Here is a 126,860-nt window from a genome sequence, read left to right on the forward strand (position 1 = left end):
GCACTGCCCGCGCCTCGGCCTCCTCCTTCCTGGGAAGGGGGGATCCGGTTGGCACAGGCCCGGCCACGAAAGGGGTGCTTTCCGCTCTGATACCGGGTGAGGTTTGGGGAGAAGCAAGATCCTGCAGTCTCCTGCGCAAAGCCCTTCCTGGGCCAGATGCAGGGCCCAGGCCCACGCCCTCCAGCTCCTACCGAGGCCAAGGATGCCCCCAGGTAGAGGTCCCGGGAGCCGGGGAAGGGGCGGAGGGGCTGGAGGGAATCTCCTGGGGAAGCGCCCGGGTGGGGCGCAGTGTCCGCTCCACGGGCCGCTGGAGACGGAGGTCGCCGCGCACAGGTGCAGGGCGAGGCTGCCCCCGTGGCAGCGGTGCAGGACGGCGCCCTCGGAGCAGCGACCCCTCTGCGGAGCCACCTCCTCGGGGTCCAGCGGCAGGGGCTGGGCTGCCGCTCCGAGGCCCGTGGGCACACACCGGCCAGGGGGGTGCGCTCCAGCCCCTGGAGACACCGCGGCGCTGCAACAGCGCCTGGGCCTGCTCCACGCAGCTCCCTGCGGCCACGGGCTCCCCTCGGAGCTGCGCCAGGGCCAACGCCCGGGAGAGCAGTGGCAGCGGGGGGCACCTCCCCAGGGCTCCGGGTCAGAGGTCGCAGGGCGTGCAGGCACGGATACCCCCTCACCCGGCCGCCTGCCTGCAGCGCCTCGTCTCGGTTCTGGACGATGACACACAAGGGGTCATGAAAGAGCTCTTCTGGGGCTCCCCCCACGGGCGCGTGGCCCCCGGCGGCTGGGTGTGTGAGCACTCAGCTGGGTGGGTGGAGCAGGCCCCGGGTAGGTCCTTCCCGCAGCCTAGTGTTGTTGAGAAATACAAAGCATAGCCTGGCAAAATATCTAAGGAGCCTCTCCCGCAACCGCTTCTGTAAATCAGCCCGTGAGAACACGGCCTGCAGGAGAATATCAAACCAACCACTCCTGCCCCGCTTCTGTAAATCCCTCACAAAAGCACGACCTTGCACCTGCCTTCTGCTGCTGTAACCCAGCTTGCAAAATTTCACCTAGCAACATGTTAGCCAACGAGCAAAAGTCATGCTGATCCCACATAAAATCCTATATCAACCTATGAAAGCTGAAACTCGGGGCTCAGAACCTGGCGGTTGACTCTCCTCTGGGCCCACGCGTGATAAATCTCCTCCTCTCCGAGTGCAGTTTTGGTTTTCTCTGCTGATCACAGCTCCTGGCTTTGCTGCAACACTGCCCCCCCACCCCCACCCTCCGTAAGGGGGTCCTTCCCTGAAGTCAGGCTCGCGCGCCCATGCAGCGGCTCCTCCTCCCCCCAAGCCCCCGTGCAAGCCCGCCAGCCTCCCGGGAGGGGACGAGCTGGGGTGGGTCCCTGGCCTGCAGCTCCGATGCCCGGTCCCAGGCCAGCCCTTCAGGACGCCCCGGCAAGGGGCAGGTTCTCTGGATCGCAGGGCCCTGGGCGGCCTGGGCAGGCTGCTCCGCGGGGCCCGACGAGGTGGACTGCGGCGGCTGGTGGAGCTGGCCACAGGGCCTGGCAGTCCAGCCGATTTCGGGGCACTCCTGCCCAGGAAGGAGCTGAGCGCCTGCAGGGCTTCCTCTCCTGCCCCCCTTAGCACCCGGCAGGACTCCCACGCCAGCCCGCTGGCCTGGGCAGCCTCGTGCTGGACCTCCACACGCCCATGTGCGGGGTCTCATGGGGTCTCCACACCACCCCGCGTGGGCCCGCCTAGCTCCCACCACCGCCTCCCTAGGGGCTGCTCCCGGGAGAAACGTTACTGCACTTACCTCGGGCCTCACTGACCACTGACCACTCCAACTTCTCTTTTATACTAGCGAATAAGTGGGGAAGGGGAGGAAGGAAACCCAACAATTTTTATTATTTCTCTTGAATGGAATGAGAATTCAAAATATACTTTCCAAAATTAAACAGGCTACCTGTTTTTCAGAAATATGAAAAAAAAAATTGGCACAAAGAATAGGGAAGAGGACTTGGAAGTTTTACCCTCATAATGCTGAGTCTACGAAATTTCCTTAATTCTACAAACTATAAACATTTAACAGTGTTAAAATTAAATGCAATTTGAAATTAACGATGGGAAGAATTTATTTCTGGTTTCATTTAATCAACCGCTTTCATAATTTTAGCTGTTCACCCTGACTTCCCAGAAATTAATGGAAGAAATAGCTTCCCAAATGGCAGAGGAGATGGACTTTGGCATTTAATCCTTGCTTCCATATCACTGACCACTCCATAACATTGGACAAGTTACTTAACTTCTCTGGGCCTAGGTCTTTATCTGCAAATAGTTGCACTGTTACGTACATCATAGATTATATTCATTTATATGGCAAATATTTATCAAGAGCTCACTATGAGCCAGTCATACAGATACTGGAAATTAAATTCAGAACAAGGTAGACAACATACTCTCTAGCTTCATGCAACTTACATTATAATGAAACAGAAAAATAAGAAAGCAGGCAAATAAACAAAATAATTACACATCATTAGGACCACTTGTGATGGTCAATTTGGTTATAGTGTCCAGTTGTCAAAGACTGGTCTAAATGTTACTGGCAAGAGGTATTCTGGGAAAGTGGATGTGGCTCAAGCAGTTTGGTACCTGCCTACTATATGGGAGGTCCCTGGTTCAGTTCCTGGTGCCTCCTCTTAAGATGAGCAAGACAGCAAGTTGACACAATGGGCCAGCACGGCGAGCTGATACAACAAGATGCCACAACAAATGATGCAATGAGAAGGCACAATGAGGGTAAACAACAAGAGACACAACAAGAAGGGAGCGGATGTGGCTCAAGGAGTTGGGTACCTGTCTACCACATGGGAGGTCCCAGGTTCCATTCCAGTACCTCCTAAAAAGAAGGCAAACAAACACCAAAAACACACAATGAAGAGACAGAGCAGACAGCAAGCACAAACAAACAAGGGGGGTAGAAATTAATAAATAATAATTTTTTAAAAGAGGTATTTTGTAGGTGGGATTAGCAGCTATAAGTGACTGAGTTTAAATAAGAGAATATCCTCCATAAAGACCTCATCTAGTGACTTAGTGAATAAGGGCAAAGAATTGAGAGTTCCAAAGAGAAGAAATTCTACCTCAAGTTTACACCCTCTATTTCTCTCTAACTTCCCAACCGATTTCAGACTGAAGGCTTCAACTTTGACACGTCAGAAGTTCTAGCCTGCTGGCCTTCCCCAGCAAATTCAGACTCAAGACTTCAACATCACACATACTGGAATTTCCTTGACGAATTTGGTCTGCCCTGTAGAACTTGAACTTGCCAGCTGCACAATCACATAAACCAATTCTTTAAAATAAATCTCTTTGTATATATTCACATATACATCTATCTCCTTGGTTCTGCTTCTCTGGAGAATCTTGATGAATATACTGATATAACAATACACACAGAGATTAACAAATAGGGAGCTATTTTTATTGAGTGACCAGTATTACAGTGAAGACAACAATAAAATGAAATACAACTATAAAGCACCTGGCACACAAAAGGCACTCAATAAATGGTAGCTTTTATAATTAACTTGTTTCAGAACAAGAGATGGAAAGAAGTAAGGAATAAAAATAGGAAGGATTTGTAATTTAAAGAAAGCAGGCTAGATTTTTAAATAATCTTCTACAAGATTTAATTTTTTTCTTTAAAAAAAGGGTAATTCCTAAGGGCCAAAACTAAAAAGAAAACTGCAAACCACAGTTACAGCTAACCTCAAAAGTAACTGCCAGGTAGCTCTGGAGTTTGGTGCCTTGCCAGTGGGCCCTAGTTTTGAGTCTGTGCCCCCAAGTGTGACAAAGTTGGACTCAGATGTGACTACTCTACACATGCCTCTTCTGTCCCTTCTATTTGAACCTATAGTTGGTGCTGGAGATGGTAGAGCTACATCTAAGAGATTTGACTCTCTAGACTGTCCATGGCCAGCTGGGCCCTGAGCCTCAGCAGAGTTTCAACACCTAGTCTCCAGTTCACTGGACTCACCCGGGACAACTAACAAGGAGGTGAGGATGGACAACAACCACACCAAAGAATAGAGAGAGGCAACAACTGCAAGCGAGAGAGTCCCATCCATCAGCCTTATGGGACTGAAGCCCCCTCTCAGTTAGAGGTGGAGTGGGCATCACCATCCCAGAATCCTCAGGATTGGGGAATAAAATATGGACTGGAGTGGACTTACTGGTATTCTACTATAGACTTACTGTGATTCTAGCAAGGAAGAAATTATATCATTGATGTGGAGGCAGTGGCCACTGGAGGTTCTGAGGGTAGGGAGAGAAAAAAAGAGGTGAAATATGTCGGCATTATCAGGACTTGGAATTGTCCTGAATGGCATTGCAGCAACAGATACAGGCCATTCTATATCCTGCCATAACCTACAGAATGGAATGGGAGAGAGTGTAAACTACAATGTAAATTATAATCCATGCTTAGTGGCAATGCTCCAAATGTGTTCATCAATTGTAATGAATGTACCACACTAATGAGAGAAGTTCTTAATGTAGGGAAGGGTGGGAGGTGTGGAGAGTGGGGAATGTGGGAAGCCTTTATATTTTTGTGTGTAACATTTTGTGTAGTCTAAGTATCTTTTTAAAAAATAAAAAATATATTAAAAAAAAAAAAGTAACTCCCAGGGGAGTAGATGTAGCTCCAGTGGTTGGGCACCTGCTTCCCACATGGGAGGTCCAGGGTTCAGTCCCCAGTGCCTCCTAAAAAACAAAAACAAACAAGGAAACAAATGAAAATAAGACCAACTCAGGCTGAACCAGCAAGATGGTCGCAGAATAAGGAGCTCTAGAGTCAGCTCCTGCTACAGGGCAGTTAGTAAACACACAGAGCTCTCTGGAGCTAGCTGAAGCACCTGTTTGGGGCTCCAGGAGCCCAGAAGAGCATCCTGCAACATCCTTGAAGGAGTTGAAGGAGGAGATGCCCGCCTGCAGAGAAGACTTGTAAGTAGAGGCTCCACATCACAGAGGCCGGTGCCATCCTCCACTGGAGGCACAAGCCGCCTCAGGAGCTATTCCTTGGCTGGAATTGAAAGCTCCACTTCCCAAAAATGGGGGATGAAGAGACAGTTGGGAAACAACTTCAGCTACTGATGAGCAAATTCAGCAGGCTAAAGTACAATCCTGAGAACAGCTAAAGTTTGAGCCTATCCAAGTCAGAAAGAGGCCAGGAGCCGCCATCTTAACTCCACACCTGGCACGAGGGAAAGCGGGGTGGAATGAAAACCCCAGTGCTGGTGGGGACTGTTTCTTTCCATCCAGGTCAGATTGCAGCTCTAGCCTAGGCCCCAACCCCACCTCCAGCAGGGAGGAAGCTGTGGGGACCTGCACCAGCCTCTCTGGGAAATTACTGGCCAAGCCGCAGAAGCTGGTGGTCATCCTACTTTGGCAGCACAAGCTGCCCCAGGAGCTATTGTGTGGCTGGAATTTGAAGCTCCATTTTCCAAAAACAGGGAGGAGGAGATGGTTGGCTGCCGATTTCAGCTCCTGATTGGTGGATTCAGCTGGCTAGAGTACAACCCTAAGAACAGCTAAAGTTTGAACTTGTCCAGGTAGGGAAGGGGCCAGTGGCCACCATTTTGACTCTGCCCCGAGCCTGAGGGGAAGCAGGGCTGACCGAAAATCACAGTGACAGTAGGAACCGGTTTCTTTCACCCAGATAGGCCTGCAGCCCTAGCTTAGGCTTCAGCCCTGCCTCTGGCCAGGAGGAGGCTGGCTAGCTCTGCACCCGCCTATCCAGGTAACTGCAGGTACCTTTCTTCAGCACAGACTGAAAACTGAAAGTCTGCCAAGGCAACAGCGGTCATCTTGGACCCGCACTGCATAGATTGCTACTCACACCTGCAGCTCCTTCCCTGCCCCGAGCAGGGGGAAAAGGGGTTTGAAGCTTCATTGTTTCTCTGGGCAACTACAGTCTAGGCCTGCATGACTAGGATTTTTCCACACAGCTGTGACTCTATCCCTACCTATGGCAAAGGAGAAAGTTGGGAGAAGCTTCATCAGTCCCTGAGGTAATGAGGGCAGCTTGAGGCTCCACAGCTTACAGCACCAACTAAATCCTTGGTTCCTAGCATACAACCAGCAAGGGAGAAAGGGCAGGAAGCCCTAAACTAAAGAGAAAAACTGTACCCAGAAAAAATATTCTAGTAAGCCAGGTGCCAAGACACCAACAAAAAATTATGATCCACTCCAAGAAACAGGAAGCTATGGCCCACTTAAAGGAACAAGATAAGCCTCCAGATGACATAAAGGAGTTGAGACAACTAATCATAGATGTTCAAACAAATCTCCTTAATAAATTCAGTGAGATGGCTGAAGAGATTAAGGATATTAAGAAGACATTGGATGAGCACAAAGAAAAATTTTAAAGCATACATAGGAAAATAGCAGATCTTACAAGAATGAAAGTCACAATAAATGAAATTTTAAAAAACATTGCAATCATAAAATAGCAGATTTGAGGAGGCAGAAGAAAGGATTGGTGGGCTTGAAGAAATGGCCACTGAAACTGAACATACGAAAGAAGAGATGAATGGAAAAAATTGAATAAGATCTCAGAAAACTAAATGACAGCAAAAGACATGCAAACATAAGTGTGTGTCATGGGTGTCCCAGAAGGAGAAGAGAAGGGAAAGGGGGCAGAAGGAATATCTGAAGAAATAATGGTAGAAAATTTCCCAACCATATTGAAGGACATAGATCTCCATGTCCAAGAAGCACAAAGTACTTCCATCCAAAAAAATTCAATAGACCAACTTCGAGACACATATTCAGCAGAATGTCAAATGCCAAAGACAAAGAGAGAATTCTGAGAAGAGCAAGAGAAAAGCAACGCATAGCATATAAGGGATACCCAATAAGACTAAGTGCTGATTTCTCACCACAAACCAAGAGTGCAAGAAACAGTAGTGTGATATATTTAAGGTACTACAAGACAAAAATTTCCAGCCAAGAATCTTTTATCTGGCAGGATTGTCTTTTAAAAATGAGGGCGAGTTTAGAATAGTCACAGAAAAACAGAAACTGAGAGAATTTCTAAGCAAGAGACCAGATTTTCAGGAAATTCTAAAAGGTATGCTAGAGCCTGAAAAGAAAAGAAAGGAGAGGACTAGAAGAGAGTCTAAAAATGAAGCTTATATCAATAAAAGTAACTAAAAGTGTTAAAAGAGTGGTGAAAATAAAATGACAGATAAAACTCAAATAGTCAGGAATAAACTTAACCAATGATGTAAAGCACTTATATTCAGAAAACTGCAACTCAGTGTTAAAAGAAATTTAAAAAAGCCTAAATAACTGGAAGAACATTCCATGCTCACGGATTGAAAGACTAAATATCATTAAGATGTCAATTCTACTCAAATTCATATACAGATTCAATGCAATCCCAATAAAAAGTCCACCAGCATTTTTTTAAATTGAAAACATGATACCAGATTTATTTGGAAGGGTAAGTGGTCCCTGAATAGCCAGAAACATCTTAAAAAGGAAAACTGAACTCTCCTCTTTAGACTTTAAATTTTATTACCTAACTATAGTGGTAAAAACAGCATGATGCTGGCATAAACACAGGCACACAGACCAATGGAACCAAACTGATGGTTCAGAAACAGACTCTCACAAATATGGTCAAGTGATTTTTCACTAGTCTGTCAAACCCACCCAGCTCTGGCAGAACAGTCCATTCAGTGAATGGTGCTGAAAGAACTGGATATCCATAGCTAAAAGAAGGAAGGGGACTCCTATCACACACCTTATCCAAAAATTAACTCAAAATGGATCAAAAACCTAAATATAAAAGCAAGAACTATAAAGCTTCTAAAAGAAATTGTAGGAAAATATCTTCAAGACCTGGTGGTAGGTGGTAGATTCTTAAAGGAGGTAAGAGAAGGACTGAGATGGACTACTGATGTTCAATGTATGTGGCAGTTTTAATTAGCTTTATGCAAAATGTGGAAATGTATAGAGTGGATGGTAACACACAGTAACAGCCAGTTTATAAATGCTGGTGTGGCTGAAAATTGTAGTCTAAGTATGTAAATACCAATTAACAGAATGCTAGAGAATATTCTAGGAACAGAATAGCACAGTAAACCAAGAGGTGGATGAGAATTGTGGTTGATGGTACAAATGCAAGTGTGTCCTTTGTTAGCTAGAGCAAATGTACATCACTATTGCAGGGTGGTGGGAATATGGAGAAGCATGGGAAAGATACAACTGGAGTGACCTATGGACTGTGACTAGCAGTAATAATATAATATCCTTGCATCAATGCCAAAGATGTACTGTGTTGATAATGAGGCAGTATGGAAAATGTGTGCCAAATGTACACTATGGACGTGGTAACAATCACATGATATTATATTATTTATAACAAATGTTCCACCACAGTGTGGTGTGTTGATAGAGGGGTGTTGTTTGGGAAGTCTGTATATGTGCATGATTGTTTTATAAGTTTACAATTTCTGTCATAAAAAATATATTTAAAAAATAATAATAGGGTGGGCTGGGGGGAAATACCCCAAATATAAGATAAGGACTATAATTAGTGGTAAGATTTTGATAACATTCTTTCATAATTTATAATAAACGTCTCATGACAATGCAAGGTGTTGGTGGAGGGTTGATGTAGGGGACCCCTGTATGACGTTATGCATGTTTGCTTTGTAAGTCCACAACTTTAACTATATATTTATTGTTTATGTATATTCATATATAAATGATATAAAGATTATAATAATAGCTGGGATGGGGGAAATACTTTGGTTAGTAGTAATATTTTGACAATGCTTTTTTAATCATTAGTTAAAAATGTTTAACAACAATGCAAGGTATTAGTGGTAGGGTCAGGTGCAAGAGTCCTGTGTGATGTTATATATGTTTGTTTTGTAAGTTCACAACTATTACTATACACTTATTGCTTATGTTTGTTTATGTATGAGTGATATACTTCAATAAATTTTTTTTTAAAAAGACCCACTCAGGGGAGCCAATGTGGCTCAGTGGTTGGGCGCTGGCTTCCCCCATATGCAGTCCCAGGTTCAACCCCCTGCCCTGATCCCTTGAAAAAAAAAAGTAATTGCCAGTTTCCATCACCTAAAAGCTTGGCTGCTTGGGGAGAGGAAACAAAGCCTTGAACCTGCATAATGTGGAGATTTGGAATTGAGATCCCCACATACAGTGCTCATCCTCATGGAAAGAGAAGGCTTCGAGAGCTCACTGTGAGCTAGTCACACAGGCTATCTGCTCATCAGCAAAGAAAGCACAAGATTTGCTCTCCCTGGTCCAGATTTAGGATGTCTAAAACAGATCTCCCCAGCAAGGAGAAGAGGCTTACCCTCGTGGATTTGGGATTAAAATTCAGTCTCTGATTGGCTTTAGAAACTCCAAAACAAGAATTAACAAACAAGGCTCAGGTAAGCATGATCTCACAATGCAAAATTACAAAACACGCCTGAAAACAAGCCCTCATGAGTAAAAATCAGCAGAAACAAGAAAGCAAGCCCTCAAGGACTTCAGCTATTAAAAGTATCATGTGGAAAATACAAAAGAATGCACAAAAGAAGGCATAGTGACCTAGAGCAAAAATCTGGAAATGACTACACTGGTGAGGGGATAGAAACACCCGCCCCCCCAAAATTAATTTAAAGTAAAAATTAAACTAAAAATAAGAGGAGAATAATTGATTATTAAATATAATGGAATTGTATGAAGGATGTCTGAAACTTAGATGCCCAAAACTGTCTCTCACAGAATGAAATTTATAAATCACAAATTTTACAATGGTTCAGAACTAAAACTGAACTGTTGGAATATTCTCTTCTTTATTGAAATAAAGGAAACTGTGATTTAATAAAGCATTATAGAATGCCTGAGGAGATCTTAGACTTGCATTAGAATTACCTTATTCAGAAATGAAACAGCTATTCATTTTACAGTATTAAACAAGAATAATTTTTAGAGAGAGCCTCTGTTAAGAAAAGTAGCTTCATGAAATTTGTATCTTGTTAGTACATGTACATGTAAGTCAAGGTTTGACTGGGGGTGTCCCAAAGAATCAGTTGTAAAAAAAAATTAGAAGGGGGTATTGTCATTTTGTAATCCACCTGGACATCTGCTTATAAAATGGTCTTGCAAATCTGCTCCCAAAGAGGAATGAGAACATGGAAGAAAAGAGAGGAAGAAGAGAAGGGGAGGGTAAAAGATCAGCACTTCTGCTATGGCATGGCAATTAATAAGACTTCTATGTGAGTCTTATTAATTCCTGGCTTGAGACATCTAACCAGTGCAGCATCTAAGGAACCATTTGCCAGGAAAAGGATCGCCAGCAGGAAGCAGAAATCAAGGGAAGAGGTTGATCTGGAACTAAATATCCCACATCAGAGAACTGTTTGATAGGGAGCACTGTAAGAAAGCCAGAGTGGATGTGGCTCAAGCTGCTGGGCGCCCACCTACCAAATGGGAGGTCCTGGGTTTGGTTCCCGGATTAAAGAAGATCAGCAAGACAGAAAGCTGACACAATGGACTAGTATGGCAAGCTAATATAATGAGATGATGCAATGAGGACACACAAGGAGGAAACACGATAAGAGACACAACAAGCAGGGAGCTGAGGTGGCTCAAGAGATTAGACACTATAGTTTCTAAGAAACTGCCAAATAGTTTTCCACAGTGCCTGCACAATTTTACATTCCCACCAATAATGAAAACTGTTCATAATTCTCCACATCCTCTCCAACACTTGTTATTTTGTTTTTTTTTTAAAGTAGTCATTCTAATGAGTGTGAAATTGTATCTCATTATGGGTTTTTTTGTTTTGTTTTGTTGTTTGTTTTTTACGCTTTTTTAAGTTTTTTGTGAGATTTTCATTGTTTTGTCTTGCATTTCTCTCATAGCTAATGATGTTAAGCATCTTTTCATATGCTTATTGGCCATTTGTATATCTTCTTTTTTTCTTTTAAGATTTATTTTTATTTATTTTTCTCCCCTCCTCCCCACCCCCACCCCAATTGTCTGTTCTCTGTGTTCACTCGCTGCGTGTTCTTTTGTCGGTTTCATTTGTTGTCAGCGGCGCGGTAATCTGTGTTTCTTTTTGTTGTGTCAGCTTGCTGTGTCAGCTCTCCCTACATGCGGCACCACCCCTGGGCAGGCTGCACTTTCTTTCTCGCTGGGCAGCTCTCCCTACAGAGCGCACTCCTTGCGCGTGGGGCTCCCCTACGCGGGGACACCCCTGCGTGGCACGGCACTCCTTGCGCGCATCAGCACTGCGCATGGCCAGCTCCACACGGGTCAAGGAGGCCCTGGGTTTGAACCATGGACCTCCCGTGTGGTAGATGGACGCCCTAACCACTGGACCAAGTCCACTTCCCTGTATATCTTCTTTGGAGAAATGTTTATTAAAGTCTTTTTCCCACTTTATAATTGGGTTGTTTTTCTCTTTGTTCTTGAGTTGTAAGATTTCTTTATATATTCTGGATATTAAGTCCTTACCATATATGTGGTTTCCAAATATTTTCTCTCATTGTGTAGGCTGTCATTTTACTTTCCTGATAAAGTCCTTTGCACAAAGGTTTTTAATTTTAATGGAGTCGCATTAATCTATTTTTGTTGTTCTTGGGATGCATTTGGTATAAAGCCTAAGAAACCTTTGCCTAACACAGGTCCTGAAGATGCTTCTCAGTGTCTTTTTTCTTAGAGTTTTATAGTCTGGGTTTTTATATTCTAGGTCTCTGATTCATTTTGAGTTAATTTTTGTATATGATATAAAGTAAGGGTCCACCTTCATGCTTATGGATAACGCTATATTGTTTTCCCAGCATCATTCATTGAAGAGGCTATTCTAGCTCTGTTGTGTGAATGTAGAATCTTCATCAAAAATTAATTGGCCATAGCGTGAGGTTTTGCTTCTTAACTCTCACTTTAATTCCACTGGTCTATATATCTGTCCTTGTGCCAGTACCACACTGTTTTGATTACTGTAGCGTTGTAATAAGATTTAAAATTAGGAATTGTGAGTCCTCCAACTACACTCTTCATTTTCAAGATGCTTTTGCCTATTCAGGGTCCCTTACCCTTCCATGTAAAGGTAATGACTGGCTTTTCCTTTTCTGTGAAGAAACCAGATGGAATTTTGATTGGGATTGCATTGACTCTGTACATTGCTTTATTATTTTTATTTTTTATTTTTTAAAAAGATATTTAGATTACATTAAAAAAATACAGGGTACTTCCCTATGCCCCACTCCCCATACTGCCCACATTTACCCCATTAACAACATCCTTCATTAGTGCGGTACGTTCATTGCAATTGATGAACACATTTCATTTTGGAGCACTGCCACCAAGCATGGATTACAGTTTCCATTGTAGTTCACACTCTCTCCCACACAATTCTGTAAGTTATGGCAAGATATACAATGACCTGTATCTGTCATTGTAATGTCATTCAGGACAATTCCCAAGTCCCAAAAATGCACCTGCATTTCATCTGTTTACCCTCTCTCTGATCTCAGAACCTCCAGTGGCCACTGCCTCCACATCAATGATAACATTTCTTCCATTTCTAGAATCATAATAAGTTTACAGTAGAATGCCAGTAAGTCCACTCTAGTCCATAGTTCATTCTCCAATCCTGAGGATTCTGGGATGGCAATGCCCACTCCACCTCTAATTGAGAGGGGGCTTCAGTCCCATATGGCCAATGGATGGGACTCACTTGCTTGTAGTTGTATACTCTCTCGGTTCCTTGGTGTGGTGGTTGTCCATCCTCACCTCCTTGTTAGCTGTCCTGGGTAAGTCCATGTATATTGCTTTAGATAGAATTGACAGCTTAATGATATATAGCCTTCCAATTCATGAACACAGAGTGTCTTTCCATTTATTTAGTTTGTCTTTGATTTCTCCCAGCAATATTTGATAGTTTCCCATGTACCTTTCCATCCTTGGTTAAATTTATTCCCAATATGATTTCTTAGTTGCCACTGTAAGTGGAATTGTGTTTTTATCAAGACGCAGACCACTATTTTGTCTAATGACATTTCTGCCTCAATTGAGGTGATCATGTATTTTTTTCCTTCTTTCAATTAATGTAATATAATACAGTAATTGAATACCCTTGCATTCCTCGGATAAATCCAACTTGATATTGGTATGTAATTCTTTTAACATACTGTTGCTTCAGGTTGCTAGTATTTTGTTGAGGATATTTTCATCTATATTCATAACAGATATTGATCTGTAATTTTCTTTTCTTGTGGTTTCTTTAGCTGACTTTAGTATTAGGGCAATGTGGACCCCATAAAATTAGTTAGGTAATGTTCCTTTCAATTTTTTGAAAGAGTTTGAACAGGATTAGTGTTCATTTTTCTTGGAATGTTTGACAAAATTCACCAGTGAAGCCATCTGGTCATGATCTTTTCTTTGTTGGGAGATCATTTGATTACTGATTCAAACTTTTTCTTATTTTTGGACTGTTGAGATCTTCTATTTCTTTTTAAGTCTGGGTAGGTCCTTAGTGTTTTGGTGTTCTAGAACTGTGTGTACCCCAGAAAATCAAAGCGTGTTCTCAAAGCCATTCCTGTGGGTGCGAACCTATTTTAAGCACTTCAATTACTTCATTGGTTACTTCAGGAAAGCCTGACCCAGGATGGGCCTTCATCTTCTTACTGGAGGTCTTTTCAATAGAAGGAAACTCAGACAAATAGAGAGAAAGTAGGGAACAGAGAAGCTGAAAGCAATGAAACCCAGAAGAGAAGGGAGAGACCAGCAGATGCCGCCATGTGCCTTGCCATGTGGCAGAGGAGCCAAGGACCACAGCAGCCAGCCTTCAGGAAGGAAGCTTCACCTTGATGATGCCTTGATTTGGACATTTTTCTCAGCCTCAAAACTGTAAACTAAAAAATTGCCATTGATAAGCCAACCCATTTCATGTATCTGCTTTTAGCAGCCTGGCAAACTAAAACCATGTGTTTCTAGGAATTTGTCCATTTCATCTATGTTATATAATTTGTTGGTGCACAAGTGTTCATAGTAAACTCTTATAATCCTTTTCATTCTGTGGGATTGGTAGTAATGCTCCCTCTTTGAGTTCTGATTTTAGTTATTTGCATACTGTCTATTTTTGTCAGTCTAGCTAAAGATTTGTTGGTTTTATTGATATTTTCAAAGAACCAACTTTGCCTCTTTTTTTAAATACTCTATTTCTTTAATTTCTAAACTAATCTTTATTTCCTTCCTTCTGTTCACTTTGGGTTTAGTTTTCTGGTTTTTTCTAGTTCCTCCAGTTATGAGGCTAGGTCTATGACTTGCTGTCTTCTTTTTTATGTAAGCATGGAGAGCTGTATATTTCCCTCTCAGCATTGACTTTGCTGCATCCCACAAGTTTTGGCATGCTGTGTTTTTTATTTTCATTTGCCTCAAGATATTTTCAAATTTCCCTTGTGATTTCTTCTTTGACTGATTAGTTGTTTAAGAGCACACTGTTTACTTTCCCCATATTAGTGGATTTTCCAGTTCTTGATCTGTTATTGATTTCTAGTTTCATTCCATTTTGATTGGAGAAGATACATTGTATGATTTCAATATTTTTAAAAGTTATTAAGACTTGTTTTGTAACCTAAAAATATGATCTATCCCAGAGAATGTATCATGTGCACTATGAAAGAATGCAGATTCTGCTGTTGTTGTTGGGTGAAGTGTTCTGTATGTGTCTGTTAGGTCTAGTTGGTCTATAGTATTGTTCAAGTCTTCTGTTTCCTTATTGATCTTATGTTGAGATGTTCTATCCATTACTGAAAGTGGTATAATAAAGTCTCCTACTATTAATGTAGAGCCATTTATTTCTCCCTTCAAATCTGTCAATATTTGCTTCATATATTTAGGGGCTCTGTTGTTACATGCATATATATTTATAATTGTTGTGTCTTCTTGTTCAACTGACCCCTTTATCAATACATAGTTTCCTTCTTTGACTTAAAGTCTATTATCTGATATTATTATAGATATTATTATATTATTATAGCTACTATAGCTCTCTTTTGGTTACAGTTGCATGTAATATTTTTTCCATCTTTTCCCTTTCATCCTACTTATGTCTTTGAATTTAAGGTGAATAACAGCATATAGTCGGGTCATGATTTTTTATCCATCCTGCCAATCTCTGTCTTTGCCTGGAGTACTTAATTCATTTACATTTTAAGTACTATTGATTTTGCTTAATATTAATAAGCAATTGACACCTTTTTTGTCCCTCAATTCTTCCATTCATGCCTATTTTCATATTTCTTTGTCTTGCACCATATCGAGTCCCTCCTCATTTCCATCTGAATACATATTTTCCATATTTTCCTGTGGTTACCATAGTGTTAAAATTTGACATCCTAAATATGTCACAATTAATCATATTTGATTTGATACCAACTCAATGTCAATAGCATGCACATACAGATTTCCCATCCCTTTCATTCCCCCACCTTGTTTTATACTTGTTACCAGCTATATCTTTGTACAATGCATGTGCAAAACCACCGATTTATCATGACTTTTTATGCATTTGCACTTTAGAACTGTAGGAAGTAAGAAGTAGAGTTTCATACCAAAAATACAACACGAAAGTACTGGCATTTATAACCGCCCATGTGGTTACCTTTACCAAGGTCTTCAATTCTTTCATGCCTCTTCAACCCACCATCAAGGGTCCTTTCCTTTCAGTCTGAAGAATCCTTTTTAGCATTGCTTGTAGAGAAAGTCTGTTGGTGATGAACTCCCTCAGCTTTTGTTTCTCCTGGAATATCTTTCTCTCTTCCTCATTTTTGAAAGAGAGTCTTACTAGACTTAAAATTCCTGGCTGGTAATGGTTTTCTTCCAGCATTTTAAATATTTTGTCCCACTGCCATCTTGCCACCATGGTTTCTGATGAGAAATTGTACTTAATCTTATTGGGGCTCCCTCATGCATAATATATTGCTTTTCTCTTGCAGCTTTCAGAACTCTTCATTCAAGGACATTTATGTCTGGGCATGGTGCTCTTTAAGTTTTTCCTGTTTGAGGTTCACTGGACCTCTTGAATGTGTACATTCATGTCTTTTGTTATATATAATAAGCTTTCTATCTTTATTTCTTTGAAAAGTCTTCTGCCTCTTCCTCTCTTCTCCTTCAGCTACTACAAAATATGCAAATTGGTATGCTTGATGGTGTCCCATAGGTCAAATGGGCTCTGTTCTCTCCTTTTTATTCTTTTCTTTCTGTTCCTCAACCTGGGTCATTTCAGTTGTCTTATCTTCTAGTTCTTTCTTCTGCCAGCTCTAATCTACTGTTGAAACACTCTAGGAAATTTTGTGTTTCAGTTATTGTAGTCTTCAAGTCCAGTATATCCGTTTGGTTCCTTTTAAAAATTTATTACTTTTTGCTGAGCTTTTCATATTGTTCACTATTTTCCTGGTATCCTTTAGTTCTTTTTCCATGTTTTCTAAAAATTTCTTTGAGCATATTTATGGTCATTTTTTAAGTCATTGCCTGGTATGTCCAAAGTCTGGTATTCTTCACTGATGGTTTCTGAAGTTTTATCTTGTTCCTTTGGATGGCCCATTTTTTTCCCTTTGTTTGTCTTGTAGTCTTTTTCTGTACACTGTACTTCTTTTTAGAGTGCATTTATGTATGTATTTATTTATTTAACATTTAAAGCTTTGGCCAACCATTGTGGATCCATAGTTTACTGTAAGTTGTGAAATAAAGTTACAGATGTTTTGTCCAGATGGCTATGCAATTGTGCTAAAATTTGATTGAATAAATTTTTACCACTGATTTTCAATGCCAACCTTGGAGGAAGTTTTAAAAAGATATTCTTCTCTTTCTAAATAAACACTGAGCTATTGCTCCTAATTCTGCATCTGATTTAAAGACAATTATTTTCAAAGCAACTTTGAGACACCACAAGCCAACCTTCCCCTTCCATTTATTCCTCAACGTAATGTAGTTTAGGCACAAGCTAAAGTAAACCATAACATTTATGATAATTACCCTGGGGCACACCTTGACATCTCTGGAATCCAGTTTCCTGGTCACTCACTATCTAACAATTCTTTCCAAGTAGTTTCCTATAAGTCTATTGCAAAAATGCTTTTCAGGAAGCAGATTTGGCTCAACTGATAAAGCGTCCGCCTACCACACGGGAGGCCCAAGGTTCAAACCCCGGGCCTCCTTGACCCGTGTGGAGCTGGCCCATGCGCAGTGCTGTTGCACGCAAGGAGTGCCGTGCCACGCAGGGGTGTCCCCCACGTAGGGGGGCCCCACGTGCAAGGAGTGTGCCCTGTCAAGAGAACTGCCCTGTTTGAACAAAGTGCAGCCTGCCCGGGAATGGTGCCGCACACAAAGGGCTGACACAGCAAGACAGGCAACACAAAGAGACACGGCTTCCCAGTGCCACTGACAAGAATGCAAGCGGACACAGAAGAACACGCAGTGAATGGATACAGAGAGCAGACAGCTGGGGGCAGAATAAAAAATAAATCTTTAAAAAAAAAAACAAGAATGCTTTTCTCCCCACCTCCTGCCCACCCCTCACACCCCCAAAAATTGACTGGGACTTCACAGCTAAGCTTCGGGACAGTTAAGTAGTCAAGGACACAATCTTCAGAATCAGAAAGGCTTGGTTCGTACGTAGGGACGACGCTGCTGGTGAGGCCACCCCAGCAGATTCTTCCGACCGGCCTGCCGCCTCTGGCCCCTGGGGGTCCTGCACCGCCCCTCGCAGCTGAGCCCCGGGGAGGGCGGCCCGGGTGCCTCCGGGGACGCGCCCGCGTTCCTGACGGACCCTCCACCCCCGACCACCTCTGCGTCCCGCGCGCACCTCCTGGCGCTCCCTTCTGCAGAACCGCTGCTGGAAAGGAGGGCAGGGGCTCTTCAGTGAGACTGGCCCGCCCTGTCACATGCCCAGGGCGAGATGAAGTCATTGACCAGGCTCGGGGACATCACAGCCTGCGCCAGGCAGGACATCGCCGCCGCAGAAATCGGCGTGGCAAAGGCGCTGGCTTGACTGGGGTGCGGCACCCGCTCCAGGACACCCACAAAACCAAGCGCTGGCGACCGGGCAGAGAACGTGCTGCCCCGCTCTGTGGAGTCAGCTTGCCCTCCAGTGGGCTGCCCCTGGCCAGCGTGAACCCTGGAGGTCAGGGTGCTGTGCTGAGGTCGTGTCAGGTAAACTGAGGCACACAAAGCACAGGCTCCAGACATCTGGCCTCTACATGGAAGCCCGTGAAAAGCGTGTCCCCAGAACACTTCCCCAGGACTGGGAGAGGGAGTCAGGCAGGGAGGGCAAGGCTGGGGGGGGGGCGGGGGGGCAGGTTGCCCATCTTCCCCTGGGAAACCCTCTCCAAGCTGTTTCTGTCGCACCTACCGTGTGTCCCCCACCGAAGACGGAGGCAGACAGTGGGACTGTCACGGTAAGACAAAACGTTCGCCCGCACGTCCTGGGCCGGGCGGCTCGTGGAGGTCCTGAGCTCCGGCAGGTGCAGGCCGTGCGCTGGGTTAGCGCCTCCAGGAGCCGCTCCGGAGCCCGGGCAAGTGCGGCCAAGCGGGTCTCAGGCGCCTCGAAGGCCGCGCCCCGGGGTGGGGCGCTCACGAGCAAGCCCCCCGGGGTCCCTGCCTGGATCTCTCACTTTGGCGGGCGGCAGCTTGCAGGAAAAGGCGTTTTTGGTCAATGGGCGTATGTCTCCCGGGGCTGCGGAAACAAACTGCCGCAGCCTTGGTGGCTGAAAACAAGCCCCAGAGGCCGGAAGCCTGAACTCCGGTGCCGGCAGGTTGGTGCCTTCTGGAGACTGAGCGAGGACAGGTTCCAGGTCCCTCTCCTGGCTTCCGGTGGCAGCCAGCAGTGGGCTTCCTTGGCTGACGTCTTGCCATCTTCAGGCTCTGCCGCCGTCACCACCTGCTGTCTCCTGTGTGTCTTTCTGTCCTCTCCTTGTGAAGACATCAGTCTCTGGATTTAGCACCCTTTTTTCCATATGAGGCCGCAGCCTTGGACACGTCTTTTGAGGGCCACTGTTCAGCCCTCTGCAACAGGACAAGCCCTCTACTCCTGGGTGTGGTTCTGAGTTCTCTGGAAATGGCTGGCTCTCTTCCCTGGCAGTTCAGGCTCCTTCAGCCACACCAGAGGTTCAGGCATCTGCTACCACCCACAGAGCTCCAGGGGCTACCCAGGGACTCCCCCCCTCATAGTTCCAACAGTCCAGTTAGCTAGGGTTGAGCTTTGTTCAAACGGTGGGTCTTAGATGGTGTTTGGAAATAGCTCTTTGCATGTCCCACAGTTGGACACAGGCTCAAATTCCTCACTTCCCAGTTGAGGTGATATGCCTGGCAGCGCACCTCTTTGGGAAGGCTTTTCAGTGGACAGCCTGTGCCACCACGGGGTGCCATCTTCTCAGACACGCTCTGTCAGTGAGCACGAGCCACACCACCCACCCCTTACGTGCCAATGAGCAGCCGTAACTCTACATCCAGGCTCCTTGGAGGAGATTTCACAGACGACTTGAGATTCAAATTCATTAGCTTGCAGATGTTCCCCAATTTCAGAGGACTCTCGCAAAGCCTGGTTAAAGTAATTCAGTTCTCAGGAAGCAGATGTGGCTCAAGCAATTGGGCTCCCGTCTGCCATATGGGAGGTCCCGGGCTCAGTTCCTGGGGCCTCCTGGTAAAGGTGGAGCTGGTCTGCACCGTGGAGAGCTGGCCCACACTGCGAACTGACACAACAAGATGATGCAACAAAAAAGAGACACAGAGGAAGGACAATGAGAGACACAACAAACCAGGGAGCTGAGGTGGCTCAAGGGATTGGGTGCCTCTCTCCCATGTCAAGTTCTCAGGATTGGCTCCCAGTGCCTCCTAAAGAGAAGATGAGAAGACACACAGACGCAGAAGAAAGCACTGTAACTGGACACAGAGAGCAGACAGTGAGTGCAGGTGGCTGGGGGAGTTGGGGGTAGAACAAATGAAAAATAAAATAAATCTTACAAATAATAATAATAAAGCACAATATGTAAAAAGTTTAGTTCTACTAAAATCTTTTGAAGATAGATGATTTGTTTCTCTCTACCCCCTCATTGTTCGCACTTGCTGTGTCTGTTCATCTTCCTTTTGTTTCTTTAGGAGCCACCAGGAACCAAACCCAGAACCTCCATTGTAGGAGGGAGATGCCTAGTTGCTTGAGCCACCTCTGCTCCTTGCTTTATTGGGTCTCTCATTACGTTTTTCTTCTTGTGTCTCTTGTTGCATCAGCTTGCCATGCCTGCCCATCGTGCCAGCTCACTGTCTTCTTTAGAAGGCGCCAGGAACTGAACCAAAGACCTCCCAGGTGGTAGGTTGGAGCTCAGTAGTTTGAGCCACATCCATTTCCCTCAGCAGGGAGTTCTTCAGATTGAGGACACTTGCAGTGGGGTCATGATTATCCCACTTCTCAAACTCTGCACACTTGTGAGGATGACTGTCATCCATGTTCTCCTGTTTGACCCTGGACAATTCCTCCAATATCGTGAGTCACTAAGCCGATGAAGCAGATGATAAAAAGGTGGTGTATATACTAGACGACCTCAAAAATAACTCCTCTGGATAAACCCCATAGCTGAAATCACCATGAGAACCAGGGCAACTGTGATGATCATTCCAGGGAGACCAGCAATGCTGGTAAATGTCACATACTCCACTGTCATGTTTGGGTACTGAATTGGCTTTAGCCAAAAGCTCCCCTTCTTCTCACGATGAGACAGGCTGGAGGGAATGGAGACAAGGGACCCATCTGTGGCCCGTCAGCTTCTGCTGTGGTGTTCAAAGTTAAACAGGTGTGCAATGATGTGAACAGCTGTGTACAGGCAGATCGTGTATGCCACCACCCTGTGGAAGGTGAGACTGTGAGTCACTTGCTTTCTCAGTGTGCTCCTGCAAAATGCGCAAGTGCACCTCAGGAAGGACAACATATTGCGACACAAGAGAAGCAAGATCAGCATGCTGTTAAAATTCAGGCAGTGAGGAGAGGCTCGGATCCAAGGAATGCTGACCCAAGATTTCTCTTGTGTAGTAGTCTACACTGTACATTTTAATGTTTTAATGTGTTAACTCTGGGATTTAGTCCCTGAGTTGTCTGTTCCTTAAGTTTGTACCTAGATAGTGATATGACAGAAATTTCCTTGAGTGCCAAAAACTAATACAAACAAACAACTTTCACAGTTTTTGCAAATTGGCTCTGCATTGGCTGGTGCTCTCCTATCAGTGTTCAGCCTTCCTATCAAGAAGACAAGTGTGGGGGAAGTGGATTTGGCTCAACTGACAGAGCATCCACCTACCATATGGGAGGTCCAGGGTTCAAACCCAAGGCCTTCTGGTCCATGTAGTGAGCTGGCTCACGCGCAGTGCTAATGTGCACAAGGAGTGCTGTGCCATGCACGGGTGTCCCCCACCCAGGGGAGCCCCACGTGCAAGGAATGCACCCCACAAGGAGAGCCATCCCACATGAAAAAAGTGCAGCCTGCCCAGGAGTGGTGCCACACACATGGAGAGCTGACGCAGCAAGATGACGCAACAAAAAGACACAGATTCCCGGTGCCCCTAACAAGAATGCAAGCAGACACAGAAGAACACATAGCGAGTGTTTTTTTAAAAAAAGAAGATAAGCTTGAGGCGAAAGTGCAGGGTCCTCTCCATCTTTTCTGTGCCAGCATCTCGTCCATGAGTTTCACATGTTCATGACTTTAGGAATTCCCTCATCTCCAGGAAGTCAAATACCTCCTCTGCTCCCTCTGAAGTAGACATTTCCATTATCCCGTGTTCTCTATTTTATATCTTAAGCTGGTAATCCTTTGCCCCAGGCCACTCTGGTTTAATTATTTCTTGCAGTATTTTAACTGTCCACAAGCGGCTTCTACCTGCAGGGCAAGTCCTGAAAGTGGACAGCCGGAGAAGCGTGCCCTGGTTCAGTCTTTTAGGCTGCCACCAATAGAGTGCCACCAACATAGAGGTACCCAGTATGTGCACAGGGGTTCCTCTGCTCTCTCCAGAACAGGCTAGAAGTGCAGCCAGCTCTACACTGCACCAGAGAGGAGTAGAGATGGGGCAGCCAATGGCGCCATGAGCTTTTCCTACTTTTTTTTTTTTTAGGTTGCAGTTTGGCACTTTCCCAGCTACTGCAACCCTTTCCCAGCTTTCCAGAGTTTTGAGGAAGTTGACTCTGCCAGCTTTACTTATTTATTTAAAGATTCTGTGGGAGAATAGAACCCTGGAGTTTCACTGCCATTTTGGTCAACCACTTTTGAAAATTTTAAAAGTAGTTTATACCCCAGTGTATCCCCCAGCTCAATAATGCAGTTACAATTATGTAATAATTGTTGAATAACAAATAGTCTTCAGTTTTTAAGCTTCAAGTTGAAATATCAGACCTGCATTACAAAAGTCAATTTATGGATTGAAATTTAGTCTATCTAGGGAAATAGGATAGGGATATGCAGGCATAAAATGTTCAACAGCACAAGATACTTTATTTAGTCACAAGTGATTAAGTGCTGATTGAGTGGCACAGACTACCAACTGAGAGAACAAAATTCCTTGTTTGCTACCTAGTGAGGTTTCATGGACAACATAGCACCTGAGCTGGGTCTCAAGAGATGGAAATAATTTGCACTGGTAAAAAGGTATGCGGAATAGTTTGCAGGTAGAAGGGGTAGCAAGAGCAAAGATGCAGGGGTGAAAATCCAAGAATCATGGTCTATCTGGCTACTATGGGATACATGTCAGGAAGCAATTAAAGATAAATTTGGAAAAGGAGGTTGAGGTCAGACATTAGAAGCTATGACATATCAACCAAAGGAATTCTGATTTGGATTTGACTGGATAAGTACTTTAAAAATTAGAGATTTTTTACACAAAGCTTACGAGACATTGTCAAAGGAAGACCTAGAGAAAGAAGCATTTAGATCAAGAAAGAAAACATCGATCTTCCAAGAGGCAAGAGGATCAGATTTCAGAAGAATGGGCTTGCCAAATACACAACTGTTTTAGTTTGCCATTGGGCTGCTGATGCAAAGTATACCAGAAATGTGTTGGCTTTCATAAAGAGGATTTACTTGGGATAAAAACTTACAGTTCCAAGGCCATGAAAAGTCCAACTCAAGGCACTATAAGAGGTACTTTCTCACCAAATCAGCTGCCATGTGGGAAAGCAAGATGGCCGCCGATCTCCACCAAGTCTCCATCTCTTTGAAGCCGTAGGCAAACCTGGCATAGGGTTGTCTTTTAACAGACCTCCTCTCTCAGTTTTGGCAGCTCCACTTTCTTCCCGAGTTCAGGTGTATCTATCAGGCATATGTCTCATTCCTTCCTGAACCTCAGTTCTTTGAGTCTCTTGGGGGCTTCCCTCCTTACAGCTCAGCTGTGGGTAAAACCTTTCTCTCACATGGCAGGATCAAATATGGCAGCTTCCTTTTTCTGTGTCTGTGTCTGTCTCTCTGTGTGTCTCCATTTATATCAGACCCAGCAAGGGGACAGCGACCCAAGCTGACTCACACCTCTCTGACCTAGTCCAATAGAAAGCCCTAAAACAACCTTATCAAGTAATCTAATCAAAGGACCCTCAACTGAGATAGTGCAATCAAAGGGTATCACATCCACAGTACTAGACTGGTTTAAAAACATAATCTTTCTCTTTTGGAGGTTCATAAAATAATCTCAAACTGCCACAACAACCCAACAACTATTTAAACTAAAAAACCCCAAGATTATCCAGGTTATCACATTTACATTAGTCTGTCCAGAAAAGAAAAACAATAGTTTTCTCACACAATTACCATATTCACAAAGGTCACGATTATTTTCAGACAACAGCATGGCAAATAATCAGGGATAAAATGGTTTATGGGAAATATTCAAGGTTTTACTATGTTAAAGGCCAAACACATTCAGGGTGACCTTGTTGTTTTTGGCTTATGTCAGCATTACGTATTTTTCTCTGACTATTTGTGGAATGTGAAGTGCTTAATTCTCCTGGAAGCAGGGCAAAGTGTCACTTTTTGATTCTAAAAAACCAAAGCAGAATTTGGGGACAATAAATCTGTTACCTATGTTCAGCATGGGATGTTGGGATGAGCAGAGACAGGGCAACCAAAAGGCTATAGGTCTGGGCTTTGTGTCTTTTCCAGCTTTACCACTGTGAAAGCAAAGCGATCAACTGGCCTGCTCAAAACCATACGCATAAATGCCGCTAAGTCACAGAACAGAATTATTATTAATGTTTTCATCCCAGATTTACAGCCCCTCTGATTAGCCTTCTGAACCATTTTACTTCTCATTCAATAAGAGAATTAATTCAAGTGTGGGTGTGTTTTGGAGTTAACTATCAACAAGATAAATGAGGTAAGCCTCGCCAGAAGCACCTGTAATTCAACTCTTCTCAATTAAGCAATGCTAATCTAAGGAGAAATCACCCTGCAAGATCCTCGAAGCTTCCCTGGATAATCAGCATTATTGTCAATGCATAGTTCTCTTTTATTAGTAATTTCAAAACTTATCATTTACTTTTCATTTTATTACATTTTTGGGTTTTCCCCCCTTGAACCTTGAATATGCAATTGGTATCCCAATATCACCTATTTATTCTGGCCACAGAAGGAGCAATATGAAGTAATAAACATGCCTCAGTGATATCACACTGATTCAGACAGTAAGAGATTCCCATTATTTCTGCTCCCTGCCTCCATCTGCTTCCATGCTGATGGAAAGAAGTGCTTTCTGAAATCTTGATTATGTTAATTTGGTCTTTACTGCACAGTAGACTGACTGCTGTTCAGTAATTATTAAACATTAAGTATATATGCTACTGCTCCATATAAATCATAACATGATTTATGAAGCAGAGAATTATTTCTATATATGTTATCCAAAAATGTGAAAGTCAAATCTTCCCAGGTCTTCATCTGTATCATGCAATGATTTGTAAAAGGACATTGAATGAGTCTTTTTCTGTTATTCTAATATTGCAATTCATTTAGTCACCCTTTGTACTAGTCAAAACCCACAAGGGGGCCTTCTGCAAAATATGCACACAGCTCCACAACTGCAGTCTGTGAGTACATGTATAAAACTGCTTTAGAACAGCAAGGGTTGGTGGTAGAGGTAGGGAAGGAAGAAAGGAGGCTAAATTAAAGATTTTTTTTTTTTACATTTAAGTAAAAATGTATTCATAACAATTTCTATACCATTTTATTATTTCAAATAGTCCTTTCTTAAATTAAGATGGAAAATGGGCTAAATATTGATTTTTATTAGAAGCGGTGGTGTTTTACTTTGCAAATGGGCTCCTGATACAAAGTACCAGAAATGGGTTGGCTTTTGCAATGGGGATTTACTTAGGGTACAGTTCTGAAGTTGTGACATGTCCAGGTCACGGCATCTGCAGATGTGCTTTCTCACCAAAGGCAGCTGCTGTTGACCCTGGAGTGTTGGCATGTGGGGAAGCAAGATGGCGGCTGCTCTCTGCTGAGGTCCCACCTTCCCCTCCAGAATCTGCAGTCTCCCGGAGCTCAGCTCTGGGCAACCAGGCAAAAGGCTTGTCTCTTACTGCGTCTCTCAGTCTCAGCTGCTCTGCTTTCTTCCCAGTTTCAGGCATATGGCTTCAGCGTGGGCTCATCTCCTCAAACTGGAGCTGCTCCATGGGTGCAGCTTCTGGGGGTTTGTACTCAAGTGATAGGGATCTTGAGTTCCTTTCCCAGGAAGGTCAAAAATGGCAGAGCTCCCTTTTCCTGTGTGTCTGTCTCTCTCTAGGCCTCCATTTTTATCAGACCCAGCAAGAGGATGGGAACTCAGTCTGAACAATGCCTCACTGACAAAGTCCACCTGAAAAGGTATCACACCCACAGGAATAGATTAATTTAAAAATATAATCTTTTTCTGGGATTCAGAAAATCCAAACTGTCACAGGCAGGTTTAGGGGGAAATCATGCAGAAAATACAAGTATCCATATATCCACTCACTCATGCATTATTAACATGTTACATTAAGGTGGTACTTTTGTTACAATTGATGAAACAATGTTATAATTATGCTATTAACAATAGTTCATAGTTTACACTAGGGTTCACTGTGTTAGTGTTTTGAAATTTTTATCCTGGCAAGATACATACAACCTGAAAGATCCTATTTTAGCCACTTCCAAAAAAGTGATTCAATGATATTATAAATTATAGCTATTTGGACTTGGGGGTAAAAAGACTATCAAAATGTTCTGAATAAAATTATATTTTTGTTTTTCCTTTTGTAAGATAAGTTATTTCTATCCTTTCAAATGACAATAAACATGGTTACATCACAAGTAATATCTAAGCAGGATGGAAAATACTTCAAAGATGTTTTTGCTCATTGATACCTTCATAATTTAATAAAAACCTAAATTATAAGTTAATATAATATACATTGAAATACAAATAAAACATTCCCTTTTGTTGCTGCCTCCCTCCATCCCTTCCCCCAGCCTTTGTTATCTCCTTCCTCCAGCCATTGCTGTCCTTCCCGCCAGTCCCGCCCACGTTGCCAACATATAATCTGCCTTCTTCCCCAGCTACTGCCTACCTCATAGCTGCCTGCACAACTCCGCCTATCCACTACCGCCCTGTAGTAATCCGCCCCAGCTCCTGCCCCTCCCTCCACCCAACCCTATATAACCAAGTGTACTTCCGCAATAAAGCAGACTTGTTCCTGCGCTCAGGCTGTCTCCGTGGTTTTTACCGCGCGTCCCCCACGCCTGGAGAACCTAGGCCTACGCGCTGGCCTAGGGGCTCCCCGCCGAGCCGTGGAAGGCTGCCCGGACCTCGTGGGCCGCTAATCACTGCCAGCGAGCCCACACCCTTTAAGAGTAATTTTTGGAAGCAAAGCTTGGACTTGGAATTTTTTTTTCTCTTTTTTTTAAGCAGCCAAATAATTTCTCTAAAGAAATTTCATATTGCAAACATAATCAAACTGTACATTTTACAAGCAAATTCTATTTGTAAATAGTTAAATGCCACTGACTACTCTTTCATCTTAGTACGCAAGTAGTTAGAACAAGAATTTATGGGAAATCATGTATTGAAATTTTTATACTTATTTAGTCTCTCTTCTTTGACTAAGCTAGCTTTATTATGCCATTTTGAAGGAGGGAGGGAAGGGTTGGAGAGAGAAAAGAAATTTTACAAATAGTCTAATATTATTTTTGCAGGAACATTTAAAATTTTTTCTTTATACTAGACTAAGAAAGACTGAGGAACTGTTCCCAAGTAAAGGATACTATAGAGATGTTACAATTTAACACAATGTATGAGCCTATATTTGATCTTCAACTGGGAAAAGAATACCTGTAAAGGACATTGTTGGGACAGTAGATAAAATCTGGATATAGACTATGTATTAAATAATCAAATTATACCATTATTAAATTCCCTGACTTTGATCATTGTACCACAATAAAAAAGAATATCCTGGTTCCTAGGAAATACACACTGTATTACTTAGGGAAAAGGGGGCAGAAGGAAAGCAGCTATGGCTCAAGCAGTTGAGTGCCTGCCTCCCACATGGGAGGTCCTGGGTTTGGTTTCTGGTGCCTCCTGAAAAAACAAAGAAACAAACAACAAGTAAAACAAATGAAAAAAAGACCAGCTCATGGAAACCAATGTGGCTCAGTGGCTGACAACCAGCTTCCCACATACGAGGTCCTGGTTCAAATCCCTGGCCCCCAGTACCTCAAAAAATGGGGGGCAGGCAGAATATTTCCCATGTACCCTCAAATGGGTCCAGGAAATAAAAACAACAACTGTAAGAGAATGACAAAGCAAATGAGACAAAATGCAAAGAACTGATGAGTCAGAGTAAAGGGCATACATACGGTTTCTTACACTATGCGTGTAACTTTCCTAGAAGTTTGGAATTTTATCAAAACGCAAAGGTACCTAAAATTCATGTTAACAGGTGTCTTTATAAATGAATATAATGGCCTGCTCAGGGCTTCTTTTCTGAAGAACACCTGTGCTGGCCACCCACCTGCCCCTCCAGACCCCTTCTCCACCTTCCACACCCGGGCTGATCTCCTGGGGGCTGACCTCCAAGGACCCCCTCATCAGGCCCCCGCGTCCACGGCCCCAGCCGAGCTCGCCCAGCAGGACGCGCTGTCTGCGCTCTGGGACGCTCTGCTTCCTCTTGCTTCTTTACGCCTAGACTTGGTACTAGCCCCACTCTCAGGCGCCTTGGAGGACTGCCCATCTTAGTTGTCTTCCCTAAGCCTTGGCCACGCATTTGTAAATCGTTTATTCATCTCTCCTCAGTTATTTAAGCGTACCAGGGATTTCCTGCAGTGACGCTGACTGACACAGTCCCATCCTTTCCAAATTCCTTATTAAACAGTCCAAACCCAGCTTCGGTTATGATTTCTAGACAAGTCTGAATTTTAAAATGAGGTTCCTAATTTTTCTGCTTCCCCACAGCTAAGTTCTTTTCCTTCTGAGGGAAGCAGATGCATGCTTTCTTTTTCCGCTGCTGATAATAGCAATTAATCTCTGCACGGTTTCAAAGCGGCCTAACTCCACTGCTCCTTCCCCAAAGGGGTTACCTGTGAGACATGCCCTGGACTTCCTCTGATATCGGTGCCATCACAGCTCAGTTCGATATTCTAAACACTAGAGAGTCAAAGATGGCAAAAGCTTGGCCCATGCTTTCTAATTGCTCCCCATCCAAAGCAGGAAACAAAAACGTAACCAAACACCATTAAAAAAATAATACATTGTGACAGCCTCAGGCATAACCTGAAATACCAAGACATTGCTCCCTTCTGCACAGACTCCCCACCCCAAAACACACGCACACCAAGTTGACAGTTTGGAAACCAATCCCTCCTAAGCTGTGTCTGCGCAGCCTGGGGCGCACCTCGTGGCCGGCCAGGAGCAGGGCCTCTGGCCTCCTCTGCTTTGGCCTCTGTGTGTCCATGTCCTGCTTGGATGACATGACTTCGCAGGGTCACCATTCCACTGGGCCGGTCACCGTGGCCATCACTCCTTCCTCAGAGAAACGGTCTTCCCTTTTACTTTTGTAATAGTGCTTCAGGGACAGCATAGTGAGTTTTAAGGAGAATATACTAAACAGCCTGGAATAACGGGGGGTTATAACATTGAACTACCACTCAGACCTGGGTTGTCCTGGTGGCTCCTACCTGGTCACCTCACTGCTTCCGTTCACCCAGAGCGCCCCAACCCAAACACCCAGTATTACATGATTGGAACAGTGAAACCAATTAATAATAATAAATCCTTAAAATGGGATACGATTCTGTAGCCATTACATTGTGGCTGGAAAGAGCAGTCTAGGGATGTAACATGTCAATTAAAAGAAAGCTAGAAAATAATCTAGGGACTGAATAACACAGTGAATCCAGAGGTGTGTAACAGTTGTTTGGTGGTAGATGCAAGAGTGTCCTTCTGTGAGCTAGAGTGCCTGTACATCACTATTGCAGGGAGGTGGGAATGTGGAGAAGAAGGGAAAATACAATCGGTGTGACCCATGGTCTATGGTTAACAGCAATACTATAATATTCTTGCATCAATGCCGAAAGTGTACTGTGTTGATAATGGGGGGCGGGGGATGTGGAAAAATATGCCAAATAAATGCGATGGGCCATGGTTGGTGGTCATAGTCTGATGATATTCTCTTACAATTTGTAATAAATGTTCCACCACGGTATAATGTGTTGGTGAAGGGGTGTTGTATGGGAATTCCACACATGTGCATGATTGTTTCCTAAGTTCACAACTTCTGTAATAAAAATACATTTTAAACAATAACGATAGTACAGTGAGTTGGGGGGGGAATCCACCAAATGTAAGATAGGGACCATAGTTGGCAGTAAGATTTTGACAATCTCTTGCATAGTTTGTTACAAGGGTTTCACAGCAATGCAAGGTGTTGGTAGAGGGCTGACGTATGTATGGGAGCCCTGTATGATGATATGCATATTTATTTAGTAAGTTGACAACTTTTACTATACACTTATTGTTTATGTATATTCATGTATGAATGATACATTTCAATAAAATTTTCAAAAGTTTTTCAAAAAGTAAATTATACTAAAGGCCTATAACAACACTGGAAATGTTCACTGTTTTAAGTGAGAAAAATAGATAAGAAACACTCTGTAGATTACAAATTTATATATACACGTACGTATGCATATATGCCTGGCTATCGTCAACCTTGTTAACCTGGGAACTATTTTTTCCGGAACCTCCTTCCCTGTAGGCTCCCAGTGAGAGCTGGCAGCCTTTACTCTCTGAAGGAATTCTCAGTCAGGGAGAGTGCCGGGCAGACACGAGGTGCCCAGTGGCTCTCCTCCATTCCCCGTCCAGCTCTACCGGGGTTGGCCTGAGTGGGCACAGCAGCCCAGCCCCTCTCCCACCTCTCACCAGATGTGTAGCTATGAGGCAGCAGCATCCCATAGACCTTTGTGGAGGTATGCATGTCAGATTTCCTGCAAGCTCCACCTGGTCCTCCCACAGCCGTGCTTCAGGAGAACTGGTTATGGCTCTTTCTCTGCCAACTCCCCCTTCTAGACTTTCACTTCCCTAACCCTCCCCATGATTGTATAAGGATTAAAATCAGTCCCTTGGCAAGCAGAGGTGGCTCAAGCGACTGAGCTCCTGCTTCCATATCAGAAGTCCGTGGTTCGGTTCCTGGTGCCTCCTAAAGAAGACAGCAAGCTGCCATGATGGGCAGGAGCAGCAAGCTGACACAATAGGATGATGCAACAAGAGACACAACAAAACAGGGAGCAGAGATTCCCAATGTCTCCTGAAGAAAATGAGCAAGACAGCAAGATGACATGATGGGCAGGCACAGCAAGTTGACGCAACAAGAAACACAGGAAGAAAAAACAAGTGGCTCAAGCAATTAAGTACCTGCCTCCATCCCACAATGGAGGTCCCAGGTTCAGTTCCCAGTGCCTCCTAAAGAAACAAGGAAGACAATAGACATAGCAAGTGCAAACAATAAGGGGATGGGAAGAAAGAAAATAATAAAATAAATCTTTAAATTCAATTCCTTATTCTATAATAGTGATGGTGGCTTTAGCAGTTTGATATTATTGATGAATTCCGAAAATAGATTTTGGATAATGTTTGTAATCTGGTCTGTACCTGGGCATGATTAAGCTATGATTAAAGCTTTGATTGGGCCACATCATTAGGGCGTTGAGTCCCCACCCCTTGGTGGGTGGGGACACACAGATAAAAGGCATGGCCAAGGACAGAGTTGAAGGGTTTTTGATGTTGGAGTTTGATGCTAAAGCCTTAAGCTGGAGCCCTGGGAAGTAAGCACACAGAGGAAAGAGAAGCAAGTCCCAGGAAGAGAGGAACCCAGGAAGCCTGAACCCTCGCAGACGTCGGCCGCCATCTTGCTCCAACACGTGAAAATGGATTTTGGTGAGGGAAGTAACTTATGATAGAAACCAACCAATTTCTGGTATTTTGCACCAGCACCCCTTTGGCTGACTAATACAGTGGCTCTGCTACTCTAACTGGACCCCATCCAACACAACATATGTCTATAGAAAAAAGTCTGAAAAGGCACGTACCAAACACAAACCCTGGTTTTCTCTAAGAAGGGTTTTTTTTTTTTCCTTGTTACTTGTTTGTATTTCCTAATTTTTAAATATAATCATGTGTTAACTAACTTTAAACAATTACAGGAGAAATATTTACTTACAAATACCTATTTATAAGACAACCATTGAGTGCCACCCATTCTTTTGTTTCATGCATGACAAAGAGTCTTTACTTTTAAATGATTACCAGTACATTAAGCAATAACATATAATAAGTTCTTGAATTCCACCTGGCAATTTTTATTAAAACAAACTAAAAGCAGCTCAAGCAATTATTCTAGTATTCATTGTTCTAGCTCTTAGCCAGAAAGGACTACTTTAAGGCTTCAGCAGGTCACAAACGACTAAGTACTCCTTTTTCATAGGTAAAGCCCGTGACCTCTAAGAAAGCCTTAGGGAAATAAAATATTTAAGTGGTTTTTCAATCAATGGCTTTTGGTACTAGATCTAAGAAAGAAAATGTCAATGTTGCCACATAGGCAGCTTGAGCCAAATGGCAAAGGAAAACAGACAACATATACCCGTTAAATTTATAAGACATAGGCTGTGAAAAGATGAAGTCTTTGGATAAGTCTGTACAAAGACACTAGGTTTGCTACTCTCCAAAAAGTGAAAGGACCCACTACATAACATACAGAAATAATTGAATGCCTTTCCCCAAGAATATAACTCTAGGTAACTGAAGCTTCTTATTCCCGGCGAGGGCCTCTAACGTGCCTGCCCGTGGAGCAGGCGCTCCTTCTCCCCCGTCCGTTTATGCAGCCGTTTTCCTGGATTTCTGGCCGGGTGTCACGAAGGCCGAGAGGTCACCCAGGATTCGTCCCTGTTCTGGGGGACGCAGTTCTGGAGGATGGCCGGCTTCTCCTGGGTCTCCTTCTCCACGTCAGCGCTGCACCTGCCGGGGACGGTGGAGCCACAGTGCCCTTGGCCTTGACCTTCCCCCAGCAGGCGGTGCTGTTCCGGCGCAGCGCGGAGCCGCAGTGCCCTTGGCCTTGACCTCCCCCCCCCCCCCCCGAGCAGGCGGTGCTGTTCCGGCGCAGCGCGGAGCCGCAGTGCCCTTGGCCTTGACCTCCCCCCAGCAGGCGGTGCTGTTCCGGCGCAGCGCCCTTGGCCTTGACCTCCCCCCCCAGCAGGCGGCGCTGTTCCGGCGCAGCGCGGAGCCGCAGTGCCCTTGGCCTTGACCTCCCCCCCAGCAGGCGGCGCTGTTCCGGTGCAGCGCAGAGCCGCAGTGCCCTTGGCCTTGACCTCCCCCCCAGCAGGCGGTGCTGTTCCGGCGCAGGGCTGCTCTGGCCGGCTGCGCTCCTTGCCCTGCGCGCCTAGGACACCTCGGGGCGCGCTTCCCGGCCGGCAGCAGGCGCTGGAGCCCGGCGACTGAGACGCCGCGGCGGGGCGGATCCCCACGCTCAACCGCTCCTTAAATTGGACCCGAGGAGGAACCGATGGGACATGGGCTGGCACCAAGAGGAGCGCCTCCTCGTGGAAACGCGCAGGCTAAAGGACTCAATTTATTCTCTGAGACAGTAAGGCATCCTGGAAGTGCTGTGGCTTTTTTTAAAGGAGACTGCATAATTATAACTTTTTGGAATTTTTGAGCACCTTCATATTTCTTCACTGATTCTCTTCCCATCCTGGCAAGGTAGACCTGTAAATCTTAATTTTGCAAAGGGAGAGATGAACACATGGAAAAGGGGAGTCAGTTAAAGAGTTCATAAGAAAAATTTGTATTTAATGTTGTTTTTCTAAAACCATTCCAAATAAAGATCAAGATATTTGCTGACATATGCACATTCCATGTATATTTGGTCAGCCTTTAGGGCTGGGGTGGGGGGGGATGTCGGGGTCTTTTGTTTATTCTTACAGAGCAAGTTGATTTTCCTGTAGGCAAAATGGGCATGTGTTTGGAATAACATATAAATATTATAAATTATTTTCATAGGGGCTATTTTGTTATAAAAAGGTTGACAAATGATCAGCAGACCTGACAATTCTTTAAAAATGAACATTTTATCACATGAATGTGTTGTGTGCAGTATTTAATGATAGAACTGTGGATATGGTACGAAGCTATCAAAAGGACTAGTATGAGATAAATTGGCCTCCTGGAGCATGAGGGTAGTGAGAAGCACATTACAGTACCCTAATAAACTACCCACCTCAAATGACTTAAAATGATATTAATATAAAAGCCAAGAGAATTTCCCTTCAGGAATGAAAATTAAATGAGTCAATCAGTAGTTAACTACATTTCCTCAAAAAAGACAATACAGTAATACAATCAAAAAGAACAAGAAAGAAAACAAAAGGGTGCATATGTTTTCCTCCCTGTGGCTAAGAATAAGAGCACTGAAATCTGGTTTGTCCTCTTATAAGTTGCTCTGCCTTAGGCAAATTACCTATCTGTCTCTCTCTATTTCTTCATGTATAATACAGGAAAAGTACTATCTAGCTCCTCTGACTGTTACAAAGATTTAATGAGGGGAGAGGATGTGGCTCAAGCAGTTGAGTGCCTGCCTCCCATGTGGGAGATCCTGGGTTCAGTTCCTGAAGCCTCCCAAAAAGACAAAAACAAACAACAAGAAAAACAAATGAAAAAACCAATTCAGGGAAGTCAGTGTGGCTCAGTGGTTGAGCACTGGGTTCCACAAACAAGGTCCCAGTTTCAATCCCCGGACCCCCGGTATCTCAAAAAAAAAAAAAAGTTTTAATGAGATAATAAATATAAAGCACAAAGCATCATACTTGGTGCTCAGTAAGTACAAACTACTGGAAAAGGTTTGGTTCCTTTAATAAACTCCTATTTGAGGGGCAGGATAAAGGCTTTAGGGAAGCAGATGGAGCTTAAGATAGCCAAAGTAACCAATTGAGGCTTTTGCATGTAATAAGCTTCACTAAAATGTACAGACAGTAAAGTGAGAATCAGAAATAGAAAAGAGAATTAAAATCCCATATTGTAAAAACAATAGTAACAAATTGCTGTATTTAAAAAAAGTGGGTGGAACTCACATATTTACCTTTCCTATTTGGTTAAACCCCATTATAATGATATTCAGGTGGGAGAGGCATAAATCCCCAGGGACAAAGAAAACAGAAAAAGAGATGAAAGCAACAATAGAAATTTGAAATTGGGAAAGCAAATGAACAAGAGCCTGCCCTGCACACACGGAGAGCTGAGGCAGCAAGATGATGAACAAAAAAGAAACACAGATTTCTGTGCCACTGGCAAGAATGCAGGTGGACACAGAAGAACACACAGAGCAGACAACGGGGGGCAGGAGGTGGCGGGGAAGGGGAGACAAATTTTTAAAATAAAATCTTTATTTAAAAAAAAAGAGATTACTAACCATTTGCTTTGCTAAAACATTAGTCACTAATGGGAAAAGCCCAGAAACAAGTTATTTAAATCAAAGAACTCTGGAAAATATCAGGAATCGTAACATAGGGTGCCACTGAAAGCAGGGGAGCAGGTAGGACTCAACACATGAGAAGGAGCTGGAAGTGTGTATGCAAAGCTGCTGGACCCCCTGGTAGGTCTCCCCTCAACCCTGGGCTATAGCTCCATTCCTCCACTGGGGCAGAAGCCTGGAATTTAACTACTTAGAGAGTTTGAATCAAAAAGACTAAATTTGGGTACATCAGGCTCAACTGAGTGTGAGGGAAATTGTACCAAAAACCAGGGGGTGGTGGGGTGGGTGCAAGAGAAATGCAACGGCTCCCTTCCCCACTCTTAAATCCCTGAGAGCAAAGTTTCCTCTCTGGGAAATCTGACCAGCCCAAGAAAAAAGACCTACAGATTTACTGACAGGCAGGTCGGGGGTTCCAAACAAAACAGGCCATCGGTGATAAATCCACCCATGCACAGAGTTTCCAGTACCTCGTAATTTAAAAAGAAACATTCAGGGAAGCAGATGTGGCTCAGGCTCCTGAGCTCCCGCCTACCACATGGGAGGTCCAGGTTCAGTTCCCAGGGCCTCCTAAAGAAGACAAGCAAGACAGTGAACTGATAAGACAGGTGACGCCACGAGACACACAGAGGGAAACATAATGAGAGACACAACAAAGCAGGGAGTGGAGGTGACTCAAACCATTAGGCATCTCCCTCCCGCATGGGGGTCCAGGTTCGGTTTCTGGTGCCTCCTAAAAAAAGAAGACCAGCACCCAACAGACACAGCAAATGAAAACAATGAGGGGGTGGGGAGAAATAAGTAAATAAAATAATTTTTTTTTAAGAAAAGAAGAAACATTCAGAGAACAAAATAATATTCTTAGAAATTAAAAATATGCAAGTAAGCTGAAAAAAAAAACTCAATAGAGGTTTGGAAAGTATAGTAAGGCTTTAAAAAAAATAGGAGAAAAATATAAGATAATTTGAGGACTATTCCAGAACACACAATATCTGAAAAATTGGCATTTCAGAAAGAGAAATAAAATATATAAAGAAATTATTCAAGAATTTCCAAGAATTAAAGAACCAAATGTCCAAATCAAAAGAATTTAAGTACCCAACATAATGAAGGAAAAGAAGAACTCCAGGACAATTGAAGACCTTCATAGTTTAAAGAAAAAAAACCAGACCACATACAATTGGTCAAGAATCAGAGTTTCATCCTATACCTCAACAACAACATTGGAAACTACAAGACAATGTGGAAGAGCAAATTGCTTTCCAAATTAGAATTCTATACCTAGCCAAATTATCCAATAGAAGAAGTACAGTAAAAAACAACAACAACAACACATTTTCAATCTGTGAGGTGTGGCAGAAACTTTTCCTCAAATATCTAGTCTCCTCTTCTTCAGTACTAGATATGGAAAATTTTATCTGGGCCCTTGAATAACATGTAATGCGTAGAAATAGGACCTTTGAAGATGTTGTTGGGTAAGACGAGGCCTGACTGGGGTAGGGCGGGCCCCGATCCAGTATTACTGGACATAGAAAGGATAGCTACGCCCAAAGGCAGGGATGGAGTTCTGTCCTGGACTGCCGGCCAGCCGCCGCCGGGACCCCGCAGGTTTCAGAGGAAGCTGGCTTACGACAGCTGGACTCCAGACTTCTAGCCCCCGGAATGGGGAGGCAACTGATTCTCAGTATATTAGGCCACTCAGTTTGCGGTACTTCCCTACAGCAGCCCTGGGAAACTTAGACAGCACTCGTCCAAAGTCTCCTTAAAAGGTAGGAGCAGGCTTTTCCCATCCACGCCTTCCTCCCTGCTAGCCACCGAGCAGACACGATGAGTGGAAGCAGTGTCCCTGACCTGTCAGAAGCCGTCTGTTGGGTGTGACAAAGGAGCGGTTAGAAGAGATGGAGTGCCTGATGGGAACAGAGCCGCCAAACGGCCTTGACAAGCTACTTTTACGGGAGAGAGGGGCAAGTGTCTGCCTTCTTTATTCAGTTCCTAGATTATTCTCTACTTTCTTTCAATTGGCATTTACATCCCTAGATTACCCTTTTCGGCCACAATCCCATTTATAAACCAGCTGCTACACACTATACTATGTTACCATCAACACTACCCATTTCCACACTTCTACAGTCAACTTGATTAAAACATCTACATACATTTAGCATCAGAACTCCTTTGCAGCTCTCCTCTTACCTCCTAAAAACCTATACTCTATGGGAAGCAGATTTGGCTCAACTGATAGAGCATCCACCTATCACATGGGAGGTCCAGGGTTCAAACCCAGGGCCTCCTGACCTGTGTGGTGAGCTGGCCCACGTGCAGTGCTGATGTACACAAGGAGTGCCATACCACGCAGGGGTGTCCCCTGCATAGGGGAGCCCCACACGCAAGGAGTGCACCCCGTAAGGAGAGCCACCCTGTGCGAGAAAAGTGCAGCCTGCCCAGGAGTGGCAACATACACATGGAGAGCTGACACAACAAGATGATGCAACAAAAAGAGACACAGTAGAGGTGCAATGGACACAACCAATCCAATGTCCACATAGAAGAGGTGGCATTGGATTGGGAAAAGTGGACATGGGGGCTGATGGGTATGGGGAAAGGCAGGAAGAGATGAGAGGTGGAGGCATCTTTGGGACATGGAGCTGCCCTGGATGGTGCTTCAGAGGCAATCACCGGACATTGTAAATCCTCACAGGGCCCACTGGATGGAATGTGGGAGAGTATGGGCCATGATGTGGACCATTGACTATGAGGTGCAGAGGTGCCCAAAGATGTACTTACCAAATCCAGTGGATGTGTCATGATGATGGGAATGAGTGTTGCTGGGGGGGGAGAGGTGGGGTGGGGGGGTGGGGTTGAATGGGACCTCACATATATATTTTTAATGTAATATTATTACAAAGTCAATTAAAAAAAAAAAAATGTTGAAAAAAAAAAAAAAAGAGCACAGATTCCCAGTGCCACTGACAAGAATGCAAGGGGACACAAAAGAACACACAGCATATGGACAGAGACAACAGACAACTGGGGCAGGAGGAGGGGAGAGAAATAAATAAAAAATAAATCTTAAATAAAAAACACCTATACTCTAGGTTTTGACTCCATGTGTTTATTCTTTGTATTTAATTCATATTAGAGAGACCATGCAATATTTGTCCTGTTGTATCTGATTTATTTCACTTAGCATAATATATTCAAGAGCACACTTATTTCTTTTTAATGTGCATTTTTTAAATGGGTGGATTTTACAGATATCATAATAAATTGTACTGCTATATTTTTAAAAAATAGGGGATGATATGGGAGAGGGAGGGAGGTACAAGGAAATCCCCTCCTAATTTTTTAAAATCTTTTTTAAAATTATTTTTTATTTTACTTGTAGCTAAACTTGATCCTGCTTTATTCTATCTAATTAGGTTTAAGAAAGTTTCCTTTGCATGGTATAAAGTTCTATAACTACAGATACATGACTTGGTATATATTGATTGTATTATTTAAATCCTCTAAATACATTTGTTTACTTTTGTCTTCTTGTTCAACTTTGGAAAGAAGCTTATTAAAGGTTGATTCTCTGGTGGTTGCTTTATCAGTTTATTGTATTTCTTAAAGATTTTGCTATTTCTCTCTTCTCTGATGCTTTATCTATAATAGTTATTGTATATTTTGTTAGACTACAAAATATTTGTTTGGACCATTTTAGACTCTAGTCTTGATTTTACTTTTTCTAATAACTCTAATTTTATTTGTTTTTATTTTGCTGTCTTTTTCCAGCCCTTTGCTTTCCTATCTTTCTTTGTCACTTTGCTTAGGTATTGCAGAATTGACCTCAGAGTTATCTGGATTCTAGGCTTTTTGAGAAATGCTAGGCCTGGGAAATTGCCCTTCACTTCGCCCATTCTCATAGGAATACATTCAGAAATATTTTGGTATTATTTTGCTTCTGGTGAGTGGACAAGCACATAGCTTGAGTTTTGAGAACAGTCAGAGAGAGAGTGGAGACAGACGTGGGACAAGAAGGCAGAGAAAACCCTGTGAGAAGGGCAAGGGACGCAGAGCGCACACGTAGGGCGCCTGGTAAACCCTCCCTCAGAGGCCCAGGGGATCCGTGCGGTCTGAAAAGCCCATCAGGCAGCACGCTGCACCAGCTTCTCTCTGGGCAGTCAAGTCCACAAGCTTCCACGTCCTTCCTATAAAGAAATGTGAGATCCTCTAATCACATCATTGGCATTTTTTCCAATGATGGGAAAATTTCCATTTTTTCCCATTAATCACATCATCTTTTTGTTATGAAAATCACCGGGTATGTTTCTTGCAGAGAACATGAGCTAGTTTTTAAAAACCAAACATGAAGATTTTGTTCTTTTTTAAAAAATTACTTTGCTTATATAAAAATGATACATGCTTATTTTAAAGAATATCAAGCATGAAGAAAATTAGAAGCAAGAGTAGTAAAAAAAAAAAAAAAAAGTTAACATTTGTCAAGATCTTACTACATACCAAACATTATTTTAAGTACTTTGCAGGTATTACCTCCTTTAATCCTCAAATGACTTTATGAGATAGGAGTATTACTGCATCCATTTTACAGATGAGAAAACCAAACAAGAGTTATCAAGTAAGTTGCTCCAAATCATTGCTACTGAGCAGCGAAGCTGCTATTTCAACAACCCCACCCCCCAACCCTTGGCTCTTAAGCCAGAACTCTTACTCCACTTCTCAGCATAAAGAATTTAGAAAAAATTATCATCACCAGAAATAGCTATCATTAACAAAGGAAGACCATCATTTAGAGAATTTTCTCTACATAAAGACAGAGAGGATACATGGAAATACTTTCATAAAATAGGATTATGCTGTGTATGTTACCAATGGACCAAGTGTGAGAGTGCTTCGTGTATCAAGGATTATGATTAATCCAAAACTAGAATGAGCATTTAAAAATGAGAGTGGTCAAGATACATTTTCAAACTGCTTTAAAGTGAGTGTGGTTACTACTTGCTACAATTCCTTGCTTTCCACCTTTCGATTCTTGTGAATGATGCTACTATTGCCAAAGTGTATTACATTAGATTCTGGTATGTAACCAGAATAATAGCCCCACTATTTCCATTTTGTCCCAAATTTGAATGGGACTTGTGTCACAACTTCTCAACAGTTGAGATACATCTATCTTGATTCATCACTTAATTGACTGCTTTCGTTGTCAAATACATTTTTCAAGAAGGGCTCAAGGGTTCAGAATTTCTTCGAGTTTATTCATGTTTGAGAATAACTGCTATTTACTTTTATACTTGAATGAAATCTTGTCTGCTTATAAACTATGTCAGGGTCTTCTCATTCAAAACTTTTTAGACATTTTCTCAGTCTTTGAATTTTGCTGCAGAGAAGTCTTAAAAATAGCCTTTTTCCTTTTGCTTCGAGGGTGACTTTCTTTTTCTATCTGATTGCCCTAAGTCTTTATTCTTGAAATATAACAAATTAATCAAATATATCTAGTTGCTAGTATTCAGAAACAAAATTTCCTGGAATAAGATGTTTTCCTTTCATCTGCTGGTTATATATTCTTCATTCCAAGGAAATAGTCTAGTGTTGCTACATGCCTTTTTTTCCTGTTTCATGTTCATGCACAATTTCTAGCCTTTGCTTCTTTTAGCTTTACTCTAATTGTGATGGTCTTTAATTTTTCAATTGCATTGAGTCTGTGCCAAGACCTTCCTCCATGTTAGTAACTTAATTTTCCATCTTTTCTGTTCCTTCCTAATTTATTTATCAGATTTTAGTGGCATCATTCTGATCCTGAACTTGTTCCTTAGGCATATGTAACAGTTTGATATTATTGATGAATTCCAAAAAGAAATATTGGATTATGTTTGTAAGCTGATCTTTTCCTCTGGGCATATTAGATTATATTGGATTCAGAGGTTTATTTGATTAAGTAATCAGGTAAACCTCTTGTGCCAGTGGGACATTGGTGGGTGGGGACTCACAGATAAAAGGCATGGCAAAGAACAGAGTTGAGGGCTTTTGATGTCGGAGTTTGGTGCTAAAGCTGGAGCCCCAGGGAGAGAGACAGAGCTGTTTGCCTGGAAGTCTACAGCTGACCTTGTGGAGAAAACAGAGGAGCTGAGCCCAGAGGAACCCAGGAAGCCTGAACCCTCACAGACATTGGCTGCCACCTTGCTCCAACATGTAGAAAGAGACTTTGGTTAGGAAAGTAACTTAATATATGGCCTGGTAACTGTAAGCTCCTACCCAAATAAATCCCTTTATAAAAACCAACCATTTCTGGTATTTTGCATCAGCTCCCCTTTGGCTAATGCAGCACATAATCTTTTTAATAGCATTCAATTCTGTTATCACTTCATTTTTGTTGTTTGCCTTAATGAATTCATGTTTTTAATAAGTTGTTCCACAGTATGAAGCACTTGTTCTTTGGAATACAGTTTCTTTTAGGCTGGATTTTTTTTTTCGTGTGGTACAACCATAGTTACCATGCCAATTTTTAAAAATCTTGCTCATTCTTAGACAGTTCTGTTGAGATGATCAATTTGCTCTGATAAAATGAATTACTTCCCATCCATCCAGCAAGTATTTATTGAAGACGTCTATGTGCCAGACAACGGTCCTGAGTAAAAGAGGGAAAGAACAAAGTAGATTCTGAGGAATGAAGTAAATAAATATATGTTAGAGAGCGATAAGTTCTAAGAAGAAAAAAGTAGAGCAGTATAAGGAGAGAGAGTCCTGAGGTAGAGGTAGGGGCCAATTCCAGTTGTAAACAGGGTCCTCAGGTTAGAACTCTGGTAATCTGTTGTTGTGTAACAAACTGTCCCAGAGCTTGAGCAGCTTAAAGCAACAACCATTATTATATCACATGATTTTATGGGCCAGGAATTTGGGCATGGCTTGGCTGTGTGACCTGGTGTCAGGTGGGGCCCCCCAGGCGCACCTGGGCTGGAACAGGTGATCTAAGACTGTTTCACTGGTCTAAGAGGCTTCAGGACAACCTCCCAGGTGTGGCCTTGGCAGGGACGGCTGCAAGGCTGGGCTCGTGGACCTCTCCACTTGACCACGGAGTCTCAGGATGCCTCGAGGTGGTTCCGCAGCTGTGCAGTCAGGCTTCTTAGTGGACCCTCGAGACTCCAAGAGCCCAGGTGGAGGCTGCTGGTCTCAAGGCTAGTCCTGCTGTACTCTACTGGCAAAGCGGTCACAGGCCATTCGTAATTCAAAAAGGATGGAATAGAGCCGCTGCTCAATAGGAGTGTCCAAAAGTTGGTGGCTGTAACTTACCTTCTAGTGAATTCCACTGGAAAGATGATACTCAACGATAGACTGAAAGATGAGGGAACTGGCCAGGGGAACATTTGAGAAAGAAAGCAGTGCAAAAGCCCCAAGTTGGGACCGTACCTTGGCACGCCAACGTAGCTGAAGTAAAATGAGCAAGGGAGGAATATTAGAGACTAAAGAGGGAGCAGGGAAGGCACAGGTTGCAGGAGACCCGTGAGAGCCTGTAGCCATGTAAGACTCTTCTCCAGGGACTGTGGGCCACTTAGGGTTGAGCAGAGGCATGGCATGACAGGACTTAGGGATTCTGAGGCCCATTTGATTTGCTGTGCCGAGATGAGACTGTAGAGGTGCAGGTGTGGAGGCAGGAAGACCATTAAGGAGTCTGTGGCATTAATTCAAGCAAGAGATAGTGTGACCCAGACAAGGAGAGTAGAAACAGAGGTAGCGAGGAGAGATTGGATTCTGGGTTTTGAAGATTGAGCCAATAGGAATTTTTTAAAATTCTATTTTTAAAGAAAGTTTAGTTTCCATAAATGATAGATCAAAAATACAGGGGGATTCCCATCGACTCCACCCCCACCCCTTCCCCACTTTCCCCATTAACATCTTTCATTAGTGTGGTACATTTGTTACAATTGGTGAATGCATGCCAAAAGAATTTTAAATGGCTTGGATGTAGAGTGTATGTGAGCAAGAGAAAAGTCAAGGGGCTGACTATGAAGATGTTAGCCTGAGCAACCAGAGGATAGATTGGTCATCATCTTAGTAAAGAAATTCCAAATAGAGCAGGCTTAAGGGAAAATTAAGGATTTCAGTTTGGACATATTGAGTTTGAGATGGATATTAGATGATCCTAGTAGAGATGTTAAACAGGTAGCTGGATACGAGAGTCTGGAGTTTAGGAAAGAGATCTTGACTGAAGATATAAATCTGGGAGCTCATCATGTATTTCAAGGTATAAACTGGATGAGATCACTGAGAAGCCCTGTGTACTACAAAATTAGGAGAGTGGAAGAAAATGGGGTGCCAAAAAAAAGGAGATTCAAAAGTACTGAAGGACATAAAAAGAAAACAGAGTATAATGAAATGGAGGGCAAGTAAAGAAAGTTTCATGGAAAATCTGTCAAATAAGATGAGAATAGGGGATTGAACATTAGAATCAGCAATACATTAAGTCACTGGAAACCTTGGCAAAAGAATTGGAGCAGAGAATATGGACAATTCTTCCAAAGAATTTTGCAGTGAATGATCCAGTAGAGGGGGGGAAATGTAAGGTAACAGAGAGAGGGAAGAATTGATAGAGCAATGTTCTATAGTAGGCAAGAGGAAAGGACCTAGTGCAATGAAGGGATATGTGGAAGACAGAATCTATGGCAGACCTGTTACAATGACAGATTTGTGCTGAGAGCACATGGAGATTATTTTCTGATTGCTGGAAGAGGAAACAAGGATTTCAGCTGAGCATGAGGATGGAGCAAGAGGTGTTGGAGATGTGAAGAGAAAAGGAAGGTGTAAAATATCCTAGGAAAACGGAAGAAGGAATGGAGCAGGAAAATATATAGCATAACTGCTAGCAGTATTAGGGGCACTTGAGGATTTTGGTGATGAATTTAAAGTAGGACCAGTAAGCAGTTTGTTTTCTTCCAGCTAGTTTTAGCAACACTAGTGCAGATGAAAGACAGGCCTGGTGATGGACTTAACTGAAGTCTGGTTTTGCCACTCGTACAGGGGCAAGGAAGTTGAGGGTGTACGCGAGGAAATGATTATATTGATGGAATGGAATTTAAGGTGGTGAGAAAAGGAAGAGGACATAGAGGAGGAAGGGCAATGAAAAGTGACAAAATGAACTGGAGTTCCCATGGAGAGAAGGACCAATGGAAGTCGGTGTATTAGAGGATGCGAGTTGGCAAGAAAGGACGTGTGATGAGAGTGAGATGCAGGAAACTGAAATTATGGAGGTTGGAATCAGTGATAATGACAATGATAGGCTGTGACTATGAGTAGGTAGCCGAGGTAGGTGGAAAGCAGAGTGCAGGGGACTGAGGGGGCAGGTTTTTAAAAGATCATTTATTGAGATCACCTAGAATATATGACTGGAGTAGTATTAGAGTAACAGTGAGCCAGACACCACAATAATCAAGATAAGGAGTGGGGAGTGGGAAAGAGCAACAAGGAGGGGGAGTGCGTGATCTTCCCACTGTATCTGCTGCTGTTGTATTCTTTTCTTTTCCTAGTTACAAACTGAGAATTATGATTTGGATCCTATCCACTTTTTCTCTACTGGAAGGAAAGCTCAACTGTGGTGATCTGTAACATTCATGAAAATCCCTAGGCTCTCCTACCCCCCAATGTTTTAAAGGTCCTTTAGCAAGTCCCAGGCTCCTTGCTGTAAGGTCCATCCCAGTTCCATGGGGTTTAACTTCAGTTCTGGAACAGTTCCAATGCAGTGGCTTCTGTCAGACAGGGTGTACCCTATTTTCTTGTAGGACACACATTTCTCTCCAACAGCCATTTCTGAATTCAAAAGAAAGAACCTCCTTCAGCTTATCACCAGTTTGCTTATTGGTGAGAATGGGTGACTCAACAATATAGTTTTAGAAGGGAGGGCACAAGGTTATGAGGTCCTTGGAATTCCTCTATTCCATGAAAGAATTCCCTTTCTTTGAACACCATTTAAAAATATATATATATTTATGACATTCAATTGTACCTGCCACTGATGAATAGTTTCATCATTTAATTTGTTGTTGCTGATATTAATTTCATTAATTTTGTTTGTTTGCTTTAAGAGGTACAGGGGATTGACCCAGGACCTCATTCATAGGAAGCAGGTGCTTAGCTACTAAGCTAGACCCACTCCCCAATGAGAGCTGGTTTTTTCATTTGTTTGTTTTGTTTTTAGGAGGTCCCAGGGATGCAGGCGCTCAACCACTTGAACTACACCCGCTCCCCTAGGCATTATCTTAATAAAAGATTCACATTGATTGGGCAAATGACGTATTTGGTTTTATCCCTTCTATTTTGTATTTACAACTTTCTTTTCCCTTTCCTTGCTTTTTCTGGATTAAGTTTACATTTATTTCTCCATCATTAAGTTGGAAATTGCATTCTCCATTTTGTTATTGATTTTTCGTTTTTCTTTAATGTCAAAATAAAATTCTAACTATGCCAAAAAGATGTTTTACTGACAAACTCCTTCCCCAACTAAGATAACTTCACAATGGTCTTTACCTTATTTTTTCTCATCAAATTCCTGAACTTTGCTGGTTTAAAAATTTGGTTCCATGCTATTTCATTTTCTCTTACAATGTACTTCTCTGGTTTCCAGAATCTTGACTCCATTACAGTTCCCTACCACATTACCTCCACTTTTGTTTACTGTAAGAATTACAAGATTCAATGCTCACCACTATTGTTTTTGCATCTTTCTTGATACTGAGATCTCTTCTTATTTAATTTTCATTTAGTATAGGTTTTCCTAGGTCATTTTCTCATAAAGGGTATACAGGTGGCATACCTTTCCTATTTGCATTCCCCAAATGATTTCCTTTTCTCACATATGAATAACTTGGATGAGTATAGTACTCTCAAATCACAGTCCTTCTGTCTCAATAGTCTGACATGTGTCTGATGTTTTTGCTTCCTGTGTTAGTGGCACAGGCTAAAAAGCGCCCCCCCCCCCCAAGATATCAGGCCCCAATCCCCAGAACCTGTAAATATTACATGGCAAAAATTAAGGATCTTGAGATTCTTGAGATTATCTGTGTGGGTTCTAAATACAATTACGAGTCTATTTTCAACTCATTTTTAATTTTGTTAAATGAAAAGTCTGTTTACAGAAAAATTGTGTAAAAAATACAGCATTCCATATATGCCCCCCATTATTAACTCTTTGCATTAGTGTGACACCTGTTAAAATTGATGGAAGAGTATTATAATTGTACTATTCACTGAAGTCCATAGTTTACATTAGGGTGTATTTTGTTCTCATACACCACCTGTGGCAGTTTGAAATTATTTTATGAATCCCAAAATGAGAAAGATTATGTATCTATTCCTGTGGGTGTGATACCCTTTCATTGCATTAAATTCAGCTGAGGGTCCTTTGATTACTTGGTGAGATTGATTAGGGCTCCTGATTGGACTATCAGAGGGGAGTGATTCAAGCCGAGTCTTCGCCCTCTAGCTGTGTCTGATAAAAATGGAAACACAAGGAGCCGCAGGAAAAGGAAGCTGCCATTTCTGATACTGCCATGTGAGAGAGTGCTACAGGATCCTTAAGGAGGAAGCCCCCAGGAGGACAGGCCCTCAGAGCAGCTCAAGACAAGATGGTGCACCCAGAGGGCAAGACTGAGACTTGGCAGAGATCGGCGGCCATCTTGCTTTGCCACATGCCCAGACATCAGGATCAACGGGAGCTGACGTTGCTGAGAGAGCACCTGTTACGGTAGCTCCATTTGGGTATCACACAGCCTTGGAACTGTAACCTTCTATCTCATAAAAGCCAACCCATTTCTGGTGCTTTGCATTGGCAGCCCTTTGGCAAACTCAAACACCACCTGCTCTAGTCTGCTAGGCTGCCAAAATCAACATACCAGAAATGTTTTGGGTTTTACAATGGGGATTTATCAGCTGGCAAACTTACAGTTCCAAAGCTGAGAAAAATGTCCAAATCAAGGCATCATCAGGTGATCCTAGGCTCCTCTGTCACATGGTGAGGCACATGGTGGTCTCTGCTGGTCTCTCCCTTCTCTTTCAGGTTTCATTATAACTTTTTGCTTCCATGATGTTCTCTCCATTTTCATCCCACTTATAAAGAATTCCAGTTAAGATTAAAGCCCCCCTGGGGAAAGCAGCTATGGTTCACACAATTGAGCTCCCGTTTACCATACTGAGGGTATGGAACCCAGGACCATCCGATAAAAAAAGAAAAAAGGTGCCCCAAACCTGCAGAGGGCATGGTGAAGAGATGCACCAAAGAGACAGGATCAAAAAGACCATGATGCAACCAGACAGAAAAAACAAAACACAAAAGCCCACCCTGGACCACACCTTAATTAAAGTAACCTCATCAAAAGGTCCTAATTACAATAGGTTTACACTTGCAAGAATGGATTAGCTTTAACGTGCTTTTCTGGGGTATGTAGCTCTACACCATACTACCACCTGATTATTAACACCCTTGCATTAACGTGGCACATTTGCTATAATTCATGAAAGAATATTTTTATAATTGTACTATATAGTTCATTGCTTACAATAGGTTTCACTGTGTAGTCATTTGCTTTATCTTTTGATTTTTGTTTTTGTAACATATACACAACCTAACATTTCCCCTTTTATTAGTTACACTCACAGTGTTGTGCTACCATCACCACCACTTTTTACGTGGCAAAAAATGTGATAAAGGGTCTTGAGATGGGGAAATCATCCCGGGGTTCTAAATGCAAGCACATTACCTTATAAAAGGAAGGCAAAGAGGGATTTCATGCAGATGAGAAGACACAAACAGAAGAGAAGGCAATGTGACCATGGAGGCGTAGACTGGAGTGAGGCGGCCACCAGGAGCTGGAAGAGCAAAGCGCAGATGACCCAGGGCCTTCAAGTCTGCCCTGCCAACGCCTCGGCTTTAGCACAAATGCACTTCAGACTTTCAGCACTCTACGGGGACACGTGTGTTGTTCTAAGCCCTCAGACTTGGGGTAAATTGTCCCAGCAACTGTAAGAAACGTACACGTTAGAGATGATAAATTGCTGCTAGTCTAATTATCTTTTCATTTTAATCTGCTATTTGCTCACTGGCCATTCATTCCATAGGGAATGCAAAACAGAGCCACCATCAGGTATTTTTTTTTCTGCACCAGATTGGCAAAAATTAAAAGAACTGTTGGCAGGGGGTGGGGGAAACATTCTCTCACTGCACTGTTAAAGAAAAAGAGAGGGTGGGGATGGGATGGTGGTATTTTGCAAGTCAAGGCTAGAGTGGTCAAGTTAGAGCAATGAGTAAAGTTTGAACTTTATCTGATGGCACTGCATTCCACTCATTCCATGGCTTTAGGCAGGGCATTAGGAAGATCATTCCAATTACATTTTGGAGAAGAGCCTGGGAAGGAACAACAGAGGCCGGGAGACCAGCTAGGTGTCTGTTGCCATAATCTGGGTAAGAGATAAAGATGACCAGACCTGGGGTAGGGGTTGTGGGAGTAAAATACAGATTCCAGACTAATTGTAGTTCCCAGGACTCGCTGTAATTTCTCTAACCTGGAGTCTGGCACTTAGTTCCTTCTGCTTGGACACTCTACCTTATCTGGTTAACTATATCGTTCCTTTTTCAATACAGATATTACTTCCTCCAAGAAGCTTTCTCTGCTCAATACTCCAAAAGGATGGAAAAGGTAAAAGAACATCTTTAAAATAACAATTCTGAGACACGCCAATCTCATAAAACACAGCTATTTATTATTACTGAATAAACATTACAAAAAAAACCTTTTAATTTTGAACAAAACTATAACAATCTGACATTTATTTTGATGCTTGAGGTGTACTGAAGTTTATTCACAAATTGATGCTCCTTAAGGCACAAAATTAGAAAAATGGGAAAAGTAGCTAACTTCCCCTAAATCAAGTTTAAACTCATCATTTTTTTTGTGCTTCAGAAGTCTGTGTACTAATCTCTGCTTAAAACCAATATTTTGAAATAATATGCAGCTATAAAGAATGAGATGAAGCTAATGTGTTGAAAAAGAAAACGTATTACATGAAAAAAGGCAAGTTGTAGAATAGTATGTAAAATAGGAGCTATTTTAGAACCATACTTGATTGTAGATGTCATATACCTATGTGCACAGCCAGTCTTGGAGGAGATACACACCAAATGTTTGTACTGGAGGATAGGTAAGAGGGTCTTAAAACTTTTTACTTCATATACTTTAAATTTCTTTGCATTGTTTGAATTTTTGTTCCAATAGAGATACTCTAATTTAAAAAGTGTAATTAAAAATGTGAAGGTTGCTAACAAAGATTAATCTTTACAACACAAATTTAAAGGAACTTAAAATTTTTAAACTCTTCTCAGAAGCCCAGTCATCTGGACAATTTTCAAAAATCTTTGCACTAAGATTGTGAACAATAACCCTATTGTATGAGAGAAGTGAAATATTTTTGAAAGGAGAACTGCTAAGATTCTAACATTAGAGACTTTTTAGAGCTCAATTAATGTTACTAGCAGCTCACATACAGTCACTCTGCAAAGTTTACACGTCTCTTCTACAGGTAGGAAACTTGAACCCTGAATTAGTTTTCCTGAGTAAGCAACATGAATGTGCTGGCTTACGGTTTCAAAGACTTAAGTCCAAGTCAAGGCACTGACCAGAAACCCGGATTTCTCTTGGGCATGGCAGTGCTCTGGTTGCCCGGCAACCCTCAGGGCCTTGGTTTCCCTGTTCCGTGGCAATGTCCCTTCCCGTTCTCTTCTACCCCGCTGACTTCTGGGTCCTCCCCATGGCATCCTGACTCAGCTCCTAAGGTCTCCATAAGATGAAGACCCAGCCTCACTCACTCAAAACAGCACTTCAAGGAATCCTCCTGAGAGTGGGTTCCCACCCACAGGGATGTGCGCCGAGAACAGGCTAAAGAGGGGAAAGTCACCACGACCCCAGGGAATGACAGCAGGTATCTGGGGCAGCAAGACAATGGATGTTCTGTTGCCTACCCAACAGCTCCTTCACAAGCCCCCGGCCTCCCACCGCACTGCTTTCCTCCCACCACCAGAACACCGACACCATTCCCTCCCCTTCCTCTGGGGAGACATTCCCAAAGGGTGGCCATTTCCAAATCCAAGGGTGACTCATCATGGTCTGAGCCAATTCCAATCGCTTTACCCCTTTATAAAGAAATTGTTTTGGACATGGCATTGTTTTGGCTATGAAGGGAAGTAAGAATGCACAGGACACTTCCTCTTAGAAAAAGGACATCCATTTCTGCCTCTGGTTGTCATGTGTGAGCTGCAATTCTTTGGCAGTCACTTTGGGACGATGAGGCCAAGAACAAGCTCACAAGGTAAGACTGGTAATGAAAAGATCAAAGATACTTACCTTCTTTAAAATTTTTTTATTTTAAAAAATTTATTGTCTTTTTCTTTTTTTAAAGATACATGGATCACACAAAATGTTACATTAAAAAATATAAGAGGTTCCCATATGCCCCACTCCCCACACTCCCCTCACATCAACTTCTTTCCTTAGTGGATACTTATCTTCTTGATGAGTGTTTAGCTGCTGAATTAGTCCAGGAAGTGTCTTTCTGCGAGACTCCTAGTTATTAAGCAACTTCCTGGTAAATTCTGCAAAATTCTAAAATTATTTCTGACTGCTAGAATAATTCAGACACATCATTTGGGGAAATTATACATTTATTGAATACATGTTTACTAACAGCAACAGTTTCTTAAGAAAAAGATGAGCTGAATGTAGAAAAGTAGTTTAAGGGCAGTAATCTGTATACAGTATATAAAGTATATAAAGATGCTGCAGCTTTAAAACTGTTACTACTCAAAATATTAATATATTTATTTAAAATGCTTGTGAACAATTCAAATACCTGGGACCTTTTCCAGTTTCCACTTTCCAATTTCAGGAACAAGTGAACAAGTACAAACTGCTATGCGTCATGTTCTGAGTATTATGTCCAGTTTCCTGCATGGGTCTTCTGTTAACAGCATCCATCAAGAGCCAGTGGACCACTATTTCCAAGGAGATCACCTTCTGGGGCTCCAAGCAGACATGAACGTTTTGGGAACACTATTCAATGCAGTGCACCCAGCTAGCTCAAGCCTACTGTACAACCAACAGCTCAGAGGACTCTGTGGTGTTCAGATTTTGAATTCCCCAACCTCAGCTCTATCTGGCAGTTGGCTACATTAAGCTTAACTGATAAATTTGGAGTAAACAAAATAATTATAAACTGGCTGATGGAACAGAATTTTGTAACACCTGAATTCTACCCAATTTATTAAATGCAATAATTATTTTTCAACCCTTTATACTTTCAAAAAGTACATAAATGTGTGACTTAAGAGAATATTCTAAAGCAAACACATACTGTAACCACCCCCAGTCACCAAATGAAACACAGTCAGTGCCCAGGGTCGTCTGTGTCTAATACCTGTGGCTCACTGCAGTCCCTGGCCCAGTTTCCTTCATGGCTTTCCCACCTAAGAATGTATCACTAAACCCCACAGTGCCACTGCCCTACGTTGAATTTTATATAAAAGAAATCACTACCACATGTAGTCTTCTGTGTTTGGATTCTTTTCATTCAGCATTGTGTTTGTGACACTCACTTATGTTACTGAGTATAGCTGTAGTTCCTTCATTTTCATTGTTTACTATTCTGTTTGATGAATCAACCATAATTCATTTATCTATTCTATTATTAGTAAACCTTCAGCATGAAAAAGTCAATACCCAGCTCTCATATATTGATAACGCATGTGAGTCCTGTGCTCAGTTTTGAAAGGATACTATACTCTATAATACTACTAAAACCCTGAATTATTTTTGCACATTTTAATATTCCCTGAAGAGATTTTATATAAAGGTTGAAAACAGCTATTTTCCATCAAAGTCAGCTTACTTCATTAATATGGAACATAAACTTACATTCTCTCCAGTTTTTACAAGGGGTTGCTATGTGTGATAAATATATGCTGATATATTCATATTGTATATATAAACTAAACATATTCAAAGGTTCCCTATCAGCTAAATCTGGTATTACAATGTGTGACCACAGACCCTCCAAAGAGTATTCATAGTATTTAGCAGTAAGAGAAAATATTCATTTCTATCTTTTCCCCCCTATCTTTTCAAAGGCTCTCTTCGTTTGAAAACTAAGTTTATGGAAAATTCTTAAGAAATAATCCCATTAGACATTTGAAATTAATAGTAGAAATCAGATGACAATATGTATTCTACCATTTAAAAGTAAGTTTGACATTGGTTTCAAACAAGTGTCAACTGACTAGCCCAACATGTTATTCTAGACTATTCTCTCGATTCTATAATTGCTAGGTATATGAATAATGTCAATATTCATTTTTAGTTTTAAAAACAGAAAAGTCTTGTACCATCCTTTAGACTTGTCTTTTATATAACTTTACCTTAAAAATCTAGTTTCAAAAAATGAAAAAACAATCAGAGCATAGTTTAGCCAGAGTTTAATAGGCAGAAAGAAGGTTGCTTTGGCAATGTATAAAAGGTAACTGTTATATTACAAGTCATTATTTAATCTACTTTTATTAAATAGTAAAATGCAATAAGGCAATTACTGTTTTTAAGACACTTGAAATTACATTTAATAAATGGATATCTAGCCCCATACCTCTTACATTGCACCCCTACTTTTCTTCTCTATTTACTCTAAAGAACTCAAGAACTTATTTTTAAAAACTCATCGGCAGACTCTCTAAAAAAAATTTCAAAGGTTCTGATTTCTAAGATGTTAATTTCTTACAATACAAACTTCTGAAAAAGACGACACAGGATACTAGCTTTTAAGTCCCCCCCATCTCCCCTGCAATGGGCTTTTGCCATCTCCTGCTCACTAGAATCTACTCATATCTGCTCAACTAAAAGTCTACCTTTTGAAGAATAAATAGATGTATCTACTGTTAAAGGTGCCATTCAAGGCAGAGCAGTGATTTCCAAACTGGCTTCGTAGCAGTATCATCTGGGGGAAATGTTTAAATAAACTCTTGGGCCCCTTCAGACTTAATATAGTGAATTTTATATGGCCAGCCTTGCATAATCCAACATTTGAGATGACAAGGACAAAGTTAAAAAGGAACAGGTTTTTGTCATCATGTCTCCACAAGTCCTACCTCACAAACTGGGATCCAGACAAAATGATAAAATGTCAAGTAGAGTGACTGGGAAACAATTCTAGTGTCAACAAATCACACGAAGGTAGCCTCACCCCTTCCCTGACGCGTGGAGGGCTCACAAAACCAACTGCCAGGGCAAGCAGGCAGGGCCACAGGCTGGGGCCACAGGCACAAAGTGAATGATTCCACAACATCTCTCTCCTCTCCTGCTTCCACTCCACCTTTTCTCTTACTCTGCCTTTGCCATTCTCACTCTTACTCCCTTTTCTTTCCTCTTTCCTTTTCTCACTTCCTCTCTCTTCCATCTTTTCTGGTCAGTCTTTTACATCATTCTTTTCTTCTCTAGCTTCTTTCCCTAAAATCTCCTCCTTACATCATATAAGCATTCACACTGGAGATATAATGTATGTCAGAAAACATTCAACCTAAAGAAACAAATGATCTACAGGGGAGACAACAAGGCAAAATAGAACTTCTACACTAACACTGGCATGGCATTACGTAAGCCATGGAGACGCTTTCAAATTCGTTCTCTTCCGAGTCTCATTGTCTTGAAAGGCTGGTAAGAGCATACTGAATTGTACCTAAAAACCTAGAGTTCAAACCAAACCAAACCAAAACAAACCTAGGGCACAAAGAGGTTTAAATGATATGCCCAAGGTCCCTGGAACCAGATTTAGTTAGTGGCCTGGTCTCTTTTCATTACACCAATAACATCTGACTGGAGGAAAGGTGAGAGGGCAGTGAGTAAGGAGAAATACTACTTCAGGTTCTAAAGCTCCCGAAGATAAGTTGGTCACCTTAAATATGAACTGCTTTTCATAGGGAAAATCATGGTATGTATTTTCTTAAAATGCAAATCGCAATATAGATTTTCTAAAGGTTTTCCAAGTTCTCTTAAGATGGGTACTTGGTACAAATGAAGTTTGACTTCTTTTAAAAGACTTTCAACTTTGGTAATACTGTAGCCCAGAGATATTTCTGAGGTCAGAAGTGTTCTAAGGCATAGACTCTAAGAACATGTAATGTAATCGACATAATCTGCATAGATATACCATGTTCTATGAAAAGAACATTTATACTGAAAAGCAATGCAATTATGTTCTGCAAGTTGTCCATCTATAATTTAACCTCATTAACTCAGAACTTATTTGACAATTTTCAAGAAAAAAGTTAGCTTGTTGCAAGGAAATTTCGAAAATTCTTTTTAATAATGTTCTAAATTTCTGCAATACCCTTAATTTTAGGTAAAACTAGCTGTTATGTGGAGTTTTCACCAAAACCCAATTTATGATAAAATGACCAATGAGTTCAATTCTCTATAAGCTGGATGAAGAACCTTCCAACTCACGCACAATGTAGTGTGCAAGCCAGTGCAAATAAGCCCCAGTGCATGTGCTGGTGCTCAGTATATAACCTGGTTGGATTAAAGTACATCCAACTTCTACATGGCCCCAATCAATCATAGTGTATCTGTGGGGCTTAGTTTCTCTATCCATTGAGGAAGTTAAATCTTCAGGAAGTTACTAATAATATAAATTCATATCTTGTCAAATAACTCCAAGTGTTCCTCTATCACAGTATTTTAGAATCGCATTTTACAGTCCACCAACTGCACCAAGAGTTACATCCTAACTTCCAGCTTTAAGTTGTCAAAATAATTTCCAGTGGTTCCCACGCTAGCTGACATAAAAATCATGTGAGGTGCTTGTTAAAAATAGAATCATAAACCAATATGTGGCTCTTTTTTATATCCTGAGTCTAACAAGTCAAGCATTAAATGGTATATTTGAGACAATCAGTGAAATTTGCATGAAGGTGGATATAAGATGAAACTAAAAAGCTGTCATTGTTACTTTTGTTAGATACAACATCACTGTCATTACCAAATTGCTCCTGTGTTTTCAATATACATACTTAAGTGTGTAGTGGTGAAATAATACAATGTCTGGGGTTATCTTTAAGGCACTTGAGTAAAGAATAAAAGGGATAGATTAAGCAAATATGGTAAAATATTGATAACTTTGATCTGGGTGATAAGTACTGTCATTGTAATAGTCTATTTCTGTATAATGTTTAAATATTTTATTTAAAAAAAAAAAGGGTCTGACTGGTATACTTGTCAACATAGTATACCAGTCTCCAAAGGGTAAAATCCAGGAATCTCTCTTTTTTTCTTTAGGAGGCACCGGGCATTGAACCCAGGATTTCATACACGTCAATCATGCATTTAACCACTGAGCTACACCTGCTACCCAGGTATCTCATACATGGGAAGCAGACGCTCAACCACTGAGCTACATCCACTCCCCAAGGAGAGTTTTTTTTTGTTTGCTTGTTTGTTTTTTAGGAGGTACTGGGGATTGAACCCAGGACCTCGCACCTGGGAAGCAGGCACTCAACCAATGAGCTACATCTGCTCCCCAGGAATCTTTTTAACAAGCTCCGGTTAACCAGCAGTCTTACATGTGAGGCAGCGGTGGTCTCACACTCCAAGTTCAAATTCAAGGTTTCTCATTTTCTACCTAGAAGGCTCAATTTCAGTATAGCTCACAGGTTCTTAGATTGATTGTGGCATTCCAAGAAGTACAGATTCTGCTAGCTAAATTTATCTAATGTTAAGAGTGCTAGGCTGATTCCCATCTTCTAATCTGCCTTTCTTACTCCCTCCCTCTCTCAATTTGTCCCTGATTGAACTGCAAAAACAGAGGAAAACTGTCTGCCCATCTCTTTCTGCATAGTCCATATCTTTACAGAGGGCACTGATTACTTCATAAAGCCAACTGCTACTATTTTCACATGGGTGATAATTTTCCTTCATGATTTTCCCTTCTCTATTAAAGTATTAAAATATCAAAGACAGAAAAAAAGTGATAAACATATAGCACGTGGTAAAATGAGATCTGTGGCCCAGCACATTACATGCTAGGTATTCAGAACTCACAGTTAAAAGTTCAAGAACACCAGGAGAAGGAATATTTTTCTCACCTTCAAAGTTAAAAAAAAAAAAATTAACTGTCTTAAATGGTATTCAAAAAAGGAAGATATGCACATTAACCCAATCAAAACTAATTTTTCTAGAAGTCTGATGGAGCAATCATCTTCTTAATCTAAATCATCCTCCAAGTTGTCTACTTACAGTAAGGCTCCATACATTTTCTTCTAAAATATCTTGCAAAGCAGTTTTGAGGTAGAAAAAAAGAAAGTTTAAATGGACCACTTCTTCCACTCCATTGTTAACTATAATTACTATTCAGAGGAAGGGTACACATTTTGGTCCATCACGTTTTCCACCATCATATATTAGTATACTATACAGGTTCTCACTTTCTTATCAGCATAATATTTTTTGCTTCCAGAATGCCCAGTAAAGCTAAAAAGTTTTCATTTAAAGATAAGAAATTTTGCTCAAATAACTGTTTAACAATCATAGATCTGAATTTTGGCAAGACACTTTAGCATACACAAAATGAAAATACTGCAATTCACAAATTATATAGACACAAAACCCCTCTGACTGAAACTGAAAAGTTTTCACTGTTTTCTCACTTTCTTATACAGCTCAATTTCAAACATGCATCTTACTTATATTCTAAAAATAACTTTAAACATGATTGTCACAAAATATTTTTAAAAAGAGATGAAATGTTTAAAGGCACACAAAGATTGTCAACGGTTACTTCGGTTACATCACATTTCTTAGGAAACAGAACCTTTTCTGCTCCTGTAAACAACTGTGTCTCACACGTTTAAAGTGAGGTTAGTGCTGACACTGAGTTATTGCTATATTCACAGTCATAATGTTTCCACTGTGTATGAGGTACTTTCTCTCCAGCCATACACCCATACAATTCTCACTCACTCGAGAATACAAGTCAATGGAAGTCTGGAGGTGATAACCATTCAATGATATTTTCATCAGTACTGGAATGATAGCAAATAATGCTACAAAACATCAGAGATCAAAGACGACTTCTTGAGGCCCAAGGGTTTAACTTATTCTTCATTGCATTAACATATTGCTCACTTAACTCCTCAGGAAAAAAAAGTATTCTGAAGATATATAAATAACTCCTTCCTGAGCTCTTTACCTAAGACTATCCCTTTGTACTTATCTCCTGATATTTTGTCGTTCTGATTCAACTGGTTTAGCAGTCAACGAGAATCACCTTTCACTTGGTGGTTTATCATAACGGTCTCGTATGCTTTTCATTAGTTGTTTGATAAATATTTTGTAAATTTTTCCACAGTATGTATGTACTGTCTTTTGTAGTTCCAGTTCTAAAGGTTTTAATAAGGAACGGACCTTGTCAACTTCAAAAGAACACTAGGAAAAAAAAAAAGGGAAAGACACATGTAAAAATTTAATTAGGAGCTCTTCCAAATAAGTTCTTCAATAATTTAATACTCACATTTCCATTTAAGGTCTCACAAATAGCTTATGTTCAAAAAACATTTTCACTGAATTAAAGGAAACTATGATCTCACCACAGAAAAGGAGAAAGGCACAGTAAATCCCTGGGGGAATCAGGGAAAACTCCTTAGAAAAGAGGAAATGGAGGTGAGTGATTCCAGATCAAAGGAATAATTTGCTCAAGGGCAGAGAGGAGGCAGAGATACTGAGGTGAGAAGACAAGAGCTCGGACAGCATCAGGAATGAAGTAATGAAAGCCCTGCTAGCAAAAAAAAAAAAAAGGGGCCCTACATTCATGTACTCCATGAAACTCCACTTTCCAAAATCCACTCAAATAGTGCTAAGGCTGGACTGGAAAGGAATGAGACGGAGGCATGCTGCGAGAGGAAAGAATATAGTAGCAGAGTTCAGCATCTCCCAAAGAACTCTACCTGTACAGGTGCAAAAGAAATCACAATGATAGATACATTTGGGAATTGCTAAATGTTATATACTCTTCATGGCGATTCATACTGGCACATGAAAAACTGTAGGAGTAAAACAGAAAATACATATACTGAATGTTCTTTTGCCTGCTATTTCCAAAATATATTTTGACCAGGGAGTCCTTTTTTTACTGTAAAATATGTTAATTATCCTAAGGAATATATTTTGGAAAATACTGTAGTAGTGGTTAAATGGAAATAATTTGTGATATTAGTATTTTAAACAGGTATATTTTGTGATTTAGTATTTTCAACCAGGTATATTTTAAATGAGAAAGATGGAGGGGTCTTAAAAATAGAACACTTCAGGTGAAAAGTTTGAAGTCAGTGAAATATGCGAGATCACAACGAAAATCCAGAACCTGAACACTCACAGCGCTGCAATGACCTGAGGCTATCTGACCTTGACACTGGGAGGGAAATGAAAATACCTCCTCAAACACAATTAGTGAATCTGAAAGAAGTTGCAGCCAATCTATGGAGAACAGGATGTACTTTGGGACTTATTTGTAATCTGAATTTTATCAACCTAGAGAGCCAAAGAGATCTTAAAGCTTGATATCTCTTGAACAAGAAAAATATGAGCAATAACTGCATAGAACCATCACTTAAAGCAGTTTTTAAAAACCAACTGCAGCTCAAGTGACTGAGTTTCCGCCTACCACACAGGAAGTCTCTGGTTTGGTACCAGGTTATCTCAAAGAAGACAGTGAGCTGATGTGATGAGCAGACATGGCAAGCTAACATGACAGGATAATGCAACAGAAGACACAAGAAGAATAACATAATGAGAGACACAACAAAGCAGAGTGAGGAGGTTTCCGGTGCCTCCTAAAAGAAGATGAGCAAGACAGCAAGCTGACGTGACGGGCAGGTGCGGCAAGCAGATGCAACATGATGACACAACAAGAGGCACAAGAAGAAAAACAGTGAAATGTACAACAAAGCAGGGAATGGAGGTGGCTCGAGCGATTAGGCACCTCCCTCCTACAACGGAAGTCCTGGCTTCCCTTCTTGGCTTCCCTTCTTCGTGCCTCCTAAAAGAAACAAACAGACACAGCAATTGCAAACAACAGGGGGTGGGGACAAAGTAATAAATAAATCTTTAAAAAAATAAAAAATAAAAACCAACTACAGACACTGAAGATAAAAATACTTAAAACTTTCGCAGACAAAAAAGGGGAGGGAGACACTAAGTTAGGAGTAAGATAATGAAAATATATGAATGAAAATAATAATAGCCAGTATATGTCGTGGTTCCAACACACCAGGCACCATTCTAAGAGCTTTACATCTATTATTTCAGCCTCGCAACAATCTAATAGGTACTGTCATGGGTTGAATTGTGTCCCTCAAAGAGATATGATGAAGTTCTAATCCCCAGTCTTCAGAATACGACCTTATCTGTAAATAGGGTTGTTACAGGTGGAACTAGTTGTGATGTATCAGTCTGTGAAGGGCAGCAGGCCACTTCTCAGGACAACTGGTGTCCTTGTAAGATGAGGAAATCTGGACACAGAGACAAGCACAGGGAAGGAGGCCATGTGAAAGCAGAAGCAGAGCCTGGAGTGCTGCACCCACAGGCCAAGGAAAGCCAAGAGCTGCTGGCAAACCTGTGCAGTTAGAAGAGGCAAGGGAAGAGTTTCCCACAGATGTGAGCTGGAGAAGAGCCCTTTTAACACCTTGATTTGACTTATGCCTCCAGAACTGCGAGACAATAAATTTCTGTTATTTTGAGTACTGTACTTTGTTACCATACCTAGGGAAGCTAAGCCAGGTACTATTGTAATTCCCAATTTACAATGAAGGATAATTTTCCCACAGTTACTAAGTGGCTAAGCAAGGATTTTGCCCCAATAGAAGAGCTCCAAAAGTCCAAACACTTAACTACCATGCAGCACTGTTTATCCAAATAAGCAGACAAAACCCTGCCAAATAAGCTTCCAGTATCTGTTGAAAGATGAAGTTCAATTAACAGTGGAAAAGTGAGGTAAGTGCAATGCTATATACAGATATGCCTAAATTTGTTTGGGTTATACATGGCAGTGGGACTAAAGAAGGTAACTTTATCAAATGACACTGTCAACATTTTCAATGTATTCAAAAAATGCTCGAGCTGAGTGAGAAGCAGATAAAAATGGCCAACTGTAAAGTTTCTTACTGTACTATGACAATAAAACTAGAAGTTGGAAAGGTGTTTAGTAAGTGCTAGATAAAGACTGCTGATTTCAGGGACTTCTTTATGAAGGGTTTGAGATTCCAGGCATTCGTTTTCCTGTGATGCAAATCATGCTGTTTGTGGTTAAATTTTTTTTTTCTCCACTAAGGAAAAAAAAAGCCTTTTGATGAGTAGTTTCTTGAAATAAAAACAGTACCTAGGGAAGAAGACTTGGCCCAGTGGTTAGGGTGTCCGCCTACCACGTGGGAGGTACAGGGTTCAAGCCCCGGGCCTCCTTGACCCGTGTGGAGCTGGCCCATGAGCAGTGCTGATGCGCGCAAGGAGTGCCGTGCCACGCAGGGGTGTCCCCGCGTAGGGGAGCCCCACATGCAAGGAGTGCGCCCCGTAAGGAGAGCAACCCAGTGCGAAAGAAAGTGCAGCCTGCCCAGGAATGGTGCCACCCACACGGAGAGCTGACACAGCAAGATGACGCAACAAAAAGAGACACAGATTCCTGTGCTGCTGACAAGAACAGAAGCAGACAAAGAAGATGCAGCAAATAGACACAGAGAACAGACAACCGGGGCTGAGGGGGGGCGAAGGGGAGAGAAATAAAATGAATCTTAAAAAAAAAACCGAAACAGTACCTCACAAATCAGAACGTTTGCAGCCCACAAGATAAAACAAGCAAATTAACTTTAAGGAAAAAGACAGCAAACTCCAGAAGTTCACACCTATGTACCTACAGCCTGAAGACCCTGTACCTGCCATCCGTGTAATCTCTGCAGTGCCCAGGGAGCTGTGCAGCACACCCCTGCCTCTAGGTGCCCCTTCCCAGTACTCTCCACACAATCGTGGTGCCCGCTTCAGCCTCACCTTTCCCTCTCGGCCCGGGACTCCTCACCCCTCACCACTCAATTCACATGACAGCTCGTCTGAGAAGCCTGTCCTGACACAGTTAATTGTTCCCTTTTCACCTGCACAGCATCCAATACACAACCTTCTAGGAATGTTATCCTTTATATGAGACTGTGAGCTGAAAGGCAGGGACTACGTAGTGAGGCTATGAGCATACTAAGGTACCTTTAGGCATTTCCGAAGGACAGAGCCTGTTTTGAAAGTATGACAGGATGGCACTTCAATCCAACAAAAGCTAAGTGCCAACGATATACAAGAAGGCATGGTGGGAGGGAAAGAAAAATACTTTAAGATGATGATCGCCACAAGACTCTCTTGCAGAGATACTTATGCAAATAAAAGCAGAGTACAAATTAAATCAAAGTTAAAAGAAACACCATGAAATATAAAAATTCCGAATGAAATACATAAAGCACAAAATATAGGAGCAATAGGATGTGTGGTTCCCATTTTGAATTTGCAATCTTTAAACTTAAAGTATTTTTTACTCATTCAATAGCGAACATTTAACAAATATTTATAGACTGTAAAAACTGATGTGCCATCAGACCGGCTTCATACATTTACATTTTAAAGGCAGTTCACATCTTTTATAATTCATAGATTGTTCACTGCTTTCCATGCCTATGACTAAGGTATGACAAGATATATTATAACTTGCATAATTACCTTCATCTGAATGCAATTCTTTAAAAAATTATACTCTCACTGAATTATAGATAAGGGGGAGAGGACTAGCCAAAAGTCCCATAAAAACTGATTAACTTCATTAAGTTGAGAAATGGATAGAAGCTGTAGTTAACCAGACCAATAACAGAAAAATCATTAATTCAATATTTGAAATCATTTTAAAAATAAGATTTTTATAATACAAGTGCATAATTGCTCAGCTTAAAACCATTACTCAACTTTTTAAGATATATATTTATAAACCAAAGAGGGCAAATAAGAGATTTAGTTCCCTAATAATGGATTGTTTTAAATGCTGAGAACAAAGAAATCACATTTTTATAGGAATGCATTTCCATTCTCTCCTGTTGTCTCAGAACTCTAGAAGTACTTTTCTTCATTTTTACTACCTCTGACAAGCATAATATAGTACTAGTAAAATATGATATTGATTTCTGAAGGCATACACGGCCTGCTACGTTAAAATGAATATAACACTACATTTTATAATTCTTCAGTGAGTAAAGTGATTTCATGATAAATTTATTATTTAGAAACTCAGCAAACAACACACTAAAATTTTAGCCCACGATACTGTTAGCACTATTTAGTGCCAGGTTTGAGAAACACTCATTTCTAGAAGACTCCAGTTCCTTATCTAGCAGATCTTAAGGAGTCGTGTCCCACCTCACCTCCAGGCACTGCCGACCTTCACCAGCGTTCCCTCAGCTCAACATCTGACCTCACCGTGGATTTCCCACAGCCCCTGAGCCTTTCTCAGGCAGTTCTCTGCCCAGACTGCCCGTGCTCACACCAAACTTTTATTCACACAGCCCCTGAGCCTTATTCATTCTCACAGGCCCACGTCAAATGCGTCCTCTTCAACGAGACCTTTCCAACCCTTCAAGGCAAAGCTGTTGTACTCTTTAGAGGCAGTTTGGTGCAGTTCTTCCACAACAGATTATAGTTTGGTATTTTTAGTCTTTTTCTTATCAGAGTGCTGGACTAGACCAGGGGTTTTTGGTCACTAGACAATAGTAAGGATTGGAGCCTAGCAAAGAGGGACTTCAGTTCTTCTGATGGCCTCTGCACATCCACCAGAGGAACACAACCTTCTATTTGATTTGTCCTTACTTCCACTTAAGATTAGGAATGCACTATCAGAACAGACTGCACATTTGCATTACTTCAAGTGGTCACTGTACCTCTCCCTAAGTATCAGTGGATTAGCTCACATGAAAAGGGTGATACAGCCCACCAGGCAAAAATATAAATCCATACTCCTTTGGATTTGTCACAAATCTTGGTCGCCAACATATTCACAAGAACTGGTTCAAATGTCAATCTGGGAGTATATGAAGTAGGCATTTTGCCAGCTTAATTACACAAAGGGGGCTAAAAGAACAAGAAGGAAAGAAAAAGAAACCGAAATGAGGGGCCAGGGAGAGGTAGTGTGGGAGACTGAAGAATGCACCCCAGAAAAAAACAAGTTCTTCATCTTCCTTCCAGTGGGTGTGAACTCACTGTAAACAAGACATTTTGAGGGTGTTACTTTCAGCTAAAGTGTGGCCCACCTGAAGGAGGCTGGGCCTTAATCCCAGTACCTGGAGGCTGAGGACGAGAATGCCTGGGAGAGGAGCAGAAGGCTGGTTGACAAGAGACCCAGGAGGAGAAAAGACAGGCTATCACGTTTGACAGGAAAGCTGAGAGGTCCAAGAACTGCCAGCAAGCCAGAAGGCTCCAGGCCCCAGCAGCAATCAAGCTTTCCAGCCTCTGGAACACAGAGCCAGCGGGCAGTTAAGCCAACCATTTACGGTATTTGTCATAGTAGTCAGGAAACTATAACAGGCAGTATATTCTTCTTTCCAAACTCAACATAAAACAAATGCTTAAAAGAGAACATTCTATTTAGGAATGCCTACTAATAAAGCATATAATAAGTTTAAAACATGTTCAAAACCTATGTGAGGAAAACTGTAAAACATTCTTGCAAGACACAGTGGAAAGACAGTTATTGTTATTTGTTAGGACGTCTCATCATCAACAGAACATCAACTCTAAGTGAATATATAATGCTAATACACTCCCAATAAAAATAACAAGGCTTTTATGGAATTAAACAAGTTGATACTTGAGGAAAAATATACAAAAAAGCTAAGAAAACAACGAAAAGGAAGAGCTATGAAAAGGGAGCAGCCCTACCAGATATTAAATATAGTAAAAAGCATTTTAATTAAAATAGTATAGTACTAGTGCATAAATGGACAGACTAATGCAACAGAAGAAAAAACACAGAACTTACAAATGGAATTTCAGTATATGATAAAGTGAGTGTAGTAGTTTGATATAGCTATGAATTCCAAAATTAGATAGTGGATTATGTTTATAAACTGGTCTGTACCTGGGTGTGATTAAATTATGATTGGGGCTGTGATTGAGCCATATCATTAGGGCCCTTGGTGGATCGGGACTCACAGATAAAAGGCATGGCAAAGGACAGAGTTGAGGTTCTGATGTTGGAGTTTTGATGTTGGAGCTTTGATGTTGGAGTTTTGATGCCGGAGTCTTAAGTTCGAGCCCTGGGATGTAAGCACACAGAGGAGCTTGGTTGTGAGAAAGAGAAGCCAGCCCTGGGAAGAGAGGAACCCAGGAAGCCTGAGCCCTCACAGACGTCGGCAGCCATCTTGCTCCAACACGTGGAAATGGACTTTGGTGAGGAAGTAACTTATGCTTTATGTCCTGGTAGCTGTAAGCGTCTACCCCAAATAAATATAAAACCAACTGATTTCTGGTGTTTTGCATCAGAACCACTTTGGCTGACTAATATAGTATCTCAAAACTTTGGAATAAAGATAGACATTTAAATAAATGGTACTGGGACAACAGATAGCTATTTGGAAAAGGCTCAAATTAGTTCCATTTCCTGTCCAATACTAAAGAATAAATTTCAAATGGAATGAAGTCTAAATGTAACAACTGAAATGGTATATGGGTAAATTCCTCTACAACAGATTCTAGAACCCCATGCACAGTCTACATCTGGCCCATCGACCTGGTAGTGGTGGGTACTCAATGCCTCAGAGCTTGCCCTGCATGTGGAAAGCAGCTCCGAGCTGACCCAGAGCAATGGGCTGCCACTGGCTGCAGGACAAGTGGACCATGAGGGCACTGTTTCCTAGGGAAGAGGGGACATTCCAATCCTTAAACAGAAGAATTCCTAGGAATACACCGAAAGGATCAGGAAAGCCAATAGACTTTGTCCTAGAACTGTTCTCCAAACTCACTTCATAGATAAGCCCTGAAGGAGATTACTCACAAAAGTTGATCTTCAAACACTGGGGAGAGGTGTTTTCTTTCATTCCTCCTCCTCTTTACTGCTAGCTCCTGGCATTCAATGTAAGATCTGTCATTAAACTAGCTGGATGCAAACTTAAGAACCAGAAACTTCAGAATCTAAATTCTAGCAGTACACACTAAAAATATCAAAATGTCCAGATTTCAATAAAAGGTTACAAAACAGACAAAGAAACAGGAAGCAGCAACGGCCCAAACAAAGGAGAAGATTAAAATATTTGAAACCATCAATGAGGAGGATCAAACCTGGGACATTCCAGGAAAAGTTTTTAAAAACTGTAGCCCTAAACATATTCAGAGAGCTAAAAGAAAACATGGACAAAAAAAAAAAAACCAAAAGACATCAGGAAAATTAAAGAACAAGAAAATATCAATAGAAAGATAGAAATTATGAAAAGGAATCAAACAGAGCTGAAGACAACAGTATAAGAAATAAAAATATTCTCTGGAGTGGTTCAACAGCAGATTGGAGCTGGCAGAACAAAAAACCAGTGAACTTGAAGATAAGACAATTGATATCATTCAGTGTGAGGAGGAAAAAAAGTAAACAGAGCCTGAGGAAACTGAGAGACATCTAGCATTATCAATATGTACATTGTGGAAGTCCCAGAAAGAGAAGGAAGAGAAAAGGGTACAGGGAATATTCAAAGAAATGATGGCTGAAACCTTCCAAATTTAACTAAGACATGAATACACTCAAGATGTTCCACAAACTCCAAACAGGATAAAACCAAATAGACCTACACTGTGCTATATTATAACCAAATTCTCAGATGCCAAAGATAAAGACAATCTTAGAATTCCAGAAGTCACAAGAAAGAAGCAACATGTCAGATACACAGGAGCCTCAAGAAGATTAAATACCAATTTCTCATCAGAAACGTGGAGGTAAGGCAGCATTAGGACGACATAGTTGAGGAGCTGAAAGCAAAAAACTGCCAACCAAAATTCTCTACATGGCAAAAATGTCTTTCAAAATTGACGGAGCAATTAAGACATTCTCAAATAAAGAAAAGCTAAGAGACTTTGTCACCACTAGTCTAGCCTGTAAGAAATGCTAAATGGAGATCTGTAGGTTGAAAAAAAAGCACACCAGACACTGACTAAAGCCACATAACGAAATAAAGGTCTCCAGGGTAAAGGTAATGGCATAAATTTTAATACCACTATTACTATATTTTTTATTTGTAACTCCACTTTTTACTTCCTACAGGATGTAAAGGCAAATGCATAAGACATAATGATAAATCAATAGTTTTGGACTCATAATGTATAAATATGTAATTTGTGAAAATAATTATATAAAAGTGGGAGTGAAAAAGAGCACAGTTTTGTATGCTACTGAATTTAAGTTGGTTTCAAAGCAAATGAGATTGTTCTAGTTTAGGACGTTAAATTTAAGCCCCATGGCAATCACAAAGAAAATAGCAGAAAATAAGCAAACTCAGACAGAAAATAAAGTACAGACTGCCAGTGGTAGCGGCAGGGACAACGGGGAATTAATGCAAAATGAGTTTGGGGTTACTGTTGGAGGTGAAGAGAAAGCTAAAATAATGGATAGTGATGAGGGTACTGCAACATGTGAATGTGATCAATCCCACTGAATGGTATGCTTGGGATGGGTTAGGATGGGAAGATTTATGTTGTATATATATGCCCACAAGTAAAGAAAAAAGAAAAATAAACTAAAGAGATAATGACAATTAAATGCAATACATCATGCTGGATGGCATCTAAGAACAGAGAAGAAAAGGCTCAAAGGACATTACAGGAATGTAAGAAAAAACTAGAATATAGAATTCAGGTTTCTATCAATGTTAAATTACTTGAACTTGACAACAGCACTTAAGGTGATTACCTAAATGAATACCATATATGGAAGTCTTATGTGTTCAAGGACAATGATTTTGTGTGCCATGTTCTCAAATGTTCAGAAAATAAAAAGATGACTGATAGGTAGAATGATACGGCAGAGTGGCAAAATGTTAAAATTGGTGGATATATGAGTATCTGGGCAGCGTGGGAGTTCTCTGTATGGAGTGTGTACTATTTTAGCAACTGTTCTGTAGGTATGAAATTCTCTCAAAATAAAATTTTTTAAAAATTAATAAAACATAAAAATAAAAAAAAAACAACAAGGATTCCTATCTATGAATGCATGGATCTCCAGAATATTTTATGTGAGAAAAAAGCAAAGGGTAAATGGAAATATATACTGCTACCTTTTGTGCAAGAAAAGGAAAATTACAAAACATACATATATCTGCTCATCTTGCAAAAAAGAAACCAGAAAACAATAAAGTTGGTAACCTACAAGAGGATGCAGCTAAGGGTTGGGAGTAGTTGTGCCAGGGAAATGGAGGGAATGGGGTAGAAGGGATAGAGAAAAGAGTGACATTTCTGAGCAACCCATTATAGTTTGGACTTTTTGAATTATATTAATCTCTACATATTCAAAAATAAAATTAAATCAATTATCATATGAGGACAAATACTATATTTGAAGGCATACCAAAACAAACCCAATTATATTTCAAATTAATAAAATAACCACATTGAAAGGGAGGGAAAAAAAACTAATCCAAGTAATTTCTGAGCACAGTAATGAGTACACACCATTTGTCTGGGAGCAAGAGAGAGGAGGGAAGCAGAAACTGGAAACAAATCCCGAACTCTTTTTAGTAGGCTGGTCTTTGGGGTGGGAGGAGGGACATGGAGATAAAGGTAAACGAAGCATTCCTGAAATGATTTTAAGTATATTAGAAGATTAAGCAAATAAGGAAATGCGGAGATGTTAAGAGCTGTAACTGTGGAAGAAGGGAAATAAAATATAGACTAGGGGAGAAAGCAAGGAAGAGCCTTGTGGGGATGGACTGGACTTGGAGGCATCACTGTGAAAAACACAACTTCTTGTATGTATTTCCTAGTTCTGTCACTGAAGGGCCTAGGAGCAAAGATACCCTTGCAGCAGTAAGCACACCTAGCACCCAGGGCCCACTAATAGGAACAAGGACTGCTGGGACAGCTGGCTGACGTCAGGGCTAGGGCAGGGAGGGTATGAGATGAGCCTGGAACATTTTGCTGGGACAGAAAAGTAAGGAGGTACTCAAAAAATGATGGGAAGTGTCAAAAGGGGCTCCCACTGGCCAACTTGGGAACAATTTCATAATCAATGTAATTAAAAGAAAATAATAAATTCTAAATCATCATCATCATGAGAGAAAAAAGAAAAACAAAGAACTGATAATCCACATAACCGCACGGGGAAGAAGGGAGGGTTCTTCCCTTAGCAGAACGCTGAGTGCCAAGTGACACATGTGGAAGGAACACCGGAGCTGCACCATCACGGACTGGCAACTACCACAGTAAAGACTGGTTCAGGGAAGAACAATCAGTGAGTGATGAATCTAGGAAGGAAACTTTGATGAGGAGCAGGATGCTTCAATGGTGAGTCTCCAAACAGACTGGCTGTAAAAGGAATGAATACTACTCTACAGCCAGAATCAACATCACCAGTGAGAGACAGTCAAAGGTGACATCAAGCATGAGAGGGACACAGCACACACTGGAGAGCACTCTGACCAGGATGCATAACCTGAACCTACCTGTAAGGAAACATCCAAGGAGCCACAATAAAGAAGATTCTTAAAAAGGGGCAGGGAAGATTCTATTACCTAAAAATGTCAATGACGTAAAAGACAAAGAAAGGATGAGAAATCATTCTAGATCAAAAAATAAGATAACATGGATGGTAGGTTAAATTTCCCGAAGTTGCTATCTTTGTGGATAATAACAGAATGTTCTTAGGAGTAGGAAAATATGCACTTAAGTATTAGAAGCAAAAAGACATGATATATGGAACTTAAACTCAAGTAGATTTTTTTAAAAATTAATGTTGGTATATAGAGAACACCAACGATAAAGCAAATGGGGTAAAAATAATATTTGATGAATACAGGGAAAGGGTAAACAAGAATTCTTTGTGCTACTCTTTCAAATGCTTTGTAAACTTGAAAGTATTTCCAAATGAAAAGTGAAAAAAAAAGCAAATGTTTACATTTCTCAGTGCTTCATAAACAGCTCTAAATGCTGGCTGCTTATCGTCATGGTAAACACCTCTGTTCCCATGAAGAATAAAGATTCCTTCTTCTTCAGCTTCTTGGCAATTGCTTCCATAGATGCAATGATCTGGTCGATAATTCCAATGACAGGGAAAGACAAAAAGACTTTCTACAAGAAGAAAAACAAAACAGTGAAGCAAATACCCTCTCATTCCACAGAGTTAACATTTTGTAGAAATTTTAGTTTAAAAATACAACTCCTATAGGCTAAGTTTTAAAATAGCAAAGAAAAAGATCCTATTTAGATCTCTTCCAACTAAATCAATATTTTAAAAAGTTTTACTCTATCTTAAACACAAATGGTGCCAATTATAATTAAGATAAGTCAAAATCAAATAAATGTGTTTCTTCATTTTTGACTAAATACTGTCTGATTTTTTTTAACAAAGGCAAAGAATAAAAGGAATATAAGTAATTACCTGGATTATGAAAAAACACGATATTCAATAAATCTTGATCTCCCCACGTGATGTTTAGTTTGTATTTTTTAAGCAACGGCCTAAGTATATCTCCCCAGCGTAGTCGTACAGTTGTCATATCATTCTGTTGATAAACACATTAAAATGATCCTCAGACTTCCGGGTTTAAAACTGCAACCAAAGGTAAAGCCAGTTCCCCATTCTTCCCTTAGCAAATCATACAGAGTAACAAAGAGAAATGAAAACTCCTTTTGTTACAAAACCAGGTGACATTTGTAACCAAATGAGAAGGCTGCCCAGCAGGAGTCGGGAAGATACCAAAGACACCTGTAGTTGCATAAAGAAATAAAACTAATAAACAAAAGTCAAGAAAGAAGGGAAAAAGAGAAAGTAGGTGGTGGTTTAGGGAAATGACTGTGACTAAGGATCATATCTGTTAATATAAAAATAAAAAATATTAGAACAGTAATTGCTACATAGTACTTACTCAGTGTTAGCTATTAATATTATTACTAACATCACCATTATATTCTTGGATTGATTTGCTAATCTCTATAACTGGCAGTTCAAAGACATGAACATGTATACAAAAGTAAACACACAAAACCAATGCTTGGCAAAAACCAGTTAGTAGAGGGAGAGAGAGGAAAACAAAGAACAAAGATGACAAAATTCATTTATTTTGTGTCTGTTTATAGTACACAAGTCTAAAGGAGAATTAGCCTTTTTATGACGTTGAACTGTCCTTTCCAAGAACATTTGCATGTCTATTTAAGTCTTCTTTTGTCCTCTCACTATCATTTTAAAGTTTTCTTCATATATATCTTGCCAATTTCTTTCAAGTGCCCCTATTTTTTATTTTTTAACTGGAAAATTCAAGCAAGAGATTCCATAAAGCGGTACCACGAATGACAGAGCAAAATTGAGGTACAGGTTCAGGCCTAGCAAGATATATGCAATCCCACAAACTCTTACCATCACAAGGAGAGGCTGGAAGCATTGGAGGTTGTGCTCTATGAAAAGGACCCTAATCTGGTGCCACTCACAGAAAACTACGAAGAGGAGGGAAGTAGTTATGCAGTCCATTTTGAGGACCTCAAGCTCCCTATAAATTACAACCCTGCTAGACAGCACCGTATTCATGTGTGTCACGTACCTACATGTTTGCATATCAACACTGTTTATGTTTACTACTGAAAGAGCTCCAGGTGTTCAGGGCCTCATCCAGCAGACAAAACGGCTTGCCTCTCAGAAAACCAATTTCTCTGCTTTAACTCCAACCCAGCTGAGTTACCACATGGTCTTACTGCTTACAGTAGTTTTCAATGGCTTCTTTTCTGTTTTCCAGGTGGACAGACATGTGCCAAATGCAAACAATACCTTTATCTCCTGCTATCTAGTTTTTATACCTGTTATCTATTTCATTTGACCAGTTTGGGGACTTGTTATGTCTCCATGCTGAGAATATTGATATAATATTATGTAACAGTTGTGGCAATAAACATCCTTGTCTTGATTTTAATGGGAATGTTTCTCCAGTTTCCCCATTAAGCACAATATTGCCTTTTAAGGATTTATTTAATTAATTTTCTTTTATGGCCCCCTCCGCCAGGTGGTTCTCTCATCCATCTGTTCACTGTTCACTCGCCTTCTCCAGGAGGCACTGGGAACCTAATCTGGACCTCGCACGAGAGGCGAGTGCCCAACAGCCTGAGCCACATCCTAAATCCACAGGCTGGGGCGCTGCTGACTTGTGGCATTTGCTCGTTTAGGTGTCTGTTCATTTGCGGTGCAGTGTCTACTTGTCTTCTTTAGGTGGCACTGGGACCTGAACCCGGGACCTCCCATGTGGTAGGCTGGCACCCAACTGCTTGAGCCACATCTGCTTCCCACAATACTGCCTTTTGAGCTTAAACATGTCATATTAAAATTAAGGATCCAACATAAGTTATGCTTTTTAAAAATAAAAAATGGATAATGAATTTCATCAAGTGCTTTTTCAGTATCAATGGAGATGCTCATAGCTTATAATTTTAAAAACATAAAGTCAAATAAGGAAAAAACTAACAGTTGAAAGAGGGCTCTGGATGATGCAAATCTGGGGTAAACAGGTAGAGCTAAAAACACTATTAAGTCATTTGGACCAGATCATAACCAGTGTTACACTTTGTAGCATGTCATCTGTGCATGTTTAATCTACCTCAACAAAATGATTAAGAATAGAAATTAAGATTTAGAAACCTTTGTTAACAATTTAACAATAAGTTTGTGTCTTTAGTTTTTCTAGTAATGTATACATTTTATTAAAATTCTCACTTGTGACAGATTAGAAATTTTAAAAAGCACTGATCCTTCTCCATAGATAGTTTAAGAGTATTACTATAAACCATTCAGATATATAATAAATTGAAGGAAGATATGCACAATCTATCCTTTAAAGGGAGAGAAAAGACAGAATTCCAAAAATAATCCACATATTTAAACAAAGTATGGTAGATGATCTGCCATAACTGTATTACCCTTTTGTGAAATTTCTCAGAATACAGTAAACAAAGTAATTATAAAATAACCAGAAATTAAAAAAAAACAACAACAACCAGTAAACTGACACAAGTTTTACCTAAGGAGCTAATAAGAAAGTGCTTTAAAAAATTTATTAATTAAAAAAAGCACTTTATTGGAAAGACAACCCTTTGAAATAAGTCATTGAGCATTTAACTAAACATTCTTAGGACTTGGAAAAGAAAATACGAATCGCACATGGACAAAGACCAGCAACATATTCAAAAAATAGAACTGGTAAGACCATTTCAATTCTTCACCAATATATTTATTAAGGAAAAAAATCAATGAAAGATAAAAATTACACGATTCAATGCAGTCATAGAAAAGAAATTCAAAAGGGAAAAAGCTTTTATAACTTAAAGGAAAATGTTCTATTAGAAAAATATTGAACAAGAAACAATAACTGTTATTTTCTGATTATATAAACCAGAAAATCTAAGACAACCAATGAAAATCTGAGAAGTGAGTTTAATCTAGAGGCATTATGAATGTAATATTAAAAAAATGAATAAAGACAAAAAAAAGAAAAAGGCTTACAGGGAATGTATGAAGTCCATGCCAAAAGCTTACCTAGGATGTGGAAGATATATGTTAATTCAAGCTTATTAAGCACTGAAACAAAGAACCATTTGGCCCTACCTCTGTATAAAAAGAACTCAAAAATCTTGTTTGGAGCTTGGATTTTGAATGAGAAGCTCCAAGCCCAGCCAGTCGTAAATAAGTCTTTTTTTTCCTCCCCCCCGCCCCCCAAAAAGAGGCATTATATATAAAAAGGAGTTCAAGTCCATAAGAAATAGGAAAACAACGCAATGAGTAAGATATGGACAAACTCACAAAAAAGAAAATAGAAATTGCTAATAAATATATTAAAAGATTTTCAACCATACTTGTAGTGATTGGGAAAATACAATTAAAAATGCGATATTTTTCAGCCATACAACTACAGATCTATACCAATATATCCAAACAATAAAATGAAAACAAAATCATCCATTCTCTAAAATATCAGACATTAAAAACTGTGAAACATTATGTACCTTGAAATAAGTCACTTATTTCAGTAAGTGAAATAAGCAAACTGAAAGTATATCCTGCATGTGCTAGTGTACATGTATATCTGTTTCAAATACATTTTTTAAAGCATCTTGAGAATATATAGCAAAGTTTATAACTGTCATTTTGGCCAAAGAAATGGGACTGAGCAGTGACATGTAAAAGGAGAGTCTCTTTTTACTCTTATATACCATGAACTGTTAGAACTTTTATAAGCATGCATTTCTTTCATAATTTTTAAAACAGTAAAACATAATTGTGATTTACTAATTTTAGCAAACCTACTGTCAAAATATATATGCATTATATTAAGAACAATTGGCTTTGCTTTTAGAATTAAGTTTGTTTTTGAAAATGGATGGACTCATTATTTTAATTTTGTTTTTAAAGCTTTAGATTACTAAATGTTACGTCAAAAATATATGGGAGGGAAGCGGATTTGGCCCAACGGATAGGGTGGCCGCCTACCACATGGGAGGTCTAAGGTTCAGACCCAGGGCCTCCTGACCTGTGTGATGAGCTGGCCCACACACAGTGCTGATGCGCGCAAGGAGTGTCATGCCATGCAGGGGTGTCCCCCATGTAGGCGAGCCCCATGTACAATGAGTGTGCTCCGTAAGGAGAGCCGCCTAGTGTGAAAAAAGTGCAGCCTGTCCAGAAATGGCGCCGCACACATGGAGAGCTGACGCAGCAAGATGACGCAACGAAAACCAGACACAGATTCCAGGTGTCGCTGACAAGACTACAAGTGAGCACAGAAGAACACACGGCAAATGGACAGAGAAAGCAGACAATTGGGGGGGGCAGGGAAGGGGAGAGAAATTAAAAATTTAAAAAAATATATATATATAGGGGATTCTCATATACCCCACCACCTCCCCCTGACTTATTATTAACAGCATATCCTCTATGTAAAATTAACAGGTGGCTATTTACATTATGCTTCAACAATGCTACTAACTCAGTAATGCCCAAAGATTAATTATCCAACATTGAAAAGCTCTACTCCTTTTGATAAGAAGTTCACTGATTTCTGCTTTTATGAACTATATATAACACAATAAAACCACTTGATCACATACATCATTCAAATAGACAAAAGCAATCATAATGTCCACCCCATGAGAAGTGTTCTTTTTCCAGTATTTTACAATAATTTGTCAATTTATTGTTTCTAAAACGTTCATTCTTGCTTCCTCTGCCAATAAGTATCTACTGAGTTGCTACTTTATGCCAGACATCATGGTAAATATTGAGAACATAAAGTTGTACAACTAACATACCATGTCCTCAAAAAGTTAAGGAAGGAGACAAGAAATACTTTAAAAGGAAAATGACAGGACAAAAACAGAGTACAGCAAATACAAATCCCAAGGCATCTAATTTGTTTTTCTCTAATGAATAGAAGTTAAGTCTTTCAATGGGAGTAGAAGGGTGAAGGGATATGAATGAAATAGTGTCACTATCTCAGAGATCAAATCTTTTTTTTGTCCACTGCAGCCAGAAGATGATTTAAATGTATATACCAGACAATTAAATTTAAAATTTAAAATTAAAATCAACCTTAACCCTAAATTTGCAGTCTTGTGGGTTTCCACATGATAAGAACCATGGGGCAACATTCATTGGTATGTATGAAACAGTTTGGAAAGTGGTTACAAGTAATTCAGTTACAGCACAAGAGATCTGAAACTTATTATTGAGGTCAGAAGTTGTAGAATTAGTAGGGAAAAAAACAAGGCAATTTTTGCTACAGACAAACTGAAAACAATCTGGAAAAATAAAGATGTAAGAAAAAAGGAACTAAAAGTCATTTATTTTTGTCATCTCAGCAATCTTAATCTAATGTTTGAGAACAAAGCAAATCCAAGTATGCTCCCAGTGACAAGAATACAGTTGTTTTGTATAGAGAGTGAGTAAATGTGGAGTAAATTATGCCTTTTAAATTAATGGTCAATTAATTCTCTCAAATTTTTCTTCATTAAGCCATTAATGCACAGCAAAAAGGCTAAAAGTTCAGAAATTATTTCAACCCCCATATCTTCATTTCTAGCAGGCTTTGAACATGCAAGAATAAAAAAGAAAAGGAGAAAGGGAGGAACTGTTAAAATTTTTAAGAATGGCATTTAAACAAGTAAAAAAATTTTAACAGGTTTGAGCTATATCGCTGGTTTGGGAATTTTTTTTAAAAAAATCAAATAATGGTACTCTATGTAAATTATCTCTAAGGTCCTTTGCAACACTAATATTCTACAAGTCTATGAATTTCAAATGCAGACCCTTTGAGAAATCACATTATATCTTAACAGATAATCTTACAGCACCATCTTCTGGTTTAGTATTACTGTGTATAGTCTAAAAATGAGAAATGCTGAAAACTCATTATTACTCCTGTTTTATTTCGTAAAACTTTAGGGTATGTGAATTAAAAATTCAACATATAAAGTAGTTAACTGAAGAAACATGCTCACTGTTAAAGCAAAAGTAGGGGTTGCCAATCCTGTTCTTCCCGAATGTATTCAATTCAGTTGTAAGAGCCAAAAGTGAACTGATATCAAGTTTTTAGAAAGGTTCAGAAACTGAGAAGGCTAAAGAAATTAGGTCTACTAGGTCTACAGTCAGTAAAGAGGGATGGGTATGAACTGTTAAGACGTCTAAGACTGAAAAGACAGCAGGTGGGTGGTGAAGGTTACAAACAGCTCTTTGCCTTAGCAAAGCTTTAATTCATATATTTAGAAAGGAGTAATAAATAATGGTATAAAATCTGCTCCATCAGAAATATCTCTGATACTTACAAACATACACATATATATGCATATCATAAAAGACATAATAATTCTTGATGCTCAACTTAGTACTAACTAGATACAAAGGAATAAACAGTAAGCCTTTATCACTATAGGAAAAGCCAAGGGGGATGTTCCAGAAGGCACTCATTTTAGCTAACATTTATTCCCTGCTTATTCTGTGCCAGGTTCTATGCTACATATATTTTTAAAAGATCTCCTTTAACCCTAACCACTTACATGAGGTAAGTTCATTTATTCTCCCTATTTTGCAGCTGAGGATGAGGTTTGAAAGTTTACCTAACAGGATAGCTGTTCAGCAGTGCACTGACTCCAAAGCCCAAAAACTACAAGGACTTGCAACTGATTGCATACAACTCATCTACCCGAAACTGGCCAACAGTACAACATACTTGTGTATACAGAATGTATAATCAGAGTTTAATAGCCTGACTCTTCCACAGACCTCACCATTTGAAAGAAACATGCAGCAGTTTCTTTTTACATCCAACAGCACCAAATTTTTAAACAGCCAGCACTTCTATGAGCCAGCCACTGTTCTAACTGATTTAATCCTCACAAAACCGCAAGAGTAGGTACTATCATCATTTACATGTCACAGGTGAGAAACAAGCTCAGGACTTTCAAAACTTATCCAACGTCACAGTTACCAAGTGAGGTGCCAGGGTTTGAACCACATCAACTGGTTAAGGAGTACATAATCTTTTTTTTTCTTTAAAAGAGAAGTTTTAGGTATACAGAACAAACATGCATAAATTACATGATTCTCATATACCACTTATTACTAACCCCTTACATTGGTGTGGAATATTTGTTAAAATTGATGATAGCACATTTTTATAACTGCACTATTAACTATATTTAGTCCATGGTTTAACTTAGGTTCACTGTTTCTGTGGTGTAGTTCATGGACATTTTAAAAAATTTTTACGCAGCTATATACCATATATACCATATACACAATCACATTCGGAGATATATTTCAATGCTGTTAATTATGTTCACGAAGTTGTGCTACCATCATTCCAGATAGGAACTCCGTACATTTTAAGCCTAAGCTTCCCATTCCCTATCCTCACACCATCCCTGGTAACCTGATTCTAGATTCTGACGCTGTGAGTTCGCTTATTCTAATTATATCAAACCAGTGAGCTCATACAATACTTGTTCTTTTGTGTCTGGCTTATTTCACTCAACATGATGTCTTTGAGGCTCCTTCACGTTATTCCACGTTTAAAGGCTTCATTCCTTTTTAAGGCTGATAGAGGGTATACCCTTAATGATCAATTTATAAAGCCCCCACTGCCATGATGTATCATATTTGATTCAATTCGTCCAAGACTACACAACTACAAAATAACAACTACCACTGTAAAGGACTATTTAGAGAGCTGGGCTCACGGCTTCCTGCACTGTTACTTCAATTCATTTTAACATCATTTGGTTTGACCTAATATAATGAATGCTCTACTCAACAGAATATACTTTTCTGCAATTATTCTGGATAAATAGAAAATTCTGAATATTTTAATCTAGACTTTAATAAAACAAAACCAAATTGGAAACCAAACAATTTAGAGGAAAAAAAGAGAAATGCAAACCAACTACTGCATCGGTGACTTACCTTGAAATACTTCCTTCTCATTCGAGTCATGTTCATCAACATAACTCCAGAGTTTACTCCAGTTTTTCCATAATATGGATGTCTGGCAAAGCGATTATACCATCCTATCCGAGGCTCCTCATGTTCTGGTGCCATTGCAGCAATTTGCGTGGAATTAAATCTCTTCAGTAAAGACCAAATATCGTCAACGGGTCGCAAAAACAGGATGTCGGTGTCAACATACAACAGTGAGTCAACATCTTTCAGGATTAGCTGTGAGGAGAAATATTTGAATCACTAACTATAATTGTTTTTAACATAAAATGTAAAAGAAGCTTTAATTTTAAAAAAAAATTTCTAAGAAATTAATTTACACTAACTTTAAGTAATTTTTCCTCTGTCATATACAAAGCATATATAAAAATACTATCAACAAATATAAAGGTTATATAAGGGCATCCTAAATTTAATATTAACTTTTAGGGAAACAAAGCTATAAAAACAAACCAGAACAAAAAACTCAGTAATAGCCACCAGAGAATAAAAGTGATATCCTCAAGATCAGGAAAGAACTGTTTTTCATAAAGAAAATAACATTATTAATACAGGTGAATGTACATCTCAAGCTCTAATTTCCTGAAATAAGTACAGAAATAAACCAATACAAATGAAGAACTTCTGACCTTGTTTCCTCAGCTGTGGCTCTACTGACTGGCACCTCTGCTCATTTCAGTCTGAACTAAAACACCACTTCCACAAAGAAGCCTGTCCTCACAGCCAGCAACCCCTCTCTCCCAAACACCTCTATTTATAACCATGCTTTATTGGCTTCATAGCACTTCCCGCTATCGGAACTCATTTATTTATACATACTGAATGTCTGTCAAACCTCACTACAATGTAAACTATCTCAGTGCAGGGATTTTGCCTGATTTTTCATTGCTAAACCTCCAGTGCCTAGAACAGTGCTTAGCACATAGTAAGAGCTCAATAACAACAGTATTAACCTATGAGTTGGGTACTACTACCCCCTTTTTACAGAGGAAGAAACTGAGACACACAGAGCAGCCAGGGACAAACAAAAGTAAGTGGCACAGCCAAAACAGGAACCCAGAAGGCCAGGAGGCTCCAGAAGAATCCATGCATTTATTTCTGTCTTCTGCCTCCCAACAATTCAGAGATTATTTGTGTTCAGCAAAGGTGAAGACAAGGCTCAAACTGTGCCAAGGCTTTTGTACAAGCAACATCCCGCTCAGTCGGCATCTGATCTAGAGCATGGGATGAGGATTTCAATCTGCAGTCTCTTCATTTTTAAATTGGTTCCTGTAAGTCTCCTTCACTGGGTAAACAAAGAGCTGTCCAGCAGGAGACTGTAGTTCTTAAAGGCCTGCATTTTTTTACGTATGTTCTCTAAATCCAAATCAACTTCTTAATCTGCTGTCCATTTGTAACACAGCAGCAGCGGCTGTAACCACCTCTTCCAATCTTGGAAGAAAGACCATGCTGCACTTTCAGAGAGATGCTCAATCTCCCACATGTGCCTTCCACAGGAATTTTTCAAAGGTAATTTTTAATTTCTGCCTTACAACAAACATTAGAATTGGACTTCTGAAAATTTAATATTACTGCCAGTCAATGTATAAGTATGAATGAATGATTAGGGAAGCCTAATGTCTTTTTAGTTAAAAGTATAATGAGAATAAAAGCTTGATCTGCATTCTGCTTTTTAAAGCTGCTACCTACTCCTGTAGCTAAGGTTAAGGCATCATCTTAATAAGCAGCTAGTAGGCTAACATCACCCCAGGCTCCCATTAGCTCAATATTAGCTGATATACCTCAGGCCAGGAAAAACTCTGATGATCGCTTACAGAGCCTCCCTAAGGAAAGTTCACTTGCTCAAAGTCCTCAACTAAATATGTGATTGTGTCTCTTTTCTGGGGCAAGAGCAGGTAAGTGAGAGAAGCTGTTTTTAACATCAACAACATTCTGCTTCTATACCACGATACACTGTTTCCTTACAGATTACAGTTATTAGCAGATTGAGAAGACTGTGTCAAGCTTCAAGTTTAATGTTGGGAGTCACGGCCAACTAGAGACTGGATATAAGGTTAAGTAACAATTAGGTCAGTATTTTTCTATGGTTCCTTTGGAGCGAAGGAGTTGGCATGGTCTACCCTTCATTCCTTTCATTCAGCTGGTCCCAAAGAAGAGAAACTTAGCAAAAAAGTTAATCCCTCAGAGAAATAACGCATCATTTTACTCAAATTTGCTTAAAACAATGCAGACATAACAGTGACGTATAAGGACAATATCAGAGGTTTCACAAAGAAATATTTAGGATTTAAATCTAAATTCCATTTGGAATTTAAATAGATTACATCATTAAAAGATCTGGGAAATTTTATATCACATCAGCAATTAAACTTTTTAATAACGCAGAACAACACTAGAAATAACTCTAGCCTGTTTTCCTTTCATCCTTGTTTTTTTCAGTAACATACTTATTATTGTTTAATATCAGTCTCCTTCATTAGAAAAGTGCCTTGAGAACAAGAAATTGTTTCATTCTGTTCATTCCCCATTACCCAGCACCTCATTAAAAATGCATGTCCCAAATAGGCACTCAAATATTTATTAAATGAATGTGACCCTACCATAATTCAACATAGAAATGAAAAAAAAAAAAAAAAAAACATACAAAGCATTCATCAAGTATCTAAAAAGTTTTAGTCCCCCTCCCCCCAATCTTAATCCCTTATATGTAAACTTCCTACAATAGATGGGGAGAGTGAAGAAGATTCTAAGAACCAATGTTTTTCATGCACAGCAAAGATACTGGTGAGGCAGACTCAGCTTTCAAAATTCTAACTTAGCTTTAAATCTAACTGACAGCCTGGAGTCAGTGAACTATATATATTCTCAGTATGCTAAGGATTGTTGTAAGTCATTAAATAACAACTATCTGAATGTTCTTTCCCACAATTCATATACTTCCCAGAAACTTACGAGGTTCTTAAATTCAGTATTTCTACTATCACAGCTACCCCTGTCCTACCAACTACTGAGAATTTTAAAACTGTGGGTGAAATCAACTCAAAATAAGAGGTAATCTTGCTTCTGAATCACATGTTTAGGTTAAAAAAACAAACAAACCAGGGTTTAACACCAGAGAACAGCACCAAACAGAAGCCCCACTAAATAAATGGTTCCATTTTCCTTGTGAGTTCAGGCATCTTAAACTTGTGTCTGTGTTAAATTATCAGTTAGAAAGGTAAACTGGCTCGGTATAAAAATGGTTATTTAATGATGCAATCTGCCCAATTTCCAACTTATTTTTGTAAAATGTAGCAGGCACCTCGACAATGACCCTGCCACTGCATTTCTCCTGGCCACAGACTGCTCCACTAAGCTCAGAGTGCCTCTACTGCTTCCTAGAGAAAAAATGGTTTGCAGCAACTGAATAAATGAAAACGTAACAAATAACATTTCATCAGAAATTACTTTAAAATTAAGTTTTTAACAATAGTTTATATTATGGCTTTTATTTGTTCTTTGGAAATTCTTTTTCTAGTGCTATTCAAAAGGAAAACAATATGTATGTGTGCATATGTGCACACATCTACTCAGTTATTTAGATGAATTTATACATAACTCTTCAGGAACTCATCGCTGTAAAAGGAGATTCAAATTAAAAAAACAAAACAAAACATAAAAACACCAGGAAAAAAAACTTACTGGCAAGAATAATCTCTGAGAAGCACATGGTTTAAAGAGCTTTTTCCACTCCACTGCATTTTCACTTGGAAAGGTTATTGGATATAATGTATAATTAAATGTTTGTAGAAATGACCAGCTATCAAGCTAAAGAAAGCATTAAAAAAAAAAAAAAGACAGAAAAACAGTTAAAATTTGTTCCACTTTCCATTTTCTCTCAAAAATTATAAACTGACATTTTAATTGTGAAACAAAAGAGCTAATTAAGATAGTACACATTTTATTTTGAACATAGTTAAGAACTCAGATTTTTCTCTCACCAATTTCTTTGTTTTTATTCACAATTTTGAAATCATAATAATATGCCAGAAAGACTCCACCCTGAAGAAGTGAGGCTCAGTGAAAGTTATTAGGATATCAATCACAAAATCAGAAAGTTGAAATAGCCTTGAAAGTGTTCATCTACCTCAACTTGCACATATCCAAAGCCAATTTTGATAAAAAAAATCATTATAAAAACAAATAGAACTGAAATCTATAATGAACTAAATGTTTTCTCTTCAGTATTGAATGCATTTCAAGACACTGAATTGTTTTAAACTCAGTTTAAGTATTACCCATTACTGTTGCTTCGATAGAATTGTTGATTCCAATTTCTAAAGAGCATAGAAGCAATTTTTAAGAGGGGGAAGCTAAGTAGTTTATGAAACAGGCTGAAGACTTCCTCCTTTTCAATTATGATTGTGTTCAAGTAATTTTAAAAAAACATTAATGCCATCCAATACAGTTCAAAGGAATGCCTTTGCTTCCAACATTAGGCTTTGAAGTCTCTGTTAATAATTATTTTAAAACCTTAGCACTTTTAATTTACCTGCCCAATATATAAATCACCTTAAGATCCTTTTAATACACATTTCAAAATGAAATCTTAATCATTTTTTACTTAACATTATAATAGTTAATCATCTTCTTTGTACTAAAAACATGTTCCAGAAAATACTTGGCACTCTTTAATGAAAAACAAAACCAAACATTTCTCAGAGTTGATTATTACAGAAAGAAAAACTAAATTTAAAAATACAGTACATATGACACAAGCAATAACGCAGTCTGATTTGACCACAAGGCAGAGGCTGCCTGTAAGATGAAGCAACAAGTTTATTTCAGTTTTTTGTTATGTATTCAAGGTACCCCAGTTGGTGGTCATGTACTACTCTAGTAACTGTTACGACAAGTTCAATTCCTCAGCTAATATTTTAGAAAATAATCCAGATAAAAAGATCAAGATCATAGAAGCACATCTCAAAATTACAGATGCTTGAACCAACTGAAAACAATGAACAAAGTTTCCAGGTCAAACATAAAATATAAATCAGTTTGAAAGCTTAATTTAATGCAGATAGATACAGACAGATATAGATATAGAATAATCATTATTGTCACCTTTACCACAATCTCTGAACACAAGGCTGTGAGATTTCAGGTGAATTTTACTTTATGTTATCCTCCTCATTACCCCTTCCCATCCCCTGTATCTATTCTCCTCTTCCCTCACAGTAATACATTTGTTGTTACTGTTGCTGTTAAACAGGTCACATGGCTGCCCCGAGTAAAGAGTTTATTTTCCACCCTGGCTAACAGCTAGGTATGGTCAAATGACTCGGTGCAGGTCAAGGACGTGCAGTCTGTAAAGCACACTTAAAGAGAAGCAGGGCAGAAAATTCGTGGGTGACTGGAACTTGGGCAGCCATCTTGGACCACGAGATAAAGACTCACGGGTACAAGACAGAAGGCAGAGGCCCTGCAGACAAGGAGCTGCCACACATCCTGGATTGTCTACTCTTACAGGACAGAAAAGGAAAACATCAATTTATTTAAGTCACTGTTATTTTGGAATTTTTTTTGCCATTGCAGCCAATTTAATTCTAATCTAAAGCTTAATAAAAAAAAACTTTATCAGAACAAGAAACCATTTCCCTCCATACCGTCAACCAAAACCCCCGTTTCCTCAAAACAGGATTCAAATCCCTGTACACACTCCGATGGAGGCATTCCCAAGCCAAGGGTGGAGACAAAACTGAATCAGTTCTTAGTCAAAACATCCTGTAACATCCTGGAACTACAGTCAGTCAAATAAAACCTCCAAGCTTGGCAAGAGACTCTCAGAAGCCCACTCCTGCTCAAAACCAGTCTCTTAAACCCCACATCTGGATTCTCAGATGAGACAGGCACAGGGAACACTCCCCATCTGAGGAAAGCAGCTATGCAATCAACACTTTTGTTCAGTGAAGTGATAAAACATCCTACCATAGTGAACTGTTAAATATTCAACTCTACAGTCCTAAGTCTCAAATACTTACTATGTCTCTAAAGCTGTCATGTAGCTGCTCTTCAGCAAAAACATGGAACTGGAGAGGCTTGATGCTGAAAATGACGGCTGATTTCAACATGGTCACGGTCTCCCCCAGTCTTTCACCGCAGGCAACCACAGCTAGGTGCATTTTCTCAACGGGCTGTATTTTCAGACTATACCTAATAGAAAAGAAAACCACACTTGCTGACAGTTTTAGCATAGGAAAACATTTACACCAAGGTATATTTACCTTATTCAAAAACTAAGTTTGAACCTTCTATTTTAAAAAAGTAAACACCAAAATAAACACCAAACATTACGTTGAACACACAGAGAATATTTCTCAATTAGTCTGTTTCAACAGTGATCTGAATCACAGAACAGAAAAATTATTTTCCCAATTCTCCAAGTAAGACATATAACTAGTACCATTCTAATGCACAGGAGAAGTAAACTCATTACTCACAGTGGATGGATGCCTCAGGGCTGAATTCTTTCAGTGATCCCACTTGAGAAAGGGAGTACAGTGATTTGAAAGCCTTCACTTCAACATTTTTTAAAAATTTCAAATGCTCACAAAAGTAGAAGGAATCTTTCATTCTAGGAAATTCGTGTCTCATCTAAAACTGTCCCCACACACCCTTTTACACCTACCAGAGGAATATGAAGCAAATTCAGACTTAATTTCACCCATAAATATTTCAGTATTATATCCAATTTTAAACCATGCAGGTAAGAAAAGGTTTCCCTTGTGTAACTTTTGACACTGACACACATTAAGTCCCACTTATCAAGTAATCAGTGAGAAGTAAAAATTTCTAAGATAGTCTGAATTATACTAGTCAAATACAAGACATGTTGTGTTTTTTTTCCAGAAAGAAAAATTTCCTAAATCCAAGTTACTGCCCTAGGCCATATCAGAACTGACTTCTACCAGAGAACAGTGGATAATAACAAGCCTAAGTACTTTTAAAACCTCTTACACCTCTTAACATTCTGAACAAATATTCCACTAGCACATAGAGCAGAAATAATTAAATATGATTGTATTGCTATTAAATAAAATAGTATATTATTTACAATATATAACTAAGACCTCATCTATAACTATAGTATGAACAATAGCATGAGGAAAACAAATTGTACTTACAGGCACCTTAGAATAAGTGTCTACAGAAAAGCAGAGCTCTGTTGAGTTTAATATTAACCAGACCTTTTACTTCTCTTTCTTTGTACAGAAAATGTGTGACACATCCTCCAACGCTTGGATCATCCCTCTTCTCACCACTGAGAACCTGAAGAGGCACATCCCCGTGGCGCATTTCTCAAGGAAGCGCCCCTCGCTGAGTCCAGAGCCCAGCTACAGAGGCTCAAACGGCAGCAGGGTCTTAAATGCCAACCAGAGCAGAAGCACCAGGAACGCTCCCAGACCCTTCCCAAAGACGACAAGTCTATGACCAGTTTTCTTTGTTTCAAATCATGTTTATGATTAATTCTCTTTGTTTCAAAGCTCTCTAAAAGTTGTTTAAAAAACCTCTGACAAGGAGGCAGATTTGGGACTGACTGGATCTCCTGTCCACCGCCAGCTAATAAAGCCCCGTTCCTTCCCAGCCTAGTTCAGTGTGTGTCTGTCCTGCCATGCCAAGCAACAAGCCCAAGAATTGTTCCAATCTCCTTCATAACCATGGCATAAAATAATCTTTTGAACTAACACCTAAAGGAATTCGAGAGTGGAAGATGACATAAAACACGACGAATAACACATTAAAATAAGTATTCCGAGGTAAAAACACTCTGAATTAAAACACACGGATTTGAGTTTAACAATCTTTGCTTATGAAGATCCTTTCTGTAAAATATATAAGGATTAGAAAGGAAGAGAAACAAAACTGTTATTGGGTCACAGATGAGTCAATTATTTATGCAGAAAATCCAAAGAATTTACAGATGAATAATTTAGAATTTTCTGAAAAGCTGTGAACAAGGCGGCCGGATATGAAAATCAATACATGGTATGGGATCATAAAAACAACCGTGACCTCTGAAACCATGCTAAGCTATCTTAATAACCAATGAGAAAAATTATGATTGCTCTGTGACCTTTAACAATTATTGTCAAAACATTAAAACTCTTGTCAGTTATAAATGTATAAAGATAAAAATAGTAAAACATTTATTAAGACTATAATCTAAAATATTAGAAATACTGAAAATTAAAGTGTCCTATTTCTTTGAAAAAGCCCATTAAAAGTAGTTTGGCAGTTTGTTGCTTCTCATCATATAAAGTATGACATGAAAGGACCATCTATTCTATGCCTCGGCAAATCCTCATACTCCTAAATTTGGATCAGCTTTGAACATTTTATCCTTCACACTTTCAACACCATGGGGGTCTCCAAAAGCTCCTTTAATGCCAAGGAATTTTTTGTCGGTGTCACTTCTTCTGGGACATCGTAATCCTTTCCAGCACATCTGCTTTGCTCATTTACATGAGTAAGCTCACCTCACTGAGTCCGTCTGGATGCACAGCCACAGAGGCTCAAATGGCAGCAAACTATTTCTTCTATAACTCTAATATTTACGTTTGATTCAAATTTCACTTCTACAGTCATCACTTTTTGTTTCTTTGTTGTACATTCACCTTTGTTGGCCAATTTCCTCTTTATATGATCCATGTTTGTAAAATGTCATTTGGTTTATCCCAAGAGACAAAGATGCAACAAAACCATTCCCACTGCTGTCTGGGCATTAACAGACGCACAGTCACCAATCACCAATGGGACTCTGAAGAAGTAACATGGTCACCGGTCATGATTTGCATTTGTTTTTCACATATCAATTTGTGGACTGAAGAGCTAGCCAAGATTATTTAGTTAGTATATCATTATAAATGAATTGGAACTGTGTTGTTGGAAGACTGATGTTATTTAACTAAACCATGGTACCAGAAATACGTGTATATGGGAACAAGGCAACACAATGACTGCCTGCACAAAGAAACAATTATATTTCTATGTACCAGCAGCAAGCAGGGAGAAGATAAAAGCATATCACTTAACATAAAAAACAGGACCTGAAAATAAATCTAACAAAAAAACTGCAGACCCCAAAAGGGGAAATTATAAAACTTCGCTGAGACACATTTAAAAAGACAAAAATAATAGACAAGCGTCTAGTGTTAAAATCTAATGGAGATTCCATTTCTCCCCAAATTCATTGTAACTGTCATCAAAATCCCAACAAGTTTTGTTGTGTGATAAAACTTGAGAAGCCAATGATAAAAATTACATGGAAATGCAAAGAGTTCAAGAATAGTTAAGACTCTACTGAAGAACACCAAAGTAGAAGACTTGCTCCACTAGTTATCAAGACTTATCACAGAATTGTGTGGGAACAGTATAGGGAAAGACAGATGCCAGTGTGCTTTAAAAAGGCTCCAGCATATACACCTCATGCATGAAAGAGGTATCAAAGGTGATGGGCAGGGAAAGGACAAACTCTACAATAACTCTGTAATCAACAACGCTTGGACAAGCAAGAGTCTTGGCAAATTCCCAGGATTAGTCGTAAAGGACACTTAAATAACAAAATAAATTCAACAGTTCACAGAATTGTTAGATATACATCAATTAAGTATTTGAGACCTTTTGTAAAAATACTATTAATTTTTAAATACTGCACCTTTACGTACTCTCACTGACAGCAGTTAGATAGAAGGCATACCTCCTCCCCTGTCTGCACCCTCTATCCTTCCCCCCTTTTCTGTTGAGGCCCTTAATTTGTGACAGTGAAACTACAACAGCAGATTTAGCAATACTTTCTACGGCAAAAAGACATAATGTAAGTCATCTCAAGCATCAGAAATCACAATGACACAAATTAGAGAGAAGGCAATCACCATGCACAACAATTCACAGAACTCTAAATTATTGCTCTTTCCAGTAATTCCAAATCCTTTATGTCATGGCAGTATAAGACTTGAAAATCTACAAAACAGGCCCGTAACTAAATCCTGTCCCCAAAGTCACAAGCCAAGAGAAAAATTTAAAAGCAAGCCATAAATAGCTAAATGTTGTTTTATACAGAATTCTCCACAAACAGAATTGAGAAGCATAATAAACCCCTTTTTTAGGAAAAATAAACCAAACATTCCTCAAGAAAAAAAATCCCTTTGAAATCAGTCTCAGAGACTCCTTTCTCTAGGGCATTTTAGCAAGGTCTGTTTTAAGCCACGCTGCCAGCACTTCTTCCACCAATTTATATGGAAAGGGTATTGTCAATTACACTCATTTGCTTTTCTGTTATGTGCCCCTTCTTAGCAAAAGCATTATATACAGAAGAGATTCCAGCTGATTCCAAACTGATCAAGATAAAGCATAATGTCTCTGCACAAACTACTCTGTCCCCAGACCTAAAAGATAAGAAAATCAATTGCAACCAAAGGAAATTAAAGTAAGTTTCTAATACTACAGGAAAGATAACAAGAAGTCATAGGGAAGTCATTCAAGTAATCTTGGCCCCAATGGAATGGCTGAATCTTCCAGTTGGGGTCTGTAAAAATGTAGTATGTCCCAATCATAACATGAATAAGAAAAAGCACCTGTGGATTTAAATAATTATTAGCCAAAAGGACATTTTTAAGTCAAACTTATTTTTCCTCAGATACACAATTAAGAGAAATTCTTCAGATTCAAATACTTCAGGGCTCCCATGACTAAATCTCGTACAACTTGAGCATCAAAAAGAATTATGATGGTAATAAATAACACTTTGGTTACAAAATGAATATAGGAGGGAAGCAGCTGTGGCTCCATCAGTTGGGCTCCCGTCTACCATATGGGAGGCCCTGGGTTCGTGTCCTGGGCCTCCTTGTGAAGGCAGGCTGTCCCACACTGCAGAGAGCCACACAGCCCGCTGAAGCCACGGGGAGCTGACTCAGCAAGGTGACGCAACAAAAAAGAAGGGACAAGCAAAAAAACACGGAAGACCACACAGCAAATGGATACACAGAGCAGAAAGCAAGCAAGCCACAAAGGAGGAGGGGAAATAAAATAAATACATACAGGCACAGAAGAACGCACAGTGAATACAGAGAGCAAGCAGACAACATGCAAAAAGCCACAAAGGGGGGGAGGATTAAAAAAAATGAATATAGGAGTCCAAAATAATACTAAATAAAGGAGGGAAGCTCCTTATTAAAGAATACCTACCATCTCCAGAATGTGACAAAGCATTTCTAAATCCTATTTCTGAGGGTTAATATCTAGAATAAAGAATTCTTCAGGGAAGTGGACTTGGCCCAGTGGTTAGGGCGTCCGTCTACCACATGGGAGGTCCGCGGTTCAAACCCCGGGCCTCCTGACCCATGTGGAGCTGACCCATGCGCAGTGCTGATGCGCGCAAGAAGTGCCGTGCCACGCAGGGGTGTCCCCCGCGTAGGGGAGCCCCACGCGCAAGGAGTGCACCTGTAAGGAGAGCTGCCCAGCGCGAAAGAAAGTGCAGCCTGCCCAGGAATGGCGCTGCCCACACTTCTCGTGCTGCTGACGACAACAGAAGTGGACCAAAAAACAAGACGCAGCAAAAAAAAAAAAAAAAAGACACAGAGAACAGACAACCGGAGGAGGGGAGGGGAATTAAATAAATAAATCTTAAAAAAAAAAAAAAAAGAATTCTTCAGAACTCAACAAAAATGACCCAATTTTTTAATATTGTCAAAGGACATGGATAGATATTTCTCCAGAAATGACATACAAATGGCAAGTACATGAAAAGATGTTCAACATCCATTAGCCATTAGGGAAATGCAAATCAAAACCACAATGAGGGAAGTGGACTTGGCCCAGTGGTTAGGGCGTCCGTCTACCTCATGGGAGGTCTGCGGTTCAAACCCCAGGCCTCCTAGACCCGTGTGCAGCTGGCCCATGCGCAATGCTGATGCGCGCAAGGAGTGCCGTGCCATGCAGGGGTGTCCCCCATGTAGGGGAGCCCGATGCGCAAGGAGTATACCCCATAAGGAGAGCCGCCCAGCAAGCACAAAAGAAAGTTCAGTCTGTCCAGGAATGGCGTCGCACACATGGAGAGCTGACACAAGATGACGCAACAAAAAGAAACACAGATTCCTGTGCCGCTGATAACAACAGAGGTGGACAAAGAACATGCAGCGAACAGACACAGAGAACAGACAACTGGGATGGGAGGGGGGGAGAAGGGGAGATAAATAAATCTTTTTTTAAAAACCACAATGAGAGAAGTGGACATGGCTCAACTGATAGAGCATCTGCCTACCATATGGGAGGTCCAGGGATAGAATCCAGGGCCTCCTGGCCTGTGTGGTGAACTAGGCCACACGCAGTGCTGATGCACATAAGGAATGCTATGCCACGCAGGGGTGTCTGCCACGCACGGAGGGGAGCCCCACGCACAAGGAGAGCGCCCCACATTGAGCCACCCCATGTGAAAAAAGTGCAGCCTGTCCAGGAGTGGTGCCACACACACGGAGAGCTGACACAGCAAGATGACGCAACAAAAAGACACAGATTCCCAGCACCGCCGAGAATGCACACAGACACAGAAGAACACACTGTAAATGGACACAGAGAGCAGACAACTGGGGGGGGGGGGGGGACAGAGAAATAAATAGACTAATTCTTTAAAAAAAAAAAACCCACAGTGAGGTAACAACTCACACCCACTAGAATGGGTAACAAAAAGACTCAGAAAATAATAAATAATAAATGCTGACAAGAATGCCATGAAAAAGGAACCTTCATACATTGTTGGTGGAGATATAAAATGGTACAGCAGCTGTGGAAGACCCAGTACTACCACTGCTAGGTATATACCCAAAAGAATTGAAAGCCGAGACTCAGGATAGTTGTATATCAATGTTCATAGCAGCATTATTCACAATAGCCAAAAGGTGGAAGCAATTCAAAGCCGTTAGCAGATAAGTAGATAAAAGGTGGTATATACATACATTGGAATATTAGCCTTAAAAAGGAATGACGTTCTGATGCATCGATGAACCATGAAGATTTGCTGAATGAAATAAACCAGACACAAAGAGACAGATATGTATGATTTCACTTTAATGAAATAGCTAAAACATGCAAACTAACAGACAGAAAGTAGTATACAGATTACTAGAGGGGGAGAAGAAGAAGGAATGGGGTGTTAAGTGCATAAGGGTTTCTGTTTGGTAATGGAAAAGTTCTGGTAATGGATGGTGGTAACCAATTCACAACACTGTGAATGTGGCTAATCTCACTGAACGGTGTGCTTTGGAGTGGTTGAGATGTACATATATTTCCACAATTAAAAAAAGACCAAGTAAAGCAGGTGTCCTTAACCAGGAATCCACAGACAAGGGGTTTGTGGAGAGATTTCAGAGGGTCTATGATCTTGAACTGAAAACTCAAAAAAAACCACATTATTCTTGTAGGGATGTATTGGTATGGGTGTGATATATTTATTAAATAATACATAGTATAGTGTGGACTCAGGGTGATTTTTATTTTGATGTAGCATGTTCTGAGTACAATGGGTAACTGCCTGCAAAAAGGTCGGTAAGGATGGCAGAGACGGTCTCACAATTCCATGGGAAAACTCGAATTTCTAAATGTTTGCCAAAAATGACCATTTGAACAGATGTTGAACCATGTTACGTTATCAGATACTGAAATTATGGGAAAGTTGTAAAACATAATTTTGAATAATCCTAAAATTTAATCTAGAGACATGCCAATGTTCAGTGTCATAAAACTATCTGCTACTAAATTCTGAGTAGTTTTCACCTGACTAGCAAAGGGGTCCATGGAACAAAAAAGGTTAAGAATCCCTGAACCAAAGAGACAATGCCAATTAAATGTAATACATGATCCTGGACTGGATCTAATAAAGAAGGAGAAAAAGCCCAAAAGTACAATATTGGGACTTAAGGAAAAAACTGAAATATAGACTGTAAGCTTTGTATCAACGTTATCGAGTTCTCAAACTTGATTAGTGTACTTAAGGTGGTCACATAGGTAAACATATCTATTCTTCAGAAATATATAAGCTTTCTCTGCCCAGCGGAGCTGCATCAATATCTCGAGGCATAATTCTGTTCTTTTCTCCCATTTCTCAATAAACTGTTCTTTCTTTTCTCCCAGTTCTCAATAAATTATTTTTACTAGTCTGAAAAAAAAAAAAAAAAAAAAGGTACATGGAGGTATTTTTTGTCCAAGGAGCATGATGTACACAACCCACCCTCAAATTTCCATAAACTGATAAATGGACTGAGAGACGGGGGGGTTAGCATGCGTACAAATGTGGCAAAATATGAAAACTGTTGAATCTGGGTACCGCGGGGGTGAGTGTATGTTTGAATTTTTTTGTATGGACTATGCGTTATTGTTGCAAATGTTCTATAAGTCTGAAATTATTTCAAAATAAAAAATTTAAGGAAAAACAAAACCTGCAGTTTAGTAAACAGAAAACTATATTTACAAATACCAATGATAATTTTCCTAATGGGAAAATTTAAAAAACCATTTTTCCTCTTGCTATTAAAAAACAGTCGTGCTTAATTATCATAATGGGTAAAACTACTTTAAAGAGTTGTATATAAATCACTTTTGATCAGTTATCAAAAATCTCCCAACAAAGAAAAGTACAGGACCAGGAAAAAAATAAATCACTTTTGAAGCAAAATATAATACTTAAAAAAAAATCAGGATTTTACATAAAACATTTTTAAAAACCCTAAAACTTCAGTATGAAAATAAGCATTAACTGCTGAAATATAATTTAAGATAATTTTTATAATACATCTCTTAAAGTTGGTATGAGACCATTCAAGTATTTAAGTGTGAACACTGACGTATGTGTGTGAACATGGTTCCAAGGCGAGGTTTGGGTAGTATATGCTGTGAGAAGGAAAGCTAGGGGGAAGGAGAGGGAATAAGAATAATGAACGTGGAAGGACCAGGGGGGAAAGCTGACCGAGATGCCAGGCAAAGACGACAGCAGGTCTAGAAATCGAGACTATGAATTCAGGTGTGAATTTGAGTGCCTGAGGAATCTGGAAACCACCACAGTAAAAACGACCAATATGCAGCTGGAAATACAGGCCTGGTGCTCAGGACAGAGATCTGGCCGGGACAGATCAACCTGAAAGTAATCAGTGAAAGAAGTTATCCTGTGACTGGGGGAGCGGGGAGAGAAAAGAAGGGTGCTAAGGAATGCCAGCAGTTAGGAGAGATCCAACAGGCGAGGCAATGATCTCCAGAGCCAGAGACTGAGGGTTCTAAGAAAGAAACAGAAAGCCGCAGCCAGCGTCAGCAGGACAAGGAATGTAAGATTAGGCCCAAAGAATAACAATTCAAAGGCCACTGGTGACTTCAAAGAGAGCTGATGCTGCTCATTCCAGGTTGAGGTGTGAAGTTTTTTCATACTTATAAGAAGTAAAGCCAGTAGGTTCTTATAAGAAAAGCTTACTAGCAAAGAGAGAAAGAGTCAACAGGTGCTGCCTTGAAAGGAAAGGATTGAGAGAAAGCTGTTGTGGGGATTTTGTTTGGCTTGTTTTAGGGACAGTACACACAGAAGATATGTGAGCATTCTGACATGCTACTGGAAAGCAGTCAAGTAAAAGACTCAGGAAATGCAAATACTCATTTCTCAAAGTTCTCAAAAGAAAAAAAAGAGCTCTAAGCACAAAATGCTTTCTAAAACTCAACGAAAGTCTATGACCATTGACACAATAATTATGAAGACCATGCTACAGAACAAAAGTATTAAAGCATTTTAAACTCAGAATTCAAGGCTGGTCTACATCTTAGTTATAGCTATGTGAAAGCGTATGTATATGAATGATGAAAACACTTGATGGGTGTTGAGAGGATTTATTATTTCACGTTCACTGTACATAAATCAAAAGGGCCCACTGCCTCCAGGCATGATGTGAGACCTAAGGTGGGAGAAAAGGGGAACTGCAAAAAAGTTTTACCAGGTGTGGGTGGTAAGTTCTGAGAGTAAGGCCAAATCAATATTAAATACCGAAATGGAACATGAGAAGGACATGACAATTGTATGGCATTTTGGCTTGTCTGGAAGTTTGGAAAAGGATGAGTAAATCTGAGAGATCCTAGGTCTAATTAAGAAACTAAGGCTGGGAGATTTTATACAAAACATGTATAGCAAAATGGTTACTATTTTTTATGTAACTAAATGACATTAAAATATGGATGCAATATTATAAGTAGAGAGAGAATCTCAGAGGAATGTAACTGATAAAATCTCAACCTTAGAGAGTAATAAGCACAAGGGTTTAAAAACATGATGGATCCACACTTAATCCTTTCCAGAGAATACTTGGGGAGCATTAGGAAAATAATGCGCCGCGAAAGTCAAAACAGAAGGAGTAAGTAGGGGCACCAGGATTCCAACTGGGTCGTCATTCCTGGCGTACTCATAGAATAGAGGAAGAGGGATGATGACATTCCTGGGGTACTCTCAGAGTAGAGGAAGAGGGATGATGACATTCCTGGGGTACTCTCAGAGTAGAGGAAGAGGGATGATGACATTCCTGGGGTACTCTCAGAGTAGAGGAAGAGGGATGATGACATTCCTGGGGTACTCTCGAGTAGAGGAAGAGGGATGATGACATTCCTGGGGTACTCTCAGAGTAGAGGAAGAGGGATGATGACATTCCTGGGGTACTCTCAGAGTAGAGGAAGAGGGATGATGACATTCCTGGGGTACTCTCAGAGTAGAGGAAGAGGGATGATGACATTCCTGGGGTACTCTCGAGTAGAGGAAGAGGGATGATGACATTCCTGGGGTACTCTCAGAGTAGAGGAAGAGGGATGATGACATTCCTGGGGTACTCTCAGAGTAGAGGAAGAGGGATGATGACATTCCTGGGGTACTCTCAGAGTAGAGGAAGAGGGATGATGACATTCCTGGGGTACTCTCGAGTAGAGGAAGAGGGATGATGACATTCCTGGGGTACTCTCAGAGTAGAGGAAGAGGGATGATGACATTCCTGGGGTACTCTCGAGTAGAGGAAGAGGGATGATGACATTCCTGGGGTACTCTCAGAGTAGAGGAAGAGGGATGATGACATTCCTGGGGTACTCTCGAGTAGAGGAAGAGGGACGATGCCGACAACGATGACAGTGACTACTACTAATACAACTACTACTCATGCTGTTGCTACAAAAGCGCGTGGGTTATGTAAATCAGAGCATACAGAAGTTTTCAAGCTTAACCAGCTTTCAGAGTCAGTAAATTTATGTCACAAGGCTGGAGACAGCAAAGTGGTACTTGCCAATACTCAACATTTCATAAGAATGAAAAATATGGCACTCCAATTCTTCAAAATTATGAACTAGTTGAAGGGTAAGAGGAACAGAGATGCCAGGAGAAGCCAGTCTTCATGACCTGTTACCTAAAATTAGATTATAAATTCTCCCAAGAACAATGGCTTAAGAACATTAGAGAATATTCAAACATTTTAGAGTATATGCTAATGATTAGTGGTAACAAAGAATTGAAACTACAAAATGGGAAAAGCAGAAAACTCAACCCAAAAATGAATTATTTACTTGTATGATAATACGAATTACAGGAAAATGAACACTTTGCAATAGTCAAGGTTTTATTATCAATTATCTAATCTTACCTACACTGATCTACCAATTAAATATTAAGTGCCTACCTAAAAGCCGCTTCCCAAAAGCAGTTCATTCCACAAACATCAGAGGGCAGCATCCAATAGGGATTCCAGTAACACTGAGAGAAATCTTTAAACCTGACAGAGGTAAGACAGAAATAAGAGTCCTATGTGAGTATTTGGTTTAAAACTAACAAGGAATTTACTCAGTAACATAATAATTTACTTTCTATTTTAGTGCAACAAATTTGCTATGGCAGCATGAAGGTTTTTTTTGAAAATGGATTTCTCCCCTTTCAGGGCACTACTACTTTAAATGGAACTTTAAGGTAGAATATACTACAAACTAGAGAACAGTTCTCTGGCAAGGAACTCTCCTGATACAGGTGGCAACCTCCTCAGAGGACACTGACAAAAGGGAACTACTTCTAAGATTTTTCGTCATTAACTGACCCGTTCTTCATGGACCAAGCATATTCCCTTAGAATAAAATCCATTTTATCCAAACAAAATTTTATTCTGATGCAAAAAAATAATAATGCTCCAAAGTCCAAGTGGTAAGGGAAGAGAGGATCTTCAAAAGTTTTTAAATTAATTGTATGGGATTTTCCACTGTAAAATTCAAAATACCATGCGGCTATTCATGGCTCAGTTTCATTATTTACATTACTTTAGTTTCACTGTAACACAAAGCTAAAATAGATGATTTTTTTTCTTACTATACAAATGTGGTCTTTCTTCTTAGAACTTAGGTTGCAGCTAAACAAAAGTACCATGCTATAAAATACATTTTTTCACTGTTATTCCTTTTCAAAACGACTAATTTAAATTTTACTACAGTGGCATCCTATGTGCTAAAAAGTAAGCATGTATGAGTCGGATGAGTCATTAACCAAAGCCCCCTCATACCCCATTACCCATGTATCTTTGTCTTCTTTCATTACGGGTTTGATTTGTAAGCTGCTGCTTTACAGGGGAAGGTCTATGAAATTTTGATTTGTAAAGATCTCTGGTAATGCCACCTCACCAATTTCAGTGTTCTAAGGCAGTGGTTTTCAGGCCTGTCTGCACAATAAAATCACCTGGAGAGCCCACACCCAGACCTATTAAATCAGAATCTCTGGGACAGGGTCAGGCGCTGGTTTTTAAAATGCTGCAAGTGATTTTGCATACTACTTACTACATAAAGAACTACAAAGATGGAATTTTAAAATCAGTAGAAGTTACCTTGAGATTTGGATTTCTTTTAAAAGAACACTGTTCTCTAAACATAGCATAAAGAAGTTACATATCCTAATTTAAAAGGCTTAAAAATCAGAGAAAGAAAATGTGTGCATTCCTGTACAACTTACAACTTGATTAGGAAATTTATACCTGTTCTCTCCTAGACATGGTTATATAGTTTAAAGTCTTGCATTAAATACCATGGAGTCAGATTGAGTAGCAGTGATAACAACGAACATGTGTATAGTTCCTTTCAGATTTAAATGTTTTCACATGCTTTTGAGTCTCAAAAAAAACTGTTTAGAAACTATCTCTATCATCACAGATTTATTTCAACATCTCCTCAATTTATTTAGTCAATACCAATACAAATACCTAGAATATACATTTGTTCCAAAAATAAAATAATCTGGTTATTCTACCTCCCATCAAACTTTACAAGAGTAGAAAATGAAAATGAAAACTCAAAACCTCAAAGTAAACTCCTCCCTTTCTAATTTGATTTTCCTGTCAACTTACTACATGAAATTACTTATCTAATCAATATTATCTGCTGCCTTAACTTACAGCAAGCTACAAAATAAATCAGTTGTGTGTTGTTTTCCAAACCTACCTGATATTGGTGTACCTGTTAAAAATAGAGGATTGGACTCCACACCCTGTTAATCAGACTTTCCGTGGGAGCGGCCTGAGAAGTTGAGTTTTAAACCAGAGCTCCAGATAAGTCTTGCGATCAGATCCGATCAGATCCGAATGAGAAGCAGCAAATATCAAGGGCTATCAAAGGTCAACTTGGAATTTTTTTATCAAGGTACTGATACAACTTCTCCTATGGTAATGCAATTCATTTACTACAACCTAAATTTAAAATTTTTTTGCTTTTACAAATACTTCCATCAATACATACTCATCACGGACAATCTAGAAAATAAAGAAAAGCATAAGAAATAAACCACCCATCACTGTTAACAATTTGATAAATTTCCTGACTGTATTTTTAAGTACCTGGCTACAAATATTTGTCTAGGGAAGTTCATGTGTACATTGCCAATACGTGGAAGTTGCTGAAACTGCTTTACTAGTACCAAGTAAATGGCCATGTGAGTAGGAGAGTGTACCTCAAAACCATTCGTCACGAAATACCCACCAGGGAACTTCTTAACTCAAGAGACCTTTTGCAAAATGGATTAGAGTACACTTACTGATATTCTACTATGGAACTATTATGACTCTAGCAATGGAAGAAACTGTAGCATTAATGTGGAGAAAGTGGCCATGGTAGTTGCTGAGGGCAGGGAGAGGGAAGAAGAGATGTGATGTGGGGGCATTTTCGGGACTTGGAGAGGCTGGACATTATATATCCTGCCATAAGCCACTGAATGGACTGGGGGAGAGTGTGAACTACTATCCATGTGGAGCAGCAGTGCTCCAAAATGTCTTCACCAAATGCAATGGATGTGCCACGATGATCAACGAGTTGTTGATGTGGGAGGAGTGGGGGGGGGTGAAGGGGTATATGGGAACTTCTTATAGTTTTTGAATGTAACATTCTCTGTGATCTATGTAGCTTCAAAAAATACAATAAAAAAAATTGGTGGGGGTGGGGAGTGGGGAGTGGGGTATATGGGAACCTCATGTTTTTTAATGTATTGTTTTGTGATTAACTTTAAAAAAAGATAATTTTTTTTAAAAAGACCTTTTTCAGTGGTGGGAGGAGAGCAAGTTTTCATTTCAGATTCCTGAAATGATGTAACAAAAAAACTCTTCCCATGCCATTCTTTTTTCTTTTTTTTCGCTGATTTTCTTTTTTTTAAGATTTCTTTTTTCCCCTCCCCTGCCCTGATGTTTTTGCAGTCTGTGTCCACTCGCTGTGCAATCTTCTGTATCTACTTCTTTTTTTTCTTCTCATCTTTCTCCTCTAGGATTCAGAGGGATTCGATCCTGGGGACCTCTGATGTGCAGAGAGGTTTCCTGTCAATTGCCCCATGCCATTCTTGAGATTCTAGTTTAAAGACCTATTTCCTACAGTTGCTTATTTTATTTTGATAATATCTTAAGCTTAACTATTCATTTTTTCAGAATAATAAAAATTAAAGAGAACTCTTACTATGTTTTCTCTACAATGGCACACTCTGTCCTCAGACAGTATGTAACAAATACTCAGGCTATGGGCACTGACAGATAAAACAATTCACTACCTGATTAATCCTTCTTTGGAACAAACAGAACAAATTTACATAGAACTAGATAAAAATTTGATATAAGACTTTCAGGTAAAATTACAACATGATCCCTTCTGAAACTCAGCTAAAATTACCAAAATAAAAGGACCCTCTTAGACATGAGATTATAAAGACCTAAAGACAAACAGAACTGAAGGCAACAGCAACACATTTTTGGAAACTGAAAAGCAGATGGATGTGTGATAAATGAGCAGATCAAAGATGGCTGAATCCTACATTGGGGGAGCCAAAATGCAAAGAGATTTAACTTGCAGTTCTCTGCTCACCACTGCGCCCCTACCACCAAAAGGTGGACGGAGGCAGTCAGGCAGTGGAATCATCCACAGAGAAAAAAAGAACTGCAGAACACAAGACTTGTTTAGAAGTCTGCTGAAGAAAGTTAAAATCCCAGATTCCCTCCACCATTTCCCATTTTCTAACAGAAATCCAGAGCAGGGGTTCTTAGCCTTTGTTCCATGGACCCCCTTGACAGTCAGGTGAAAACCACAGGCCCCTTCTCAGAACGCAGCAGCAGGTAGTTCTATGACACTCAACTAGCCTGGGTTATCTAACAACTAGCGCAATTCTGAAGTATGGATGAACAGAAGCTATTTTTTTGAGACAGGCAATAACTGTAATGTGATAAGAAATGAATACCACTGTAATTTATTACATACACTCATAAGTGAAGGAAATACTCAATTTCACTTGGAGGTCAGAGAAATAAAGATGATAGATTTTTTTTCCGTTCAAGCTCACGGCCCCCCCCCCCCCTCTGCCGGAGCTAAGAAACCCTGGTCTAGAGGTTTATTCTCTGATTAAAAAAAAAATACAAGGCCTCTGGCCTCAAGGTGCCATTCCAAAAAGAGGTTTATCTTGTGGCCCTTTTCACAGCGGAGGCCGAGACCCCAGCGCTTCCCAGGAGTCTCCTGGAAGCCTGGGCGCTAGTCCCCACTCTCCCCGAAGCCGACTCACAGGCCCTGCCCGCAGCCTCGGAGCCGCCAAGGAGACCCTGCTGAGCTGCCGCACGGAACCAGCCCACCAGCTGTCCCTAGAGCAAAGCCCACAAGGGACACACACGGGGTTTCCAAGGAGCACCCTAAGGCCCCCCATGGCACAAGACAGGTAAGGAAAGCCTTTAAGAGAAAAGTGAAGACAAAGCCAAAGAACTGAAAAAAGCAACTTAAAGGAAACAACATTTTTAAGGAGGAAAAAGCATCACGCAATAAATTATCACCCAGAAAACTGTACCGGTGTATGCTGGCAGAAATCCAGAAGGCTCTGGCCACAGGAACTCAAGGAAACAGGCTGCCAGCAGAGCTGGCGCGCTTCCCCGGGATCCCTCGGCCACAGAGCAATGCAGAGTCCACTGGCGGTTCCTGCCGCCCTGTGCCGGGTCTGCCTCCCCCGGGTCTGCCTCCCCCCGGGTCTGCCTCCCCCGGGGCCCTCATTTGAGCAGTGGCGTTGTCCCAATGGCTCCAGACACCCGGGGCAGAAAACCTCAGCTGTATCACCCGTACATGACCAGGTCACAGCTGCAGGCAGCCATATGCAAGGCACTGCTCGGAGGTAAGGACATTACACCATGAACCCCTTCCAGCCTTGAGCTCAACCCACAAAACCGGAGACTTCCAAAGGTTTCTCAACAGTGCTCCCAGAAACTATCAGCTTCGAAAAATTCAAGTCACAACCCACAGACTCTAGGCCCCAAATAATAAGAACTAGGCCACTCAGAGTTTCAAGTCAAGATGCAAGAAACTCCAGCTCCTTGGTTCTCCAGGACCTTGTCAGGAGAACTCTGCAACCCAAGGAATCTGGGTTCTGCTGAAATGAATGCTCTACCCAAGAGAACTGGGAATCTCACCAAAAGCTGGGCATCACATGCCAGTTCCTGAGGACTTGGGGGAATACAGAAGGGCAAACTGCAGAGGGGGAGATTTCCAACAGGGCTACAGAGTCCAACCGCTCTGCAGATATTCCCGAGAGGCCTCTCCTGCCAAAGAATGTTTTAAAATCCTGGGGCAAAAAGAAGTATTATTAATATTCTGAGACAGAAACACTGCAACCATGAAACAAGAACAGTCAGTTAATACAGAAAAGGCAGGGGGGCACAGGTACATCTGGAGAATTCAAAGGAGGAGAAATGAAAAGCTCAGTAATAGGATCTGAAGTAAAGCAAAAAGAAAAAGATGGAAAAACAGGAGAGAGAAGATAAGAACACCAGAAGGCAAATCCAGCGTTCAGAATAAGAATTCCAGAGAGAACAAAGGGGAAGAAATCATCAAAGAAGTAATGAAAAAAAAAAATCCACCAAACTGAAGGACTTAAGTTTCCAGACTGAAAAGACCCATCAAATGCCCCGCACAGTGGATACAAACAACCCTTAATGAACATCGTGATGTAATTTCAGAACCTGGAGACAAAGATTTTGACAAGTTGAAAGAGAAAAGCAGGTCACAAGGTTCTTCAATCTGATTAGTTCGGAATTTAACAGCAACACTGGAAGTTAGAAGCTAAAATTATGGATGATTCAAAATGCTGATGGAACAAATTTCCAAACTGTAATTCTATTTTCTGCCAAATAATCAACCAAGTGTGAGGACTGAATGAAATGTTTTTAAACATACACTATCACAAATAATTTTTACCTTCCATGCCCTTCTCTTAGGAAAATACTAAAGCAAACAAGGAAAAATCCAAGAAAGTAGAAGGTATGGGGTACAGGAAACAGGGTTCCAATTCAAAAAAGAAATGAGGGGAAATCTGGGTTATGAAAGATACACATCAGTCATAAAGCAATCAGTCAATAAAGGGGCCATTTAGAAGACTCCAGGTGATTTCTTAAAGACGATAAAATTGACACTTGTACATAATGTAGAAAATCTGGGGCTTAATTACTAATAAGTTCCCCCCAAAAAGAAAAAAATTTAAAAAAAAACAAAAGCAAGCCAACTACTAACTCTGAAGAAAAAAGTTGTGTCAAAAAAGAAAATTAAAGAAATTCATGTGGCTCAGTTCTGAATGGTATTAACAGCTATGATAAAATAATAAACACTGATCTAACCAAAGTTACAAGAAACGAAATTGGGAGGCAATATTTTTTCAAAGTGCTTTTTTAAAGATATCAAGATGGGAAGACCACAAACTTGAGAATTAAGCCTAACAAGACCAATATATGAGATAACTTAATAATGGCGTTTAAATATTGGGAAGCACTGAGCCACACCAAAAGCCCTAGGCTTTTGCTCGTTTCAAGCCAGGTGTCGTCATTTTGCTACTTCTATACTGTTGCCCAGTCTGGTGGATCAAGGATGGCCACATTCTCTGACACTTCTTCCACCATAAAGTAGAATCAAGGTCCCCTCACCCTGAATCCTGAGTGGACTCTGACTGCTCTGACCAAAAGAATACGGCAGGTATCACACTGCCAGTTTCCAAGCCCTGGCCTGAGGAGTATGACAGCGTCCACTTCCTCTTTCTTGGAACACTCTTACAACCCAGCCTCCAAGCTCTAGGTCCAAGGCACGTGGAGAGGCCAAAGGTAAGCCTGCAACAGTCCTCGGTAAACTCCCAGTCAAAAGCCAGCACCACCTGCCAGCCTTCTGGGAGGGCCACACACCGCACCATTCCAATCTACCAAATGCTGGTCCTTTCTCCAATTACGGAAAACTAGCATCTGGTTCACAGTCCTCCTCTCAATACCAAATCCCACTTTCCTCTATTAACTCAATAAATTGTCTGTTGAATGACCACTCACCTGGGCCAAATACTGGAAACCCAATAGTGAGTGAAATGGACTTGGATCACAGTACCTGGTAGGGAATGTCACCCTGGACATTGCAGTGTGACAGACTTACCCAACACGCAGGTTCCACCATAGTTCCTGAACTCCAGTGACTTTCACCTCTCTTCAGTTAAATACCATACCCAAGGAAGCAAATACAGCTCAAGCAATTGAGCTCCCATCTACCATATGCGAGGTTTCAGGTTAGGTTCCCAGGGCCAGCTGGCCCCCATGGAGAGCTGACACAAGATAACCCAACAAAAAAGAGACACAGAGGAAAGACAGTGAGAGACACAACAAACCAGGGAGCTCAGGTGGCGCAAGCGATTGAGTGCCTCTCTCCCACATCAGAAGGTCCCAGGATTGTTTCCTGGTGCCTCATGAAGAGAAGACGAGAAGACAAGCACACACAGAAGAATGCACAGCAAATGGACACAGCAGACAGCAAGTGCAAGTGGCAAGGGGGAGGGCAATAAAGAAATAAAATCTTAAAAAAAAAAAAAATACCCGTACCTGGTCATCACCTGAAACTGCAATCCTATGCTCTAATACCTGATTCTAAGACTAGCCCCTAATTTACTAATTCTCTGTATCCTACTGTATCTCTTTAGAACTCACGGAGACCTCCAATCACTTGATTTTATGTGCTTCCTGACCATAAATTCCCTCCTGCATTCCTTGTCCTCCCTGTTCAGACGAGACCATATGGCTCAGCCATTCACTTTCCTATAGCCACAGCTACCCTGTTCTTTCACCATATCTTTCCAATTAGAAATCCCAAGTGGAAACCCAACCATTCAGTCACCTCTCTGATGAAAGACGGAGAACAGCTAATGACATGACTGCGCTGAATAACCTAACTACAAATTCACTGTCTATGCCTCAGCTAGCCCCTCTTGCCTACCACCAACCACAGGCATCCACCTGCCATCACAGAGCATCTTCTCAGGAGTCCTCAAAACCTCATTCCATCAAGTAGCTCTGCATTCTCCTTAGTCATCAATCTCTAATTGTAAAGCAGACTTACTGCTGCTGTCCACAATTACTCAATCCCCACCCTTACCTATAAAAGGATTATACAACCTTGTCCATTACTATGGGACCTGCCTGCCTCTTGTGAGAAACGTATACATCCCTGCTGCACTCAGTAGCTTTGAAACATGAACAGACATGACAGCTGCCACATCAGCGTAGAAACCGCCAATGGGATTGGGAGGTTTGATCGGCTTCTTACTCATCCCTGCCACGAGACTGGGCATATCCCATACTGATCCTTCAGCCTGGGTCCCAGGGAAGACACACAGCAAAGTCACACTCGTGGACGTGTACTGCGTGCGAGAAATCAAGGTGTGTTCTTATAAATTGCTGAGATGTTCTGGGCTGTTACGAAACCAAGCTGAACAGTACAAGCCATAACCCCCCTACAGAGCACTCTCTGATACCTCTGTGCCCTGGCACGTGCTGTTCCCTCTACCTGAGTAATCGGGAGAGCTTAACCAAAAAACTACAGACACTCCTCCAAAATCGAGACGTCGACTTAGTGGGCCGGTTACCCCACATCTTCAGTGAGAACACCCCTCAGCTATGCTGGCAGGGAGGACTAGTGCACTCCTTTACAGGATTCGAGCACTGAAATCACCCACGAGACACAGCCCCTGGCTCTGCCCACTTCCCAGGGCCCTTCTTCCCACCTCACCCCGTCTGGGTAACTGCTTCCCTGAGGAACCCTAAGATGCACTTCCTACACTGCAATTTCCTGTTCACTGATGTCCCCCAAAACACTGTGAAAGCAGGATTGACACTTTCACCTCTACATCCTCAAGAACTGGCCATGAAAAATACTCAGCATACGTACTTGAAGACACTAGATTGCCTCATTAGTAAATCTCATTGTTAAGAAGTGATAATGCTACAACTGCAAGCAAGGTAGATCCACCCACCTGCCCCATGGGGTCTAAGCCCCCTCTCAACTGGTAGGAGAGTGGGCAACACCATCCCAAAAACCTTAAGATTAAGGAATGATCAAACATAAGCAGGGAATGCAACTCTGGACTAAAACAGACTTGTTACTATTCTGGCAATGGAAGAAACTGTAACACTGATATAAAGACAGTGGTCACCAGAGGTTCTGAGCGGAGGGAGAGGAAAGAATAGGTGTAACATGGGGCAGTTCTGGGACGCTGGAACTGTTCTGCATGGCATTTCACTGATGGAGACAGGCCATTATACATTTTATCAAAACCTATAAAATTGTGCGGTGCAAAGTGTAAACCATAAAGTAGACTATAGACCAAGGTAGGTAGTAATGCTTTAATGTGTTTATTAATTTTAACAAATGTACCACAGTAATGAAAGATGCTGTTAATGGGGGAAAGTGTGTATGTGGGGGGCAGTGGGGTATATGGGAATTCCCTATATTTTTTCTTTTTAAGATTTTTATATATTTCTCTTCCCCTCCCCCCCCCCCACTGTCTGCTCTGTGTCCATTCGCTATGTGTTGTTCTGCGTCTGCTTGCATTACCTGGCGGCACTGGGAAACTGTGTCTCTTTTTTGGTGTGACCCTATATTTTCTACCTAACATTTATGTAATCAAAAGCTTCTTTTAAAAATAAAGGAAAGAAGTGCTAAACATTATGAAAGCTAACAAAATACAATCTATTGTAGTTAAATATTGTTATTTAAAAATTAACTAGAGGGAGCTAATGTGGCTCAGGGGTTGAGTGCCTATATATATATATAAAATATATATAGGAATGATCATTTGATTCATTACAGATAGTAAGCTTTTTAATCATGTAACTGTGACTGCCATGAATTAAAAAAATAACAATACTCAAATACAAGCATTTGGTAACATTGATGACACGAGTGAATCATGTCCCCATAAAGACATGTTCAAGTCCTAAACCCTGTGTCCTGCAGATTCAAATCCATCTGTGAAGAGGATCTTAAAAGATACTGTTAAGATAAGGTCAAACTGAATCAGGATGGACCTTAATCCAATATTACTGGAGACCTTACAAGCAGCAGGAGTGAGGGGGAGACAGGAGACTGATCTCCATGAGTCAAAGGCAAAGTCATGCACTGCAGGCATGCTACCACCGGAGCATGCAGAGGCATGGCCGCCAGACACCTTCATTTTGGATGTTTAGCCCCTGAACTGTGAGACAATAAATTCCTGTTGCTAAGCCAGTCTGTGGTATTTGTTATAGAAACCTGGCAACTAAAACAGTTTACTGTCAGGAAACAATGATCTCAATATAGTGTGTTTAAAAAACAGACTACAAAATAGTAAAATACCTTCTTTTGTTTAAACATAACATCTATATTATGCCCTGGAAAATAATTCTGTAAGAATATACTCCAAATTAGTGTGATCCTGACATTTTCTTCTATTTGCTTAGTTCTGTGTTGCACTTTTTCCATGGATATGTCCTAAGGACATGACATAAAAAGAGTGCTCCCAAATTTATTTCATTGTAGTATAAGACAGAGAAAACATATAAAAGACAGAAAGCCATTTCAAGGAATCTAACATCTCCCAACAATGCAATTAGTATCAGATGCACAAACAGTAGTACAACTAAAGAAACCACTCGGGCTACCAAAAAAATTGTCAACTACTCTGTAAAACATTGATAGAAAAGAAATAAAATGTTTTGGTTTAGAAACACATTACTTCTGAAGACAGGAGGCAATCAAACTGAAATCTTAACAGACTGGCACTATTTGAAATTTAAACATGTTAACAAAATGTCCCTACTTATTTATAAGTACATATTAAATAAAACACAGTGGTTTTCCCCAACTGCTTAGAAAATAGTTAAATATACTATTGTAATGGTTAGGCTAATGTGTCGAGTCTGCCAGGTAATCGTGCCCAGTTGTTTAGTCAAGCAAGCACTGGGTTAACTGTTTACAAGGGCATTTATGGACTTTAGTCACCATTGACTTTACTGCAGTGGTAAATCATAGATAGCTGATTATTATTACATCAATCAGGGAGATTGCCATCATCAATGAATGACACTTTATCCGATCAGTTGAATACCTTAAAAGGGAAGTGATTCCAACATTGAGAGAGAATTTCCCAGCTCGTCTTTGGACGGCCAGCATCTCCCAGAACTCGTCAAGAATCTTCACTGGACTTTCATGGGAGCCCCTGGTTGCAGTCTGCCTGCGGAACCTGGACTTGTGCATCCCCAAGGTCACGTGAGAGACTCACAAAATTGTACACTATTGACAGATATCCCTTGCTGATTCTGTTTCCCTAGAGAACCCTGACTAATATAGCTATCATGACATAATTTTTATATGTATCTCACAATGCACTGTTATAAAAACAAATGCAAATAAGTTATGTACAACACTGTGAAAAGACCAATTTAATAGTTCCAGACATTCTTTAAGTATTTTTTTGCAGATATTATATGTCAGGTACCATTTCTTAAATAACAGCTTTACTGAGACATAATTTACATACTATGAAATTCAGCATTTTACTGTATAGTTTTTAGTATATTCAGAGTTGTACAACCATCTAAATGTTTTAGAACATTTTTATTATCCAAAAAGAAAATCTGGACCCACTAGTAGTCACTGCACATTCTACTCCTCAACCTCCCATGCCTAGACAACCATGAATCTACTTTCTGTATCTACAGATTTACTCTTTCTGGACATTTCAAATAAATGAAATCATATGTCACCTTTTGTGCCTCATTTTTTTAACTTAACATAATGTTTTCAAGGTTTGCGCACACTGTAGCATGTATCAATATACTTCATTCCTTTTTACGGCCAACCAAATATTACCACATTCTATGGCTACACCACATTTTGTTTACCCATTCATTAGCTGGACCTCTGCATTGTTTTCTACTTTTTGGCTATTATGAATAATGCTCCTGTGAACATTTGTATACAAGTTTTTGAGTGGACCTATGTTTACAATTACCTTACATACCTAGGAGTAGAATTAAGGAAGTCATATGGTAACTTAATGTTTAACAAATATAAGGAAGTGTCAAGATGTTTTCCAAAGTACATTTCCAAAGGCACCATGTTACAACCCAATCCCCCCAACAATGCATGAACATTCTACTTTCTCTACATCCTCACAACACTTGTTACTGATCATTTTTTTATTACTGCCATCCTAGTGGATGTGAAGTAGTATCTCACTGTGATTTTCGCTTGCTTAACTCCAATGACTGATGATGTTGAGCATTGTATTTTTTTTAATTTTATTAACAGATACACAACCTAACATTTCCCCTTTTCACATTCTAATTACATAATTCAGTGCTATTATATTCACAATGTTGTGCTACCATCACCACCATCCATTACCAAAATGTTTCCATCACTCCAACTGAAACTCAACATTTAAGCCTTAACTCCCTATACCTGTCTCTCATCCCATTCCCTGGTAATCTATACTCTAGATTCTGACTCTAAGAATTTGCTTATTCTAGTTAGTTCATATCAGTGAGATCATACACTATTTGTCCTTTGTGTCTGGCTTATTTCACTCAACATGATCTCTAATGGGTCATCCATGCTGTTGTCATATATCACTTCATTCCTTTTCACAGCTGAATAACATCCCATTGTGTGAATACACCACATTTTGTTTATCCACTAATCACTTGATGGACACTTGGGTTGCTTTCACCCTTTTGACAATTAAGAATAATGCCACTATAACCATCAGTGTGCAAACAGCTGTTCAAGTTTCTGCTTTCAATTTTGTTGAGTATATACCTAGTAATGGGGTTGCTGGGTCATATAGCCTAAGAGGAACTGCCAAATTGTCTTCCACATGGCTGTACCACTTTATATTCCTACAAACAATGAATGAGTATTCATATTTCTCCAACACTTGTAATTTTCCATGTTGTTTTTTTTAAGATTTATTTTTATTTTATTTTCCCCCCTTCCCTGCTGTTTTTGCTGTGTTGTCTTCTCTTCTCATTTTCTCTCCTCTAAGATTCACCGGGATCTGATCCTGGGGACCTCTGATGTGGAGAGAGGTTCCCTATCAGTTGCGCCACCTCAGTTCCTGGTTTCTGCTGTGTTTTACCTTGACTCTCCCCTTGGCTCTCTTCTGATGCCTCATCATCCTGCTGCATGACTCACTTGCATGGGTACTGGCTCACTGCACAGGCATGCTTTCTCTTCCTTTTCACCAGGAGGCCCTGGGGATCAAACCCAGGTCCTCCCACATGGTAGGTGGAAGCTCTACCAGTTGAGCCACATCTGATTCCCCATGTTGTTTTTTAATAGTAGTCATTCTAGTGGATGCAAAATGGTATCTCACTGTGGTTTTGATTTGCATTCCTCTAATGGTTAATGATGTTGAGCATCTTTTCACGTGCTTTTTGGGCATTTTTATATCACCTTTTCAAAAATGTCTAGTCAAGTCTTTTGTACATTTTTTTAATTGGTTTGTTCACTTTTTTGTTGTTGAGTTGCAGGATAGAGCATCTTTTCATGTGCTTATTAAGGCCATTCTTATTTCTTGTCTAGAGAAATATCTATTCAAGTACTTTAAACATTTTTAAATGTTGAACTGTAGAGGTTGTTCATATTTTTGGATATAAGTCCCTTATCTGATATATGATTTGCAAATATTTTTCCCACTCCATGGGTTGGCTCTTTTCACTTTCTAGATAGTATCCATTAAAACACAAAAGTTCCTCATTTTGATGAAGCCCAGTTTATCTATTTTCTTTATTCACTTGTGCTTTGGTGTTAAACACAAGAAGCCACTGCCTAATCCAAGGTCACAAAGATTTACTCCTTTGTTTTCTTCTAAGACAGAGTTTTAGTTATTAAAGTCTCTGATACATTGTGAGATAATATTTATATATGGTATGGGACAGGGTCCAACTTCATTCTTTTGCATATAGATATCTAGTTGTCCAAGCACCATTTGTTGAAAACAAAATTGAACTGTCTCTGCACTTCACACTGAAACTCATTATGTGCTAGTAACTATTATTACAAACAATAAAGTAGGAAAAGCAACTAATCTGGAGACAGACAGCACTTGTACTTTAGATTTTTAAAAAAAGAATTAAATTAAAATTTAAAATTCAAGGCAGTTCTCCACATTCTGGTTATTAGTTGGTTATATTCAAATAAAACTACTGTTATATAACACTAGATATTCACCATTCAAAGAGTTTAAAATTATTTAACTCTACTAATTAATTTTAATGGGAGCAAAAGCAGCGAAGCCCACAAATTCTTTCATCATGGGCCAAAACAAAATGAAACTCTACTGTGGATCACTCTAAATTCCATATGGCTTAACTGCTTCTCAGTCCAGGACATTTGTCTAAAAACAAACTGATCAAGGGGCAGAACCAGGGGTCTTTGTAGTAATGGAAAACTGATTGTGGGGTTGGGTACAGGAATTTACATATTGTGATAAATCTGCATGCAACTACACACACACACACACACACACACAAAGTGCATGCAAAACTGGTGAAATCTGAATAAAGCCTGTGGGTTTTACAATGTCAATTTCCAGAGTTGTGATACTATATACTACACTGATAAATTTATACATTATAGAATTAGTGATAATGTACTACAGCAATGTAACATGTTACCTCTGGGGGAAACCCAGAGAAGGATACATGGGACATGTCTGTAACTTTCAGTGAATCGATATTTATTTCGAAACAAAGTTTTTTTAAAAAGCAAACTGATCAAAAATAAGCATTCTCAAGAATTTCAGTACTTGAAAATGTTGCAAATATTGAGGCATTTCATGCTCTGGATTAAACAGAACAATAATGCTCATCAAAGTAAGAGTTTTCTTGAAGTTTGCTTAAATTTAGGTAAAGGGAGAAGGCTTTCTACACTTTTAAATTAAACGGGAAAAGGTGTTTTTCATTTCAAAATGTCCAAGGCAGTCATGAGACCTTCGTGAACACCAGGCACGGCACACAGCCAGGGATGTGCAGAGGCACACCCGGTGCAAGAGTGTGGAAGGGAGCCCGCAGCAGGTGCTGCAGCCAGCACCGTAACGGGATACCTGCACCGGGCCCGCGAGGCAAGAGAGGCGCTCACCGTAACGGGGTACCTGCACCGGGCCCGCGAGGCAAGAGAGGCGCTCACCGTAACGGGATACCTGCACCGGGCCCGCGAGGCAAGAGAGGCGCTCACCGTAACGGGATACCTGCACCGGGCCCGCGAGGCAAGAGAGGCGCTCACCGTAACGGGGTACCTGCACCGGGCCCGCGAGGCAAGAGAGGCGCTCACGGACCTTCCTGGTGACCATTCCCGTGGTATCTGCAGACCAGTGCCTGGGTCACTCGTCTGTAACTAAACTGTCTCCAGAGAATTGAGATTAATTTCTAGCTCTCAATTACTACACCTCCTACACCTCTTACTTAAACCTCAAATTTCATCAATACTCAGGAAGTGGGAAAAGGACTGCTTATATACACTAACGATTTAGGGGGGAAAAATTTAGTATCACATTGTACACACACACACACACACAAACTGGATTAAAGACTTAAAGGTAAAAAAAAAAACCACACCAATCTGAATATATAAAGATGTAAAACATCATATGATATACAAACCCTGAACAAAATTGAAGTCAACCTGTGGGGCAAAGTATTTGCAGCAGGATAGATGAACAGATAATTAAAACTTCACTGTTTTAAAATAGGATTTCTAAATCAAAAGTACACATAATTATTTTCATTAGCCAAATCACTGTTTCCCCTCCTGACATGAAGAAAGAAAAATTAAGATAATTATTAGCACAACTGGGACTGTGTCACGTCCCCCACAAAAGGCCTGCTGAGCCCCCACCCCGGTCCTGTGGGTGTGAGCCATTAAAAAGAGGACCTCTGAAGATGTTGTTAGTTGAGGTGTGCCCAAGCTGCATGAGGGTAGGCCTTCACCCCACACGGCTGAGCTCCTTATAAGCAGAGGAAATTGGACACAAAAGGAGAAGCCACTGGGAACAGCCAGAAGCCGGAAATCAATGGAACCAGAGAAGAAAGGAGAAGACATGGACATGTGCATTGCCCCCTGACAGAAAAGGGCCCAACCCTGAACCAATAAATTCCTCCTTAGGTTAAGCATTTTGCAACTGTGTGAAGTAAATACTGCTATTATCTACTTATGAACTAAATAACGGTGCAGGTATTGGTTTTATTTAAGATGTCTCTGCGTTAACAAAACAGAGACTAAAGTGTCTTAAGCAAGTAATCGACTTTCTTCACTATTCATTTCCCCAATACCTCTCTCCTTCAAAAATAACTGCAGGGAAGAGACTTCACTAAAAACAGTAGTGGAGGGAAGCAGCTTTGGCCCAATGGATAGGGCATCCGCCTACCACATGGGAGGTCCACGGTTCAAACCCCGGGCCTCCTTGACCCGTGTGCAGCTGGCCCATGCGCAGTGCTGACGCGTGCAAGGAGTGCCCTGCCACGCAGGGGTGTCCCCCGCATAGGGGAGCCCCACGTGCAAGGAGTGTGCCCCGTAAGGAGAGCCGCCCAGCGCGAAAGAAAGTGCAGCCTGCCCAGGAATGGCGCCCCACACACGGAGAGCTGACACAGCAAGATGACACAACAAAAAGAGACACAGATTCCAGGTGCCACTGACACAAGTGGACACAGAAGAACACACAGTGAATGGACACAGAGAGCAGACAACTGCGGGGGGAGGTGGCGGGGAAGGGGAGAGAAATAAATAAAAAATAAATCTTAAAACAAAAAAACAAAAAAACAGTAGTGGAAAAATACTGGTCAAATCTTTCTCAGCTAAATCGATGGTTCTCAATTTTCAGCTTTATAACAATAACCCACAGCGGTTATCTAAAATATAGAATCCTAGATACCACCACCAGGCATTCTGGCTTAACAGGCCTGGACTGGGGCCAAGGATAGGAACTTCTCCTGGAGGTCAAAAAATTGAAAGCAATCACTTAAAATGTAAACCACCAAAACCATCACATAAAATTCTGCAGCAACGTTGTGCCAGGCATCACACTGAGTAATCTATACATTCATTCCAGTTCTCACAAACAATCCAAGATGACAGATATTCCCATCTCTATTTAACAGATGAGGAAACATGTTCAAGGTTAATTTAACACAGCCAGTAAGTGGCAAAATCTGAAGTCTGTGCCTCCAAAGTCCTTACTCTTTCCACTCTTTAAAATTATCATGCAGGTGTTCACAGGACACAGGAGAAATGGGAACCCAGCCCCCGTGCCCCATCTAAAAAGGTGAGTGACTTATATCCCTGCGGGACAATGGCACAAAGGGCACGCTGGGTCTAGAAATGGTATCAGGGTTTCCTTTCTTCCCCACTACCAATACTGCTGCACAGACACAACAGGATGACATTTTGAAAACCAGTGTCAAGATACAGAGGTGAAATGTGAGAAGTGTATCACCCTGCGTCGCTAAGGTGCAAAATGTTATAGTGGTTATAACTGCTCTGCAGAAATAATAATCCGTGGTATTCATGCCTGGTTATGACAATGGCTTTATATGAATACCCTAATAGTGCCTGTCCATACTGACTGTGGAAGAGCCACTGCCCACCCAGCAACCCTTACAAGTCAATAAGTATTCATTTCACGTTAAGTCGGTTTTATTGGATTTTAATCAGTGGCTACTAAGAATTCTGACTATTACAAATAAAGTAAGGTAAATATTATCTACATTTTTGAGGTGAGGCTACTGAAGCATACAGAGGGGACGTGACATGGCGAAGGTCTCATAGCAAAGAGAGTCAGAATGAAAACACGAGCCTATGTGTCTCCAAGACCCATGTATTTTCTGATACTAAAATAAACATTCTAATTGATAACAGACGTCAATGAAAACGTGTTCCTATTAAAGTACTCACTTTAAAGACTTAGAATTTTTAGAATACTTTGTTGTCATAGAATTCTGTGCAATGACTAGTGGAACCTACTGGGTATAACCCTAGATCCCACATTTTAGATTAAAGAGAAAAATAAATTTTGCTCTTTCAGGCAAGACTGCCTCAAAAACAGTTTAAGAGTGCAATAATACCAAATCCTACTAACAGAGGAAGAGCTTGCCTCATAGCTCCATTCTTCACTATGCAAACTCTCTCCAGATGAGACGCTCATCACAGCAGCTGGAAAGAAAGAACACCGACAGGATGGCTGTGGGAAGACAGAGTGGGGGCTCTGGGAATCAGGCCCTCCACCAGAACAACTATTAAAAAGGCAGGAGCCCTCTAAATCAACTGCTGAGAAACTCCAGAGTCCAACAGAAAACTGGAGAGCACCCAGAGAAGAGTGGAAGGAAGAGGCTGGTAAATTACAGTAAATATCACTACACTGATCTCTCCAGGTTACTATCACCCTGGCAGGTGGCAGTGGGATCTGGTCCCTGGCATAGCTTCCTGGTGCCAAAAAGGGACATAAAAGTCCCCTTCTCCAGCATCTGGATTGGGCATAGGCCAACCGCTGATCAGGGCTTCTGATGAGCAACTCTGAATTGCTGGGGCCTGACTCTGAGGGTGGTCACTGTTCCAAATGTCCCCAGACAAAGGCAGTAGAGAAAACCTGCAGATGGGTTTTCAGAGCTGAGAAGGACAGCTGAAGAGATGCGCTGGCTAGGCAGGTCAAGAAAGCACAGCTTTGGGGTGCCAGGGAAGAAGCTCGTGTCCTGTCCCTTCCCTTATCCCCAGGTCTGGAGCCGGCTGGCCCTCCTTTGTGGGGCCCTGGCCTTGTTCCAGATGGGAAAGACTGACTTGGGAAACTCCTCTTTGGTGTGCCCTGCCCTCCAAGAACTTGCCCTCTAGGCAAAAGTAGCTTCAGACAATCAAAGCCTGGTAAGCAACAACAGGTGGATGGTGTAAGGGGAAGGCCTTACCTTCTTCAAATTCAGCATTAGAAAACCCAGGAAAGAGAGGAAGTTCTATCTCCTGTGAAGCAGAGGGGGAATTCAAACAACAGTAAACAGGAAAATTCCTAAGGCCACTAGCACACGCCAGCCCAGGAGAAGACACAGACCCAGAACGGACTGGGAGGTCCTTGCACTGTGCATTCACCTCGGCAGTGCCTTCCCGACAGAAAGGCTGATGCTTAAGAAAATGTGTCATATCACTAGCTGGTTACAAAACCAAGAAACACATTTCAGGAAATGAATCCCAGAGTTAACATTTTAAAATATTAAATAAAATGTACAGTGTGCAAAAGATTACAAGACAAAGAAACAGGAAATAATGGCCCAAACAAAGGAAGAGCATAAAAACCAAGAAAATATCAAGGAAGAAGACCTAACTGTTGACATACTAAAGGCTTGAAAAAAAAAAAAAAAAAAAAGATCTTCAATATGCACAAGAAGATGAAGGAAACTACAGAGAAAGAACTAAAGGATATCAGGAAAACAATAAATCAACAATACAAGAATATCAACAAAGAAATTTTTAAAAAGAACCAACAAGGGAGTTGAAGACCATAGTAACTGAAACAAGAAATCCTCAGGAGGGTTTCGACAGCAAACTGGAGCTGGAAGAAGAAAGAATCAGTGAATCAAAGACTATACAACTGAAACCAGTCATGCTGAGAACCAAAAGGAAAAAAAGAATTAGAGAAGCAAAAATAGCCTAAAAGACATCTAGGACACCATCTAGCATACCAATCAATATATGCATTAAAGAAGTGAGAAAAGGGCAAAAGGAATACTTAAAGAAATAATGACAGAAAACGTTCCAAACTTAGCAAAAGACATGAATATGCACATCTAAGAAGCCAGAAAACACCAAACAGGATAAACTTGAAGAGAAATATACTCCACCAGATTACTGATCAAACGGTCAAATGCAAAGGAAAAGGAGAGTGACTGGAAAGCTACATGATAGTGTTAATATTTCATCAGAAACAATGGAAATAAAGCGGCTTGGGGGAAGCAGATGTGGCTCGAGCAGACAGGCACCTCCCCCCAAAATAGGAGGTCCTGGGTTTGGTTCCTGGTGCCTCCTAAAGAAGGCAAGCAGACGCTGCAATGAGCAGGTGCCGCAATGAGCAGGTGCCGCAACCAGCAGACCCTGCAATGAGCAGGTGCTGTAGCCAGCAGCCAAGACAGCCAGCGGGGAGAGGATGTGGCTCAGGCAATTAATTGGGCACTCACGTACCACGTGGGAGGTCCCAGGTTCAGTTCCCAGTGCCGCTAGAGAAGACGAGCAGAAGCGAGCAGACAGTGAGCAGACAGCGAGCAGACAGATGAGGGAGGGAGCCATCTCAGGGAGGAGAATTAAAATAATAACAGTAAATAAATCTCAAAAAAGAAGGCTTGGGTTGAAATACTTAAAAGGCTGAAAGAAAACAACTACCAACCAAGAATTTATCTGGTGAGACTGCCAAAAAGGAGGGCGAGATTAAGAGATTCCCAGGCGAGATTAAGAGATTCCCAGGCGAACAAAAACCAAAGGAATACATCACCGCTAGCCCTGCCAGCATAAGGAAACAAAGACTTCCTATAAAGGTAACTATTTGAGTAATTATGAATGCCAGTATTACTGAACTGCATTGCTTGGTTTTAGCGCCACTTCTTCCTACAGGTAATAAAATGCAAATGCATAAAAAGTAACAATAAATGTTTTTGGACATACAGTGCACAAAAATATAATTTGTATCAAGTACAAAAAAAGGTAGGGGGATGGAGGGGCTTAGGAACAGTGAGTGTGTACGCTACTGAAGTCAAGCTGGTATCAAATCAAATATGATTGTTATATATTTAAGATGCTAAATTTTAACCCCATGGTAACCACAAGGAAAATATGAAAAACTTATCCAGATAGAAATGAGAAGAGACTCGATATGGTACATGACAAAAAATTAAGTACAAAAGTAGGCATAAGAAGAACTGAAGGCATAAGAAGAATTGAAGAACAGTAATAATATAAGACTTGTAAAGATTAAGTAACAAAATGGCAGAAGAAGATCCTTTATTATCACTGGTGACTTTAAATACAAATAAAACTCTCAAGTCAAAAGGCAGAGATCAGGAGAATGCATAAAGAAGCATGACCCAACTATATGCTGTTTATTAGAGGTTCACCTTAAATTCAAAGGCATAAATAGGCTGAAAGTGAAAGGATGGGAAAGAAATACAAACAAGTAGTGACCAAAAGAAAGCTGGGGTAGTTATACTAACATCAGCTAAAATAGACTTTTTAAGTCAAAAACTGTTTCAAAGGACAAAAAAGTCATTATTTACTGATAAAGGCATCAATTCAATAAGACGACCTAATAATTATAAATATATATGCACCTAACAGCAGAGTCCCAAAGCATAAAGCAAATACTGGCAGATTTGAAGGGGGAAATTGACAGTTCTATACTAATAGTAGACTTTAATACAGTACTTCCACTAAGGGATAGAGCATCTACATAGACCAATAAGAACACATAAAACTTAACTATCCTGCAAACCAACTAGACCTAACAGACATATATATAAAGCACTTCATCCAATAACAGAACATACATTCTTTTCAAGTGCACATGAATCATTTTCCAAGATAGACCATATCTTATGTCACAAAACAAGTTTCAATAAATTCTTAAGTATTAAAAGCATACAAATATTTCCATGAAAATATGTGGAAACCACACAACTGATATGGGTTTAATATCCAGAATATTATATAGAAATCTTTCAACAGAAGGGCAGACAACCCAATCTGTAAAATGGGCAAAAGACCTGAATAGACATTTCTCTAAAGAAGACAGAGAAATACAAATGGCCAAAAAGCACATGAAAAGATGCTCAACCTCATGTGTCATTAAGGACTAATAAATCAAATACCACAATTTAATAAAAATCAAAAACCACAATGTAACACCATATCACAGTCACTAGAATGGCTACTATTAAAAAACTAAACAGAAAAGAACAAGAGTTAGAGCACAAGTGGGAAAACAGGAACACTCATTCACTGTTGGTGGCAATATAAAATGGTACACTCCGGAGCCTGGAACATAGTGGCCACTCAATAAATATTTACTCACTCAGTAAAAAGAAAAGAAAAACATGGTACAGCAGGTGTGCAAGACAGTCTGGAAGTTACTCTGAAAGTTAAGTATAGAATTACCACATGATCCAGCAATTCCACTTGTAGGTATATAACCAAAAGAACTGAAAACAAGGACCCGAATGGATTGGCACACACTGACGTTCACAGTGGCATTACTCACAATTGCCAAAAGATGGAAGCAACCCATGTGTCCAGCAACCACAGAATGGATAAGTAAAACGTGTACATACGCACAATGGAATTATTTCTTGGCTGTAAAAAGCAATGAAGTTATGATAAATACAACAACCCTGAAGACATCATGTTGAGTGAAATAAGTCAGACACAAAAGAACAAATATTGTATGATCTCACTGACATGAAATAATCAGAATAAGTCAAAACATAGAGTTAGAATCTAGAATACAGGTTACCAGAGGACAAGGAGGGGTAGGGTATAGGGAGTTAAGGCTTAAACTGTACAGAGTAACTATTTGGTACATTAGAAATGTTTTGATGATGGATGGTGATGATGGCAGCACAACACTGTGAACTTCATTAACAGCTCTTAATTACATATCTGAATGTGGTTAAATGGGGAAATGGTATATAGTATATATAATAAAATAATTTTTAAAAATTCATGTAACTGCATAACAAAGAGAACCTTAAGTTAAACTATGGACTATATATAGTTAATTGTACAATTATAAGATTGTTCTTTCATCAATTATAACAATTGTATAATCAGTGCAAGGTGTTAATAATAGGGCGGTATATGGGAGGCCTTTTATGCATGACTGTTCTGTAAACACGTAATTTCTCTAATTAAAAAATCAAAGTTTGCAAAGCAGACTTAGAGAGTCATTAAGGCAGGGACATTCAAAGTTCAGACAATTTTCAACCGGTAAGGGGGGGAGGGAGAAGAGGGGGGAAGAGGGGAAGGGAGGAGAAGAAAAGTGTTTGTAAAGAAATCAAAGGACACATAATTTCTAATCCTGATCCAATAACTGTCATCTTTGGGACTTTGACAAAAGATGTATACATAGGAAGAAAGATAAAGGACATCTAGTATATATATAATGGTAGACCAAAAAAAATGTTGTTTAACTCTGTAAGAAATCTAGAAATGATAATATCTAAAAACTCAAACGGGGTTGGCTATAGTTCTGCACATATTAATAGAGTTTTGATGTCTTCAGAATTCACCAGGCCTTAATCAAACTGTATACTAAAAACAAGACAACCCAGCTTTTCCATGCTTTTCCTCTGACCAAACTTCCCTTACGCATGCAAATGTGGAGAAATGTAGTTCACTACATCTTCCCAAACACACCTTGGTTTTGACTGAGATGATGCCACATTAAAATGAAGAGCTATGCTGCTGAGGAGACACCATTTTAATTGGGTGGACACTGACACATCAAACTTAAGATTTCAGTAACAGCTTCATAAAATATTAAAACTGAGGAGCTTATTTTCTAAATTTCAAATAAAATAATGTTAACATTAGCTGGCCAACTTCACAAGAAATTTATAAAAATCTGTCACAGAATGAAGTGTGTGTGTGTGTATGAGACAAAGCACTAGAAATGAATATTACGCTATCAAAAGTGAAATGCCAAACTATAGTTTTATTCAATATTTTGATTAAAATATTGCTTCCTTATAATTCAACCCGAAACAAAAAATAATTTCGCTAATCTTAAATGCTTCACGAGTAGGTAACAGACCATAAAGAGTTTAGCTTCCACCTGTCATTTTCACGAGCTCACTCACTGACTCTCCCATGTTGGATAATTGAGGGTTAGTTACTAAACCTGCCTTTGAACTAGTTCTGCTATTATAAACACAGCACCCTGATGTCTTAAGAATTCGCCTGAACGTAATCAAATCAGAATAAACTTGACAATCCAGCTTTTACATTCTGTTCCTCTGCCCAAACTTCCCCTTTTCATCAGGAAGTGACCAACACTCAGAATGGTCGTAAACAACTAACCTGCACTCCGTCCTACCAACCCAGTCCTCTTGGATTTCTAGATCCACGTAGCATTTACCTGGGGTGGGGGGGTAGGAAGGACCCGGGGTCGTTCCTGGAGAAGTGCCCACAAACAAGGTCGCCTACGTCTTTTCTGCAGGACACTGCCTTGCTCAGATTTTGCTGAGCTTTCATAATGCGCTGCCAAAACTTTTTTCCATTTAAATTTCATGTTGATTCCAATTCTGGCAGTGATTTGTATAAATCAAGGTAAGTCATTAGGTTGAGTATTGAATAATGTAAAAGATACCTCTGTTTCATCTCGCAATAGCCTTGAGCATGTTAAATATAGCGCTTTTTCTGAAATTGCTGTAAGTTTCAAACAAAACGATTGTTTTCAAAAGAAAAAAGGAACAGCCATACAAATGCCATATCCGGATTTAAGTGACCGGATATGTTAATAATGAAAATTTTAAACACTAAGACAGGGAAATTAGAAGACCCTTTCAGGAGAAGAAGAAAAGAAAAAGTGAATGGGGGCACTGGCCTCATGTTTAAATATCTCAACTTCAACTCCATGGAGACGAGAGGGAATTCCCACCAGCCAGGGAGAAAGGCTGGCTTTTGTGGGACACGTCTTATTCCAACGAATCCTTAAAAAATAAGTAACAGGGGTAGACCGACTGCTAGACGCTCAAAATGAATTTCTAGCTGCTCTGGAGAGCGCACAAGGACAGGTCAGAAGACGAGCCCCAGGAACGCGGGGTGCGCCCGGGAGTCGAGGGCGAGGAGGGAAAGGAGCGCGGGCAGAGAAGCGAGGCCGCGCGCCCGCGCCCCCGCAGCGGGGCGAGCGCCCGAGCCCCGGCCCCGAGCCCCCGCAGCGGGGCGAGCGCCCGAGCCCGGGGCCCAGGGCCCGGGGCCCGCGTACCTGTGCGAGCGGCCGAGACGCGCCGCGGGGCCCGCGCTGCCCGGCCCGCCCGCGGCGCCGCGCACGCCGCGCGCCAGCGAGGAAGCCGCCGCGGCCTGGGGCTTCACGCCGCGGCCGCCCGCGCCCTCCTCCGGGGACACGGCGAGCTGGCTGAAGGCGTAGAGCAGGGAGCACAAGCCGCAGCCCAGGCACAGGAGCACGAGGCGCAGGTACCGCCGCATCGCCCCGGCCCCGCCGCCGCGCCCGCCGGGCGACCAGGAGCGGACGGAGCGGCAGCGCGCAGCCGCGAGCGGGGCACGCAACGCCTCGACCGCGCTCCGACGCGCGCGCCGCCCCTTCCTCCCCGCCGGCCCCGCCCACCGCCCCGGCGAGCGCCGAGTCCCAGCCGCGCGCCCTGGAGCGTGCGCGCCCCCTCCCCAGGCCCCGCCCCCGGTGGGCGGGGAGCTGCTGGTACGCAGGCGCACTGAGCGGAGGGGAGGCGCGCCCCGGGCGCGGGCCTGCGGGAATTGAGGCTCCGGGTTCCAGGGGCCGCGCGCGCGTGCGCCAGAGCGCCCACCCCGGGGCCGGGAGTTCCCTGGCGCGGGGGCTTTGAACTGGAGAGCAGGAAGCAGCGAAATGCACTGGAGGCAGCTCACCTGAATTCAAGTGATGGGTCTGCCGCTTGGTAGTTTTAAGATATGAGCAACCTAAATTCTCTTCGACTCTAAAACGGTGATAACAGGCTGATCGGTTTGTAAACATTAAAGCATGAAAAACGCCAGGCACTTAGGGAGCTCTCGAATCCTTTTCCGATCCAAGCCCTTAGCAAAGATTTCCCCAGCTTCTAAATTTCTTTAACAGTTATTGTCTGTACCAGCCATTGAACATCACCGTGTGCCAAGTGTAGTGGATTGTGGGTGGGATGGTGCGTACTTGTACATAAGCGGTACAATGATACACATCTTCTAGGACCCTGCAAGCACAGGGGCACACACACACACGAAGAGCAATCGATACGTGCGGTGTGCAAAGAATCCACAGCAAAGGTGGCTCCGAGTCTTGGGTGGGTGAAGGAGGTAATTCTTTCTGGCTGAGGGATCAGTGAAACAGGCTGTAGCGTTCACCGGCACTGTGGGAATTTTGTTACCAGCAGCTAAAAGAGCACAGGAGAGGATATAAGAATGATAATGACTAGAAGAAGGGGCCAGAGATGTGAGCACCTTGGTTAGCATACCAACTTTAAATTTAAGCTGGCAGACAATGGGGAACCACTGAAGGGTTTCTAAGTAAGGAAGTAACATGATCACATTTCTATTTTATAGAGTAGGTTCTGGCAGAGGTCCGAATAAAGAGATAAAAGATTGGAGGCAGAAAACAGTTCCTCTGCCAAAAAGTAAAAAAAAAATAAATAAAAAGGCGGCTTTATACACACACATTTCATGGTGAGAAATTATGTTGTTAAATTATCCAAAACGCAAATGTATTTGAGGCATTCGAAGACCCTGGCTGTGAGAAACAAGGTGGGAAACTGGTGTGTAACAGTAGTAGCTCTTCATCTGGAATCCCTACACCACAAAGCCGTGGCTCTGTAACTATGGGAAAGTCACTAAACAAATTTAAGCTAGTTTCCTTATCTAAAAGGATTAAATATCGCACCCAATGAAAACTATTAATAGCATACCATCAAATTGTGTAAATAAAAACATACATTTATTCATTCAGTAAACATTTATTGAATATATTCCACATGCCAGAGAAGAGGCTAGATGCAGAGTATTCAGAAATAAAGGTGTGTAGTGCCCTCAAAGGGGAGACAGGCAAATAAAAACAAGAAGTCATTTCTTTCACTCTACCTTACAATTCTCAGAGAAATGAATATAAACTTAACAAGGTACAGAGAATGATAATAAAATCATTTATAAGAATGGAAAATAGTTTTTGAGAAAGTTGTAGAATATGGTATCAAGAAACTACGGTAAAAGCTAGTACTCAGATAAAGGATGTTTAATTTAAAAGATGCTAACTGTAACTGTTCTCTATTCCAACAACAACAACAACAACAAAAGTCTAAAAGGAGTGAAATAAAGAGGAACTTCTTGACCCACAGATTGTTAAAATACTGGAATGGCACAAATGGAAGACAGGCAGTTTTCATTTCTGCAACAATTTATGGAAAGAGCATATCTGGAAGAATAGTCATTTATTTGCTCTACATCAAGGTTCTGGACCATCCTCATCTTTAGTTTCCTTTTAATTCTGAAATTAAAAAGGAGATTGTTGAAAAAGTTTTAAGTCCTACAAAAATAGAAATGATTTTTTTGTAATTCCTCAGTTTAACTAGTTATCTTGGAGTATAAAGAGTTATGCACATGCTAACATCCCCTTCTGATCATTTCCCAATACTCATATGGTAATTTGATAATCCTATAAATTAATGTTAAATGACTGATTAAATACAAATATCTGAATGTCCTAATAATTAAGCTTTCCTTTCATTTACTGTGTATGTAGTTATATATGTATTTCTAAACTTATTTTTTCCTCTTTACAACAACTTCTTAATTTCTTTGTTCAGATAAAGCTCATATGAGACTGGCTGTATCCAAATTTTTCATCAATATTTATTTACTCTTCACCCAATCAAAAAAGGTAAATTTAGGTGGAGGAAAAGAAATTTAAGAGTAAGAATATCATTATTGTTTAAATTATGGAGATAGAGACTTCCTCCATGATCTGGAAAATTCTCTGATTCAGGATAAACCAAATCTTAAATTTAAAAGGTGAATCCTGATTTTTCTTTATCCCTGACACTGGATATATAATAGACATTCAACTAACAGGCATTTTAAATTTAATAGGTCTTCTTTAAATCACTCTAGAGCTAATTTGGGATCCTTCTCAGCATTTCCTTCCCATTAGTCTAACTTTGAGTCCTAGATTCTTTTAAAGAAAAAAATCAAATGAGAAATTGGTAAATTCTATACCCTTTCAGAGTGAAGTTCAAAAACTTTTATAAAACTTCGATTTGATAAACGTATAACCTAACTTAATCCTTATGACAGTCCTATGAAGTAGGTGTTTTTCGTTTTTCTATTCTTTTACAAAACAAAGAACCTGAAATTCAGAAAACTTCATTAACTTGTTCAAGGACACATCACTAATAAATTAGGCCTATGATTCAAATGGAAATCTTTGAGGATCTAGAGCTCTGGTTTGTTTTTTCCATTACATTATGCTATCTCACTATGAACTTATTAATACTACAGAGTGATGCAAATTAGAAGTGAAAGCAGAAAAGAAGAAATTAATATTAAATGAAAACCTTAGACTGGTAGTGGAGGTTAAAAGAAATAAAATTTATAATCAGAGAAATATGAATCAGATTAGTTGCATAGCACAATCAGAAACTCAGACCAAAAATGAGAAGCATTCTCTCTTCCAGTTGGCCTCTAGTAAAATTTCTCCATTTTCCACAGTCTAATTCTGAGACAACTTGTTGGACTGGAGGGAAGGTTAGAAAATAATACTGTTAGTTTGAACAAAAAAGTATTTCATTTTAATTGTCCATTCAGACCATTAAATGTGTAAAAAGTATCAAAGAAGAGGATTGAAGAGTAAAATGACTCTCTTTCTTCTCAAAAAATCAGCTATAACCCATAAGATTTTAAAAAGAGGCAGGAGAAAAATGAGACTAAATGTGGATGTGTTAGCTAGTATATGATCTCAGAATTTAACTGCTATTTCTATGCAAAACAGAGGGAGAGAATGCAGATGGCAAGGCAGAGAATGAAAATAAGGAATATACTATTAACTTTCCTGTATTTCTTCCTGGTTCAATCTTCAGGAACCCTCCATTCCCATCTACACTAGATTAATATCTATTATTTAAAAAATACTGTCAGTAAAATAAAATGCTAGCTTGCAGGGAAATTTAGGCATGGGGAAAATGAGAATCAAAACACCCATCCCATGCACAAATTCTCTCAAAAACCTGCCATCAGTCAGTACTCACAACTATAATAAGGCTTTTGTGACCCCAGGTCCCAAAATTGAAGGCTAAAAATAATTAAGAATTATTATACTATCTCACTTCAGAAGTCCAGTGCTTAGCTGAAAACCAAATTCAGAATTGTTACCCCACATTCCTTTCTATATAGAATTTACATCACTCGGCAGTTTCAATGTCATGTTTAGTTTAGTTTTTGTTTTTGTTTTTGACATTTCTACAATTAACTTTTAATGAAGTCAAAATTATTTTTTCTATGTTGAAAACATAAGCTTTTTAAAATTTCTTTTCATCAAAAATCAAAAATTACCTCTTGGGCCTACCACCAGATCACTTTTCTTCCCTATAGTAGATGCAGGATATTCATCCTACTTTCCTTTTTTTAAAATGCTTTTCCCAGTCATTTTGCTTGTCTTTTGGTATTCTTCTTCTCCCAAACTAGTTAATAGTCTTCCAACTCTTGCCATCCTTGCTGATTCCAAAAGTAAACACAGGCCCATTTCACTGCTGAAGTTAATTACTATGAATTAAAAGAGATAACGAAAATAACACACATGACAAACTTACTAACTTAATAATTTTGGTTCCCTGTTTAGCGTCTAAATTGTCTCGCTAAAGGAGTTATTGGAAAATGAAGATAGGAGTTTTTCATTTGAGTCAGCAGACCTAACCCTAGAAGTAATCTTACAACCTGTCAGGACTCATGGTGTATCATTTCTGCCTCACAAGAATTCCATCGGGAGGAACCCATTGCACTGGGTCCTTGCTCCCAAAAGTTCTCCTTAATGCTCATTCTCACACCTTGAAATAAATCAATCTTTTTAGATTAAAAAATATATATATATAACTATGTAGCCCTATTTAAACAAGGTATTTAAGGCAACATAAAAACACAAGGAGGTGCTTAAGAGTTACCTACCAGAGGCCTCCATGTTGCTCAAATGTGGCTTCTAAGCCAAACACAGCATATAAAAGAACTTCCCCCCAGTGTGGGACATCACTTCCAGGGATGAACCTCCCTGGCTCTGAGGGATTACTAACAAGCAACCTTGACCAAAAGAGGGGAAAGCTAAAGACAAATAAGTTTGTACGGCTAAGAGACTTAAAAATGAGTCAGGAGGCCATCCCAGAGGTAGCACTTATACACATTTCACAGTATCTCATTGACGCCAATGTAGATACTACCCCAAACAGCAAAGTTCCTCAGGGTTATGGAGACAACCAGACACTATAGTCATGGCAGACAGCTCAGAAAATTTGGCCACTTGCCAGTGGGCCCTAATCTGTTATTTATGCTCCGCAGTTGGACAGAGTTAGACTGAGCAGTGGTTTCCATATGCATGACTCTTCTGTCCTTTTATACAAATCTATAATTAGTACTAGAGTTTTTAGGTGTACACTCAAGAAACTTAAATCTTTGGGTTGTCCATGTGCCACCTGAGCTCTGAATCTCAATGGAGTTGCAACAGCTACTCTCCAGTTCAGTGGACTTCCCCAGGCCAACTAGTGGGGAGGAGATGATGGACAAACAACACACTGAGAAACCTAGCGTGTCTACAAGTGCAAGCAAGGGAGTCCCATCTATCGGATGTATGGGATCAAAGGCCCCCTCAATTAATGGTGGCGTGGGCATCACCATCCCAGAGTCCTCAGAATTGGGAAATAAACTATAGACTAAAATTAACTTACTAGTATTCTACTATAGACTTACTGTGATTTTAGCAATGGAAGAAATACCATCACTGTGCAGGCAGTGACCCATGGATGTTCTGGGGTTAGGAAGAGGGAAAAACAGGTATAATAGGGGGGCATTTTCAGGACTTGGGAATCACCCTGAATGACATTATAGTGACAGATACAGGCCATTATATACCCGGTCATAACCTACAGAGTCGAATGGGAGAGAGTATAAACTATAATATAAATTATAATCCATGCATAGTGGCAATGCTCCAAAATGTTTATCAATTGCAATGGATGTACCACACTGATGAAAGATGTTGCTAATGTGGAAAATATGGGAGGTGTGGGGAGCAGGGCATATGGGAAATCCCTTATATATTCTCAGTAACATACATGGTAATTGAAGTATGTTTTAAAAAAATTTAAAAAGTGAAGAAAAAAAAACAAAACAAGGAAAACATAAAAATCAGA

At 40.4% G+C, this 126,860-nt stretch overlaps 1 protein-coding gene across 2 annotated transcripts; it reads right to left on the reverse strand.

Moving 5' to 3' along the window:
* Nucleotides 1-50,764: 50,764 nt before the first annotated feature.
* Nucleotides 50,765-120,972, reverse strand: GXYLT1 (glucoside xylosyltransferase 1). 2 transcript variants are annotated; one of them, XM_012526921.3, is made up of 8 exons: nt 120,722-120,972; nt 95,586-95,678; nt 83,895-84,066; nt 81,556-81,681; nt 77,842-78,093; nt 69,793-69,916; nt 69,310-69,482; nt 50,765-57,581 (listed from the first exon to the last, which is right to left on the reverse strand). In XM_012526921.3, the coding sequence occupies exons 1-8, from the start codon at nt 120,940-120,942 to the stop codon at nt 57,420-57,422; spliced, it is 1,323 nt and encodes a 440-aa protein (XP_012382375.2). In that variant the 5' UTR covers nt 120,943-120,972; the 3' UTR covers nt 50,765-57,419. The 2 variants fall into 2 exon arrangements, with proteins under 2 accessions (XP_012382375.2, XP_023445939.1); XM_023590171.2 differs by lacking the exon at nt 95,586-95,678.
* Between the last annotated feature and the right edge of the window lie 5,888 nt (nt 120,973-126,860).

This window comes from Dasypus novemcinctus, chromosome 12 (genome assembly GCF_030445035.2).
Source record: "Dasypus novemcinctus isolate mDasNov1 chromosome 12, mDasNov1.1.hap2, whole genome shotgun sequence".
NCBI lineage: Eukaryota > Metazoa > Chordata > Mammalia > Cingulata > Dasypodidae > Dasypus > Dasypus novemcinctus.

Excerpts from the sequence above, each read along its gene's own strand:
- GXYLT1 (XM_012526921.3), bottom strand. The coding sequence starts at position 120,942 with ATGCGGCGGTACCTGCGCCTCGTGCTCCTGTGCCTGGGCTGCGGCTTG. Across the intron at positions 95,679-120,721 it reads CGTCTCGGCCGCTCGCACAG|GTTTAAAGATTTCTCTCAGT; the intron begins GTACGCGGGCCC and ends TACCTCTGTCAG. Across the intron at positions 81,682-83,894 it reads ATGACAGCTTTAGAGACATA|CTTGATAGCTGGTCATTTCT; the intron begins GTAAGTATTTGA and ends TGCTTTCTTTAG.